This window comes from Felis catus, chromosome A3, assembly GCF_018350175.1.
Source record: "Felis catus isolate Fca126 chromosome A3, F.catus_Fca126_mat1.0, whole genome shotgun sequence".
Taxonomy (NCBI): domain Eukaryota; kingdom Metazoa; phylum Chordata; class Mammalia; order Carnivora; family Felidae; genus Felis; species Felis catus.
This window is the reverse complement of record NC_058370.1, coordinates 23,245,079-23,366,547: the sequence shown is the minus strand read 5'-3', so window position 1 is coordinate 23,366,547 and position 121,469 is coordinate 23,245,079. Positions and strand designations below refer to the sequence as shown.

Below are 121,469 nucleotides of genomic sequence, written 5' to 3'. Positions count from 1 at the left end.
AAAAAAATAATAAAGGGAGGCAGTTGGGAGAGACATTAAAATGAGTAGAACCGGCAGTAAAATAATTCGTTAGTCCACACCAGTTGTTAAATCTTAGGGGCCTAAAATATGGCAAGAATCACTTTGGAGACTTAAACCAAAGCTCGCAAGGAGCGCTCCAAAAGGACCTGCATTAAACACTAAAATAGCCCTCTGGCTTGGGTCTTTTGGGATGCCCGTGCCCCAAGGGCAGGTTGATGGCCAAATTGCTATTTGCCTGCCACAACCACTTTCCAGTACCTTTTTAGGTAGGAAAACAAATTTCATATTCTAGTGAGACATCGGGGCGAATATGGAACCCAGAATGTTAAAACCCTCTTTCCGTAGATTCCCAACTAAACAAAGGAATCCCAAGTGGGGTCCTGTGAAGCGAGGAGAAAAATTTTCCAGATGCGGAGGCCCAGGCCTAGCCAACACGTTAATGATCCCACAAAACGAGCAAATGCCAAGTGGACAGAAAACAAAGGCTTTATTCTCATGGGCTCCCAACTTGGCCTCGCCACCAGCCAAAAAGGAGGTCGCAAGTAAACAGGCTCGGGAAAACAAACCTAGTAAAGGACGAACGAAAGGGACATATCCGACGACTGGAGCTGCCCAAAAGTCATTTCTCAGGAACGCGTAATGGAGAGCCAGGTTCAGCCCCCGGACTCGATAGTGGCCCCAGTCGAGAGAACTCCCGAGCCCGGCCGCCCGAAGCTCCGCCGCTCAGCCCGTGATGCGCACATCGGAGCGGCGGCGAAGCCGCCGAGCCCGCGCCGCCTCGGGCAGGATGGCGAGCAGCTGCTCCTGCACCAGCATCTCCACGATCTGCTCCTTCGTGCGAATGTCGGGTCGCAGCCATTGGCGCGAGAGCTCCCGCAGCTGCCGGAACGCCTCCCGCGGGCCTGCGGCATCCTGGTAGCGGAACTGCCGGAAACGCTGGCGGAACGTCTCGGGGCCGGGTCGGGAGCCGCCAGGCTGTGGAGGGGAGCGCGGAGCGGCTTCGGCAAGCGGCGGGGAGTCCAAGGCTGCGGGCCTCAGAGGCAGCTCCAGGGCCGCGGAGGCAGCCGCGGGAGGCGTAGGAATCCCTTCAGACACCGCGGCGCTGGGACTGGAGGGTTCGGGGGCAGACGGTAGGGCCTTAGCGGTCGACGAGGAGGCCGCAAAGTTACGCTCCGGACCTGAGCTCAGGCCGGCTCCTTCCTCCTTCTCTGGCGGCGACGTGAGGCCCGCAGCAGCCGCCAAGCTCGGCTCCGTCGCAGCCATGACTCTCCTAGCTCCGGACCTCACCCTTTGTTCCGCAGGCGTGGGCTCAGCACTGCGTCTGCGCGGGAGGAGCTGGCTGAGGAGGGAGACGTTTCGCGCGTCAAGGCCCATCCCACAAGGCCTCCAGGCAGGCGGGCGGGGGAAGGCCGACAGCGCGCCCAGCTCACCAACTCCCCAAAAAGACTCGAGGCTGCCGGAAGCGGAAGTCTCCATTAGCTTCTATGATGAGTTCGGCGCCAGAGAGCCCGGAAGCCGAGTCCCAGCTCCCGGAAGCGGCGCCCCCTAGCGTTAGCGAGTCGAGTCAGGAGGTGGATGTGACGGGGGAGCGGCGGCGTTCCCGGCTAGGCGTGCGCTGGGCTTCTCTTCACGATGGCTCCTCCCAGCACCAGTTAAAGGAGTCGGAGTCTGAGGAGGAGAGGGAGGAAGACGAGCCGGAGGAGGAGGAGGAGCTCCGAGGGGTCTTTATCCACTTCGGCCCGCAGGTGATCCGCACCTACCGCTGCTTGCACGCCTCCTTACTTGACCCTGACTAGGATGATAGCGAGCCACGGTTTCGCTGGGGCCGGCGTCCGACCGGTGGCGGGAGCGGGATGGCGGGACGGAGGTCGGGCAGTAGGGAAGGTCTCGACCCGGGGAAGTCCTCTCTCCCTGAAAAGAGGAGGGTAGGCACTTGCCTTATTGACAGGATGACAAAATACAAGGGTGTGTGAAGATCCCCAACACACATAGTAAGACTTGCCCCTGCCATGGCACGAAATGTATGCTCAAGAACTGTGCCATAATTATTTTTTGCGTGTCCTTTGAAACCAAGGGACAAGTGCCTCTGTTCTGCTTTTAACATTAAGATTAGTAAATAAATAGACTGTAGATGCCTTGCCCCATATGGTGGCCACTAGCCGCATGGGCTTACTGAATCCTTGAAATGTGGCTAGTCGGAGTTGAGATGTGTTGTAATGTAAAATACACACAAGATGTAGTACCAAAAAAAAAAAAAAAAAGGTAAAATATTTCAGTATTTTTTACATTGATAACATGTTAGGTTGATAATATTTTGCGTATGTTGGGTCAAATAAAGTGTATTATTAAAATTAACCTGTGTCATTTTACTTTTTAAATGTGACTACTAGAAAATTTTAAATTATGTGTATGGTTTGCACTGCGGCTGCCTTGGTGGTGTCCCCCATTTGAGACTTGTTGAGAGGATTAAATCATTAAAGCCCTTGGAAAGTAAGGGCTTTTTAAATGTTTGTTACCGACTTCATTAGGTAAATTGCTATTTCTGAGCTACAGTTCTTTTATCTGTAAAATGTGGAGGTAATACAATTTACCTCAGAAATCATGAGAATTCAGCGAGACAGTGCATATAAAAGCATCTAGCTCTGACAACCCTTCAGTAAGTGATATATTCTATTTGACAGCTGACTCACAATTATGTTTTGTATTGCCATTTCACAGGTAGGGAAACTAAGGCCCAGAGACAGAAGCCTCCTGTGAAGGGTTTTGTATCTGCTTTGTGCAGAAGGAGTGGGCCTGTTTACTGTAACTTGCAATACACCAGCAGCCCTGATATAAAATTGGCCTCCCCCATAGGATGTGCTCTCCTGGATAGGTAGAAGTGGATCCTCACAGAACAGTTTTCACAGCCTAAAAACCTTGAAAGTCATGTAGTGGGTCTTGAATATTTTTTAGTTATTGACGTTTAAAATTGGGAGATTTCACATGCAAATCTGATTTCTGGCTTTTGTGAGAAAGTGGATGAGCTGAACACATTGGTCCCACCCACATTCCTGCCAATCGACAATTACCTAGAGCTGAGTAGCATTCTTTTAGACAAAGATGCTCAGTCCTGTCCTGGATGGCCTCAATCCCCACCACTCCTTTTTGTCTCTGAAACAGAATGCTGTTTACATTTACTATTGCTTTCATGTTGTTTTCCTTAAAGGTGATATTTTTCTTTATTTCCAGAGGTGGGAAAACGGTGACGTAGAGTTTGTTAGGCCTACTAGCTTCAAACCTTTACTTCTGCCTCGTCCCTTGGCATTTGGATTCGCTGCCCTGAGTGAACCAACCAACAGTCCTATTCTCTGGGTGGTAACAGGCAGTGTCCAGGGCTAAGAGAGCACATCAAACCTTGCTGCAAGGATGAAGAGTCATGGAAGACTTTACTGGGGAGGAGAACTTTAAATTGAGATTCAAGAAAAAGGGTGGATTTAGGGGCATTCTAGGTAGAAGGCATTGCCAGTGCTGAGGCACAGAGTGAATGGGAGCAAAACTTTGTGGAAACTTTAGACCACAGGAGGGAGTGGCCAGGGTCTGGGAAAGGGATAAAAGCTGAGGTTGGAAGGTCATTTGGAGGTTAAACCATAGAGAGCCTAGAGTTCCATGTTGAAAAATTGAATCCTTGAACTCTCAGGAAAGGGAGTGAACTCTGTGGTCCGTGAAATCACAGAATGTTAGATCTCTAGTCCATTCCTTGCATCCCTATTAGAATAATGAGATATTAGAAATGGAGAGATCTTGGAGATGTGCTAGAATTATGGAATGTTAGAATGGAAAGGACCTTAGACATCAAATCCAAAAATTAGATTCAGTTATTCTGAACTGTATGGGTGAGTAAGCCCCCAGAATCTGAAAAAAAATAGTTACAGTATCTCTTCTGGAATTTTCGTACATCTGCATATAATTTCAGGTGGTTTCCAGATATCCTTGAACCCACCCACAGGGCCCAGGTTAAGTTTAAAATATATTTATATGTGTTCCATTCTCCTGAATTTTCCAGGTTAAGAAGTCAGTGCACCACAAGGAAATGGATTGGTCCAAACTAAAAAAACTAGTAAGTGGTTCCATGAGAACAGAATTCTTTTGACTTGTAGTACAATGTTCTTACCATATTAGGCCTTTTCATTAGCACTAGTTTGGAAGCTCACTTGGGAAGGGATCCTAAATGATGCATCTCCTATCACTTAGCTTTCAACACAAGGCCGAATTCCCAGTTGACTCTCAGGAAATGTTGAATCAAGGAAAGAGGCAAGCAGTTGGTTTCATCTCTGCAGGGGAGCTCTAATATGACCCCCATACTCTTTCAGACACTGGTGTCTTTTGATGGCGTACTGTTGACGGTTGTGGTAAAGAAGCCTGGATACATTTTTTTTTTTATATGGAAATAACCATAGATTCATAGAAAGTTGCAAAAATAGAACAGAGAGGTCTCATGCACACTTCATCCAATTTCCCCCAGTGGCAATGCCCTACATAACCATAATACAATGTCAAAACCAGGAAATTGACAATGATAGAAGCCACAGAGTTTATTCAGATTTCACCAGTTTTATAAGTACTCATTTGTATATGTATGCAGGCTTATGCAGTTTTACCATGCAGCTGTACCACAATCAATATATAGAAACATTTGATGAGCACTAAGATCCTGTAACCAAACTAAAGTGAGTTTGATTTTTAATGAATCACAGATAGAGACCACACCACGTAGAGCTCACAAAGTAAACTTTATTTGCAGCAACTAAGGAGATCATGGGTAATAACTTCTGAAGCTGTGACTCCCTAAGCAAAGATGAATGGATTCCTTTTATTTGGGGTTAGGATGAATATTTAGATAAGGAGGGCCTTGTCATCACATGTTAGAGGTGGGCATAAGGTTGTGCATGCACCTTAAGGATCCATGCCTATACATGCAGTGTATATTATGTAAATGAGGCTTGTGCTCCTCCTTGAGTGGAGATTTTAGTATTATGTTTGTTTGTTTATTTATTTTTTTTAATTTTACTTTTTTTAAAATTTACATTCAAATTAGCATATAGTGCAACAATGATTTCAGGAGTAGATTCCTTAGTGCCCCTTACCCATTTAGCCCATCCCCCTTCCCACAACCCCTCCAGTAACCCTCAGTTTGTTCTCCACATTTGTGAGTCTCTTCTGTTTTGTCCCCCTCCCTGTTTTTATATTATTTTTGTTTCCCTTCCCTTATGTTCATCTGTTTTGTCTCTTAAAGTCTTCATATGAGTGAAGTCATATGATTTTTGTCTTTCTCTGATTGACTAATTTCACTTAGCACAATACCCTCCACTTCCATCCATGTAGTTGCAAATGGCAAGATTTCATCCTTTTTGATTGCTGAGTAATACCCCATTGTATATATATACCACATCTTCTTTATGCATTTATCCATTGATGGACATTTGGGCCCTTTCCATACTTTGGCTATTGTTGATAGTGCTGCTATAAACATGGGGTTGCATGTGTCCCTTCGAAACAGCACACCTGTATCCCGTGGATAAATGCCTAGTAGTGCAATTGCTGCGTCGTAGGGTAGTTCTATTTTTAGTCTTTTGAGGAACCTCCATACTGTTTTCCATACTGGCTGCACCAGCTTGCATTCCCACCAACAATGCAAAAGAGATCCTCTTTTTCCGCATCCTTGCCAACATCTGTTATTGCCTGAGTTGTTAATGTTAGCCATTCTGACAGGTGTAAGGTGGTATCTCATTGTGGTTTTGATTTGTATTTCCCTGATGATGAGTGATGTTAAGCATTTTTTCATGTGTCAGTTGGCCATCTGCATGTCTTCTTTGGAGAAGTGTCTATTCATGTCTTTTGCCCATTTCTTCACTGGATTATTTGTTTTTTGGGTGTTGAGTTTGATAAGTTCTTTATAGATTTTGGATACTAACCCTTTATCTGATATGTCATTTGCAAATCTCTTCTCCCATTATGTCGGCTTGCCTTTTAGTTTTGCTGATTGTTTCCTGTTTATTTATTTTTTGAGAGAGAGAGACACAGAGTGCGAGCCGGGGAGGGGCAGAGAGAGAGAGGGAGATAGAGAATCTGAAGCAGGCTTCAGGCTCTGAACTGTCAGCACAGAGCTTCATGCGGGGCTCGAACTTATGAACTGTGAGGTCATGACAGACGCTTAACCAGCTGAGCCATCCAGGTGCCCCAAGATTTTAGTATTATAGTGAGGTGAAGGTAACAGTTGGTCACCCCATGGTCCATCTGCACAAGTGTGAGTCAGGGATTGTGTTCAGACTGGTCTGGGTGATCTGGGCCTGCTGCAACTCTTTGTCCAGGAAGTTGTTATTGCTTGAGGGTTAGTTTTTGTTCCCACCACAGGGATGTTATGCCCCTTGGGGTCTTTTGCCTGAATTAAAGATAAGCTGGAAAGAAGAACTTAAGGAAAAATGTGGGATAAAGGTTGGTGAGTACAAGCAGGTAGGCAGTAAAAGTCAGGTCTTCGGGTCTGGCTCTGACAATCCCTTTATAATTGCTACCACTTTATAGTTACACCCATTCCTCTCCGCTAACAGCCCCCCTATCCTTAGCTGCAGGCAACCACTAATCTGTTCTCCATCTCTATGATTTTGTCATTTCAAAAAATGTTATGTAAATGGAATCATACAGTAAGTAGCCATTTGGGACTGGCTTTTTTCATTCAGAATAAATCCCTGGAGATTCATCTAATTCATCTAGGTTGTTTCGTATGTCAGTAGTTTGTTCATTTTTATTGCTGAGTAATAATCCATAGTAGGGATGTACACCATGGCTTGCTTATCCTGGCACTGGTTGAAAGACATTTGCGTTATTTCCAGTTTGGGGCTATTCCAAATAAAGCTGCTATGAATTATTTTATAATATGGCTTAGATAAATCAGACTCTTCCTGAGCTTGGGGGTAGTAACTACCTCACAGAATGGCTCTGAAGAATCAATGAGGAAATATATGCAAAGGAACTGGTACCAGGTTTGGTATTATTTAGGTGTTCTTTAATTTCTTACATCAATGTTTCATTGTTTTCATCATACAGAATCTGCACATATTATGTTATATTTATACCTAAGTATTTTGTGTTTTTAGTGCTACTACAAATGGTATTGTTTAAAAATTTTTAGTTTCTAATTGTTTGATAGTATATAAAAATACAATTGATTTTTGTCTAGTTACTTATATCCTGTTACTTCATTAAACCTGGAAACTCACCCCCAATGGGAGTTGTTTGTTTGTTTGTTTGTTTGTTTTTTTGTTTGTTTTGTTTTTTAAAATTTATTTTTGAGAGAGAGAGAGAGAGAGTGCAAGCAAGGGAGGGGCAGAGAGAGGGGGACAGAAGATCCGAAGCAGGCTCTGTGCTGGCAGTAGCGAGCCCAATATGGGGCTCAAACCCTCGAACTGTGAGATCATGACCTGAGCCGAAGTTGGACTTTCAACCAACTAAGCTACCCAGGAGCCCCTGTTTCTTCTTTTTTACTACCAACCCCCCAGTACACTTGCCATTATTTACTTGTAAGAGTCCCAAGTTAGTTGCTGTTTGTGTTTTGTCCAAAGTTTTTAGTTGTAAGAGACGAGGGAGAGAGGCTGTAATGGGATTACTGTATCTTGCTTACCACTGGAATTCATTATTCATTCTGATGCTCAAATTATCCTGGATTTGACCAGTGGGAACCTGCTCATGTCCTTTTGTATCCTTTTGACATGTGCCATCATTTTTTGAAATTTTCCTTAGTTTTAAGCACATTGTACCTTCCCCATCCCAGCTCTGGAATCAGCCATTTCTCCAAGAAACCTTTATTCTTTTAGTGGAGAATGGTGTTTAGAAACCAGGATTTGGACACTGGGTTTGTTCGTTGCTGTTGGAATAATTGCTGCTCCCAGGCTCCCTCAGGAGCAAAGCTAGGGTGTATGTATGTATGCATGCATGCGTGTATGTATGACTCCCTCATGAACAGAGCTAGGGTGTATGTATGTATATATGTATGCATGCATGTATATACCCCAAAAGTTAGTAAAGGAAACCTTAACTAAAATTGGAGTTGGAAAGGCCAGTAGGGGGAGCTCTCACCCAACCACTTGTGGCCAGTTACCCCAAACTGGAGGACAAGTATCTTCCATCTCCCAATGGGAAGGTGTTACTACTTCACTACCTGGGCAAAAGGAAAGGAGATAATTCTGGCCCAGCAACAAACCCAGCCAATGGGAAGTGCTGTGTCTCAGCCAGTGAGAAGCGATCATCCTGAACTCTTACTTTTCTCCCAAGAACTCTAGCGTTTCCTTTGCTGACTTCCTTGCCCCACCTCTTCTCTGTGAAACCCTTCCATTTTGCATAACTCTTCAAAGCATCTCTGTTTGCTAGAGGAGGTACCGCATGATTTATGAGTTGTTTGATAAAGCCAATTAGATCTTCAAATTTACTCAGTTGAATTTTTGTGTTTTTACCAGTGTGTGTGTGTGTGTGTGTGTGTGTGTGTGTGTGTGTGTGTGTGTATATATATATATATATATATATATATATATATATATATGTATATTTGTATCTCTGTTTCTGCGTCTGTCTCTCTCTCTCTCTAGAAATCCATGAGTTCACACCAACAACTTTACCTCAAGTTTAACGCCAGGGGGTTTATTCCAGTTTTCTCCCTTTCCATACACTTAATTCCCTTCTTCAACAGAGAGAAACTTGGCTCTCAAGGTCTTCTTTGACCTATCCTCTTACAAGTAGCTAGTCTCCTGTAGTTGCTTCCATTCCCCCAACCCTGCTCAAGGCTTCAGTGCTACTTGCTATCCCACCACAGCCTCCCCTCAACCCCCAGGCAGATGCCCACCATGGCTGGCCCCACCTATGGCTTCTAGACAATCATTTAGGAATGGAGAGAGAAGGGGAACATTATTATATTTAACTTAAAGAAAAATTGTGGTATAATCTACAAAACAAAATTTACCATTTTAACTATCTTTAAGTGTATAGTTCAGTGGCATTAAGTACATTCACATTGTCATGTAGCCATCACTACCATCTGTCTTCAGCAAATTTTCATCTTCCCCAGCTGAAATTCTATACCCATTAAATAATAACTCCCCATTCACCCCTCCTAGCCCCCGAGACCACCATTCTATTTTCTGTCTCTGTGAATTTGACTCTTGTAAGAACCTCATATAAATGAAATCCTACAATATTTGTCTTTTTGTGTCTGGCTTCTTAGCATAATGTTTTCAAGGTTCATCAAAGTTATAGCATGTATCAGAATTTCCTTCCTTTTTAAGGAATATTCCATTATATATATGTTGTGCATTTTGCTATTCATTTGTCAACAGACATTGGGTTTTTCTACCTTTTCACTATTGTAAATAATGCTGCTATGAACATTGGTATGCAGATATCTTTTTGAGTCTCTGCTGTTAAGTCCTCTGAGTATATACCCAGAAGTAGAATTGTTGAATCATGGTAATGCTATGGTTAATTTTGAGCAGCTGCCGTACTGTTTTCCACAGTGGCTCTACCGTTGTACATTCCCACCATCAGTGCACTTGGGTTCTAGTTTTTCCCCGTCCTTGCCAACAGTTGTTATTTTGCATTATTTTCTTAATGTGAGGTGTTAAATAGAAATTTTTAAGGTAAGTTACAAGTAGACAGGACATTCATATTTTCAAAAGATTTAGTAATCTAATCATTTCATTTACACTCACCACACACTACATACATCATTTCAGAAGGCCAGCTGTGATCATGGTGAAGAGAAAGCAGGTTCAGCTAATGAGGTGGTTTGGATAAAAGGCCCCCAGGATGTTCCTGTGTGTGTGTGTGTGTTTTATTTTTTATTATGAAGTCTAGGAAGCTTGCCCTAATCTCTCTACTGACTTTATTAATTTCTTTTTGATAACCTTTTTTATCAAATGTGTTTGATCTTCGGATAAAGATCTTTTGATGTTTTGATGAACTGGAGGTAACTGGTCTAGGGTGCTTAATCTGGCTGGATTATGTTTGCACTTAACTCAGTTATTAGTAATTATTATTCGTGATAGACCAATGTAAATTGAGAAGCCTGGATACTTTATAATCCTTTCCCTATCTTCTCTTTTCATTTATTTTTATTCAATTGCAACCCTCCCAGTTTCTAGTTTTCAGTGAACCTGTTTATAGTGTGGTGCTTTACTAGGAGCTGTGTTGTACTGCATTGATTTTGTTTTATTACTTAAAAATTGATATATTCACGGGTACCTGGCTGGCTCAGTCAGTAGAGCATGCGACTCTTGATCTTGGGGCCATGAGTTCCAGCCCCACATTGGGGCTAGGGTTTACTTAACAAAAAAATTTGAGTGGGGGAAGCCTGGGTGTCTCAGTTAAGCATCAGATTCTTGGTTTCAGCTCAGGTCATGATCTTACAGTTCGTGGGTTCAAGCCTCACACTGGGCTCTGTGTGGACAGCATGGAGCCTGCTTGGGATTCTCTCTCCTTCTCTCTCTGTCTCTGTCTCTCTCTCTCTCAAAATAAATAAATTTAAAAAATTTTAAGTTGATGCATTCATTTTAATAGGTGAGATATATATACACCCAGTGTAAAATTCAAGTCAAAAAAGAATAATTGTTATACTTCTTTTTCTCATTCTTTCCCATCCACTTTTAATTATTGTTGTTAGTTCCCTTTATATCTTTAAATATTCTTATACATCTGTTTCGTGGTCTATTTGGTTTAAAAGGCGTCTTAAGATTTACAGCTATAGGGGCGCCTGGCTGGCTCAGTCGGTGCACTCTTGATCTCGAGGTTGTAGGTTTGAGCCTCATGTTGGCGTGTAGAGATTACTTAAAATCTTAAAAAACAGAGATTTACAGCTATAAAAGTAGAAGAAACCCATGTACTTAATCCTTCTACTCTCTCTGTGTATCTCCATACCTGTTAGCTCTGCTATTTCTTGGTTCCATTTTAATTGTTCATTGACAACTCCTTCACTTGCTTTATGCAATCCTGACCTCTGCAAGGCTAGCGCCCTTTTTTGATGTTTCTGAAATTATCCTCAGTTCTGAGGTGGGTTTTTTTTAAAAAACAAAACAAAACAAAACAAAACAAAACAAAACAAAACAAAACAACACTTCTTTCCTGACCTTTGCCAATGCCATCTTCTCTAGTAGCTTCATCTCTTTGAACTCTCTGCACCTTTGCTTTAAACTCTTGTTTTTAAAATGTATTAAGCCCTTTGAGTTCTTTGTTGTTCATGATTATCATCTGTTTCATGTTAATTTTTTTTCTGATGCATGCCTTTTATCTGCCATTTGTTTTTCTTGCTCCCTGTCTCCTTCTCCCACTTTTCTGTAATATATAGGTCTGGTGCTATTTATTTATTTTAATTATAAATCCCCTTTAAATGAAGTGAGTTCTTTCTGAACCAGCCATTTGCTGGAGGTAAGTGTGGAGAAGGGACTGAAGTAGAATTCCAGACTGGCAGGAAGTGTCTTAGGGTCATTAGCAAAGCTCCTTCTGACAGAGGTTTTGTGTGAGTGAATGGGTTTAGTTCTTTCCTCTTCCGGCAGATAGAGCTTGGCAGCTGCAGGGCTGCAAAATGGCCTGTGTGCATTTCCCTGTCAGCCCACATGCCCTGCTCTCCTTGCCACATGCCAGTGGCACCAGGGAAGCTCGCAGAGCCCAGCCCTCACCATACCAGCGTCCTACAGAAGATGCTGTTGGGTCTGTCTTCAAGTGTTCTGACCTTTTGGGAGAATTTGGAACTCTGCCAGCTCTCCCAGGGGCCTGCAGCCCCAGGCATTTTCTGTTGGCTCTAACCCCCTGACTTGCCATTTTTGCACAGGCCAACAAGATAGCTTTCTACTCTAAGCAGCTTCGCTGAAGGCTTTCTCTGGCCACGGGTTGCTCGGTCCAGAAAAGCTAGCGAGTGAATGCCACCAGGGGTAGCCCTTAACCAATGGGACAGCTCTGAAGCATGCTCTGTGCAGTGTTACTAAGGTCCTGGCACATTGGAGCCCTATTTGTCTACAAGAGTGACCTGTTCATTAGTGTGGCCCTCTCAAAAATTAAAAAAAAATTTTTTTAAGTTTGTTTGTTTAAGTAATCTCTTACCCCCAGTGTGGGGCTCAAACTCACCACCCTGAGATCAAGAGTCCCATACTTTTCCCACTGAGCCAGCCAGGCACCCCAAAATTCTTTCTTTTTAAAAAAAATATTTTTTCTTTTATTTTTAAGTAATCTCTACAGCCAACATGGGGCTTGAACTCCGAGATTAAGAGTTGCAGACTCCACCCACTGAGCCAGTCAGACACCTCTTCAAAAAGTTTTTAAATATATGAAGAAGATAAGATGATTTTTCTCCTTAGCCACGTTAACAGATTATGGATTCTCTATTGACCATCTTTGCATTTCTGAATGATGTTATTTTTAGTAATCTCTACACCCAATCTGGGGCTTGAACTCATGACCTTGAGATCAAGAGTTGCATGTTCTACTGACAGAGCCAGCCAGGCACCCAAACTAATTCAAAATTTTTCAAAACTATCAAAACAAGCCAGCAGGCTAGTTATGGCCTGTGGACCACAATTTTGCAACCACTGGTTATATAGTCAAAGGACTTTACGCCTGAAAGAGGCCGTATAGATCCTATATTGGGGATTGCAAATAGGTAACGTGCCTGGCAGTTAACACGATTTTGTGAGGTGAGGACTTTGGTGAATTAGGGAGCCCATTCCCCAACTAAAGATAACCAGGTTAAGTTTTAACGATATTTTAACCAGAACACCATGTGAGTCAAATAAAGCAGTCTGCAAGCCCAATTTGGCCCATGGGTGGCTGGCTTGTGACCTCTGCCTGCTCAGCCTTACTTCCTGCCAGGACTCTGGGGCATCTCACATTCCAGCTACATCTCATGCTCCCTGATCAGGCCCTGCCCTTTCTTCAATTTATCTTTATAGCTTTATTGTAGTCCAGCTTTCTCTTGTGGCTTTCTCTTATGGTTTCCATTTCCACCATATTGTGAACTCCTTGTGAACAGAGACCATGTCTTATTCACCTTTTAAAGCTTTGTATGTAGTTGGAGCTCTATAAATGTTTGTTGCATAACTCTTACAATTAGCAAAACAGGGATCTTAAAAAGAAATTATTTGTAGAACTGACTCTAACTCAGTTTTTGAAAAAATTTTTTAAATGTTTATTTATTTTTGAGAGAGAGACAGAGTACAAATGGGAGAAGGGAAGAGAGAGACACAGAATCCAAAGCAGGCTCCAGGCTCTGAGCTGTCAGCACAGAACCCGACGTGAGGCTCGAACTCATGAGCTGTGAGATCATGACCTGAACTGAAGTGGAATGCTTAGCTGACTGAGCCACCCAGGGGGCCCTCTGACTCAGTTTTAAAAGGAGGATGGGGTGCCTGGGTGGCTCAGTCTGTCAAGCGCCGGACTCTTGGTTTCGGCTCAGGTCATGATCTCATGGTTTGTGAGTTCAAGTGCCACATCAGGCTCTGTGCTGACAGTGCAGAACCTGCTTGGGATTCTCTCTCCCTTCTCTCTCTGCCCCTACCCCACTTGCATGCGTGTTCTCTCTCTCAAAATAAATAAACTTACAAAACATTTTTTTAAATAAAAGGAGGAAAGTGAGGCCCAATGTGGTTAAGTGATTTACCCAAGATCACAGTAGAATAGGACCAATGCCCTTTCTGACATTCTATTCTGCAACAGTTCAATTATAAGATTAAAAACTTGGACAAAAATGACACTTTTTTTAATTTCTAGAGCTGACTTTAATATCTGAGTCTCCAGCCTGCCTCCTCATAGGCAACTTAATTTAGATATCTTCAGGTAAATTGAGATCCAGTCCAGTAATTTTGAGGGAATGTAATTTCATGCTGATTGATTCATCTTAGGCCAGTTCAAGGTTCTCCAAACTTCTTGCCTCTTTCTCCCCAATACTGATCCAATTCCCAGGGAAATTATACAACCACTGCTGGCAAGAGGTGAAGTAGGGAATGTCTACTTTCAGGGTCTCATCAGGTTCTTGGTCCTACTTACCAGTATCCTCCAAAGCCCCCTTTGTGAGTCTGTCCTCGCCACATCACTTGCCTGTCAGGCAGCTCCCAGGACCCATCAGGTACCTCCCTGTCCGGAGCCACCTCTCACCATTTCTCTTGCCTTCCCCATCCCCAGTGGTTTGTTTGAGAAATCCCCTAAACTTTTGTATTTCCTTCCTTAAGACCAGGTCTGTGGAAGGGGAGGCAAAAGCCCCACACTGCTCTTCTCTCTTTTTGTCTGAAACTTTCACGTACTCTGTTTTCCCTGAGTACTTTGCATCTTTTCTCCAGGTAAGGGGGAAAAAAACCAATTCGATCTCTTCTCATCTTTGTAAGTGGTTAGTGGCTCACCCTAGGAGTGGTGACCTTTGAATTGAGTAATTCAGAGCTTGGGTCTTATTCACCATCAGACTGTCTTCACCATGTTGTGTCCTTCCATTTGGCAGTCAGTGGGGAGAGGGTTGGCAGATAGGTGTAGCTGGTTAGGAATGGCAAATCATGCAGTACTTGAAGTCATCAGGGTTTTTTGTTCGTTTTGTTTCAAGTTTACGTATTTATTGAGCGAGCGAGAGAGAGAGAAGACAGGGAAGGGGCAGAGAGAGAGGGATAGAGAGAATCCCAAGCAGGCTCCATGTTGTCAGCGTGAAGCTCGACACTGGACTTAAACCCATGAACTGCAAGATCATGACCTGAGCTGAAATCAAGAGTCAGACGCTTAACTGCCACGCAGCACCCAGAGTCGTTTTTTATTAAAGATTCTTGTATGAGAGCAAATTGGGATGATCAACTGCCATCTTTTATCTAGTAGATGGCAGTACTTTAGATCCTATATTCTTCTCTACCTTTGGAAGGACCTCAGAGTCATTGAGTTCTAGCCACCAAATTCCTTTCAACATTTTTTTTTTTTCAACGTTTATTTATTTTTGGGACAGAGAGAGACAGAGCATGAACGGGGGAGGGGCAGAGAGAGAGGGAGACACAGAATCGGAAACAGGCTCCAGGCTCTGAGCCATCAGCGCAGAGCCTGACGCGGGGCTCGAACTCACGGACCGCGAGATCGTGACCTGGCTGAAGTCGGACGCTTAACCGACTGCGCCACCCAGGCGCCCCCCTTTCAACATTTTAACCTCATTTAGCCAAGGACTTCTGATTTTATTTTTTTCTTTTTAATGTTTATTTATTTTTGAGAGAGAAAGAGACAGAGTGTGAGTGGGGGAGGGGCAGAGAGAGAGAGAAGGAGACACAGAATCTGAAGCAGGCTCCAGGCTCTGAGCTGTCAGCACAGAGCCTGATGTGGGGCTCGAACTCATGAAACATGAGATCATGACCTGAACTGGTCAGACATTTAACCGACTGAGCCACCTAGGCGTCTCTGGGGGACTTCTGATTTTCTGAGTGTTCCTGATTTGCTGATTTAACAAGATTTGTAGGACAGTGCCATACACCAACACTTAAGGGTCTCCCAAGTTCTAAGCCTCGGAGTGCCCCCTAGGCTGAGGTGTTGGGTGCTCCTGCTCCCAGCCCAGAAACCTCCTACTTCCTTTAAGATGGCCCCATGATTGGCAGTCAGTTAGCTACTTGGAGCCTCAGTCTTATGTAGGGACTGGGTAGGAGGCCCCTCACCTTGTGGTTGTTGTGAGGATAAATAAGATAATGCCTGTTGGTGCTCAATAAATATTAGACTCCCAGATTCCAATTCCTTCCCACTGCCTTCTCTTCCAGAACCCTCCATTGTGACATAAGGAGATTCTGAGAATGAGATTTTCTCAGAACTCAAGGCTTTCAGAAGCTGTTGGTAGGGTATGAGGAGTGGAGAGGAGCTTCTACCTTGCCACTGCAGGAAGCTATTTGTTTCTAATATAAGTGGATTCTTTGGGAAGGATTTGTGGTCCTACCCTTGAAAGGCAAAGGGGCTCGTTATGCCATTTGCCAGCTCAGGAACCATGAGGAGATATAGAGTGTCTTATTCATGGCAGATCCTGAAGAAGGAACTGGTGAGGAGTGTCAGGGGTCCTGGGAGGGGAGAGTGGAAGGTTGCACAGACAGGTATTTGAGGAAGGGAGAGGCAGGTGTAGGAGGGGGCCCACCCTGCACCTTTTGGGGTCCCAGCATGGCACAAAGGGTAGACTTCCATGTTAGGCTTCAGAAAGACTGAATCCTTACCCCTTCCCTTTAGACTAACTATCCTCTTGACAATGGGCTTACCACAGGCTACCCCAAGCCCCTAAGAACGGCTCTGTATCCACCTTTCCTGCTATTGTGAAATCCAGAGAGAATAAGGCCTGGCAGCAGGACAGAGTGATAGGTTAAATTTATGGACCCTGGAGCCAGACTGCTGGGTTCAAATCCCTATCACCTGTTAGTCCTATGACTAATATTAGTATTAGGCAAGTTACTTGATTTGCTGTGCCTGTTTTTGCCTCTGTAAAGGTGATGATAGTATCTACTGAATTGATTTATTGTTGAGGGCTAGATGAGTCAATACATATAGAGGGCTTAGAATAGTGCCTGACAATGGAAAATTGGTATGTGATGAGTATTAATTTTATTTATAAAAACTTTCTCCATATTTCCTGCAGATATATATTTTTCAAAGAAAACATTACAGTTACAGGTGAACCTTCTTACCATCCCATTCTGTTCCTCCTCACTGGTGACCACTTTCCTGAGGATGTGTACCCTTCCTATCTAGATTTAATAATTTTATTACATTTGTATGTATTTGTAAGCAACATAGCATGTAGCACATTTTTTTAAATGGTATCAAAAATGGCATCATTTTTCAACCTTTTTTTCATTCAAAATTTTGTGTGAGCTTTACCCACATAGACCTACATGTACAAACAACTCTAGTGCTATGTTCACTCCTCTTACTGTCTTATAATGTGTTGATACGTTCAGTTGTTTTCAGCTTTTCCCATGGGAAATGCCTTCCATTCCCCAAATCTGATAAGCATAAAATGGTATCGTTGTCACTTTAACTTACTTTCTGTTATCTCTAGTAATGTTCCTCCCCTCCCTTTCCCACCCCCCTTCCTTCCCTCCCTCCCTCCCTCCCTCCCTCCCTTCCTTCCTTCCTTCCTTCCTTCCTTCCTTCCTTCCTTCCTTTCTTTCTTTCTTTCTTTTCTTTCTTTCTAATTTAAGGTTTTATTTTTAAGTACTCTCTACACTCAACATAGGGCCCAAACTCACAACCCTGAGATCAAGATTTGCATGCTCCACTGACTGAGCCAGTCAGGTGCCCCCAGAATCTTTCCTTCTTTCCTTTTTTTTTTTCTTTTAAATTTTTAAGTGTATTTATTTTGAGGTGGGGGGCAGGGAGAGAAGGAGACAGAGAAGCCCAATGTGGGGCTCGAACTTACAAATGGTGAGATCATGACCTGAGCTGAAGTCAGATGCTTAACCAGCTGAGCCATTCAGGCACCCCTTTCCTTCCCTCCCTCCCTTCCTTGCTTCCTTCCTTGTTTCTTTCCTTCCTTCCTCTCTTTCTCTCCCTCTCTCTCTCTCCTTCCCTCCCTCCCTTCCTTCCTTCCTTCCTTCCTTCCTTCCTTCCTTCCTTCCTTCCTTCCTTCCTTCCTTCCATGTATATTTTTTAAAGTTTATTTATTTTTAGAGAGAGAGAGAGAGTGAGCAAGCGTGAGAGGGGCAGAGAGAGAGGGAGAGAGAATCCCAAGCTAGCTTCACACTTTGAGCGTGGAGCCCAATGTGGGGCTCAATCTCATGTACCTGAGCCAAAATCAAGAGTTGGATGTTTAACTGATTGAGCCATCCAGGCACCCGTTTCTCCCTCCCCCCCCCCCCCACAGCCCTCCTTCCCTTCTTCCCTCCTTTCTTTCTTTCTTCCTCTTCATCTTTTTTTAAAATTTTTTTTTCAACATTTTATTTATTTTTGGGACAGAGAGAGACAGAGCATGAATGGGGGAGGGGCAGAGAGAGAGGGAGACACCGAATCGGAAACAGGCTCCAGGCTCTGAGCCATCAGCCTAGAGCCTGATGCGGGGCTCGAACTCCTGGACCTCGAGATCGTGACCTGGCTGAAGTCGGACGCTTAACCGATTGCGCCACCCAGGCGCCCCTTTTTTAATTTTTATCTAAGTAATCTCCACACCCAATTTGGGGCTCAAATTCACAGTCTCGAGATTAAGACTAGCATGCTGCTCCGACTGAAACTGCCAGGTGCCCCTCTTTTCTTAAAAAAATTTTTTGTTTAATGTATATTTATTTTTGAAAGAGAGAGAGAGAGAGAGAGACAGAGCATGAAGCAGGGGAGGGGGAGAGAGAGAGGGAGACATAATCTAAAGCAGGCTCCAGGCTCCAAGCTGTCAGCACAGAGCCTGACGTAGGGCCCACAAGCAGCGAGATCATGACCTGAGCTGAAGTGAGACGCTTAACCAACTGAACCACCCAGGCACCCCCGGGTGCCCCCTCTTTTCATTACTTACAGGTAATCTGAGTTTTCCTTTTGCATTACCTATTCATATCCTTTGTTCATTTTTCTTTTGGGTTATATGTATTTTTCCTTTGATATAGAATTCTTTAAAATTAAAAAACAGTTTGGTATAGTAATTTTTTGTAATAGCTATTCTTTGTAATTTTGGATAGTAATCCTTTGTTGATTATGTGCATGGCCAATATATTCCAGTCTTCAGTTTGTCTTTTCATTTTATTTATTATGTCCTTATTAACAGAAGTTAATAAAAGTTTTTAGCTTTTGAATTTGTTTAATTATAGAAATTTTCAAGCACAGAAGTTGCAGTATATGTAATAATCACCCCTTAGATCTAACAGTCAGCATTTTGCCACATTGACTGTACATATTTGTGTTTGTGTTTGTGCATAGGTGTGTGTTTGCTGAATCATTTGAGAGGAAGTTGCATTTTTTATGACACTTCTTAAAAATAAAGACATAATTACAATGTCACTATAATACTAAGAAAATTAACACTAATTCCCTAATATCATCTAATCTCTAGTCATATTCAATTTCCTTATTTGTCCCTAAATAATGGCTTTTATAGCTTGTTATTATGAATCAGGGTCCAATCAAGGTTCATGCTTTACATTTATTTGTATGTCTCTTAAGAAACTGGGTTAGTTGACTTGTAGATTGCCTCACATTCTGGATTTGTCTCTGTGGTGTTGAACTTGTTTCCCTATGCCCTGTATTTTTACTTGGCAGGCAGAGGGTGACTGCCCTTACTCCCAAATTCATACTGGGATAAAGAGTCTGATTTGTTCTCAGTTCCAATTCCAAATTCCCAGGTTCAAGGAATGCGTGGAATCGATGGCCCAGCTTGGATGAGTGATTATATTAGTTTCCTATCGCTTCTGTTAACTAAAATGTCACACAATTTAGGGGTGCCTGGGCGGCTCCGTCAGTTAAGCGTCCAACTCTTGGTTTTGGGTCACATCATGATCTCGCGGTTTCATGAGTTTGAACCCTGAGTTGGGCTCTATACCAGCAGCACGAAGCCTGCTTGGGATTCTCTCTCTTTCCCTCTCTCTCTGCCCCTCCTCCACTTGGGCTGTCTTTGTCTTTTTCAAAATAAATAAATAAACTTAAAAAAAAAAAACATATTGCACAGTTTAGTGGCTTAATACAGATTATATTATCTTACATTGGCTGGAAGTCTGGCATGGGTCTCCCTGGGCTAAAATCCATGTATCAACAGGGATGCATTCCTTTCTTGAGAGTCTAGGGAAGAATGCATTTCCTGGACCTCCTAACTTCTAGAGACTACTTACATCCCTTGGCTCATGGCCCCCTTCCTCTGTCTTCAAAGCCAGCAGTGTTGCATCTGCTTGACTGTTCTTTCTTCAGATCCATCTAATTCCAAAATACAAGCTCTTTGCATCACTGTACCCTACTGTTATTTGTGCTGTTTTCTGGGCCAAAGTGAAGGACTTGGTATATAACTAGAGCTGGGTTGGTGAATATTTTACATGACCAGCTCTTGGGAAGGGAGGTGCCCCCATTTGTAGTAGTTATCTGTTTCTGCGGCATAAATACTCCCCGCTGTGGCCATTTTTGGGCTACCAACATGATTTGAACAGGCTTGAAAACTTTCCGAAAACATAACCATGGCTCTGGCACACCACTCTTCCATCTCACCTTGTTAGCAATGTCCAGCGTGCTGGTGGCTGTTAAAAACAAATGGTTTCTACGATCTTGTTTGTTTTGTTTCCACAGGGGCTGTACCGGCTCACCAAGGATATCATTGTGATGATCCGAGTGTGTAAAATGTTCCGCCAAGGCCTTGGGGGATTTCGGGAATATCAGATCATTGAGACTCCTCACAGAAAGCACCCTATCTTTTCCTTCTGGGATGTAAGCAGCTGGCCTTGGCAGGATTATGAGGGCTTAAGGGGGGGGGGTCCAATAAATAGCACCCCACTTCCTAGTCCATATTCTGAACCAACAGAAGACAAAGGGAAAAACAGATAGGAGACCCAACTGTCACTTTTGTTAACAATGGGACTTCTATTGGGAAGTGACTTATATCATCAAGTGAGAAGATGACCTAGAACTACATCCCCAAATTAGACAACCTTATGTGCCCAGAGACAGTGCTGGACCAAGGCAGGCCTCCACTGTGGGACCAGGACTTCCTGCCCCACATTCACAACAGAGGAGGACAGAGCAGAATGTGGGCTCAGAGGGACAGGGAAGGAATGATCACACCCAGTTTTTCTTTCCAAAATTCACCAAGGAGTTTAAGTCGCTCCTTTTCAATGTGCAAGAAAGGGGCTGGTAGTGTTCTACCAGTGCAACTATCTCCATGTAGAAAGAAACATCCGGAGTGGGGAAGAAGCTATCTCCATATCAGTGGGAATCAAAGGAGCCAGAGAAATCCAGAAGTCTCATTAGAGTCCGGGTTTTCTGAATGCCTACCACTGTTCATCTTCTCTATCTTCTTTCCTGTCCCCCCCATTTAAACAAGGGAACACATGCATGGCCCTGCTCACTCTGGAGACCATGCTGTCTAGATTTTCTAGAAGGTTGCAGTTTATGCCTTTATGCCAGTGATATCTCATGTGCCCTTTTTAGCTCAGAAAAGTTGATCACCTTCTGTTAACCTGTTCTGGATTCCCAAAGGTGTCTTCATACCATCCAGGACTCCAAAGTTTTTCCCAATCCCTGGATGAACTCTGCCCATTTTCCTTTTGTGCCTAGAGTGACTAGATTCAGCCCTGCTTCCTAACTCCACCCAGTGATTCAGTCCAAGAATTTGCCCCAAATGGTTTCTGAAGGAGAGGGGTATGGGCAGTGCTGATGAGTGAAAGAAATGCAGTCTTAGATTGGTCTTGAAGGGGCCAGCAGGTATGTGGGGCTGAGTTTAAGATGTAGCAGGGAGTTGGGGCCTCTGGGTCTGCAGAAAGGAAGAGAATGCCCTATCTAAATATACTCAAATTCATATATATATATATTTTTAATATTTATTTTTGAGGGCGGGGAGGGGAGGGACAACCCACAAACTGTGAGATCATGACCTGAGCTGCAGTTGGAAGCTCAACCAACTTAGCCACCCAGGTGCCCCTCAAATTCATGTATTTTAAAGACATTATTCTGGCCAAACCAACGGAGTCTGCAGCCAGATTCTGCCCTGTGGTTGGGCCATAAGTTGGGAGGGGATGGAGTGGCAGAATTGGAACCTGAGAGACAGGTTTGCTGTCAGGAAGGACATTCTGACTCAGGGTGTCATCATGCACTGGTAACAGGAGTCTGGTTTACCAGAAGACTTGAGCTGGTGCCTGGGCATTTGGAAGTTGAAGACCCAAATCAGTCTTGTCACTGGGGGAGTGTGAGGCCAAACAACATTGCCTAGGCAGGGTGGCCTTGAGCAGAGCAGAAGCCTCTCAACGGCAGCCTATGGGAGTCATATGTGCAATGGGCAGAGAGCTGGGGGGCCGGAGTGTAGGGTTGGGTAGAGAGACCAGTTTTCATCAGAGCATGTGAATTCATATCTTTCTGAGTACCACTGCTTTCCTTCACTGGCCTTCTTGAGAAGCACCATACAGGTACACAAGCTATATATGGGGCAGTTGGGTGGGGAGGACCTGAGGTATGCCTACCTAGACAGATGGGTGGGGGTCCTGGTTTGGCTCAGATGGTGGTCAGGGCCTTGTTTGTCCCTTTCCTTCTCCCCAGCTGCTCCTAACATATCCTTCCCCTTCTCTCTGCCTCTTCCTCTACCTTTCCACAGCTCCCCTGCATCCATTAGGAGATAGAGTTGGGTTGGTTCATGCCTAAGATCTCTTACACCTCCTCCTCCTGGCCATATTCTAGAAGAAGACTGTATACTCAGTGTGTGATCCTTGGGAAGGTTCCTTCACTCACCTCGAGTTCAAGATGGAGCTCAGTAATACCTGCTTTGTCCTGATGATGAAATGGAATAAATAAGGAAGAAGCACATGCTTGGCTCCTTATAGGCACTTGGTGAAGATTGGCTTCATCGGTGCCTCCGTTTTATCCCTTTTTGTCCCTCTCCACTTTCCCATTTGCTTCTTTCCCCCTCTTTCTTTTCTCTTTCCATCCTTCCTCTCTTTATCCTCCCCCAGCCCATATTTACAATGACACATTGTCAATTCTGGGCCTAAGTCTGGGTCTGAATTTGGGCCTTTGAGGTAGACATGAGAGGGCCAGCTGGTAAAAGGGTTCCTGTGGCTTCCTGACCACCATGGGGATGGGGACGCAGGAGGGTTTAAGTGCAAGATTTTAGGAGCACTCTTGCTGATTCTCCTTCTTCATTCCTTTTTTTTCCCCCCAGAAAAGGAAGCAAGGCCGAATCACATTTGATACCATGGACTTTGTTGCAGAGGAGGTATGTATAACTCTGACCTTGCTGGCTGGGAATTTTCTTTCTGCATGATGGCCTGGAAGTAGCATTGGGCTGAGTATCAGGACAGCTGGGTTTAGTCCAGGTTCTGCCACCAAGCCAGTGTGTCATCCTGAGCTAGCCTCTTATTTTCCTCATGTATAAACTAGCTGATCTCAGTGATCCCAAGATCCCAGTCCTGACTTTCCAAGGCTGTGAATCCCGCCCCTCCCCTGAACCTGTTGTTGCCTTAGAAGCTGAGCAGAACCAGCAGGGAAGAGCTCCTGTACTTGGACCTGTGGACACACAGCCAAAGGCAAAGCAGAGGCTGTGAGAGCTCCAGGCAGAGGAGAAATAATCAGGGTGGTGGGAAAAGCCCAGGCCTATGTGTGAATTCTGACTCTTTCAAGTTGTCTGAGAGACACTGGGTACAACTGTCTCCCACATGGGTATCAGATGGCCATTCTGGGGAGTGAATGACTCATATCTGGGTGAGGCTTTGGACATGTGACTTGTTCTCTGAATTTCAAGAATTGTTATCTTCCCAGTTTCTTCCCACCAAATCTTGGATATTAAATTAAAAATTTTAATTTAATTTAAATTTTAAAGGGGTCTACCTATTTATAGGAAGGATTTGAAGTTCTTACCAGTGAGACCTGACTTGACCCTGGCCTGGGGTAGCCATGTTGGTTTTTCTCTCAGGGATGGGAGGACAACAGTTTTGTAACTGGTATCAGGACCACCTGGGCCACTCTCTCCCCCTCTCCCTCCTTGGAGCCAGGGTACGGCTTCTGTTGCCTGTTTCTCCTGGGCATGATCTACTTTCTCATGCCCCATGATGTTAAGTCAACCAAATTCTGGGTTTGTTTGTTTTTTTCCAACTTTCCAGACTGGCCAGTGTCTGACACTGGACATTGATGGTTATCCAAGCTTTACTCTTGAGGCAGGAGAAACTCTGAGAGCCACAAAATTCCAAAGATGGAGGCAGTTCTGTGCAGGGTAGTAGAGAGAGAGAAGAGGGCACAAAGGAAAACATCCATTGTATAGGCAGGGCCTCTCAGCTTCCTCTAGGAGTTATCTAACTCTGGCTCTGATTACATAAACCTGCCCTTTGAGTGACTGACTGCTAATGGGCACTTGTTTTCTTTATGGAGTGATGAACTGGTTCTGAAATCAATTGCGGTGATGGTTACATAACTCATAGAGCCTTAAAATCATAGACTTGTTTATTATAGCGGTTGTGAGACATTGGAAACAATGGGTACATTTCAAAAACATAGTGAAAAAAATTGGGGGAAAAAGCAAGTTGCAGAAACCATATCTGAAGTCTGACATTTATGTAAATAAAAAATAAAGCAACCCTCTATACTGTAACCCTCTATACTGTGGCTGTATGTATATGCATAAGTATATATTAATACATAAAAAGGGCAAACCCTGGTGGTGGAGAGCAGATTTGGATTGGAGGTGGTACGGTAAAAGGAGATTGTAAGCATGTATATTGTTCTGATTTTTAATGGAAAACTAGTGTTATTTTCAAAATTTTTATTTATACATAAGAAAAAGGCCAGAAATGAGTATGCCAGATGTTAATGGCTAAATCTGGGTGGTGGGATTATGGGCAGTCCCTCTTTTTTTTCCTTAATCCTTCCTGTATGCTAGAGGAACACAATGAGGTGTAGCTGGCCTGAAGCAAGGGAGGCTGTGAACCCCTAGAAGCAGGTAGGACACAAGTCTCCCCAGCCCTGTTTGAATTATACTCCCTTTTCCCCAGACTTTTTTTCTTCTCTTCTCTTCTCTTCTCTTCTCTTCTCTTCTCTTCTCTTCTCTTCTCTTCTCTTCTCTCTTCTTTTCTTTTTTTTTTTTTTTGAGGTCTAAGTTTTTTTTTTTTTTTTAATTTTTTTTTTTCAACGTTTATTTTTGGGACAGAGAGAGACAGAGCATGAACGGGGGAGGGGCAGAGACAGAGGGAGACACAGAATCGGAAACAGGCTCCAGGCTCTGAGCCATCAGCCCAGAGCCCGACGCGGGGCTTGAACTCCTGGACCTCGAGATCGTGACCTGGCTGAAGTCGGACACCCAACCGACTGCGCCACCCAGGCGCCCCTTGAGGTCTAAGTTTAGATCTGTGTTTGGTTGTGGGGATACTAGGCGGTGTAACCCGCCCCGATCCTCAAGGAGCTAAGTAGAAATTAAGGTGAGGTAACTTACCTGGCAAGTTAAATAACAGAATCAGTTTTATAGGAATCCAGAGAAGGGAGTCTCTGAAGACTGGGTGTGGCAAGAGAGATTTCCTAAAAGAATTAGGGCCCCTCGTGGGCCCAAAGAATCAGTTCTGTTCATAGAAAGCAGAGGGATCTGTGTTTTGTCATAAATGAACCCTGTAGAGAAATCTCAGTGGGTTATTGATAGCAAAAGAGGGTTAGGAAGGAAGAAGATTGGATTCAGACCTTAAAAATGGCCAACACTTCCATAGTCCTCACTGGGAGCTGGGCCTATTGTAAGCCCTTTACATGTATTAGCTCTGCTATTTATACAGTTAGGTTCTGCTGTTCTCAGATAGGGAAGGCTCAGAGAGAAGTGACTTGTCCCAGGACACACAGCTAGGAAGGAGCAGGCCAAGGTTCAAACCCAGGTACCTGGCACCAGAGCCTGTGCATTATTAATCACTGAGAAACACTGCCCTTGTGTGTGAACATGCAAGGCTTCAGATCTATGGTCCAGAACTCATCATGTCCCACTTTCTTTTGGCTTCTGTGACAACTACGTTTATGTAAGTCTTCTTACATTCATTCTTTCCATAAATTTTTATTTTTATTTTGTTGAGTGCCTACTACCTGTGAGGCATTATTCTAGAGTGGGGTAAATAAGATAGATGAAGCCACTATCGTGTTTATATTGGGGCTTGCATTCTAGAACACCTATATCCATGGAACTTTCTGAGATAATGGAAGCATTCAGTTGTCTGTGTTGTCCTGTATAGTAGCTAGCAGACACATATAGCCCTTGTGGCTAGTGTGACTGAGGAACTTTTTTTTTAAGTTTATTTTTTTTTTAAGTTTATTTTTAGAGAGACAGACAATGTGAGTGGAGGCGGGGCAGAGAGAGACGGAGATAGAGAATCCCAAGCAGGCTCTGTGCTGCTAGTGCAGAGCTCGATATGGGGCTTGAACCCAGTAAACCACAAGACCATGACCTGAGCTGAAACCAAGAGTTGGACGGTTAATAAACTGAGCCATTCAGGTGTCCCCTGAGGAACTTATTTTTTTAATCTAATTTAGTTTAAATTTAAATAGCCACACATGTGGCTAATGGCCACCATATTGGATAGTGCAGTTCTAGAGTGAGTGAGGCAGGGTGTGTGTGTGTGTGTGTGTGTGTGTGTGTGTGTGTGTGTGTGTGTGTAGGAAGGGGAAATGACACATAATAAACACATTAACAAAAAGGAATAAGGTCATTTCACAAAGTATTAATTGCTTTGAAAGAAATGATTCAGAGACTACAGACTGCTGGGAAGGGGGCCTACTATTCTAGGTCAAATGATCCATTAGGGACTCCCTGAGGATGTGGTAACATAGGAGCTGAGAACTGAATAAAAAGGAGGAAGCAGCCATGTGAAAATCCGGGAGAAGGACATTCCAGACAGAGGAAACAACCCAAGCAAGGACCACAGGACAGAAGTGAGCTTGGCACCTGCAGGAGATGGGTAGAAAGCTAGAGACTGGAGAACACAGGAGAGAGGCAGGAGGTGAGTTTGTGAGGAGTAGGGAAGGTAGGGAGTCAGACCATGTGGGGCCCCTCGGCTAGGGTATGGAGTTAAGATTTTATGCTAAGGGCAATGGACAACCAGAAGGGGTGTTAACAACTCAAGTACCACTTTCCCAGCAGGTGGGAGTGGTGGGTGAATGGGTAGATCTGTCCGCCCTCTGGTCCATGAGTCCTGGTTCACCAGGGTTAGTTTCTGTGGGTTCTCTTTATTCCTTAGTCTCCTATAGCATGCTAGGATATAGGCTGAGGCGAGGGAGGTCTCCCCTGACTGCAGTATGCATATGCTAGAGGCCTCTGGAGCCCAGGAGCCCCATATTGACTTGGAGTGGTCACTGAACGGCACAGGCAGTATAGTTGGAGTTGCAGATACGGGCATGGGCATGTAGCAGATCTAGCTTATGATCCTGCCCGAGTGTCTTTATCTGTCAAATGCGAATAGTAATTGTGCCTCATTTCTTGGGCTGGGCAAAGGTGCAGTTAGATGGTGCATGTAAGATGCATACCCTGATGCTGGGCACACAGTAAGCACTCATTACGTGTCAGCCACTATTGTATCGGGGGTGGGAAAGCATAAAAAGCAGGTGTGGGGAGTTGCCCACTGGCCCCTGGGGCATTCTGCTAGGTCTTGTGTGTCACTCTGGCCCTCTCTTCCCAGGGTCACCTTCCTCCAAGGGCCATTCAGATCATGCAGAAGCTGCCTTCCTGGAGGACAGAGCCTGAGATCCTGGCCCTCTGTAACCTCCTGCAGGTTCTGAACAGCTACCGCAACTACTCAGAGCCCCTGCAGCTGCTCCTGGCCAGAGTCATGCGCTTTGAACGGTTAGTGAGGGGCACACCCCTTGGCACCTGTGCCGAGCTGGGCAGGAAGAGCCTTCCTGACAAGGCCATGGCAGGTCTCTTAGCGTCTCCATGGCATTTCAGCCGTGTCTGTCAGTTCAGTGCTGTCTGTCAGTTCACCTTAGTGCTCCTTGGTACTCTTGTGGCACAGTTGATCTCCTTCATTTACTGAGAGTCTACCAGAATTAAGGAGACACTGAATCTGGCAAGGCTTTGATAGGAACCTCAGAAAGGATCTGGTCCAATTCCCTCCTTTTTCAGATGAGGAAACAGGTTCAGGTAGTAAGAATGACTCATGCTCTGTCACCCACGTATTAGGGAGTAGAGCTGAGACTCAAATCCAAGCCCTAAAAGCCACAATGGATCACAGGTGATTGTCTTATGTCCAGATAGGAACCTAGGGTAAGAGTGTGTGAACTTGGATAAGAAAAAAACTTGTATCTGTTTTCATTAATCCCTAACTAAAATGTATCATTTCCTTCAGTCATGGATGTATGTAATGAACCACTACAGTATTACCTATTCCCATGACTTTTTCTCCAAAAGAAATCACCAATATTACACGTTCATGTTACTGCAGGTTTCTCAAAAAATAATTTATATTCCTCACCTCTTTGAAATTACGGTAGTAATTAGATCTGCTGCTAGATCTGGTTATTCAGTGCCTTAATATGGCACTGAATATGTGGAATGGTTGCTATACCATTCCACAATTTGGATTTTAAAAGGTAATTTTTAATTGTAATTCTGCTGTATTTTATTTTATATATTTAAAACATTATTCTGTGAAGGCTTCACCAGATTGTCAAAGGATGCATGGCACAAAAAAGCACCATGTAAATATCTGGTACTAGAAAAGTCTAAGAGGTGTGTGTGTGGAAACATTGTCTTTCTCAGGCATTTCAATGGCTTAAGAGGGGAAGCACAGCAGAATATTTGAGGTAAGGCCTGTCTTAAAAATCTAGGATGTGAAGACACTTGAGGTCTTTGCCCTGGTATCTTCCTTCGTGAAGGTCACAGGTCACATAATCACATGTGACTATGACCCACGCAGGATTTGTTTCACAGGTAATAAGCCCAGGAGAGGAGGGAACGCTCCAGCTGGCTTGGCCAAAGCAGATTCAGAGAAGAGGTGTCATTTGAGTAGGTATATTTGACAAGTAGAGGTGTAAGACAAGAACGTTCAGGCAGAAGGAACCATCTGCTTTGTTCTAGCTCAGTGAAGAAGAGCAAGTCACCACTGTCTTAAAGTAAGATTCCATAGCAGGCAGCACATGTCATGCAAAGAAAAGGAATCATGGAGGTGGAGGTAGAAGCTCTGTAATTTAATGCTGCAGCTGCCACTCTGAGGTGCGACCTCAGGCGAGCTGCTTAACCTTTCTGAGCCTCAGTATCCTCATCAGTGCAATGATCAGTGCAATGTTAAGGCCGTCTTTGGCTACTTGATATTTTATTTTCTTTTCTTATTTTTTTTTTTTTAATTCTCAAGTTAGTTAACATACAGTGTAGTCTTAGCTTCAGGAGTAGAACCCAGTGATTCATCTCTTACATATGACACCCAGTGCTCATCCTGAAAAGTGCCCTCGTTAATGCCCGTCAACCATTTAACCACCCCCCCCAATCAACCCTCATTTTGTTCTCTGTATTTGTCTCTTACGGTTTGCCTCCCTCTCTGTTTTTATCTTATTTTTCCTTCCCTTCCCCTATGTTCATCTGTTAAGTTTCTCAAATTCCACATATGAGTGAAATCAATTGGCAAAGAAGATGTCAAACTTTCACTCTTTGCAGATGATGTGACACCCCACATGGAAACCCAAAAGACTCCATCAAAAAACTGCTAGAGCTGATACATGAATTCATAGGAGGTAAAATCAATGCACAGAAATTGGCTGCATTTCTATATACCAATAATTGAAGCAACAGAGAGAGATATCAAGGAATCAATCCCATTTACAATTGCACCAAAAACTATAAAATACCTAGGAGTAAACCTAACCAATGAGGTAAAAGACCTATACACTGAAAACTATAGAAAGCTTAGGAAATAAATTGAAGAAGACACAAAGAAATGGAAAAATATTCCATGCTCATAGATTGGAGGAAGAAATATCGTTAAAATGTCAATACTACCCAAAGCAATCGACACATTCAGTGCAATCCATTTCAAAATAACACCAGCATTCTTCACAGAGCTAGAACAAACAATCCTAAAATTTGTATGGAACCACAAAAGATCCCGAATAGCCAAAGTGATGTTGAAAAAGAAAAACAAAACTTGGGCATCACAGTCCCGGACTTTAGCCTATATTACAAAACTGTAATCATCAAGACAGTATGGTATTGGCACAAAAACAGACACATAGATCAATGGAACAGAATAGAGAACCCAGAAATGGACCCACAAATATATATGGCCAACTAATCTTCAACAAAGCAGGAAGGAGTATCGAATGGAAAAAACACAGTCTCTTTAGCAAATGGTGCTGGGAGAACTGGAACATGAAGAAGAATGAAACTGGACCACTTTCTTATACCATACACAAAAATAAATTCAAAATGGATGAAAGACATAGATATAAGACAGGAAACCATCAAAATCCTACAGGAGAAAACAGGCAGCAACCTCTTTGACCTCGGCCACAGCAGCTTCTTACTTGATATGTCTCTGGAGGCAAGGGAAATAAAAAATGAACATTGGGACCTCATCAAGATAAAAAGCTGCTGCACAGCAGAGGAAACAATCAACAAAACTAAAAGGCAACCAACAGAATGGGAGAAGATATTTGCAAATGGCATGTTAGATAAAGGGTTAGTATCCGAAATCTATAAGAACTTACCAAACTCAACACCCAGAAAACAAATAATCCAGTAAAGAAATGGGGAGAAGACATGAATAGACACTTTTCCAGAGAAGACATCCAGATGGCCAACTGATACATGAAATGATGCTCAACATCACTCATCATCAGGGAAATATGAATCAAAACCAATGAGATACCACCTCACACCTGTCAGAATGGCTAAAATTAACAACTCAGGAAACAACAGATGTTGGCAAGGATGTGGAGGGGGAACCCCACTGCATTGTTGGTGGGAATGCAAACTCGTGCAGCCACTCTGGAAAACAGTGTGGAGGTTCCTCAAAAAATCAAAAATAGAACTACCTTATGACCCAGCAATTGCACTACTGGGAATTTATTCAAAGGATACAAAAATGCTGATTCGAAGGGGCACATGCACCCCAATGATTATTTTCAGGACTGGAAATTAGCAGATCAGACAGAATTCTTTCAGTTGCAAGTCACAGAAAACCCAGCCCTAGGGAATGCATCGGTGACTCATGTATCTGAAAAGTGCTGGGATAGCTCTCTAGCTTCCGACTCAGCTGAATCCAGGGGCCTAGTGTCACCAGGACCCAGTGTCTGTCTATCTCTCTCCACCTCACACGGCATTCTCATAAACCACTTTCTCAGCTAGACTCTCCTTTACAGCAGCAAGATGGCTACTATTACTATGGCTCCAAATTTTCCTCTTTCCAGTCTCAGTCCTTTGGGAAAGAGAATATTTCTTCCTGGTCTTTCAAGTCACAGCCTTGGGGTTTGTTAATTCATTCTTTCTTTTTTTAAAGTTTATTTATTTATTTTGAGGGAGGGAGGGAAGGAATGAGAGAGAGAGACAGAAAAAGGATGAGTGGGGGAGGGGCAGAGAGAAGGAGAGAGAGAATCTCAAACAGGTTCTGCACTATCGCAGAGCCTGATGTAGGGCTTGAACTCGTGAACCATGAGATCATGACCTGAGCCAAGATCAAGAGTTGGACACTTAACCAATTGAGCCACCCAGATGCCCTGATTTGTTCTTTCTGAACCAGATTGGCTTCATTTGAATCATCCATGGGTCAGACACTCTGATTGTCTGAGAGTCAAGAAGAAGTTTCCCCCAAAATAAAATCAGGGTACAGTTGGGGGAAAAGGTGACCTGATGCTTGGCTGCAAAAGCAATAGATGTCTGCTTCTGGAGACTTGGGTTCTAGCGCTAACTCAAGTGTGACTCACTGTGTGCCTTCAGCAAGTCTGGGGTTCCTTGGGCCCCACTTCCCTCATCCACATAATGTAGGTTGAGCTAGACAGTTTCTGAGGGTTTTTCTGCTCTGGCTCCAGGAGTCTGTTCTTGGCAGAACACTGCCATGCTCTCTCATCCCCAAAGTCATTTCCTAGCCGAATGTGCCTGCCTTCTCCCATCTAGTCTTTGTTGTCTGGGCCACCTCCTCTTTAATGTTCCCCATTACCTTCTGGGTAAAATCCAAAGTTAGCCTAATTTTTGTACTCTCTTATGGTTGGACTCAGCCCAATTTCTCTCCCACTATTCCCCTGACCTCCCTGTTTTCCACTGTCCTTTCTAATGGAGCTTACTGTTATTCCACTGAACACGCCTTGCTTCCAGCCACCTCTGTGCCTTTGGACATGGTCGTCCTTCTGCCTGGAACACTCTCATCTCTCTGTCTACCTGGAAGACTCTAGACACTGTCCTGGAGCCTGCCATGGCTTTCCTAAGCTGGGTTAAATGCCCTTTCTCCATGCTTCTGAATTAGTCTGTGCTTACCTCTCTTAAAGCATTTTTAAACTTTAGTCCCTGTACGTGACCATAATTTTCAGAACAAAATCTGTCCTTTTTCACTGTGCCTGATAGACACAGCTGGTATTTATTTAATTTATTGAATGAATGAAGGAAATGAATGAATCTTGAAAGAAGTGAAATTTGAACTTACATTTGAAATACAGAAAATTTCCTCCTCTAAGCTTAGGAGAAAACTCCCAGTTTGCTCTGGACCTGGGCACCTCTACCCTAATGGTTTCCAATTGTGTAGTGAGCTCTTAGGGGTTATAACAAGACCCATCTGTCTATCCTTTTCTAGGTATGTTCAGCTGTATTTTACAGACGAGAAACTGAGGCTCAGAGAGAGAATATGAGTGCCCAGTGTCACACAGCTAGTGGCAGAATCAGGACTTGGATCCAGGTCTGACTTGAAAGCCATTGCTCTTCAGCATTTAGCTACTCACTCATTACTTTCAGTACTTGCTCATTTATTCATTCAACTGCTGTTCACTGAGCATTTACTGTATGTCTAAGCAGTCTGACAAAGGCTCTGCTCTCAGGAAGCTACGGTCTGATGGAGGCGGGCGACTAGGTGAGCATTAGTGAAGAGGTCAAGGTTGATGGGGCTGGGCCTGGGCTGCTATGAGGTCCCTTCTAGTCCAGTCTGTGCCTTCATGCTCCAAAGCAAAGAGCACAAGCAGGCCAGAGCTCCTCCCAGGGGACCAGGCTCCCTGCTGCTACTAGATCTACCGGCTTTGGGCTTTTCTCAGGTTTGGTCGCAGACGTGTGATGGTCAAGAAGGGGCAGAGGGGCAACAGCTTTTATTTCATCTACATGGGCACAGTCGCAGTGACTGAGGATGAGGATGGCAGCAGTGCCTTCCTGGACCCCCACCCAACGTTGTTGCACAAGGGCGACTGTTTTGGGGTGAGTACAGGGAAAGGTCTGTTTTCCTGGGGCAGGGTTGGGGGCTTGACGGGACTCTTGGTAGAACAGCCAGGCCCAGTCCTGCCCTCTCCCCTGTGTGAGTCATGCCCTGTTGTGGGTCCCAGCGCCCTTAACCTGTCACCTGCCCATTGACTAGACCAGGTGATGTCCAAGCCTGGCTCCTTCGTCTGTGATGTTTAAAAAGGAATATGTTTCCTGTATAACAACACAGGGATGCAGTGACCCCTTAGTCAGGCTCCTCCAGCTTCCTCTCTCTGGTCTGGTCAAGCCTGTTGCCTCTTTTTCCACAGGCAACATATTAAGAGGGAGGGGATGGGCCTCTAGAGGTGGGGAGTGAGCACAGGGCCAGCCAGGAATCTGCAGTCTGGGGAATAGAGATTTCTGGGGGCTGATGGAAGCAGGAAAGCGGTGGGCAAGGCTGTGAGTAGAAAGCCAGAGGTAGCCTCTCAGTTGCCTTTGCCTGTGTTCACCCAACAGGAATTGGGCCTTATGAGTCCTTCAGTAAGGAGGGCCACCGTGGTCTGTATGGAAGAAACAGAGTTCCTGGTTGTCGACAGAGAAGATTTCTTTGCTAATAAGCTGGATCAGGAATTCCAAAAGGATGCTCAGCATCGGTTTGAATTTTTTAGGTACTCCCATCATCAGCCAACATCTTCCCCCTGGGTGTTTATTAGGTGCCTGACTTTGCCCTAGGCCCAGTGGGAAATAGTGGGTGCTTTTCTTTGTGTCTGGAATGCTCTTGAGATAGGAGACACCTCCCACCCAACTTCTCCATCTAGCAAACTGCTACTGTACCTTCAGGTCTCAGCTCAAACATCCCTTCCTTGTGGGATGGTACTAATAGAATAGCTAACATGTACGGAGCACTTGCTCGGCCAGGCAGGGTGCTAAGCCCCTTGTATCAAGGCTTTTTACCTGTGACATTGTTTCTCTTGTTCTCTCTGGTTTATAGCTAAGAAAACCAAGGCTCCGCATGTTCAATTCACAAGTCCCTGGGCTTCACTGCCCCACCTCACTAACCAACCCCATCTACGCTCACCCAAGAATAGAGAGAGTGCCCCACAGTGCTTCTATCACACCCTGTGTTTCTTTAAAGCCCCAGCCAAACTGTAATTCTTTATTTTTATTTATTTTTTTTTTTAGAGAGAGAGAGAGCGTGCAAGCGAGCACACTTGGGGGGAGAGGCAGAGAGAAGGAGAGAGAGAATCTCAAACAGGTTCTGCACTATCGCAGATCCTGATGTAGGGCTTGAACTCATGAACCATGAGATCATGACCCGAGCCAAGATCAAGAGTTGGACGCTTAACTGACTGAGTTACCCAGGGGCCCTGATTTGTTCTTTCTGAACCAGATTGGCTTCATTTGAATCATCCGTGGGTCAGTGACATTCTGATTGTCTGAGAGTCAAGAAGAAGTTTCCCCCAAAATAAAATCAGGGTACAGTTGGGGGAAAAGGTGACCTGATGCTTGGCTGCAAAAGCAATAGATGTCTGCTTCTGGAGACTTGGGTTCTAGCGCTAACTCAAGTGTGACTCACTGTGTGCTTTCAGCAAGCCTGAGATTCCTTGGGGTTCCTTCATGCTTAGCGCAGAGCCCAACATGGAGCGCAATCTCACAACCGATAGTGAGACCATGACCTGAGCCCAAATCAAGAGTCAGATGCTTAACCGACTGAGCAACCCAGGAGCCCTCAAACTGTATTTCTTTATAATCTTTTAAAAATGTTTATTATTTTTGAGAGAGAGAGAGAGAAGAGCACAAATGGGGGAAGGGCAGGAGAGAGGGAGACACAGAATCCAAAGTAGGCTCCAGGCTTTGAGCTGTCCGCATGGAGCCCGATGTGAGGCTCAAACTCATGAACCGTGCGATCATGACCTGAGCTGAAGTTAGACGCTTAACCGACTGAGCCACCCAGGCACCCTCAAACTGTACTCCTTGATCATATAGTACCACCTTTACAGTTTATATACCCCTCAGGAAGCACTATGGCAGTGAGGGCAGATTGGCACCTTTACCATGGTAACCCTCGTGTTGTCATTGTGCCAAGCACAGGCAGGTGCTCACTTAATCATTTCTAGTTACTTGTCTTTAGGAGAAGACTGAAAATCAAATGCAGTATCTGCACTGGCCCTGAAAATACAGTCTGTAGGGTTGTGCGCCTCTAGAGCAGTGCGGTGAGCAGAGGGCTGCCCTGTGGGGTGGAGTGGAGTGGGAGAGCAGGGGCTGTAAGAGGGGCTGGGGCCTACGAAGGGAGGACTTGGTCCTGCAGAGAGGAACATTTCCTGTCTTCACACAGTTGAAGAATAGGGCTGAGTTGCAATCTCAGCTCTTGGGCTTATTAACCATGTAACCCAAGATGGGTCACCTCCCTTCTCTGAGTGTAGTCTCCTGCTCTGTAAAGTGAGGATAATGATTCATCTCTCCCACATCATCGTAAGGATTGAATGAGATGATTATGGGAAGTGTGTGGCCCCATAGGTGTTCCCTCTGTGGCGACCCTGCTTTCCTTCCTGTGTCTCCAGACCCTTCCTCTTTGGACATGGCACTGTCCCTGTTCCCCCTTGGTGTTGTGGATGGAACTCAGTGCCCTTGATGAGGCCTGAGTCATCCAAGTTCTGGCCTCATAATTTGTTGGAGCTGAGAAAATATGAGATGATTGTTAGCAGCCCCTGTGGGGCTGTGTGTGAGGGAAGGCAAGCCCCTGACTGGTGGTGTAGGAGCTCAGGGAAAGGCGGGGCACTGTGGAGTGGGCCTTCAGTCATAGAAAAAAAAAAAAAGAGGGGAGTACAGACGTTTCCCATTCACTGGCCACAGCCTGGAATATTTGAAGCTAATAGGCTGGAGGAAGCTGGAGTGAGCTGCCCAAACCAAAGGTAAGGTCAGGACTGCTGGGCTGGGGGCAGAATAGTAGGTGAGCTGGAGTGAGGAACTCTCAGTTGCTTGGAATGAGACTAGCCTAGTGAGTACAAGGTTAGGCGATGGAGCCCGGAAGAAGCCCCTGGAGGGAAGAGTGGAAGGAAGAGAAGCAGAGCAGAGGAGAGAACCCCAGGGCGCTGCCACAGGCCAGGGGAGGCAACAGGAGGGCAAGTAAAATCCTCCACCTCGGGCACTTGCAAGAGAGCAAGACAACTTGTTCCCTTTCTGGAAACTGCTGAGAGCAAGGCACATTCTATGATGAGGGCCAATGAATTCTAACAGGATTTTCCCCTCAGGAAGATGGATCTGTTTGAGTCATGGTCTGATGAAAAGCTCTGGAAGCTCGTAACCCTGGGGAAGGTGGAGAAGTTCTCGTATGGCCAGCTGGTCTTAAAAGACTTCATAGAATCACCCTCCATCATGTTTGTCTGCAAGGTGAGAGGTCTAGGATGGGGGAGGGGTGGAATCTGGGAAGGCATGCTTAGTATAATGTCCTGTGGCCACACAGGCAGGGTCTGACCCCTGTTCTGCAACACCTCCTTCTCTGAGCTTCTGTGTGTTAGCTGCAAAAGGCATACCACACCGTTTGGCCTCCCTCCTTCCGAGGGTTGCTGTGAACTTTGGGACACACAGCTGTTATATTAGAAAGAGGGCCACAGGGGTACCTGCTCCTTAAGTTCATATACATGCTTATTTATATACAGATACATACTTAAATTATGCATTTTGGCCCTTGAATCTTAGTGACGCCAGGCGAGTTTTAAAAATTATAATTTTTACTGATTTGAAGGGGCACATGTACCCCAATGTTTATAGCAGTGCTATCAACAATAGCTAAATTATGGAAAGAGCCCAGCTGTCCATCCACTGATGAATGGATAAAGAAGATGTGGTATATATACACAATGGAATACTACTCAGCAATGAAAAAGAATGAAATCTTGCCATTTGCAACAATGTGAATGAAATTGGAGGGTATTATGCTAAGTGAAATTAGTCAGAGAAAGACAAATATACGATTTCACTAATGTGGGTTTTGAGAAACTTAACAGATGAACATAGGGGAAGGGAAGGAAAAATAAGATAAAAACAGAGAGGGAGGTAAACCATAAGAGACTCTTAAATACAGACAACAAACTGAGGATTGCTGGGGGTGAGGGGGTGGGTTAAATGGGTGACAGGCATTAAGCAGGGCACTCTTTGGGATGACCACTAGGTGTCATATGTAAGAGATGAATTACTGGGTTCTACTCCTGAAGCCAAGACTACACTGTATGTTGACTAACTTGAGAATAAAAAAATAAATACATAAAATCATAATTTTTAAATTATAGAAGTGATATGACCACAGCATAAAACAGAGTTCTGGAAAGAGGGAAGAAATCACGCATGAGCTCATCACCTCAGAGTAGATTTTCAGAAGCAGAATTGCATGGTATCATCATTTTTATGAATCTTGGAACAAGTTACTCTCCAAAAAGATCCACTTTATCTAACTTCCAGCTGTGCACACCTTTGCCAGTGCCACACACCTCTGCCAAACTTGCCAGGCATTCTTTCAAAAGTCTTTTTTTTTTTTTTTTTTTTTAAAGTATGCCCAGCGTGGAGCCCAGTGTGGAACTTGAACTCACGACTCTGAGATCAAGACCTGGGCCTAGATCAAGAGTTGGACACTTAAATGACTGAGCCACCCAGGTGCCCCTCAACAATTTTCTTTTACATTTTTTTTAACGTTTTATTTATTTTTGAGAGAGACAGAGACAGAGCGCGAGTGGGGGAGGGGCAGAGAGAGAGGGAGTCACAGAATCTGAAGCAGGTTCCAGGCTCCAAGCTGTCAGCACAGAGCCCGATGCAGGGCTCAAACTTACGAACCGAACCATGAGATCATGACCTGAGCCAAAGTTGGACGCTTAACCGACAGAGCCACCTACGCGCCCCGTCAATTTTATAATGCCACCTTATTGAGGATTTAATTTACATTTTTCCTGATTCCTAGTGAGATTACTCATGTTTGTTTACTGTCTGAATTTTGTCTTTTGTGAATTGCTTTTTGTCTTGTGTCAACTTCTGTGTTGGTTGATAATAAAAAGAAAATCTAACATTTATTGAGTGCATACTATGTCCCAGGTTGTGTGCTTCAAAGGCTTTATTTCATTTTGGCCTCACAGCAGCCCAATGGAGGTTGGTAGTGTTGCTATTCCCATCGTACAGAGGTGGAAACTGAGGCATAGGAAGGTGAAGTGGCTCCTCCAAGATCACACAGTCGATGAGGGGCAGAAGCCAGGTTCAATACAGATCTGTCTGACTATCCAAAGCTCTTCTCAGGAGCTGGGATTTGCAATTTGAGTCCATCTTTCTGTCAGCTGTTGACTCTGCTCAACCCCTCAGTAGTTTTCATGATCACCATGAGAACTACCATTTTTTTGAGGCCCTTTGCTCCTGTGCCACGGGTTCTACTAGTATTGTTAATTTTTGTTTGTTTATTTTGGAACAGGTAATACATGCACATGGTTTGAAATTCAAAAGGTTTAAAAGAGTAATGTTTCCCTCTCACCTCTTTCCCCCTGCCACCCAGTATTCCTCCCCAGAGACAGTCATTGTCACTGCTTTCTCATGTGTCTGTCCTGCATCTATTCTTTGTGTATAGAGGCAAATGCATGTGTATATTTTTTCCTTGTTTTCATAAATGACGTTGTATTATGCAGGCTGTTCTTCACTTTGCTGTTTCAAGAGTGTTTCTGTAGATTGTTCCATATCAGTACATAAAGAACCCACTTGTTCTTTTTTACCACTTGTTCAGGGTTTCACTGTATGCTTGTACTTGAATTTATCTAACCAGTTCCTTATTGATGGATATTTAGGTTGCCCCAATCTTTTGCTATTTCAAACAGTGTTTTGATGAATAACTGTGTACATAGTACCATTTCACTATAGCTCCATCAGGAAGATATTTATTATAATAATAATTATTATTATTAATTTGGGAGAGAGAGTCCACAAGTAGGGGAGAGGGGCAGAGAGAGAGAGAGAGAGGGAGGGATGTTAAGCGGGTCCATGCTCAGTGTGGCGCCCAATGCAGGGCTTGATTCCACAACCCTGGGATCATGGCCTGAGCCAAAATCAAGAGTTGGATGCTCAATCGACTAAGCCACCCAGGCACTCCTGAGGAAGATATTATTATTCCAAGTTTACAAATGAGGCAGTTGAAGTTAAGATACCTTAAGAAAGGCCATCCAAACTTTTAGTATCTCCCATATATCTGTTGCTCATATTAAGCTAGCAGACATTTGTTGAGTTTGTGCGAAGGTTGATTCATGCTCTGGAGGGATATGAAGATGGAAAAGACTGTTTCTCTCTGTTTATATGTCTCTTCCATTAGGTTCTGAGCAGAGACAAAATTGTCTCTGCCAACTACCAAGTGATTAGCACAAACTTTTTGAGTTCTCGGGACTCAAGAGGGGGAATCTCTCTTAAGGCTGGAGGTTGTAAGGAAGGCTTCCTGAAGGAGGTGAGGCAGGAGTTGAGCCTTGAAGTATTGGACAATTAAACAAAAGAAGGAGGCAAGATTGGTTGTGTGCTGGAGCTGGCTCTTACTGGGCTGTGAGAGCTGATTAAGTTTCAGGAATTTTCCAAGGTAATAAATACAATAGTTATTAAAAATGAAATTACATAGGGGTGCCTGGGTGGTTTAGTCAGTTAAACATCTGACTCTTGGTTTCGGCTGAGGTCATGATCTTACGGTTTGTGAGAGTGAGCCCCACGGTGGGCTCTGCACAGACAGTGTGGAGCCTACATGGGATTCTCTCCTTCCCTATCTCTACCCTCCTCTACTCACACACACTCTCTCTCTCTCTCAGAACAAATAAATAAACTTTAAAAAATTAAAATAAACTATTCATCATAGATTCATCAGAGAAGTTACATTGTTGATGAACAGGCAACATTCTGGTACGTGTAGCACTAAAACTAAAGAAGGTTCCCATTTAATGAACATAATTTATACAAAGGTGAGAAGTAGTTTGCCAGTAGATTACAAACTATTCTTAATAATATTAAATATATCGGGAGGCTGGTTCAGTTGGTTAAGCATCTGACTTCTGCTCAGGTCATGATCTTGTGGTTTGTGCGTCCCAGCCCTGCATCAGACTCTGTGCTGACAGCTCAGAGCCTGGAGCCTGCTTCGGATTCTGTGTCTCCCTCTCTCTCTGTGCCCCTCCCCCACTTGCACTCTGTCTCTCTCTGTCTCTCAAAAATAGACACTAAAAAAGACTTTTTAAAAATGTATTGGGAGAAGTATGGATTGGATGCAACTTAATTTGTCAAATCACAGTTGACTTGTGACTATAGATCGGCCATGGTTACAAGAATTCAGCCAGAGCCCACAACAGTCTTCTGTGAGAATCCATTGGCTATATGCAACCTCTTTAAAAAATTTTTATTTTAAGCAGGCTCCACACCCAATGTGGGGCTCGAACTCAGGACCCTGAGATCTAGAGCCTCATGCTCTACCAACTGAGCCAGTCAGGCACCCTTATATATAGGAACTTTCAATAAGAGTACAGTATATTTTATTATTTCTGAATTGTGTGTAACACACCCTTTATAAGAGTAAGGTTTATAGACATGCATACATTTTCCCAGAGAGCCGATTATTAAACTTATCACTAGGGGTGTGTTTGTGTTGTTAATTCTGGGTTCAGTCCTAGAGTAGGGAGTCAAGACTAGCTTAACATAAGCAGAAGGGGAGTTACTGCCGGATGTTGAATGGCTAACAGACTTACTGGTGAGGGGGAGGCCTGAAGGAACAGAACTTCAACTGAACATGACCCCCACGTGACCCCAAGTCAGAGTCCAGAACTGGACAGTCAGAGGTGCTGCTGCTCCTGCCACATTCAGGAAGCCACGTCCGTAGCCACTGCCTCCACAAACACAGTAGATATCCTGCAGTCCAAAACCAAGCCTTGCCCAAGTGCATCTGGGCAGTGGAACCCAAATCACTTCTTAGGTGCGAGGGGGCTTCGGAGATGTTTGGGAGTGTTTGGCTTGCAGCCTCTACACTATAAGGGATTGGACACACAGGATCTGACCCAAAGGATGGTCATGTGAGGAGAGCAGGGAGAACCTAGAAGAGAGAATGGTAGTGCCAAACCCTGAAGGCCAGCCTGAGTATTTTGCAATTCCTTCTCCTCCCTGACATCTGCAAGACTTGCTCTAATCAAATGATTACATCTTTTTTTTTTTTAATTTTTTTTTTCAACATTTATTTATTTTTGGGACAGAGAGAGACAGAGCATGAACGGGGGAGGGGCAGAGAGAGAGGGAGACACAGAATCGGAAACAGGCTCCAGGCTCTGAGCCATCAGCCCAGAGCCCGACGCGGGGCTCGAACTCACGGACCGCGAGATCGTGACCTGGCTGAAGTCGGACGCTTAACCGACTGCGCCACCCAGGCGCCCCAAATGATTACATCTTGACCGGCAGAAAGTTCTGTGTTAGCCTCCATTTCTTTGTCCATAAGACAGAATGAACTACTTACCTCATAAAGTCTGTTATAAGGATGAGAGTCTAGCCCAGATTTACTCGGTTCACATTCATCCTCGAGTCCAGTGGTTCTAAGTATCGTCACTGAATCAGCAGCATCTGTATCACCTGGGAAGTTACTAACAATGCAGATTCTCAGGACTACCCAAGAGCTGTTCAATCCAAAACTCAGAGGTGGTGGCTCAGTAATCTGTCTTGACAAGCCTTCCAGGTGATTCTGATGCACATTAAACGTGGAGAACTCTGACTTAAGGAAAGAGTTTTTCCAGATTTGAGTAAGCATGAAGAACATTTAGGGGACTTCCTAAAAAGGCAAATTTCTGCCAGACCCCAGAGATTCTTATTCATTAACCTGGCCATCTGCATTTGAATAAGCGTAGAGGGTGAATCTAATGCAGGTGCCCTTGAACTTTATTCTGAGAAAAATAATGCAGATGTTACAAAGTGACAGCAAGGAGGGAGCATCCTGGCTGGTAGGTGAGTTTGATCTGTCCTTTACAGTGTTTTATTGAAAGTTGATTTAATCATTATTGTGAAGATTGTAAATAAAATTTCAGATTTCTGGCTTCTTTTGAATATTCAGAAGATCAGGCAACACCAGGCTGTATTGTGATGTGGCCCCCTCTGGCTGGAGTTGAAAAGCACCTGACCTTTCTAAAGGGACTGCTCTTTTGTCCCATTTTCATTTCCTGCCAGGCCAGCTGCTAGAACATTCATTCATCTGAGACTGGGAGGTCCCGACCCCTGTAGTTCACAAATATGGCCACTGGAGGGTCATAGCAGGGAGGGGCCTGGGTGTCCTGGACCTGGGAAAGTTAGGGAAGGTGATTTCCTATTGGCTTAGAAAACATAGTTAATGCCCATAACCAATTCATTTGGAACAATTTATCATTTGGGGACACATGGTGAAATTGTTTTCTACACAGGTACACATGGGGTTAAACACCCACGAGAGCCTGAGAAGAAAATGTTCACCTGTGTTTCTCTGGCACCTGCAGTCCTTGTTGATCAATGTTGAGTAAATGTTCACTAAGCCTCCAAGACCAACACCTGGCATATCATAAGGGCTTAATAAATGTCTATCCCTTCTCTTTCCTCTTCAACAGTAGTTGGGCTTGAACCTTAAGTATAATGTGTCTCTTACAGTTCCTACTAAAAAAAGGTAATGTTTTATATAGATATGAAATAAAAAAGAAAATGACATATCTTTCCTGCCAGATTAGAAAAAAATAAAAAAGATTGTGAAAGCCCAGCTTTCAATGTAATACAAAGATACAACAGGCTCTGTTATACACTGTTGGAGTGTAAACTAACATTTCTGCAAGGCAGTTTGGCAATGTGTGTCAACATTTAAAACATACATGCTTGTAGGAAACAATCCCAAGGGATAATCAAACATGCGCATTATATTAGGATGAACAAGGTTATGTTGCAATTCTAAGCAATCCTCAAATCTCAGTGGATTAACTAACAAAGACGCATTCCTTCATCCCCACTACTTGATCAGCAGGAGGCCTTGCTTTCTATGGTCACTCAGGGACCCAGGCCACTGGAGACTATCTTCACCTATGCTTCCATGGTCCATAGGACAGGGGAAGGTAATGTTGAGAATCAAGCATGGGCTGTTAACGTTTCCACTCACATTGTCAGAGTCACTTTGCTTAGGAAAGTGGCCAATGCAAGTAAGAAGGCCATATCTGATTAAAAGTAAAAAAACAATCCTGACTTATGCTTAGGGGGAGAACTTGAGATTTGTGAACTAAATGACCACTCTAGGCATTAAGATGTGTGTACAAGATTATCAGTTAAAGTTGCTGTCACAGAAACCCAACTGCAGTGGCTTAGTGAATAGTAATTTCCTTTTGTCTTGCAGTAGAGAGGCTAGAATTAAGCAATCCAGGGCTAGAACAGCTGTTTGGGGAAATCTTCAAGACCCCAGTTCCCTTCTAGCATCTCCCCTCATCGTCCACAGCATATAGCTTTCATCCTAATGGTCACGATGTGACTATTTCATTCCAGCCATCACATATGAGTTTTATGCAGAGGTAAGGGGGAAAGACAACCACAGGTTTCCAGGGAGTTTTATCCATCAGCCTTCCACTTATATGTCAGTAGCCAGAACGGGGTCACTGCTACCCCCAGTGCAGGAGAGTTTGGAAAGGCGGTGAGTTTTGTAAACTGGAGATTTTACTGTCCTGAACAAGATCAGAATTATATATATAATACTGACAGAAAGAACTGAATATTAATCTTCAAAAATATTTCCTTGAGGTGTAACATGTGTGCGATAAAGAAATCTAAACTTTACAGCTTAGTGAATTGTTATATATGTATATATCTGTGTAAGCATCACCCAAATCAAGATAGAGATCATTTCTAGTACCCTAGAAAGCTCCCTTGTACACTTTCCCAGGCAAACTCCCACCCCCCCAACCAAAGATAACCACAAAGTCGGAAGATTACTTTTGACTGTTCTTTTTAAAAATTTTTTTTAACATTTATTTATTTTTGAGAGACAGAGACAGAGCATGAGCAGGGGAGGGGCAGAGAGAGAGAGGCACAGAATCTAAAGCAGGCTTCAGGCCCTGAGCTGTCAGCACAGAGCCCAACGCGGGGCTCAAACCCACAAACTGCAAGATCATGACCTGAGCCGAAGTCGGACACTTAATTGACTGAGCCACAGGCGCCCTTTTACCTGTTCTTGAACTTCATATAAATGAAGTCATACAGAATGTGTTCTTTGTGTCTGACTTCTTTTGCTCAACTATTTCCTATTTTAAATTGTATGTAAGTTATGGCATACATAGAATAATATGCAATCACTAAAAATAATAACGTTACCATATTACTTGGCATGAAATGATGTCCTTGATATATTATTGAGTTCTTTAAAAAGGTTACAATGATCTCTTTACATAAAGAGACTCATTTATGAAAAAAATATTAATGTATTATGTTTACAGAGAAAAGTTTGAAACAATATTCACCAAAATGCTACTTGTTATTTCTGGGTGTTAGGATGAAAATAGTTTTGACTTTCTTTATGCTCTTCTGTTTGGTTTGAATATTTTTAAAACTTTTAATTTTGGAATGGTTTTAAATTTATAGAAAATTTGCAGGAACAGTGCAAAGAATTCCTGTATAAACTTCATCCAGATTCACCAATTGCTAACATTTTGCCACATTTGCTTCTCTCTCTCTCTCTCTCTCTCTCTTTCTCTGCCTGAATCATTTGAGAGTTAAATATCATTTGTTACACTCACTTACCCCTATATACTTAAGGGATTATTTTCTTTAAATTTTTTTCAATGTTTATTGATTTTTGAGAGAGAGTGACAGAGCATGAGTGGGAGAGGGTCAGAGAGAGGGGGACACAGAATCTGAAACAGGCTCCAGGCTCTGAGCTGTCAGCACAGAGCCTGACATGGGGCTCGAAATCACAAACTATGAGATCATGATCTGAGCTGAAGTCGGACACTCAACCGACTAAACCACCCCTTAAGTGATTATTTTCACCAATTGTCCCAATCATATTCTCTATGGTGATTTTTCTCCCAATGCCAACATTTATTTAGTTCTTATGCCTATTTAGCTATTTGAACTTGTGATGAGTACATAACATTTTCATTAAAAAAAAGAAGGAAAGAAAAAAAGAAAAAGGAACGCGAAACCACTTGCATTAAGCCAAGTAAACTGGGGTAAGATGCAATAGAGAGAGCTTATCTTCAAAGCCTGGCCTGCCTGGAGCCTCAGGAGTTAGCCCCATTGTTTGTGTCCCTTGATGTTTCCAGGGCAGCTGTGAAGTCCTGCGTCTGATAGACCTTGGGACCTCGCCTTTCTACTACAAGTGGATCTGGCAGCATCTGGAGCTGATAGACGACACATCTCTGAAGACCCACCTCAATGGTAACTGGCAGCTGCGCACAGCAGGGGGCGCCTGGGCCCTTCTGCTTCCAGTTCTCAGCCCATAGACTCTTAGACCTCTAGAGCTAGAAAGGCCCTGCAGGATGTCTGGTTTGATCCCCTCTTCTCCCAGCTGTGCAAACGTGGCCCACATGGCCCTGCCAGGAGAGGCTCCTGCCCCCCCTCCAGCTCCTCCTTTGTAGGCTTTCCCTTTGAGGGAGAGGGGTGGAAAGGAGCCTGGAGCTTGACTGAGCTGGGTTTGAATCTCACTGATTAGCTGAGTGACTCTGACGAGTACTTAAAGGGTCTAGGCCTGGTTTCTTCATATCTGTCATGGTAGTGTCATGGTTAGGAGCATAGACCCGGGAGCCAAACTGCTTGTGTTTGAATCCAGGGTCCTCCTCTTATGGGCTGTGTGATACTGGGCAAGTGACTGTGTCCCTGTGGATCAGTTCCTTCAGACTCCATAAAACAAGTTCATAGGCTTGTTATGAAATTAAGCAAATGGATATATAAAGCTCTTAGAACACTGCCTGCATTAGTGTATAGTAGATGTTTGTTATCTTTATCACAGGGGTTACTAGGGAAGCTGAATCAAATTGTGTATGGACAGGGCCTGTTAGTGCTCAGGAAATGTCATTTCTCTTCTCATGTCAGTTTTTTTCCCTCTCTTTTCCACTGCCAATCCACCAGAGAAAAAGCTGCATCCCATAACATTTTTTACCCAAAATTTATTTTTTGTGGCAAAATACACATAGCATAAAATTTTCTGAACCATTTTTAAACATACAATTCAATGGTATTAAATATCTTCATACTATTGTACAGCCACCACCACCATCCATTTCTTTAACTTTTTTCATTTTGTAAAACTGAAACTATACCTATTAACTGATCATTTCCTCCTCCCCCTAGCCTCTGGCAACCACCATTCTACTGTCTACCTTTATGCTTTTGACTACTCTAAGTGCCTCATATAAGTGGAAGCATACAGTTTTTGTCTTTTTGTGATTAGCTTATTTCACTTAGCATAATGCCCTCAAGCTTCATCTATATTGTAGTGTGTCAGAATTTCCTTCCTTTTTAAGCCTGAATAATATTCCATTGTGTGTATATATATATCTATATATCTATATATATATATATCACATTTTGTTTATCCATTCATCCATCGATGGACACTTGAGTTACGTCCACATTTTAGCGATAGTGAATAATGAGCATGAGTGTACAGTTATCTGAGACCGTTTTCTTTTGAATATACATCCGGAAGTGGAATTGCTGGGTCATATGGTAATTCCATTTTTAATCTTTTTAAGGAATCTCCATACTGTGTTCCATAGTGGCTGCACCATTTTACATTCCTGCCAACAATGCACAAGCGTTCCAATTTCTCCACATCTTCAGCAGCACTTGTTATTTTCTGTTTTTTTTTAATGTTTATTTTTGAGAGAGAGAGAGAGAGAGAGAGAGTGCACATGCATGCACACAGGGAAGGGGCAGAGAAAGAAGGAGAGAGAGAATTCCAAGCAGGCTCTGTACTGTCAGCACAGAGCCCTACACAGGGCTGGAACTCACAAACCATGAGATCATGACCTGAACTGAAATCGAGAGTTGAATGCTTAACCAACTGAGCCACCCAGGTGCCCCTCTTTGTTGTTGTTGTTTTAAAAAAATTTTTTTCAACGTTTTTTATTTATTTTTGGGACAGAGAGAGACAGAGCATGAACGGGGGAGGGGCAGAGAGAGAGGGAGACACAGAATCGGAAACAGGCTCCAGGCTCCGAGCCATCAGCCCAGAGCCTGACGCGGGGCCCGAACTCATGGACCGCGAGATCGTGACCTGGCTGAAGTCGGACGCTTAACCGACTGCGCCACCCAGGCGCCCCTGTTGTTGTTGTTTTAAATGATATTGATCCTAATGGATATGAGATAGTATCTTGTAGTTTTGATTTATATTTCCCTACTAATTATTATTATCATTTTTTATGTGTTTATTGTCCATTCATATATCTTCTTTGTAGAAAAGTCTATGCAAGTTCTCTGCCCATTTTAAAATCTGCTTGTCTGTTTTTTTTGTTAAGTTTTAGGAATTTCCTGTGTATTCTGGATGTCAATCCCTTATCAGTTATGTGGTTTACAAATATTTTATCTCATTCCATGGACTGCCTTTTTACTCTGCTGATATTGTCTTTTGCACAAATTTTTTACATTTTCATAAAGTCCAATTTGTCCATTTTTTTTCTTTTATTGCCAGTGCCTTTAGTATGTATCCAAGAAATCACTGCCAAATCCAATGTTGTGATGCTTTTGCCCTATGTTTTCTTTCAAGAGTTTTATAGTTTTAGACCTTACATTTAGGTTTTTGATCCATTTTGAGTTAATTTTTATATGTGGTATGAGGTAAGGGTCTAAATTCATTCTTGGGCATGTGGATATTCAATTTTCCCAGCACCATTTATTGAAAAGACTGTTCTTTCCCCCATTGAATAGTCTTGGCACCTTGGCTAAAATCATTTTACCATATATCTGAGGGTTTATCTCTGGGCCTTTATTTCATTCTTTTGGCTTATATGCCTGTCTTTATGCCAATACTACACTGCTTTGATTACTGTAGTTTTGTAGTAAGTTTTGAAATCAGGAAGTGTGAGCCCTTCTGCTTTGTTCTTTTTCAAAATTGTTTTGGCTATCTGGGGTCCCTTGAGATTTCATATGAATTTTAGGATGAGTTTTTTATTTCTGCAAAAAAGTCATTGGGATATTTTTAAAAAATATTGAGAGAGAGAGAGAGAGAGAGAGAGCGCACAAGCAGGAGAGGTGCAGAGAAAGAGGGGGACAGAGGATCTGAAGTGGGCTCTGTGCTGACAGCAGAAAGCCTGATGCAGGGCTCGAACTCATGAACCATGAGATCATGACCTGAACCAAAGTTGGATGCTTAACCGACTGAGCCACCCAGGTGCCCTGTCATATGGGTCATTGGGGTTTTAATAGGGATTGCATTGAATCTGTACCTCCATCTGAGTGGTATTGAAATCTTAACACTACTCAGTCTTCCAATCCATAAACATGCATTGTGTTTCCATTTATTATACCTTGATCTTCAGAGTTCTTTCTTTGTGCATCTCTGTGCTCTCTGGTACTCTGCTTTGTGAACTCTTGCTGTCTTGTCCTCCCTAGATTCTCAGTTCTGTCTCATCAATTCAGGGAAACTTATGGGATCCACCTGGGTTCCCCCTCCCTGCAACATGGCCCAGAAAACCTCCAAAAACTCTAGGCAGTAAGCTAGAGCAATAGTAGGGCTCACCCCATTTGTTTTCTATCTTACAGGGATGATTGTTCTTCATGGCCTGATGCCCAATATCTTGAAAGCCATTTTTTTCATACATTTATGCCGGTTTTTTAAAGTAGTTTCAGGTGGGAGAGTAAGTCTAGTCCTTGTTAATTCATTTGGCTGGAAGCAGAAGTCTAGATCTGTGTTTCTTTCTTTCTTTTTTTTTTTTTTAATCTGTGTTTCTTAATAGCTGAGTTTTATCCTACTGTATGTATACACCACAATTATTAAAGCAATGACCTTTTACAGATATTTTGAGTTATTTCCAATTTTTCACTATTACCCTAATGTGGTGAATTTCATCGTGTATTTATCTTTGCATATGTGTACAAGGCAACATTGTATAAAATCTTAGAATTACTGAATCGAGTAATTGATCCAGTGCATGCTGGCCATGCACACCTAAAATATTGATAGATATTGACAAAAAAGCCTTGTAAAAAGGTTTATTCAGGGCTTTTTGTATGTTCTCTGATAATCTAGGCCTATTCTTTATAGATTTTGGAATTATTTCTATTAACATTAATTTTAATAGTTGACTCTAACACTGAAGATCTGTTTTTATTTTTTTATTAAAATTTTTAAAAATGTTTATTTACTTTTGAGAGAGCACCCATTCGAGAGCATACAGAGAGGGAGACAGAGGATCTGAAGTGGGCTCTGTACTGACAGCAGAGAGCCCCATGCCGGGGTTGAACCCATAAACCAACTCTGAGGTCATGACCTGAGCTGAAAGTCAGCTGCTTAACTGACTGAGCCACCTAGGCACCCTTAATATATATATATATGTTTATTTGTTTAAAAAGTTTTTAATGTTTATTTTTATTTTATTTTTGAGAGAGAGAGAGAGAGAGAGAGAGAGAGAGAGGTGGGGGGGGGAGGGGCAGAGCCCAAGCAGGGGAGGGGCAGAGAGAGAGGGAAGGAGACACAGAATCCAAAGCAGGCTCCAGACTCTGAGCTGTCACCAGAGACCCTGACGTGGGGCTTGAACTCACAGACTGTGAGATCATGACCTAAGCTCAAGTCAGATGCTTAACCGACTGAGCCACCCAGGCGCTCCTCATGTTTATTTATTTTTGAGAGAGGGATAGAGTGCACACACATGCGAGTGCACATGTGTGCAAGTTGGGGAGGGGCAGGGAGAGAGGGGGACAGAGGATCCCAAGCGGGTCATGCTGACAGCAGAGAACCTGATGTGGGACTCGAACTCACCAGCTGTGAGATTATGACCTGATCCAAAGTCAGAGGCTTAATCGACTGAGCCACTCAAGTGCCCCAGGAGATCTATCTTTAAAATCAAAGTTACAGATATTTAATTTTCAAACAATAAAATGCACACATTTTAAATGTGTAGTTCAATGAATTTTGACAAATTTATATCTGTGGTAATTGCGACAGTCAAGTTACAGAACATTTCCATCCCCCCAAAATTTCCCTTGTGTCCTTTCCCAGTAAATTCCTACCCTTCATCTCGACCCTAGGTGACCACTGATCTGCTTTCTATTGCAATAGGTTAGATCTGTCTTTCCTAGGGTTTCATATAAATGGAACCATACAATATGTACTCTTTTGTGCCTAGCTTCTTTTCATTCAGCATTGTGTTCTGAGTAGTTGGTTTCCTCCTTTTTATTTCTGAGTAGTATTCCCTTGGTGATCTTGTTAACTCTCATAGAGAGGATATTAAGTGCACTGTGCAGGGTGTAGCACATACTTTATCTGTAATTCTTTTTTTTTTAAATTTTTTAAAATGTTTATTTATTTTTGAGAGCGAGAGAGACAGAGTGTGAGTGGGGAGGAGCAGAGAGACAGAGACAGAATCTGAAGCAGGCTCCAGGCTCTGAGTTGTCAGCACAGAGCCTGACGTTGGGCTTGAATCACATGACCATAAGACCATGACCTGAGCTGAAGTCAGATGCTTCACCGACTGAGCCACCCAGGTGCTCCTATCTGTAATTCTTATAATAATCCTATGAGGGTGCTGGAAAATTACCTCATCCAAGATTCTCTGGCTCGTCATTTATTTATCTTTTATTGCTGCCTCTGTCCCCCGTCCCAGATACATATGATCATATGATCTGTTAGTGGAAAGACAGAAGCTGTTCTTTTTTTTTTTTTTTAAGAGAGAGAGAGCACAAGTGAGCAAGGGGAAGAGAGAATCAGTCCCAAAAGAGGCAGAGTGGGAGAGAGAAAGAGAAGGAGAAGAAGGGCTTACATTTACCCAATGTGGAGCTCATGTTCACCTGATGTGGAGCTCCAACTCTTGGACCATGAGATCATGACCTCAGCCAAAGTCAGATGCTTAATGGACCGAGCCACCCAGGCCCCCTTGTAAAGACATGAGCTTTAAATCAGGTAGATTTGAGTTCAGTTCTAAGCTTCAGCCCTTTCCTGGGTGACCTCAACTCTCTGCTGTTCATTTTTTTTTTAAGTTCATTTATTTATTTTTGAGAGAGAGTGTGCACGTGCATGAGTGAGCAGGGCAGGAGCAGAGAGAGGGCAAGAATCCCAAGCAAGCTCTGCTGATAGCATGGAGCCAGACGTGGAGCTCGATCCCATGAAGTGTGAGATCATGACCTGAGCCAAAAATCAAGAGTCAGATGCTCAACCGACTGAGCCACCCAGGTGCCCCATCTCTGCTGATAATTTTATTTCTTAAATGGAGCCAGTGACAGTTGTCTGGATGTAATGTATGTGCAGGCTCTGCTAAGGGCCCGGCACAAAGGGACAATACATGGAGACCACAGTATTTTCTATTTTCCTTAATTTCCCCATGCACCAGGCGAGCCAGGCAGGTGAGGATGGTATACCTTTCACCATCATCAGCAAAGCCCTCCTATATGCAAAGACCCATTAATGTGTTTTTCTGTGCTTTCTCTAACAGAACCTTCTCCTGTGGAGAGATTTAAGGAATTCCAGATAAAATCATATCCTGTACAGGACTTTAGTACTCTGAAACTTAAGCACCTCCAGAAAGCCTGGGAGCAACAGGGGTCCAGCTTCAGTAGGAGGATTAAAACCTCAGGAAATACTCTTCCAAAGACCTTGGGCCCGAAGATCAAGTAAGCTTAGCGCTTGGCAGATAGAAGGATCCAGATTCTGGTTGCAAAGGAAGATAGAACTTGAAAGGACAGAATGTCAGGGATACTGAAGAGGGGCTGGCGGTAGCAGGCATAGCTCGAGCACAAAGATTGGGGTATATACAGAAGGAAGCCTATAGAAGTGCTTGATTGGAGACCCAGGAGCTGCATTCTCTGCCTGTAACCCATAGGGCCATTTTAGGTGGTCAGCTACTTCCTTTCTCAGGGAACCTATTTGAGGAAGAAGGGGCAGGACAGATCTGGCTCTGATATTCTGTCTGCGTGTCACTGGATCTTTTTGTTTTATTGTGTTTTTGTTTTGTTTGGTTTTGTTTTTGAGAGAGAGAACGCTCCAGAGTGAGTGTGGGCATGTGCACGCAAGATGGGGAGAGAGAGAGGGAGAGAGAGAATCCCAAGCAGACTCTGCACTGACAGCCTGACTCAGGGCTCAATCTCACAAACTGTGAGATCATGACCTGAACCGATATCAAGAGTTGGATGCTTAACCAACTGAGCCAACCAGGCACCCGTTATTGGCTCTTTTTGACTCTGAGCCTCTTCAGAAAATTCTACCCATCTAAGGGAGGCAGTAGATAAGAGCCTGGGCCTCGGAGTCAGTTCAACCCAGGCTCAAGTCCTGGCTTGGCCACTTATTTTATCTCTGTGTACTTGGGCAAGGGACTTGACCTCTCTAAGCCATAGTTTTCTTTTCTGTAGATAATAGGATTCAAGTCTTGGCATTGTTGTAAGCCAGCAATTAAATGAGATAATGGTAATTATAGCTGACACTTGTGGAATACTCTGTGCCTGGTACTGGATTATCTAATTTAATCCTGACAATAGTTCTATGAATTAAGTGCTGTTATCCATCTCATTTGTCAGGTGAGAAAACCAAGCTACAGGGAGAGATTAAGCTACTTGGTTTGAGGTCATACAGGTAGGAAGTGGCAGAGCCAGGATTCAAACCTGAGCAGCTTATTAGTGCTCAGCCTTGTTTTTTGGTACAACTATCATGGCTGGAATGAGGATGCACGATGAGGGCTGCACTTATGCCTTAACCCAGAGAGGCTGAAGAACAGGAAAGGACACTCAATGGTACCTGCCTAGAAGCAGCTCAGTGCTGGACCCAGAGCAATACCATACCTCTTCTCCTTCATTAAATATAAAATTAAACTATCACAATTATACTAATAGGAACATCACAACCTCCATGTTGTCCCAAGTGCCACTTCACTCAAGTCCTTTGCCTATTAGCATTTCCAGCCCATCTGTCTCCATAAGGAGCATCCCATGACTTCTGAGTTGTTATTCCCTCTGATGGATATTCTTTCTGAGGCAGTCCCAATCCTAATTCTTCGGAAAGTAGGGATTGAATGACCCAGTTCCTCTGCTGTAAATCAGTAAGGGAAAACAGACAGGTTGGACCCAGAAGTGAAAAATAAAGGCCATGCTGGGCATGTGCTACTCATGTATGCATCCTGGGGGGTGAGAACTGTAGGCTGCCTTGTTTATGTGTTGGGTGAGTTTATGAGTTGGGTGACTATATCGGCTATATTGTCAGCCGATAAATAATTATTTTTCCCTGCCTCTAATCCAGGTAGCATAGCCTGTCTCTTCCTTCTACCTTGCCCAAGACCAAAGAAAGCACAACAGGATTGCCTGTGTAAAATTAATTCCAGCATGAACAAAATACAGTATCTACAGGCTTCCCAAGGAAACCTGTTAAATAAACAAACAAACAAAGCCATCTCTTCTTTGCTTTTCTGCCAAGAAGGACAGCCCCAACCTATGCTGTGTCCCCAGGGACATAGAGCTTACCCTGTGTCAAAGCAGTCTATTCTGTATTGGACACTTCTGACTTAGAAATTTCTTCCTCATGTTGAGCACACGTCAGCCAGCCTGTAATTCTCACCCATCAGGTCTGGCTCAGCTGTATAAGATTAGCAGCCCCTTCCACATAACAGCTTTCAAGTGTTTAAAGGGGTTCTATTTCTTCATCTAAGTCTCCCCACTATTCAGCTTCTCCGGTTCTTGACATAAACTCTTCCAGGGCTTGATTTTGAGTTTTCTCACTTTCTGAGGTGGTGTGAATTCTCCAGGAAGGGGAGGTTCTTAAAATGCAGCAGAGTGGGAGCTCACTGTCCAGGACCTCATGAACTGGCTGTGTTACAAATGAATCCTCTTTAACAAGTTGTCAAATTTCAGATCTAGGCATCCACATTCCCTTGAATGTCCCATGATCAATACTGAGTATGGTGAACTCCCTGAGGAGGCTGCAGTGGGCGCCTACATCAAGATCCACACTGTAGAGGAAGGAGAAACTGTGGTAAGTGTGCAGAGAGCCTCATTCGTGTGGGCTGGAGTGTTAAGTAATAGCAGTAAAGGTTTAAAAACATTCCACTCTATATTTGGTGATGTTAAGGAGTATTTTTGACTTTTTTAGATATGATAATGGTATTATGGTTATGTTTTTTTAAGACTCCTTGTTTTTAGGAGATATGTACCAAAATACTTACAGATAAAATGATATGACATCTGTGACTTGTTTTAAAATAATCCAGGAACAAGGCAAGTAGTACTCTCTTACCACTCCTGTTCAACATTGTACTGGAAGTTCTAGCTAGAGCATTAAGACAAGAAAAGGAAATCAAACATATTTGGGGAGGAAGAAATAAAACTGTCTTTGCAGGTGTTTGATTGTCTATGTAGACAATTCCAAAGAATCAAAAAACAAAATGAAAAAAATCCTCCTGAAGTGAATAAATGATTATAGCAAGATCACAAGGTATAAGTCAATGAACATTGAAATTTGAAATTAAAAACACAATACCATTTATAGTAACACCAAAAATGAAATACTTAGGTATAAATCTAACAAAATACGTTCAGGGTCCATATGCAAAAAAAACCCCTTTATTGATTATAATGAAAAAATTCAAAGAAGATTTAAATAAATGGAGGAATATTCTATGTTCATGGATTGGAAGATTCTATTGTTAACATGTTAGTTCTTCCCAACTTGATGTATAGATTCAATACAATCCAGGTCAAAACCACAGCAAGTTATTTTGTGGACATTGACAAACTCATTATAAAATTTCTATGTTAATATACAAGTTAATATAAGCAAACTGGTAGGTCCATACAATGAAATATTGTTCACAGATAAAAATAAATGAACTATCAAGCTATGAAAAGACATGGAGGAATCTAAATGGCTATTTTAAGTGAGAGAAGCTTGTATGAAAAGATTAAGTATTCTATATTCCAATTGTATGACATGCTGGAAAAGGGATAACTATAGAGATAGTGATCAGTGGTTGCCAGAGGTTTGGAGTTCAGGGAGAGGGATGAATAGGTAAAGCACAGAGGATTGTTAGGACAGTAAAATTATTCTGTATGAAACCATAATGCTGGGTACAAAACCTTAAGCATTTGACAAGATCCATAGAAATTTACAGCACAGAGAGTGAACCTTAATGTATACAGTTTGTGAAAACAACAACAAAAAAGTTATTTAGGAGGCAGAGGATCCCATGAGGGAATGCAGGCTATGACCAGAGAATCTAATGGTATTACAAACATGTGAAAAAACCTCAGGAAGAGGGTGGGAGAAAAAGGTGCTGACCTATGTAACGTTGGAGGTGACTGGGTTCTGTGAGATGGAAAGCTGAAGAAATTGCACATGAGCACTGTACTCTAGTTGATAAAGTTATTACCCATGGGTGGATGCTTAACAGTTCTGATACTGTGTACTGAAATGGATCAATTCAGTAAGTGAATGGCAGATCATGGCAGCCAGATTTCTCACCACTGGAGTAGAAATTTACAGATAAACAAGGAGGAGGCTAGAATGATCCATGTAGTAATGGATTAGTTGAAGACATTAGTATGAACCCCTATGTAGCTTAATATAAATACAGGTGGTTCCACGTGGAAATATTTATAGATATGTGTATCAATATGTATCTTTTGGTCTGTCAGCTGACAGGGCCTAAAAGAAATGACACTCCAGTAGCAGTGAGCACTCCTAGCACCCTGATCTTGGTTTCTAATACCATTCTTTATTAAGAGGAACAAAGTTTTGGGGCACCTGGGTGACTCAGTCAGTTAAGCATCTGACTTCGGCTCAGGTCATGATCTCACGGTTTGAGGATTTGAGCCCAGCATAGGGCAATAGTGCAGAGCCTGCTTTGGATTCTGTGTCTCCCTCCCTCCCCAACACCCCACCCCACCCAACCCCCTCTCTCTCTTAAAAAAAATTATAAGTAAATAAATAGATAAATAAAAAAGAGGAACAAGGCTTCTTGGAAAATGATTGATTCTAGGACTAGGGCAGGAAATAGACTAGATGGGCCTGGAGCATTTTGTAGTGCCAGGGAGTAAGGAAGTATTGGGCAAAAACACTACATTGATTGTGGCAGGCCTATCAAAGGGACACAGGTATCAACTGAAAGAGTTCCCAGTGGTCAAAGCTGGAATGATTTGAGCAACAAAATAAAATAGTATTGGGTTATAACCCAAAGTATACAGTAAATATCCCTGAGTACATACTGGTATAATGAATAAATTAATAAAGACTTAGACTTAAACTTTAGACTTAGAAGAATTGAGAAGATAATACAGAGTTCCCATATGCCCTCTACCCAGTTTCCTCTATTATTAATGTCTTACACTAGTAAAATATCTTTGTTATAGTTAATGAACCAATATTGCTGCATTATTATTTTTAACTCAGGTCAAGGAGTTATTTGGATTTCCTTTTTTTACCCAATCTCCCATTCAGAAGAATTCCAAATGATTTACATAGATACTTGGCTGTAAAGCAGAGGATGCATAACTCCCCGTTCCTTGGGTGTGGGCTGCACATAGTGACTTCCTTCTAAGGAGTACAGTATGGAAAGGGAGAGGGGGAAGAGTAACTTTACAGTGGAGGAACCTGAGAAACACAACCTTAGCCAACCTCCACAGTTAAATTGTGTTGATAGTATGTCCCTTAATATGATGAAACGGGAATGTGATGTGATGAGGATGGCACTTTATGTCCATGGTCCTCTTCCCAACAAGCCACAGTCCCCATCTAATAATGGGAACTAATCAGACAAATTCAAAAAGCTGGGTATCATACAAAATACTTGACTGGTACTCCTCAATAGCTTTCAAGGTCATCATAAATCAGATAAGTCTGAGAAACTACCCCAGCCAAGAGGAGCCTAAGGAGAAGAGAATAAATGGAGTATGTGTCTTGCATAGGATCCTGGAACAGGAAAAGTATTGGGTAAAAAAAATGAAATCCAAATAACTCCTTGACCTGAGTTAATAATAATGCAGCGATATTGGTTCATTAACCATAACAAAGGTATTTTACTAATGTAAGACATTAATAATAGAGGAAACTGGGGTAGAGGGTATATGGGAACTCTGTACTATCTTCTCAATTCTTCTAAGTCTAAATTGTTCTAAAAAATAAAGTCTATTAAAAATATAACTATCCAATAGTTGAGGGAGTGGGGAGCATATGGATGAAACACGTTTGGCCACGAGTTAATCATTGTGGGAGCTGGGCAGCAGGTGAACAGCCAAGAGAGGGCACGAGGGCTTTCTGGTGCGTAGTAATGGGCCTCCGTGTGCTGGGGGAGGGGCTGTCTTCTGAAGCCCCATGTGTGGTCATCATCCTGTGTGTGGTCATCATAGTCTAGAGAGCTGCTCTCTCGACATGCCCTTACTGCTGTTCCTCAGTTAACAGTATCTCCAGGGTCCTCTTCATGCCCTTGTCACCCCATGTTGTAGTGGGCTCTTAATGCTCCTGTCCACTGGACTGTGAGTCTTTGGATGCAGGAAGGCCAGCCACTGCTGGGTGGGAGCCCTAGTCCCTAACATGGCCCTCCCTCAAGGCTGATGGAATATTTCCAAGCTCCTCCTTTTGTTCTGCAAAACTCTGCCTTGTACAGTTTTTAACTAGCTCCTCCCCCAACCTTTCCCCACCCCCCGCAACCCCAAGAACAAACAGAAGAAATCAGCTTCCTTGCCACATGATGTCCCCTTAGATATTTAAAGAATGCCATTTTGTTTTTCATTCAACATTTCTGGAGCCAGGCACAGTACCAATGCCCCATTAATTATTTTCTTATTCAGTCAAAACATCCTCCATCCCTTCAGACAGTTTTCATGTGATGTGGTTTCCAGCCCTCTTGTGGTTTACTACACTGCGGTGCATTCACGTTTCTGAATAAGGCACTCAGGACTGAACACCGGGCTCCTGAGGCCGGCACCTGGCCTGTGAGTGCAGCCTTGCATATCTCCAGGCAGAGCAGCTGGGGATGCTGGGCACCCTGAGCCTAATGGAGGCACCAAAGGGCAGAAAGGGGGTGCCCGGTTGGGTAGATGGTGACAGCAGTGGAGGCTATGTAAGATGGAACAAGAAGGGCACGGTCTGTGTTGTCAAGGGCCTGCAATGCTGTAATAGGGACCTTGGCTTTGATTCTCTTGGAAGTCCTAGAAGGCTTTGGGTGGGACTCCGAGTAAAGACCCAACACAGGGCTCAGCACATAGAAGCCTCCTCACATATGTGTTACATGACTCTTGTGGTGAAAATGCCTGATGTGTCTTCGGTAAGACTCTGTTCTCCCTGCTTTCAAGGCCCTGGCTTCATTTGTAGGAGAATGAATAGTGATAGCTGTGCCTGTGTATTCACCTAGGAGATCACGTTTGTCTAAGCTGGGAAGCAGGAATATAAAGCTGGTTCAATCCTGGAAACAGTGGAAGTTGGGGCCTGCTCTGTTTTGAGCCAAGAGGTGTAGGGGAGCCAGATTCTCCAGAACAGACAGAACAGACAGACTGAGGCCTCAGCTTGGGCAGAAAGGATATGCCAGATTGGGGTGAAGGGCAGGGGGTCCTTATCTTCATTTTGCTTCTAATTAGCCAGCTTGAGCAAATCACTTTACCTCTCTGAATGTGTGTCCTCATCAGAAAATGAGGAAACTCACCTGGGTGAGCTGCTAACTGAAATGTTCTGTGACCCCATTTGAGCATTAATTCAGCAGATAGTTCTTAAGCACCTACCGTACACTAACCATGGCCCAAAGTGGTGGTGTGGGCAAGTAAACTGACATCCTTCCTGCCCTCATGGGGCTCATGACCTAGTCTGGGGACAGACAATAAACAGATAAATTAGCAAACATAAAATGTTGTAAATTGCTGCTAGGAATGGAATAGAAAGTTGGGCTGGGGGGGGGGGGGTTCTTAAATGGAGCGATCAAGGAAGCCCACTCTGAGGAAGTGATGTGTAAGCTGAGACCTGAATGGTGAAAAGGACAAGCTGTAGACAGCCTGGGGTAAGAATGTTCCAGAATGAGAATAGTAAGCTCAAAGCCTGAGGCCAGAAGGAGTTTGGTGTCTCAAGGGGACCAGAAGGGAGGGCAGCACAGCTGGAACAGAGTAAACAAGGCAGGGTGGCATGAGGCCAAGCTGGAGAGCGGGGCAAGGGTGAGATAGGCCAGGTCTTGGGGGTCACAATGAGGAGTTTTACTTTATCCTGGGTGCCCTGGGAAGATATTTGAAAGGTGTAGGCAGAAAAGAAACCTAACTGGCTGGTGTGTGTGGGATGGGTTGAGGGTGGATGAGAGTACTCGCTGACAATGCTGACTTCAGTAGGTCCCTGAACAGATCACTGGGTTCAAATCCTGCCTCCACGTCTTTCTGTCCTTGGGCAAGTTACTTAGCCTCTTTGTGCCTCAGTTTCCTCAGAGTATAGTGGTTAGAAGCATGGACTCTGAAGACAGACCCCTTGAGTTCCAATCTTAGCTTTATTGCCTCCATGCTGTGGGATGTTGGACATGTTTCTTAACCTCACAGCATCCTCTGTAAAATGAGGATAACAATAGGACCCACCTCATGGGGTGATTGTGAGAGTTTCATATGAGTTACTACACACGGAGGCCTGCAGAAAAGACAGGGGAGGGTGTGGTGGCTGCAAAAGGGAAGATTTAGATTGCTGTTTGAATTCTGTCATCGTCCCAAGGAAGAGAAAATGCCTTCACTTGACACAAGAGTTGAGATTGGACATTGGGGAAACCTTGTGAAATGCTATGCCCTGAAGAGGGACTGCCTGAGTGTGATTCTTAGAAAGACTGCATGGAGGTAGGACACTGACAAAGCACCTACAGACTCTTCTAACCTGATCAGCCAGCGGACATTGATGTCATGTAGCAAAAGGAACCCTGGACTTTCCCCTATCACTTGCAGGATGGTCCCCAGATGGATTCGTCTGCTTTGTGGGGCCTCATTTTTCCCATCTAGAAAATCTGCTGGTAGAAGTGGACGGTCTCTGAGGTTGAGCTTTCTGGGACTTCTGTTCTCCAGGGCCTTCACCAGATCCTCCTCCCGGAGAACCAGCGTGACATGCGGCCCCTGGTCCTTGTGAGCCTGGGAGCCGAGGTGATACGGATAAGGAGAGAAAAATTTTGGGAACTGATTGACAGCGAGGTAAAAGAGAAGTTGTACAGATTCCAGATCAAGTACCCCAGGTCAGTGCTGGAAATGTGCATACATCCCATTAGATTGAATAAACAAGTTTTTGCCTATTATTTTAGTAAAAGTAAGAAAAAAGTGCTAATATCTAGTGCTGAAAAGGGAGGAATGAGACCGGTAGTTGTTAGTACCCCCTAAATTGTCTCAATCCTTTTGATAATAATTTTAGCATTATGTTTCCAGGACCATACCCTTTGAAGTAAAGGTTTACCTGTGAATTTATCTTCATATAATTAAATTATGTGAAAAGCTACCTGTGCTAACATGTTTATGGCAGGCATATTCATAATAGAAAAACCACTACCACCACCACACATGTCATACTATGGGGATAGTTTAGAAATTGTGGTGCATTTCTTTTATAGAGCATAACCATTTTATTGAAAAAATTGTTAAGTTTAGGGGCACCTAAGTGACTCAGTCAATTTAGTGTCAGACTTCAGCTCAGGTCATGATCTCATGGTTTGTGGATTCGAGCCTTGCGTCGGGCTCTGTGCTGACAGCTGGGAGCCTGGAGCCTGCTTCAGATTCTGTGTTTCCTTGTCTCTCTGACCCTTCCCTGCTCATGCTCTGTCTCTCTCTGTCTCTCAAAAATAAATAAATGCTTAGAAATTTTTTTTTAAATGTAAGTTTAGGTTGCCTGGGTGGCTCAGTCAGTTGAGCATCTAACTTCGGCTCAGGTCATGATCTTGTGATTCGTGGGTTCAAGCCCTACATTGGGCTCATTGCTGTCAGCCCAGAACCCACTTTGGATCCTCAGTCACCCTCTCTCTGCCCCTCCCCCGCTTGTGCTCTCTCAAAAATAAATAAACTTAAAAAAATGTTTTTATTTGTAAATTTAATGGCTCTGTAGCAGGAAGGTAAATAGATGATATAATGATACATGAAAAGGACAAGGTGCAAACTTGTATATATACTATGGCTATGTCTTTGTAAAACACAAGAGAAAAATCTAGAAGGAAATAGCAAAAATGGTAACCTCTGTAATATTGCCAAATTTGTAAGAGTCATTCTGTCTGGAAGGTGAGACTAAAAGGTACTTCCTAGTTATCGTTACATATTCTTCTCATATTTGTTTTTGCAATGCATATGCATTGCTTTTATAATGAGGGAAGAAAAGAAATATTTTTTAAAAGTTGTTGTCAGGATACTGGCATTCTAAGTGAGGTTTTTCTCTTTATTCTCCAAATGTTTGGTAATGATGATATATTACTTTTAAAATTAAAAAAAAAATCTATCTTGAAAGATTTGATAAAAAGATTTATTTTTTACTTTTCCTTTGTTTTCAAATTTTCCAGAGTGAACACTTATATAACATGAAAAAAAACCTTTATTTTTTTATGTAAAAATTAACTGGACCAGTAGTTACAAAACAATTTTGAATTTTTTTAACGTTTATTTATTTTTGAGACAGAGAGAGACAGAGCATGAACAGGGGAGAGGCAGAGAGAGAGGGAGACACAGAATCTGAAACAGGCTCCAGGCTCTGAGCTGTCAGCACAGAGCCCGACGCGGGGCTCGAACTCACGGACCGTGAGATCATGACCTGAGCCGAAGTCGGACGCTTAACCAACCAAGCCACCCAGGCGCCCTGCAAAACTATTTTGATCTCACACTGTTATTACTAAAAAGTGTTTGAGTATATACCCCCTAGAATATATATGTGAATATGAATAACATGTATTAATTAATTATTATTGTTATATACATATATTGCTGTACTAATATATACATTATTGACATACCGAAATAGATCTTTAAGAAATAAGACAAAAGTAAATATGAATGAGGTCCTACTATTTTTTTCACACAACCCAGTGGATCTTGTTCACCTCCCTGGGTGACATGCTCTGTATCCCAACATTGGGGCCCCCAGCTTAGATTCCTGGTCTTACCACTGGGCCCCCTCCCTCCACCTCCTCCCCACTAGATCCTTTCTGCATACTGTGCTCTTGCGAAAACCCAAATCTGGCCGTGTTAAACTCCTTAAAACCTTTCAGTGGCATCTCACTGCTTATGGATAAAATGCAGACTCAGTGCCGGGTATGTGACCTTCATGGTGTGACCCTTCACCTCCCCTGCAGCACTTCTGGCCACCTGTAACCCACTCTGGCAGCTCAGGTAGATTGCCTCCTGGACCCTGTATATATTTGACTTTGCCAATGCTGCCCCTTCTGCCTGAAATTCCATCCCCTAGTCTTGCCACTCTTTTCTTTTTTTTTCTGATAAATTCCTGCTCATTCTTTAAGATTCATCTTCTCCAGGAAGGCTTCCCTGACTAACCCAGGTTGGCGTAAATATCCCTTCCTGATACTCTCTACAGGGCTGTGCCATTGACCATTGTATTGAACTATAACTGTTTAGAGCTGGGTAGTTTGTACAGTTCTTTCCCCATCACTTGATTAATTGCTTCATGAAGGCGTGGACTGGGCTTTCCCTGCCCTTCATGTCTGACATCTACCTATGCAGTACCCAGTACAGGGTAGGTATACAATAAATGAATGAATGAATGAATGAGTGTATGAATAAAGCATTCTCACTGCAGAAAACTGGAAAATGCTGAGTGTTTTAAAAAGTGAAAACTAGGGGCGCCTGGGTGGCGCAGTCGGTTAAGCGTCCGATTTCAGCTCAGGTCACGATCTCGTGGTCTGTGAGTTCGAGCCCCGCGTCAGGCTCTGGGCTGATGGCTCGGAGCCTGGAGCCTGTTTCCCATTCTGTGTCTCCCTCTCTCTCTGCCCCTCCCCCATTCATGCTCTGTCTCTCTCTGTCCCCCAAAAAATAAATAAACGTTGAAAAAAAAATTAAAAAAAAAAGTGAAAACTAGAACCATTTGCAATCCTCCAACAACCCCATGTTAGCATTTTGTGTATTTCCCTTTACTGTATGTATTTTTTTTTTTTTGCTACATGGATATGTGCCAAATATGCATTTATCATTCAGGTGCACAAATCTTCATAATGGAGATTATACCGATTATGCAATTTCGCATCCTCCCCCTTTTTTCTTGCGGTCAGACATGGTTTTGCTGACAGGTGTGGAAGCAGGTGGTTCCTAGTGGTAAGGGAAAAGGAGGTGTGAAGGCAAGCAGATCTGTAGAGTTACTGCAGCCATGTCCAATAAGCATGTGAAAGAATTCGATGTGTGATCTATATGACTTTGGATAGGTCATTTCTCCTCTCCTCAGAGTCAGACTTCATTCTGCAAAACAAGAAAATGAGACTAGACCAGTGTCTCTTCCCAAGTATGGAACGTATGCACAGAAGATTTACAAGACGATTTTAGCTGGTATACTAATTGACATTTTTAGCTTTCACAGCTATGTACTTATTCTAGTATGAATTAGAAAAACAACATGATGGGTAACCTGGGTGGCTCAGTTGGTTGGGTGTCCAACTCTTGATTTCGGCTCAGGTCATGACTTTGCAATTTCATGGGTTCAAGCTCCATGTCAGGCTCCGTGCTGATGGTATGGAGCCTGCTTGGGATTCTCTGTCTCCCTCTCTGTCTGTCCCTCCCCAACTTGTACTGTGTCTCTCTCAAAATAAATAAATAAACAAAAATTTTTTAAAAAGAAAAAGAAAAACAACATGACGAGTTCACTAAACTCATGGTTTGACAGATCTTGTTGCTGAGAATAAGGCCAAAGTAAATATTTAAGTAAAAGAAACATGGCAGATTTAAGAAAAGTTATTAATAAATTAAAGAACAGGTGATATGTAGATATGGCCCAAATTGGGGCAGTTTTGTGCGAAAAACAAGTTGAGAAGCACTGGTTGTCCCTTGCAGTTCAAAGATGCCACAATTCTCCAATTCCTGTGTACAACCAATGGTTAGAGCCACCTACTCAAAAAAAAAGGATTTTAGGAGAACTAGATCCTCAAGTGATGCTTGGCATATGATGGGTATCAGTTAATGCCTATAGAATTGAAATTCAGAAAAGGTTTCCGTGGACTTGAGAGGGTGGCAGATGTTTGAGCACTCAGCATCTGTGCTGTCCAGTCAGCACTCCGCTGCAGTGATCCGCAATGCTGACAGACGGAATTCTGGCTTATTCATTCAGTGTTTGGACTCCTGGTTTCTAGACTGCTAAAGCAGGCAGAAAACATATCCATTATCTAGCTCAAATCCTCCATGTTGTAATTGAGGACTGTGAAGCCCTGGAAAGGGGACGTGACATCCTGAAGATGACAGTCAGTGCCCGTGGGATACCTGTCCTGTGAATGCCACAGGCTAGATAACCTGACACATCTCCCCCTGCAAGGCGTAGGGAGGGCTGTGGGGAATGTAATGAGTATATAGCTGAGTTCCCAAGACAGAAGGGAAATCTCCAAGGGCCAAAAGGAAGTAGAGCCTAAAAGCCAAAGCACAGAGTGTGATCTAGTGTGGGATTGCCCGGTGGGAGTGGGCTGGACTCGGGGTTAAGGGCATCAGGGGCTGGAATTTTATACCTGCAGGGACACATGAAACTAAATCCCCTGCACAAAGCTGAGGCTTTTAGAAGAGCTACCCTGTTTTGTGAAAAACTAAACTAGAAATCAACATGACCCATCAGCATCAAGGAATCTTGTCTGTCTTAACTTGGACTCTGGGTCCCCCCCCCCCGCAAAAAAAAGAGACCCCTCCCCCTAAGAATCTATAATCACATGCTTGCCCCTCATAGGTTTTGGTGAGTCCTGTAGCATCTTTGAACCCCAGTTTCCATGTTTCTAAAATGTGGTGGTTGTGAGGACTACACAAGTTAGCGAGTAAAGTGCTTGGCCCGTGAGACGTGCTAAGTCAGAGTTGGATATTGTTGTTTTTATTATGGAAGAAATCAGGAGTTAGTGGAACTTTTTAAGTGGAGACTATCCAGTGCTGTGCTGGTGAATGTTTAACAACTGACTCTCTGGGAGGTGGGTGGGAAGTAAGCCTGATTTGAAGTGTTTACTGATTTCTGTGGTGTGTATACTCCCACTATGGCCAATTTTGAGCTCCTAACCCTGTGTCACTGAACATGGGCTTGAGGAGAGTTCCATGTCATTAGCACTCTGAGCTGAGAGGGGCTGACTTTGGCACACCACTGAGACCAACAGGCCTAGCTAGTAGCCCATTCTGACCTCTGGGTTTTTTATTGAGTTGGTGTCTATGGATCAAAGTTGACTCTCTTCTGGTCAATATAATGTAGCTGGAAGAATGTTCTTATTTGTTAGTGACTTATTAGGCTTGCTTCCTAGGTGACAGTGTAGGCAAGTCAACAGAAATAGAACATGCCCTTGCCTTGCTGTGGTCTCAGAAGGAAATAAACCAATGAGTGCTGAGCCCACTCCCCTTTCCCCACTCTTTTCCCCCTTCCATGCTATGAGGAAGGGGATGGAGTAGAGCCAGGGCACCAAGACCAGTCCAAGGCAGCTACCAATCTACTTTCTGTCTCTATAGATTTGCCTGTTCAGGACATTTTGTGTAAATGGGATCATTCAATGTATGGTCTTTTGTGACTAGCTTCTTACCATTATGTTTTCAGGTTTCATCCATGTTGTAGCATATACTGTTTATTGTCATTCCTTTTTGTTGTCAAATAATATTCCATAGCATGTACCTATCACACTTTATCCACTCCTCAGTGGATGGATGTTGGGTTGTTTCCACTTTTTGGCCATGATGAATAATGCTGCTGTGAACGTTCTTGTGCAAGGTTTTACATGGACAAAGGTTTTCATTTTTCTTGGGTTTATACCAGATGAAATTGCTGGGTAAGTTAACTCTGTTTAACCTTTGAGGAACTGCCAGACTCTTATCCAAAGTGGCTGCACCAGTTTACCTTTCCATCAGCAATGTACCAGAACCCTTGTTTTGATATCTCTACCTTATTACACATTTTTATCTATTTTTTAACTTTATTTATTTTGAGAGAGAGATAGAGTATATATGCATGTGTATGCATGCATGCACGAGCAGGAGAGGGACTGAGAGAGAGGGAGAGGGAGAATCCCAAGCAGGCTCCACACTGTCAGTGCAGAGACCAGTGTGGGGCTCCATCTCATGAACTGAGAGATCGTGACAAGAGCCAAAATCAAGAGTTGGATGCTTAACTGACTGGGCCACCCAGGCACCCCTATCCAGTTTTTGTTTGTTTGCTTGTTCTGTTTTTTAAATTATAGCCATCCTAGTGGGCATAAGTGGTATCTCATTGTGGCTTTGATTTACATTTCTTTGATGGAAAATGGTTACCTATATAATTTAAATTTTTAGTAGCCACTTTATAAGAAGTGTAATTAACGTTTAAGATATATTTTATTGAATTCAGTGTATCTCAAATATTACCATTTCAACACGCAATCAACATAAACATTTTTAATGAGATTCTCTACATTTGTTTTTGTTCTAAGTCTTTGAAATCTGGTGTGTAGTTTACACTCACAACACATCCCTCATTCAGATTGGCCACATATCACATACTTAGTAGCCACATGTGGCTCATGGCCACTGCACGGGACAGTGCATGTCTAGGGGAAGAAAGTGTGGAAAGGTAGAGAAGGCAGAGAGGAGTCTGGAAGAGGCACACAGGTGGGACGGAGCACACTATGTTTAGGAATTGAAAGAATGGCAGGAGGCAAGGCTGGAGGGGCAGGGGGGACAGGAGGAGCAGGTGTGGGAATGTCAGCATCTGTGTCTTACCTTCAGTGATGAAGATATGTGCCAGAAGTTCCTCCAGGAGAACAGCTGGAATATCTTTCGGAAGGACCTGATGCGGCTGCTGCTGAAGCCTCGCCAGCGTCCATCATTCATTCCAATCCGGCCCAAGAAGAAAGGGATCTACAACCCCAAGAGTTTGGTGCTGGATTTGTGTAGCCTCGACAAGGAGACTAAACCTTGTTATCCCATTTTTATGGCACCCCAGAAATACCTCCCCCCATTGAGGATTGTCCAAGCCATCACAGCCCCCCGGTACAAAATCCAAGAACTCCTGCCTCAGTATAAGAATGCAGGAGTCCTTGTTTAGACCCAATAAAAGATGGGTTGGTCACCATGTTTCCTGAGTGACCACCATGGGACTTGTGGGGCTTAGAGTGGGAGCCTCCTGGGGGCTGTGGGTCCAGAGAGATGTGTGGGGGCAGCAGCTCAGGCACTGTCTCCCTTGACACTTTTGGGGCTTAGTGGATGGTCAGGAGGCTGGGTGTGGATGGGGTAAGCACTGGGGATGGTCTCAGGGTGGGAGGGTCTTACTGGGTGAGATGGACGGGAGGCACAGAGGGGCTCAGATCAAAGTGAGCAAGACCAGACCATTTGCAAACTCAAATGCCTTGCAGAGGCCACACAGGTCATCTAAAGGAGCTCAGCAGAAGGACTCGGCAGGCAACAGGCAATGGTGGGGACTGGTGTGCACATTCCCCATCCAGATGGAACAGCTGCTCCCTCTCCTCAATTGATGCCATGCCAGGAAATAATGCAGGCCCCTGACTGACAGTCCTTAGATTTTTTAAGAGAACCAAGAAACCCAATATTTTAGATGATTCCTACTGGTTTTTAAATGTGAGCAACTAATTCAAATTGTTTTTAAAATACCATGTTAGGCAAACAAAACACATACGTGGGCTGTGTTGGACCTACAAGCTGCTGGTTTGCCAGTGCTCATCAAGCCCCTCTGACAGGGCGTTGCCAGAGACTGGAGGAGGCGTGACTGGGGGTGGGGTGGGGGTGGGAGGTATAAGGAGCGAGAGACACAGATGGGCAGCATGACAAGAGCAGGCATTCTGGGTGTTGAGGATGGGGAGCCAGCAGCCTGAGAGAGAAGAGGCAGCCAGAGATAAGAAGGTGGTAGGTCGGACTTACAGAGGGCTCCTTGGCCCCTCTGAGGGGTCCCAAACCTGTGGCTACCTGTTAGTGACCTGGGCCGACTCTCTTTGTTGGTAACACTGGGTCAAATCACCTCTCTCCCTTGGGAAGCTCCATAGTTTAGCTGTGAGAGCACTGGGGGCCTGGTAGAGGTCACGGCAGCACATGAGCCTGACCTGGGGCCACAGGGAGAGACAGGAGCCCTCTTCCAACCATCCCTCCCCACCCCCCACACTCACCTACTCCACGTGGCAAGGAGCAGGTTAGGAAGAACACCTGAGAACAGAGCCTGGCTCTGTTTCTATGTCACTGGACCCCTTTGAGCACCTTGAGTCCTTCACCTGCACCTGTTTCCCTAGTGGCAAAGTGAGCGAGTTGGACAAGATCAATGATTTTCACAAGAGGTGAGTATAGTTTGAAAAGCATATTCAACATTATAATTTTGTTTGTTGTATTTAAAAGAAAACTTCTCATGTTGCACAGCAAAGAAGAAGGGGTATGGAATTTTTCTTTCAGAAGAGGGTGTGGATGTAAAAGAATAGAGAAGTAGTGGACTCATCATCTCTGGCTTCTCTGATAGCTTCAGATGGTCAAGGAGACTGTGATGCCTGCAGCATTTCTGAAAAGGCTGTCTGTGACCTACAAGGATGAGGTGGCACTGTTTGGGGACCAGGTAAATTGGGGTGTCTGACTATATTTAGGGCTGTCTTTGCATTTAGGGCTGTGGCTCCAAGATGTAGGTATGGACATCTTATTCATTCATTTGAAGTTTATTTACTTTTGTTTATACTTGCTTTGTTATACTATACTTTGTATACTATACAAATATATAGTATACTATACTGTACTTTGTTTATATAGCAGATCCAAAAGAGATTAAGAGGCAGTCTCTGTCCTCTCTTATTCTCTAGGCTAGGAGTCAGCAAGCTCTATAAAGGGCTAAATAATAACTATTTTAGATTTTTAGGCCATACAGTTTCTTTAGTGTTCCAATAAAACCTTATTTATAAAAATAAATGAGGGGCGCCTGGGTGGCGCAGTCGGTTGAGCGTCCGACTTCAGCCAGGTCACGATCTCGCCGTCCTTGAGTTCGAGCCCCGCGTCGGGCTCTGGGCTGATGGCTCAGAGCCTGGAGCCTGTTTCCGATTCTGTGTCTCCCTCTCTCTCTGCCCCTCCCCCATTCATGCTCTGTCTCTCTCTGTCCCAAAAATAAATAAACGTTGAAAAAAAAAAATTAAAAAAAAAAAATAAATAAATGGCCTGCGGGCCATAGTTTGCTGATCCCTACAGCCCTTGAAGGTTCTTGAGCAGACATGACATGACATGACCAGAGAAGGAGTGAGAAACTTATTATTGAGTGCTTATTCTGTGACAGCCATCTTGCTAAGCATCTAACTACAGAGTCTGATGACCTTGGGTTAAGATCCCAGCTCTGCCATTTAATGGCTGTTGAGGATTAAAAGAAGTGGTGCATGAACTAGACAAATGGTTAAAGAAAAGAAAAAGAAAAAGAAAAAAGAGGTGGTACATGTGTAGCAAGATGTAGGATTTTATTCACCCAGACCCCAGGGCCCTGCTTCCTGGGAAGTGAGAGAAAAAACTTGCAGAATAGGAGGTAGAACATGTTTTCCAGGGGAGTGGCAGGTGAGAAAATGGACTAGAAGGGCAACCCTGGAGTGAGGGTGCTGGAGGGAGAACATGGGGGCTGGGCTTCGCGAAATCTTGAGGGGAGCAGAGCAAAAGCAGAGCTTTTTCTGAAGCCATCATTTAGCAGACAGAAGAGTTTGGGAATGAGAAATGTCTAAAGAGGTTTCCAAAGACCTTTTCTGTGCATTGAGAATATGTTTCTCCTTTGGTATTTTCTTGAAGAAGCCAAGTAAACATTTGCGTAGCTCTTAGTTATGGTTTTATGTGGTACTGCTGTTTCTTTGAATTCAGTAACCAAGCAGAGAATGGGTCTCCAGTTATTTTTGGGTTACACTTGTGAAGTCCCTGGTACACAGTAAGTGATCAATACATGTTAGATGTTATTAGCACCTTTTTGACCGAGATCAATTTGGCCATCCAGAGACTCTCTTTCCCTTAGAGTGAAATAGGAAACCAAATCTTTGGAAGTCTAAGTCTTCATAATCAGTGCAAAAGGCCATCCTGAGTGATGGGGGGGGGGGGACATCCTGCCTGACATCCTCCCCAAACTCTACACTCTTCTGAAATGGTTAATGTCAACATGTAAGGGCAGGTTGGAGGGAGAGAGCCGAGCAGGTCAACAAAAGCACTAACATGTGCTGTGGGTGAGGGTGCTGTTTGGAAGAATGAGTGGGGGCAGTATGGGGAGGCTTGTGGCTGCTTCTACGTGTGTGAGAGCCTCCCAGCTTCTAGGCCGTGAGCTTCAGAATGAGCAGTGGTTCTTAAGGCTGCCTCACATACACTCTGCAACATGGAACAGGGATCAGAATCAGGCAGGGGAGGACAAATTATGATTTGGGAGAGAAGCTCGTGCAAAAGGAGCAAACATGACACCCCTTGGTATAGTGTTAGCAACAAACTGCTTTCAGTGCCACAGAGGTCCTTACTGCCCACCTGGGCCCAGATCCAAGGTTCAGGAAACCCACAGTGACCTGCCACCAGGTAGAAGGGCCTGGGCCCACGTATTGAGCACCCGCTGTGTGCCAGGCACTGCATGAGGCACTCTAGAGAGGCTATGGCTTGTCCTGAAAGCATTTTCTGGCATTATCCTCATTTGACAGATGAGGAGCCTGAGGCCTAGATTGCCAATAGCCTTGTCAAACCTCACTCAGCTACCAGGTCGTTGTTCCAGGAAATGCATGTGCTCTCTCTGCACCCAGTGCCCTTCCAGGCAGAGTTGCAGCGTGTGCTGCCACACCATCGTTACTCATCTATCCCAAATGAGCCACCTGTTTTCACCATTCAGTACACACAACCCTGCAACTGTGTCTGAGAGAATATAATCACCCTCTGGAATGATTTTCCATATGTAAATAAGCATAGTCATACTTGGAGAGGCACACCCAGGCCACTTGAGCCAAAAATATAGCCCTAGCATGAACAGCTTCCACTGTTTGGGGGAAAATGAAAAAAACCCATTTGAAAAATAAACACAAGGAGATATTGCCAGAGTTTGTTATAGGAAGTGTTTAAGATCACATCTTGGGATTGGAAGCAAAAACATTCTTTAAATTCTTCATACCTTTTATACAACTCCTGGAAAAATTGTACCTTCCAGTTGTGGAAAGTCTCAGGGGTGAGGCAGGTCACTTGACAACTCCCATGATACCACCAGAGGCCGTTTTGCCATGAGGCCTTTTTATTTGGGGATTTAAGGGGCTTAACCACAGGGGTGCTGTGTTGCAGAATTTGGAACCACTGGTTCAGAGCTGACAATGAGGGTGAGTAGTTTCTAGGTGGTTGGGAAGCAGCATCAAAGCTAGAACAAGGGTTTTTCATGGCTGCTGGAGGCTGTGGGCTTTAGCCCTGTGGACATAGCTGTGGAAAAGTGGTGCATCTGGACGTGGGTTGTGTAGCCTTCAGCCATGCTCCTTCTCTTTCTGGAGCCTCACTGCTATCATTTGTAAAATTGTTGGGGTCTGGTGTGTGTTCTTCACACACTATTGTCTTGCCCTACCTATCCTTCAACTTCTAAAACCTCCCCACCCCCAAGAGAAAATTCAGAATCAAGAAGAAAGTGGATTATTAAGACACTTTGGAAGATTATATAGACCAGTTACTTTATAGAATGTCTTCTGATTTGGGTTGGTTTTATATTTTCTCATGATTAGATCTAGGTTATATATCTTTGGCAGGAACCACAGAAGTGACTCTGTCTCCTTTTCATTGGATGCTATCAAGTGGTGTGAGATTTCAGTGTGTCCCATTACTGGTGATAACTTTGATTATTGGATTGAAATGATGTCTCTACTGTAAAATCACTTTTGATACATATTCCCTTTTTATTTCGAAAATCATATATACTGTATATGTATGTATGTTGTGGTTAAAAAAAAAAAGTAAAATTTACCATCTTGTTTTTAGGTGAGTAGTTCAGTAGTGTTAAACATATTTACATTGTTGTGAAACAGATCTTCAGATCCATATCATCTTGCAAATTTGAACTGAATACCCATTAAACTATTCCTCTTGCCACTTCCCACCATTCTACTTTCTGTCTCTGAATCTATTTAGATATACCCCATACGAGTGGAATTGTACAGTATTTGTCATTTTGCAACTGCCTTATTTCACTTAGCACAATGTCCTCAAGGCTCATCCATATTGTGATAAGATGTCCTTCTCTTTTAAGGCTGAAAAACATTCATAGCATGCATATTCCACATTTTACTTATCCATTCATCTATTCATGGAAATTTGAGTTGCTTTCACCTCTTGACTTTTGTGAATAATGCAGCTATGAACATGACTGTGCAGATAGCTCTTTAAGATCTTGCTCTCAATGTTCTTGGATATATACCCAGAAGTGGGATTGCTGGACTCACGTGGTGGTCCTAGTTTTGATTTTTTGAGACACTGTCATCCTGTCTTGCATAGCAGCTGCACCATTTCACAGTTCCACCAATAGTACACAAGGGCTCCAATTTCTGCACGTCAATGTTTGTTACTGTTTTTTGTTAGTAGCCATCCTAATGGCTGTGAGGTGATATCTCATTGTGGTTTTGATTTGCATTTCCCTAATGATAAATGAAGCTGAGCATTTTTCATGTGCCTTTTGTACATCATCTTCGGAAAAATGTCTATTCAAGTCCTTTGTCCGTTTTTAAAAATGTTTTTTTTTTTTAATTATTTTTGAGAGAGAGAGAGAGCACGAGCTGGGGAGGGGCAGAGAGATGGGGGGACAGAGGGTCTGAAGCAGGCTCTGCAGTGACAGCAGTGAGCTCATGTGGGGCTTGATCTCAAGAACCATGAGATCATGACCTGAGCTGAAGTTGGATGCTCAACCGACTGAGCCACCCAGGTGCTCCCCCTTTGTCCATTTTTTAATCGGGTTGATTTTTTGTTGTTAGAGTTTCTGATATATTCTAGATATTAACCCCTTTTCAGATACATGATTTGCAAATATGTTCTTCATTCCACAGATTGCCTTTTCATTCTGTTGATTATGTCATATTGTTTTGATAGGGATTTTGTGAGGACATATGGAACTATGTAAATATCCCCTTCCTTATTATACTTTTCATTTATTCACTCATTTATTTATATCAGTATTGGACTCATGGCTTCCTATATTATGCAATGTGTTAAAACCTGTTACTATATCATTCTGTGTTTTGATACAATCTTTTTGACACATTCTCTGAACACTTATTTTTGCCACAATAGGATATTCCAGGATGATCTTGTACTTCCCTCAATGTAATCCTGGAATTAGCCATTTCTCTAAGGACCCTGGTTCCTTTTAGTAGAGAATAGTATTTGGTAGAGAATGGCCCTGACTCTGGCACTGAATAAATCTATGGTTTTGGAAGGCCCAGTAATTGATCTGGAGAGGCATACCTCCTCAACCAGCCAGAACCCTCATTTACAGATGAGGAGACTGAGACCTAAATGGGATCAACTGGCCAGTATCCCCCAGTTAGTGAGAGAGCTTGGAAAAGAACAGAGGCCTCTGACTCCCTATGTAGTGCTCCTCCCCTGGCAATACATATTGCTAGCTATGAGGTGTGAGTGGGGCTTGTCCCCTCTGGACTTTCCTTTTTCTGTCCACTGAGGGTAGCTTCACCCTGGAGGTTCAGGACTGCCTGCGACCTAACTTCGTCTCAGCTTTTTATGAGCCTTCCCTGTCTGGAAACCTTTATGGGTGAATCCACATTAAATGGCAGAGGAAAGCCTCAGCTTTTAGCGTTAGCTCTGGTGGATTTGGGGCTGGCAGACTTGGATTAGTCCAAGTGCACCTGGGTCTCCTAGGCCAGGCCAGGCATTTGAGACATGTGTCTTCCTGAGTCCCATATCAGTCAGCTAACACCTGTCTCACAGGGACATCAACAGAGAATGGGGTCCAGGCCTGATCCTGAGAAAGCAACGGGAAGGGTCTCCTCTACCTGCCTCCTTCTGGTTCCAAGCCCACTTGGGTTATACCAACAAGGAAACACTAGAAACACTCCTTCCCACATTTGGAGACCCATCTCTTGAGCCCCACTTCAAAGTTGGGAGTAAGATTCCTTCGGGTATTCCATTAGGAATGTTTTCTGTGCCTGATTTGGGGGTGGTGCTACATCTGACCAGCACTGTCCGGTTTGGTCAGCTATGGCCTGGGGAGGCCCGACTACTCAACCAGTGCCTATTAGCAGTGACACCATGCTAGTCTGAAAAGCTGAGCTTTGGTCCCCTTTATATTCAGCAGTCATTTCCTAAGCCCCCACCATATGTCAGGCATTATGTAAGCTCAGTCCAGTGGACTTTCATGTAATAGTGAAGGTACAAGTGGGTTCCACATATGAGGCACAAGTAGCGGCTGCAAGGGAAATGGCCTAACTTCTGACATTTGGTTCTCGCACTTTAATTCTGGGGTGTCAGGTCCTTGTGGAAAGACTGAGCATATAAATTAAAAATTGAGTTTGGGGGCCCAACTCAATTGGCTGGCTCAGTTGGTTGAGCGTCTGACTCTTGATATTGGCACAGGTCATGGTCCCAGGGTCATGGGATCAAGCCCAGCATCGAGCTCCGCGTTGAGCATGAAGCCTGCTTAAGATTTTCTCTCTCCCTCTGTCCCTCTCCTCCACTCACACACTCTAAAATAAAATAATTGCTTAGTTGTTAAAAAATATTGGGTTGGGCAATGAATGATTCTGCTAAGTGAAAAATGTGGGAAGGGTACTTACTACAGGCAGAATAAACAGTTTGAGCAAAGTTGGAACCACCGAAGTGTGAGGTTACCTGGAAGAACAGCAGGGCACCGAGGTGGGCTACTGTCTGAGTGATGGAGGAAGCTGTCATAAGACATGAAACTTCAGTTACTTCAGAGCCTAGGCCTGAAAGGTGCAAACACTGTACCTTCCGGCAGTGTGCTGACTTTACAAGCAATGGAGACTCCATGTAGGTTTTAAAAATTTTTATTTTTTTAAAGTTAACATGTGCATAAAAGGAAACTGAATAAACACAAGAAGCAAAGAACAAAGTCATCCATAATCACAAGCAGTTTACAGTTTGACTTCTAGGTCCCATGTATCTACACAACTAAGCATTTTAATGTAATTAAGATCGTAGTTATGTATCATGCTTTTTTTACACACCATGAATTTTACCATTTCAAAGTCCCAAAACTATGAGTATTTTGATAACCAAGAATACACTACACCAACACCATCTGAAAGAAAAAAATGTAATCCTGCCTTTCTTGGCGACAAAAATGTTAACAGGCCTCTAGATAAAGATATTGGCAGAGCTACAATTAAAATACTGCATTCCCTTAATGTTCAATTAAAAATGAGACATAAAGTAACAGAGTACACAAAGTATAATGCTTCTAAAAGAATTCATTATCCAATCTATACTATTCAAATATTAGCAAGGAGGTATGTTTCCACTGAATCACTTAATGTATTCCTATAGTACAGCCAAAGAGATGCACACACATTAACAATTATCACTAGAATATAGATATGAACACATCCACATGCATCTCTCCCACTATACTTCCTTCTGCCCCTCTGCTGCCAGTCTAATGAGTAAGTCCTGACATACATTTCTCAGAGACAGCCTAACACTTCCATGCCCAAGATGCTTCCTTCCTATCAATTACAACAACAAAAACTTAGAAATTGGCTAATTCAGTAGCTGTACATTGTATCATACATTGTCATCTCAGGACATCCAAAAAGCTTAGATGTTACAAAATAATGAACTTGTCCACAACAAACACAGGTACTTTATAAAAATGCACATATAGACTTATGTTTATGACCTAAAACTGTCTTCTAGATGTGGAGATACTAGCAAAAAGCCCTTCCCTTCACCCCTCCTCTGCTCCCTCCACCATTTCAATGACTAAGTATAGGACTACATCTAGCTCCAAGAGGCAGATTAACAGACACTCCCAGAACAGTCCTTCCTAAAAACTAACAAAAGGGCACTTATAAAGGGATTATTTTACTACTTCTACTTTTAATACACTTTGGGCATTAGGACTTGTTTTATCCTTTAACACAGCAATATTAACTAAAATGCACATACATAATAACAGTTAGACAATCTGAATTTGTCTTAAAGACTCGTGGGCACAGAACCCTTCTCTCATTTCCCCCCACCCCCCCACTCCCCACAGTGAATACTCTCCAAGACATCAAGTTTAACACTTCCATTCCCCAAATACAACCATTCCTGTAAATTAACAGAACTTAAAGGGTGTTGTTAATTCTCTACTTCTAACATATTGTTCACTTTCAAACATCTAGAAGACTAGATGTTTCAAAATTTGCCCACTACATACATAGTAGGACTGAAGGAACATTCTGGCCTAGACCTTCCTGTTTTCACCTCTTATCAACCCAGTGGAAAGTATAAGCATCTGTAATGCTTAGAGGGGATTTTAACAATTTCACTTCCTCTAGTTGTTTTCAGAAGTCTTTCCTACTAATTTAAACACAAAGTGTATACAATGTATTTGTTTACTAACTACTTTTGTCATACACTGGCAACCTCTTTTAACATCTAGGAAGACTAGATGTTGTAAATTAGGACTCCTTTGTCCTTTATATACACTATATACATAGCTAAGTAAAACCCAATGCGAATGCAGACATAGGGGACAATGGTTTAATCCTGCCTAACTATAAACATACTGGTATACAGCCCTTTGCGCTTTCTTCTTCCTCCCTGAACCAGCACAACTATTATATAATGTGTACTGCTGAGAGGTGGTTTGATCATTTTGATCATTCCATTTTCAAAAAGACAATATTTCACATGAATTTTAACAAAAGGATATCTACAAAATGTGTTATTTTTCTACCTCTACTTTTAACATACTTTGTGCACTTCTAAACATCTAGAAAGGCTAGATGTTTCAAATAAGGACTTAAGTTTGTCCACTATATACACAGTAGTGTTGAATAAACTACACACATGTAACAATGGGTTATATCTGAAAGTGTCTTCTGCGTAGGAACATTCTAGTCTAGAACCCTTTATTTCTCACAGCTCCTCTCCACCACCAACCCACTGGGTGGGTACAGATAGGCACATGTGTCACTTAGATGTGACTACAATGTCATCTCTAAAAGTTCTTTTCAGAAGACAGCCTTTCAATGAATTTTAACACAAAGTGTACAAAATGTGTTAGTTTACTAACTCTACTTTTGTCATACATTGGCAACCTCTTTAATATCTAGAGACTAGATATTATAAAATTAGGACCCATTTGTCCAGTATATTTACAATATATACAGTCAAGTTAAATGCGCATAACATATAGGGCAATGGATAAGCTGAAATTTCCTAGCACACACTAGCAAAACATCTTTTGCAATTTCTTCCCTCCCACCTCCCACAAACCAATGAACAAGTAAGCATACTGTTCAGAGAGGTGAGTTAGCAATTCCATTTCCAAAAATAGTATTTCCCATCAGTTTTTAAAAGCTATTTACAAGAAGCATTACTCTACTTCTACTTTTAAGTACATCAAGCATTTCTAAATATCTAGAAAGACTAGATATTTCATATAAGGACTTAGTTGTTCACTATGTACAAAGCACTGTTAAATAAAATTGCACACACCTAACAATGGGTATAATCTGAGGTATCTTCTAAATCTGACCATTCTGGCCTAAACTATTCCCTCCCTCACTTCCTTCTCTCCACCACTAATCCAGTGGACAAGTATAGGCATGTGTAATGCTTAGAGGTGGTTGAACAAATTCATATTCAAAAATCATTTACAGAAGAAAAGCTTTGAGTTTCAACACGTGTACAAAATGTGCTAATTTTACTACTTTGTCATACACTAGCAACTTCTTTAACATTTAGAGACTAGAAGTTGCAAAACTAGGACTCATTTGTCCATTATGTACACTATATACACAGCAAAACAAAATGCATGTTAACATACAAAAAAATGATTTTGTCTGAAAATGTCCAAGTATTAACACACCAGCATATTACCTTTTGCAATTCTTTCCCTTCCACTTCCTCCAGCCACTGAAGAGTGCTCAGAAGTGGTTTAACAATTCCATTCCCAATACAATTTCCTATGAATTTTAGCAAAAAGATATTTACAAAGTGACATTTTACTACCTCTACATTTAACATACGTTGGGCACTTCTAAACATCTAGACAGGACTAGATGTTTCAAATAAGGACTTAATTTGTCCACTATATACATAGCAGTCTTGAATAAACTGCATACATGTAACAGTTATAACGTGAAAGTGTCTTCAAAATAGGAACATTCTAGCCGAAGACAAACCCTTCTCTTCTCTCCCTCCATCAACTCAATGGGCTATAATGCTCAAATTTTCAGAAGACAATCTTTCTAGGAATTTTAACACAAAATATACAAAATGTATTAGTTTACTAACTCTGTTTTTGTCATACACTGGCAACCTCTTTAACATCTAGAAAGACTAGATGCTGAAAATTAGGACTCACTTGTCCAGTATATACACTATACACACTTAAGTAATACAAAATGCAGGAACACAAAGGACAATGGTGAATCTTGCCTCACTATGAACACACTGGCAGAGCTCTTGGTACTTCCTTCTCCTCTCTCCTCCTCTGAACCAGTGCACAAACACAATGCCTACTGCTCAATGAGGTGGTTTGGCCATTCCCCAAAATTAAACAGTATTTCATTATGAATTTTAACAAAAAGGTATTTACAGAATGTCTTTTTACTACCTCTATTTTTAACATACCAGGCACTTAAGAACATCTAGAAAGACTAGAGATTTCAAAAAAGTACTTAGCATTGTTAACTATACAGTAGCTGAGGAATAAAAAGCACACACAAAAAAATGGTTATAATATGAAAATGTCTTCTAAATATGACCAGTCTGGCACAGAACCTTCTTTTCTTCCTCAAGGTCTTCTACTTCATGTCCTCTTACCCACTGAACAGACGTGGACGTGTGTCGCTCGCTCCTGATGTCGCTTCTAGAGGTGGTCTGACCATTCCATTTCAAAAAAGTCATTTCCAAAAGACATTTCTTGTCTACGATTTTTAAAAAACCAAATAGGCATTTACAAGACATGTGATTTTCTAACTCTACTTTATCATATGTCGGCAACCTCTTTACATGTAGAAAGCCCAGACTTAGCAACAGTTTTCTTTTGAAAGGTTGGGGGGTAAGTTGAGAGCAGCTTTTTCATATTATATACACAGGCCTTCTATAAACGGCCAGTAAAATCTTCCCAAACGGTGGCCTTCCTATTGGTCAAATGCGGTGCGGAATTCTCCCATTTCTATCTTCCAATATCAACGTCTGGTAGAACGAAGACCAACCGCCTTAGGGCCCGTTAACCGTTTCACCCGTCGTGGACTGGGGCTTCGCTCACCTTCCGGGCCCGTTAGGGCCTCTGTCCATTGTCCGGAGGTGAGGTTTCGTCCAACTGGGACGAAGCGGTCATCCCACGGCCCGCATCTGTGGGACTCCGAGGCCCAAGGGTGGCAGAGCTCGCGTCCACGTAGACCCGCCTTCTCGGGCCCTCGAAGGCCCCAACGGCCCTGCCGCGCGGCATCCGAGTGGCCTCCATTCTTCTCGCCCCGCCACGCCCGACGTCCAAAGGCGCCGCGTCCCCGCTGGCTGGGCGGGTGTTTCGCGTAGGCCCCGCAGAGTTGGGCCAGGAAAGTGGGCGGCCGGCGAGGTCTGGGCTCCTCCAAGAGGCCGCCGCCATCGGCGCCGAAGTGGGGGTGGGGGTGGGGAGAGGTTCGCGGCTGCTTCAAGGCCTGGGCCCAGCCAGGGGACAGCCGCGGCGACGGCGCTGGGTCTCTGCAGGTCAGAGACAGCGACCTGTCCCTGGGCCCCCCAGTTCACCTGCCGGCCCGAGGCCGGAGGGCCTGGAGGGCCCCGGGACAGACGGCCTCGCGGCGTTTCTCACCTCTCTCTCTGCCGGAACTGACTTGGCAGTTCTCTTCACTGGCGAGAGAAGAGCGGCACCGGAAGTGCCCTCGCGCCGGGACCCGCGAACCGAGGTTCCGGGACTGAAACGTTCCGGTGTGGGGAAGGGCGAGGAAGGCGTCACGTGGGGTCGGGCCGCCCTCCTGGCTTACCTTCGGCAACGGTAACGGTTACCCGCCTCAGAATTCTGTGGGCTGGCGAGCATGCGTATTTCTCGATTCCCTCATATCCCCACTGTTGGGTAAGGAGGCTCTTTACGATTTTTCAGTCATTTGCCATCTATTTATTGAGCACCTACTGTGTGTCACATAAACACTGGGAATGCTGCAGTGAAAGAAAAAAACCACGAAAATGTCTGCCCTCTTGAAATGTGCATTCTAGTAGGGGAAACAGATAATCCTTAAAATGCGTGAAAAAGATAACGAAAGTGCTGTGGAGAAATAAAAAGGTGAGAAGGGGCATATGAAATGTGAGTGTGGAATGTTTTTGGTGGTGCTCAGGTGACTTTTGAGAGAGGTGAAGGAATGAGCCATACACGGGGAAGATCTTTCCTGGCAGCGGGGGCAGGGGTGCACAGTCAGTGCGCAGCCATTGCACGGCCCCTACAGCTGAAGCATAGGGGCCTGGCCCAGGAACAGCAAAGATGCTGGAGCAGAGTGAGCAGGCAGGAATGTAGAGGTTAGGCCAAGTCATGTATTGTGAAGGAGGCAAAAAGTAATTTGGTGCTTTCTTTCTGAATGAAATGGGAGCCACTGGGGGGTTTGAACTGCAGCATGGGGGAGAGCTGAAGTGGAGCCAGAGGTAGAAGCAGGGAGTCCTAGCAGGCTATTGCCGTCAACCACGTGAAATAGGCTAGTGCTTGTCCCAGGATGATGGCAGCAAAGGTGGTAAAGAAAAAAAAAAGCGTTGAATTTAAGATAAATATAATCGAACCTGCAGGATTTGCTGATAGACCAGATAAGAAGTATGAAAGAGAGGAATTAAGGAAGACTCCAAAACTTTTGGCCTGAGCAAATGAAGGAAGGAATTGCCATTAGTTGTGATGGGAGAGGCCATAGGAGGAGCAAGTTTTGGGGAGAATTTCAGGAATTCACATTTAGACATGGCAAATTTGAGATGCCTGTTTGACATTCAAGTGGAGATGTCAGGTGGAAAGTTGGATTTATGAGTCTGGCATTTAGGGGAGAGTCTGGGCTGGACATATGCATTTGGGAGTTATCAGTACATAGATGTCTTTAAAGATATGAGGCTGCATGAGAGAAAGAAAGAAGCCACTGGGCTCAATATCTGGAGAGAAGAGGGAGGAGGAGGAGGAGCTAGAGATCACATAGGGGTTTCAAACTCTAGGGAAGTCTGGCTAGGTGGATAGTTGACACATTGACCAAGACAAGGTGAAGGAAATTCTCAGTGTAGAGTTCCTAGCCCTCTTTCTGAGCTCCCTACCTCCTAAGTAGCCAACAGGCTAGTATCCCTGGAACCTAAAGATGATGATGATGATGATGATGATGATGACGACGACAAACATTTGTACATCCCGCTTTCTACTTGATATCTCTTCTTGAATGTTCCAACAGTAGTTCCAACAAATTCCTCTTGTGCAAAACAAAACTCTTGACATCTCCGCAGAGCCTTCTCTTCCCCAAATCAGTAAATGGTAGTTCCACCCAGTTCCCAAATAGTACTGTAGGGCATCTTCCTTAATTCAACTCTTTCTTTTACTCTCCATCCCCCAACCATCACAAGTCCTTTCTTGCTCCTAAATATATTTAACATACTGTTCATTTCCTGTACTATCCAATATGGTAGCCACCAGCTGCACAAGGCTATGTACATTTTAATTAAAATAACATGAAATTAAAAGTTCAGTTCCTCAGCTGCACTAGCCACATTCCAAGAGCCATAGGTTGTTAGTGGCTACCATATGAGCATAGATGTAGAATATTTCCATCATCCCAGGAAGTCACAGGACACTGCTGATCTATAACCTAGTTCAAAGCAGCAGCATCTCTGGTCTGGATGACTCTCACAGCCTCTTAATTGTTGTTCTGACTGTTTCTCCTACTCTTCCCTTTTCATCTATTCTCTCTACAGAAGCCAGAGTTAACTTTTAATCAGAAATCAGATTTTGTTACTGTCTTGTTTAAGCTCTCAGTGGCTTTTCATCACACTGAATAAAATCCTAACTTCTGAGCATAGCCTACTGCCCCGTCATTATGCCCTATCCACACTGGCCTCCTTGCTTTTCCTTCTACTCTCCAAGCTCTTCTCAAGCTCAGGGTCTTTATACAAGCTGTTCCTGCTAACTGGAAGGGTCTGCAGCTGACTCTTGGAAAGACTGAGTATCTGTTCATCTCATAAGTCTCAGTTCCAATATCATTTCTTTAGAGGACCTTTCCTGACCTACCTGTCTCAGGGGCTTTCTTTCAGTTATTGTTACATTACCCTACTTATTTCCTTTACTCATTCATCATAATATATCATTTTATGATTAATAATTAACATTTCAGGGTGCCTGGGTGGCTCAGTCAGTTAAGCATCCAACTCTTTATCTCAGGGTTGTGAGTTCAAGTCCCACATTGGGCTCTGCGTTGGGTGAAGCCTATTTAAAAAAAATAATAATTATGAACATTTCTCTGTACTTCTTATGTGCAAGTACTGTACAAAGGACTTGGCTTTATATACTTCACCTTATTTATTTTCTAGTTTCTTTTTTTCTTGTTTTCCCTGATGTCCCTGGCACCCAGTACAGTGCCTGGCATACAGTAGACATTAATAATTGCTAAACAAATGAACAAGTTAATTGAGCACTTACTCTGGGCCAGGCACTGTGCTAAAGCACTTTACATACATTGTCTCGTTTAATTTGCATTAATTAAGTCTGTGACCTATGGGTACTATTACGATCTTCCTTTTATAGATGAGAGGCTATGCCACTTGTCTGTTAATCAGGAAGAATTAGGATTCTAACCCACTTCATCTGACTTTAGAGCTCCCTGGGAAGGCACTATAGAGGATTTAGAGGCCTGAGCACACACCAGCCTACAGCCACCCACAGTTTAGAAGGTGGGAAATGAAAAGACTTCTTTTTTGAAGGGCTTCCTATTTCAGATCAGACCAGAGTTTCTAGGTTTTCACTGCTCAGCCAGGTGGCAGATTCAGGGCATGGGTCAGGACTCAGGATTATGCAGAGTGGGGCAAGCCAAATGCTCCAATTTCATTCTGAGCATCCTCGGTGGGGCCGGGGGACTGGCCCGGAGACCCCAGACAAGACTCTGAGCTAGACTGCATTCTGACCGCTGACTCCATCATGTCTTTCTACCTGTCTCAAATCAAGGATGAGACAAGGAGAAAAAGTAAAAATAATGAGGCTTCCTGGCACTTCTTCTTGGGAAACATCACATGTCAGGCCTGTGACACAGAACATGTTGGTTAGGCCAAAGGCTCCAAGCTCATTAGCAGGGAATGGTGCTGAGCAGCAAGCCACCCACACAACTCGCTCAGGAAACAAACACAGTGCAGCACCCATCCCTCCCGGGCCTGGGCATGCACAGTTCCACCATTATCAACATCAGCACACATCTGCACTGAAGGTCGGGTTGGCCGCAGGGCCCCAGGAAATGGATTGTGTGTAGGTGTGTCCCAGAGAGGCTGCTCATAATCCTCATAGTTACCATCCTTTGCTTGCATTTGAGGTTTGCTTCTGCCCTAGTACAGAGTTCTCGAACTTGAGTCATTCCCTAATCAGCTTAACAACTTCCTCCATACCCCTGTACCATCAATACCAGTTTTGACTTAATACCTCTCTGTGAATTGACACACTTAATACAATCATCACTACATTAGCCTTGTCCTCAGTGCTATTTGTGAAATCACCGATTTGACATGCTGGTTATATGTTTTCCGAAGTCTGATAATGTAAACATACAACTCTTCAAAAAATGTTCATCTGGGTTCCACTTGAAATCATCTCAGTACAACCAAGATGCAAGACAATTAGTTTCAAAGAGACTCAAGAGACAACCTGAAAGAGCCCCCAATGGCCAAAGCTAGAACAATTTGAGGAAGAAAAGAAATAACATAGTACTGGATTATAGCCCAAAATGTAAACTAAATATCCACGAGTCCATACTGATGTAAATAAATGACTGAATAAATAAATAAATTGGGGAGAATAGATACATCTTCCTTATAGAAGAATTCCAAATAATTTATCCCTTCCAGGCTGTGGACTTTAATTCCTCCCTTGAGTGTGGGCTGCACTTAGTGACTTGCTCCCAAAGAGTAGAAAGAGAGGAAAACCAAGTAACTTCACAAGGGAGAAATTTGCTAAACACTACCTTGGCCAGGTACTAAAGGTGATCAAGTCATGTTGACAGCATGTACCCCTGACATGTCACGAGAAGTACATTACCTCGGTGGTATCCTTCACCAAAACCTATAACCCCAGGTGAACCAGAGAAGTCCAAATTGAGGGGTACTCTATAAAACACCTCACCAGTACTCCTCTGACAAAACTGACAAGGTCATCAAAAAGAAGGAAAGTCTGAGAAACTGTTCTAGGTCAGAGAAGACCCAGAAGACATATCGACTAAATGTAATATCTTGGATGGGACCCTGGAACAAACATGGATGTTAGTGGAAAAGCTAGTGACATCCAAGGAAAGTGTAGAGTTTAGTTAATAGGAAGGTACCAAGGTTGGTTTCTTAGCTGTGACAAATGCACCACAGTCATTTAAGATGTTAACAATATGGGAGACTGAGGGAGGGGTATATGGAAACTCTGTGCTCTGGGAAATCTCTGTAGTCTGTAAATCAAAGATTTACATTTATTTTCTGTAAATATAAAGGTTTGTTTAAAATAATAAGTTTCTTTAACAAAAGAGATGGGTGAACTAGTTTGGAGCATGAATTTTAAGTCATGCAGATCTGTGTATTTTTTTTTTCCTGTGTCTGCTAGAACTAATTTCACCAAGCAAGTAGCTTAAAACAATAGAAATGTATTCTCTCATCATTCTATAGGCCAGAAGTTCAACATTAGTCTTACTGGGCTAAAATTAAGGCGTTGAGAGGGCCATGCTCCCTCCATAGGCTCTTCTACCTTCTGGTGGCTGTATCACTTCAGTCTCTGCCTCCACAGTTGCACTGGCTTGTCATGTTCTCTGTGTGTCTGTCTAATCTCCTTCTGCTATTTGTGATGGTATCTAGTGCCCACTAGGATAATCTTGGATGGCCTCCTCATCTCAACATCCTTAATCACATCTGCAAAGATCCTTTTCCCAAATAAGGTAACATCTATAGGTTCTAGGGATTAGGTCCCTATATCTTTGTGTGGCCATTATTCAGCCTACTACAGCCTGGCTGTGTGAAATTTAGAACTTCTGTAGTATCAATAAGCCTCCTCAAAAATGTAAAATAACAAACTATATAATTATTTTTAAAATGTTCATCTGGGATCCACCTGAAATCATCTTAGTGATGGTTGGCTTGGGACCCAAGCCACACTTTGTCAAATTGGTGCAAGAGCCTGGTCTCAGAAGTCAGAGAGACCTAAATTCTAAATCTGGCTCCATCATGTACAAGCTTGTGACCTCGGATAAGTCAGCACACTCCTTGAAGGGCATTCTCATCTCCTGTACAAGAGGGATGCTAAGCCCTGCCTCAGAGGAATGCTGTCAGAATTCATAGATCATGGAGCAGATGTACCTTAGATGTTCAGTCAACCTCCTGTTTGTTCTCCCTCCACCTTATAACGTTACAGCTCACAAAATACTTTCTACATACAATGTGTTTGATCTCCACAAAATTTCACTCTGTGAAATAAAGCCAAAATTTCCTTCCTGTTATACAGATGGAGAAACTGAGACTTGATGTTAAATGACTTAGCCAATGGCACCCAACTAGAAGACTAGAGACAGCAGGTGTCTGAGAACACAAAGGGCAGGAGTCAAGAGGCAGTGCCCCTTTTAGATGGGGCTGATTTGCCAACTTGTTCACTTGACTTGTTTTCATGACTTTCATTACCTTTCTAGCCCTGGTATGCATTTGAATTTATGACCCATGATGTGTTTCTAACTCCTAGCCCACGCTGCTGGAATTTGATAAAATCTATGGACTTGAAGCTTTGAAGCGATGCTCACAGCCCCTTGGTCTGGACTTCTCTGACTAAAAGGCTTTCTCTTCTCCGGACTGGATGAGACAGACTCAGAGTTTGTCCCCTGGTTTGGCCAGGTTCCTGGTTTTGATAGCTCCTTATTCTGAGTCCTTGAAGCAGAGACTCAAGCAGGACCTTCATGCTGCAGGGCCCAGCATAGGGTTGGGTGTCCTGTAGCGGACCAGGGGGGCCTGCTGAAGGGAACTCATGCTCTGCCATGCGAGATCACACAGAGGGGGCCAGAGGATGTGTTGAGGGTCTAGGAGCTAAGACTGCCTGGGTTTCTATCCTGGTTCCCCCACCTGGTTCCGCCACAGCCTGCTTACCCTGGTCACCAAACGCACTTGCTGCCCCCAACCGGCCTGGGAGCTCCACCTCAGGGGCACAGGGGCTCCGGGGGCTGGGGCAGAGAGCCGCAGCTGGTCCGCGGCTGCCATGGCAACGCCTGGAGGCTGAGAGGTGGAGGAGGGGCGGGTCCACGGCCCGGCCCGGAACGAGGCCCCGCCCCCACCCTGAACAGGGCTCGGGGCCTCGGGTCCGGTGATTCCGCGGCAGTTGTGGCGTTCTGGTTGATTCCAACAGCCTGACAAGCCGCATTGGACTGACCGACTGTGTCACACTAACCACAGACGCCATCACTGCCTGATAATCCGTCTGTCTGGCTGTGTCTGACTGAACGCAGATTCCGTGGGTGCCTGACGGACCGAGGCTGTGCGCCTGACCACAGCTGACTGACTGACTGCCCCTACCTGGCTGATGGCTTCCGGGCCGACAGGGCGTGTCTCACTGAGTCCATCTAACTGCGTCTGGCTGCCCAGCCCCCATCTGTGCTCGACAAGCTGTATCTGACTGACCGAGGCCCTCTGTGTCTGACTGACCCGCTTTCCGACTGATCTGTCTGCCTGGTGGTTTGACCACATCTCTGCTAAGCCTCCTGAGAGCAGCCGGCCGAGTGTGACTAGGCCTGGGCCTGACGCTCCTGCGGGGGCCCCTTCCCTGGCTGGCTGCAGGAGACTCGCTGACCACCCTGACCGCGTGGGGCCTCACTACAGCCTTGTGTGTGGCGGAGCCCGCCTGGCTGGACACCGGGAAGGTTGGTTCAGTCCGCCTGATGTGTGGGCTGACCGCATCTGTCAGGCTGTGCGGCTGAGTTTGCATGGCTGGCTGGCTGGCTCTGGCTGACCGTCTGTGCCTCAGGGGCTGGGGCTCTGGGTGACGGAGTCTGCCAGACTGTCCCTCCCTGTCCGTCTGTCTGACTTGGCTTGACTGAGAGCGGCTGTGTCTGACTCCACCTGCCCGCTGCTGGGCTGGCTGACCTCCCTGGCATTCAACAGGAGTTGAGTTACACGGCCTGCCCGCTGTGCAACTGACCAGCCCACTCTGACTGCCTTGGCCCCTGAGATGCTCTCCCTAATGGCCACCTTCACTCCAGCTGTCCAATCAGTGGCTTCGGACGTGTTGCTTGTCCAGGGGCCTGGGACCTAGACATTTTCAGCCACAAGTCTGGGCTTTGGGGATGGGTGGGAAGGTCTAAAGCAGGGGCACTGCTGGGGCGTTGGATCCCAGGACAGAGGCCCGGTGGGGGAGCCAAGCAGCAGAAACAGGACTCAAGGCCAAGTAGAGAGGCAGGTGGAAGAAACTATGGGGGTCCTCAAGGCCCCTGAGCTCAGGCATCTAATTCTGTAACAGAGTCAGCACCTTGAGGAGTCCTTCTGGTGTTTGGGTGTCTCCGGGCAACAACGCGTGACCCTGAAAACTTTGTCTATGTTTGTGAGGTATCTCTGTTCGTGCTTCACTGCTCTGCAGAAGGGGCCTTTCGCAGACTTCCTCCTGACTTTAAATCTGTCTCATAGTTTGTGTGTGTGTGTGTGTGTGTGTGTGTGTGTGTGTGTGTGTGTGTGTATGGACCAGCCACATCAACCACATGGGATGGAAAGAGAGGCTGTGTACCAGAATAAAGGGGAAGGAAACATAGGGGATTAGATTAGAGGGAATGATATATTTTTTTAAAAAAGTAAGCATGTCAATTGCATGGGTGTGCTATGATTTATAGTTATTGTTATTAATAATAATAAATGAGAGCATTGGGCTAGCTTATCTTGATGGAGCTCTAGCATTCTAAGATGCTGCCTTTCCATTAATAACAAAGGCCTGGCTGCCTCATTGATTTCATTATAAGCAAAATGAGAAATGGGAGGAAATAAACGGCGCCATTCCCAAGGGCTCTGTCTTAGTCAGCTTGGGCTGCTATAGCAAAATGCCATAGACTGGGGGTTAAAAAACTTTTATTTCTCAAAGTTTTGGAAGCTGGAAAGTCCAAGATCAAGGTACAGGCTGACTTTGCTCCTGGTGAGGCCCTTTTCCTGGCCTACAGACAGCTGTCTTTTTGCATTGTCATCACATGGTAGAGAAAAAGAGAGCTATGGTCTCTTCTATATGAATTCTCTTCTTCTTATAAGGACACCAATCCTATCATGGGGCGGGCTCCACCCTCATAACGTCCTTCAAACCTAATTACCTCCCAAAGGCTCCACCTCCAAATACTGTCACCTTGCTAGTTAGGTAATCTAGAGGACTGGGGCTCTGTGTAGGGACTCTTTCATAATACCATAGACCTAAGCTTTCTGATATCCTGCTTTCACCCCATCCTTGCTCTGCTCAGAAAATGTCATGACTTCTCAACCTGGCTGTTAAGACTCATTGTGGTTTAGCTTTCAACCAAACTTCCTGACTTTATTTCCCACCTTCTCCTATGTGAATTCTCTACCCTTGCTGGATAGGTCTCTTCATTGACCCCAATATATGAATTTGGGGAGGACATTCAGTTCCTTGCAGACTCTCACAACATGAAGTTGGCTCTCAGCCAGCGTGGGCAGTGGGGCTTCCCCAGGCAGGGGCTGCAACAAGTGGCATGGAGCATTTGTACGTCATTTATTTACTCGTTCATTCGACAAGTATTTATTGAGTACAAGTGAGTGCCAGACATTGTGCTGGGCTCTCACCCTCCTCTCATGGAACTTAGATTTATGCCTCTCAACTCTGATCCTGTCAAGGCCAAGTGCTGGGTTCCAACTGCTTTCTTTTTGGACAACCTGAACAGCTGAAGGTGAGAGAGCTGGTGTAGTGTGGTGGTTCTTAAAGAGTGATCCCCCTGAAGCCAGTATTACTTTGATTCCTAAACCAGACAGAGACCCAGTCAAAAAAGAGAACTACAGGCCAATATCCCTGATGAATACGGATGCAAAAATTCTCAATAAGATACTAGCAAATCGAATTCAACGGCATATAAAAAGAATTATTCACCATGATCAAGTGGGATTCATTCCTGGGATGCAGGGCTGGTTCAACATCCGCAAATCAATCAATGTGATACATCACATCAACAAAAAAAAAGAGAAGAACCATATGATCCTGTCAATCGATGCAGAAAAGGCCTTTGACAAAATCCAGCACCCTTTCTTAATAAAAACCCTTGAGAAAGTCGGGATAGAAGGAACATACTTAAAGATCATAAAAGCCATTTATGAAAAGCCCACAGCTAACATCATCCTCAACGGGGAAAAACTGAGAGCTTTTTCCCTGAGATCAGGAACACGACAAGGATGCCCACTCTCACCGCTGCTGTTTAACATAGTGCTGGAAGTTCTAGCATCAGCAATCAGACAACAAAAGGAAATCAAAGGCATCAAAATTGGCAAAGACGAAGTCAAGCTTTCGCTTTTTGCAGATGACATGATATTATACATGGAAAATCCGATAGACTCCACCAAAAGTCTACTAGAACTGATACATGAATTCAGCAAAGTTGCAGGATACAAAATCAATGTACAGAAATCAGTTGCATTCTTATACACTAACAATGAAGCAACAGAAAGACAAATAAAGAAACTGATCCCATTCACAATTGCACCAAGAAGCATAAAATACCTAGGAATAAATCTAACCAAAGATGTAAAGGATCTGTATGCTGAAAACTATAGAAAGCTTATGAAGGAAATTGAAGAAGATTTAAAGAAATGGAAAGACATTCCCTGCTCATGGATTGGAAAAATAAATATTGTCAAAATGTCAATACTACCCAAAGCTATCTACACATTCAATGCAATCCCAATAAAAATTGCACCAGCATTCTTCTCGAAACTAGAACAAGCAATCCTAAAATTCATATGGAACCACAAAAGGCCCCGAATAGCCAAAGGAATTTTGAAGAAGAAGACCAAAGCAGGAGGCATCACAATCCCAGACTTTAGCCTCTACTACAAAGCTGTCATCATCAAGACAGCATGGTATTGGCACAGAAACAGACACATAGACCAATGGAATAGAATAGAAACCCCAGAACTAGACCCACAAACGTATGGCCAACTCATCTTCGACAAAGCAGGAAAGAACATCCAATGGAAAAAAGACAGCCTCTTTAACAAATGGTGCTGGGAGAACTGGACAGCAACATGCAGAAGGTTGAAACTAGACCACTTTCTCACACCATTCACAAAAATAAACTCCAAATGGATAAAGGACCTAAATGTGAGACAGGAAACCATCAAAACCTTAGAGGAGAAAGCAGGAAAAGACCTCTCTGACCTCAGCCGTAGCAATCTCTTACTCGACACATCCCCAAAGGCAAGGGAATTAAAAGCAAAAGTGAATTACTGGGACCTTATGAAGATAAAAAGCTTCTGCACAGCAAAGGAAACAACCAACAAAACCAAAAGGCAACCAACGGAATGGGAAAAGATATTCGCAAATGACATATCGGACAAAGGGCTAGTATCCAAAATCTATAAAGAGCTCACCAAACTCCACACCCGAAAAACAAATAACCCAGTGAAGAAATGGGCAGAAAACATGAATAGACACTTCTCTAAAGAAGACATCCGGATGGCCAACAGGCACATGAAAAGATGTTCAGCGTCGCTCCTTATCAGGGAAATACAAATCAAAACCACACTCAGGTATCACCTCACGCCAGTCAGAGTGGCCAAAATGAACAAATCAGGAGACTCTAGATGCTGGAGAGGATGTGGAGAAACGGGAACCCTCTTGCACTGTTGGTGGGAATGCAAATTGGTGCAGCCGCTCTGGAAAGCAGTGTGGAGGTTCCTCAGAAAATTAAAAATAGACCTACCCTATGACCCAGCAATAGCACTGCTAGGAATTTATCCAAGGGATACAGGAGTACTGATGCATAGGGCCACTTGTACCCCAATGTTCATAGCAGCACTCTCAACAATAGCCAAATTATGGAAAGAGCCTAAATGTCCATCAGTTGATGAATGGATAAAGAAATTGTGGTTTATATACACAATGGAATATTACGTGGCAATGAGAAAAAATGAAATATGGCCTTTTGTAGCAACGTGGATGGAACTGGAGAGTGTGATGCTAAGTGAAATAAGCCATACAGAGAAAGACAGATACCATATGGTTTCACTCTTATGTGGACCCTGAGAAATTAACAGGAACCCATGGGGGAGGGGAAGGAAAAAAAAAAAAACAGGTTAGAGTGGGAGAGAGCCAAAGCATAAGAGACTCTTAAAAACTGAGAACAAACTGAGGGTTGATGGGGGGTGGGAGGGAGGAGAGGGTGGGTGATGGGTAATGAGGAGGGCACCTTTTGGGATGAGCACTGGGTGTTGTATGGAAACTAATTTGTCAATAAATTTCATATAAAAAAAAAAAAAAAGAGTGATCCCCCTGGAACTTGTTAGAAATGCAAATTCCTGGGTCCCACCATAGATGAACTGAATCAGAAACTCTTGTGGTGAGGTACAGTGATCTGTGATCTATGTTTTAGCAACCCCCCAGGTGATGGTAATGTGTGATAAAGTTTGAGAAGCACTAATGGGACAATTGAGCTTATTGGCTCTGGTGTCAAACTGACCATGTTGGAATCTCAATTGTCCTGCATAAGAGCTGTGTGATTTTGAGCAAGTCAATGAATCTTTCTGTGCCTCGCTTTTCTCATTTGCATGATCAATATAATTATAATTGCTTTAAATTATTGTTGTGAGTATAAAGTCATATAAAGAGCTTAGCACACAATGTATGTTCAGGATATTCACTGATGCGTTGTTTAGAATAGAAAAGAAACACATATCCATAGGGGGCTAATTTAGTAAATCATGATCTGCCATACAAAGAATGAGGCAGCTCTTTATATACTCGTATGAAAAGATCTTCAGAATTTCCAAGTTAAAAAAAAACAAGGTACAGAAGTATGTCCAGTATGCTCCCATCTGTGTAAAAAAAAAAGAATCTTCACAGAATCTTTATCTATGTATAGATTATTTCTGAAAGAAGACTCAGGAAACTGGTGACAGTGGGAAAAGAGATGGATGGCTGAAAATAGGGGAAGGAGGGAAATTTATTTTTACTATGCATGTATCTTTTTATGACTTAAAATTTGCAGTATGTATATGCACGTCCTATTCACAAAAATGAAGTTTAAAAAAGAGTGGGGTGTACTCAGCATAGTGCCTGGCAGCGGCGGTAGTGATGATGGCCATTCCACAGCTCTGTGCAGATGATTCATTGCGGAAATGCAGCCCAGAGATAGCTGGCATGTGGCCACAGCCTCTCTCCTCTCCTCTCCTCTCCTCTCCTCTCCTCTCCTCTCCTCTCCTCTCCTCTCCTCTCCTCTCCTCTCCTCTCCTCTCCTCTCCTCTCCTCTCCTCTCCTCTCCTCTCCTCCCCTCTCCTCTCCACCTTTAATTGTATGTAGCCCCTGTCTCCCTGTCAGGGAATCTTTGCATTTAGAGATGCAAAGCGTCTTCAGGATTCTCTGGTGTAACCCTTTTATTTTAAGATGAGGAAACCAAGGCCCAGAGAGAGGCCATAACCAGCCCAAGGTCATCTAGAGGACTGGAGCTCGATGTAGGGACTCTTTCATAATACCATAAGCCTAAGCTTTCTGATACTCTGCTTTCACCCCATCCCTGCTCTGCTCAGAAACTTCCATGACTCCTCACCTGGCTGTTAAGATTCATCGTGGTTTAACTTTCAACCAAACTTTCCGACTTTATTTCCCACCTTCTCCTATGTGAATTCTCTCCCCTTGCTGGATAGGTCTCTTCATAGACCCCAAATGCTCCTGATTTCCAGACACCACAACTTGTCAGTGCTGTGCTGCCTGCCTGAAATGCATTTCTCCTTCCTGTTTGTGGAGATCCTACCTACGCGTGAAGGCAGAATCCCACCTAAATTGCACTTCCTTTAGGAAGTCTTCCCTGATTACCCAAGCTCAAAGAGCTCTCACCTTCTCCTGGACTAATTTAAAAATTTCTTGTAAAACTTGTGCTTCTTTTTTTTTATTAAAAAAAATTTAATGTATATTTATTTTTGAGAGAGGGAGAGAGAGAGAGAGAGAGAGAATGGGAGAGGGGCGGAGACAGAGGGAGACACAGAATCCAAAGCAGGCTCCAGGCTCTGAGCTGTCAGCACAGAGCTTGATGTGGGGCTTGAACCCACAAACCTTGAGATCATGACCCGAGCCGAAAATGGACATTTAACTGACTGAGCCACCCAGGCGCCCCAAACTTGGGCTTCTTAAGAGGGGGAATAGGATGCTCCTTGAGCAATGGGAAGTGGACTAGGATAGAGCCAGTTTCTCATCCTGACTCTCCATTTCTGGAGAAAATTGGGCAAATGACCTTGACCCTCATTGTCTCAGGGAAGCACTGGGTGAGGACACCACTGAGCCCTCATGAAACCAGAATCCTGTCTGCAGGAATGAACTGCTAGGCCTGTTTCTACCCTGATGTTTACTTGGCCTAGAGGCCCAGCATGATGAAACACGGCCCTGTTGCCGAGCACCTTGGGAGGCCTTCCCTCCAGGGTCCCTCTGTGCTCAGACAGTGGCCCTTTGTGGAGCAGAGGAGCAGGACTGAAAGTGGAGCCTCTGGAACACACCCTCCCCATCCCCCCACCTCCAGCCACCTCCACTGGCAGCCATGGACCATCCTGTGTCTGGGTGGCCTCTGTTTGAAATCCATGGCTGGCGGCTGGCAGAGTGAGGTAGAGTCTCTAGGAGGCCAGCTAGGCTGGGAGGGTGAGAAAGGGTCTTGTCTAAGGGAACATCTCTTAACTCACTAGAGGCTGCTTATAATGGAGCTCCCCAAAGAGGAGACTGGTCACACTACAGGCCAGATTGACACTTTCAGCATCCTGCCACTGCCAAATATGCTCCTAGTAGAATTAGGGCTGGACTCTCTGATGTGGTCTGTTAGGGGTCTCTGGTTGGGGGCAGAGTGGGAAGGGGAGATTGGGAATCCTTAGATGTAATCCCAAACCTGGTGGGGTAGAGTTGGGTTGGAGGGACTAGTGACTACAGGGAGGAAGGTAGTGTAGTATGTGTGAAAGGGTCCTCACCATTCTGGGGGTGTGGGATGGGAGGCCTAGGACTCCAGTTCCTGCTGAGCCACTAACTTGTTGGATGAAATTGGTTAGTGCTTCCCTTTTCTGTGCCTCTGTTTCCCTAGCTGTGCCTCATTTTCCCAGCTGCAAAATTATGGAGGCAGAGTAGATGGATGTCAAGAGTTTTTGTAGTTCTGACTTTTCATAATTCTGTAATCACAGGGAGGAAAGGGAAGATCTGGGGGTGGGTTGGAGGTGGGTAACTGACACAATGCTCTCCATTGATTCACCAGCAGTCGCTAGGCAGCCTTTTCTCTGCCTCCAGGAACCCCTCCACCCTGTTTCCCCTCTCTCCTTTCCACCTGACTTTGAGGCCTTCTTGTAATGAGATCTAGAAACTGTTTGATTTAAATTTGTCTTATTCCATCTTATCCCCAGAGGAGGGGACTGTGCACAGAGCAGGAAGGGGGTCAGGAAACCAAAGGGAGAGGAGAATTAAGAGGTAAGAGTAGGGGGTACCTGAGTGGCTCAGTTGATTGAGTGTCCAATTCTTGATCTCAGCTCTGGTCTTGATTTCAGATTCGTGAGTTCAAGCCCATGTTGCATGCCACGCTGGGTGTGAAGCCTACTTAAAAAAAAAAAGGTAAGAGTGGGATGGAGGGAAGTATCAGAAGAGAGCTCGGCAATTGCTGAGGGGAAGAAAAAGGGAAGGGAGAGATGGTGAAAGAGGGGGAGTAGAAAGGAAAGAGATAAAAGAGAGAGAGAGAAAGGAGGCTGATGTGAGATGGGGAAAGGGAAGATATGAATGGAAGAGAAAAACAGGAAGAGACCATGAGAGAAGACCACAGCCTGGGCCAACACACACACATGGGGACATCTCCGGACAACAAACAGTTCAGTCTGGCTGGAGCTAAGAGTGTGTGGGTAGCAGGGGCACAACATTAGAACTGGATTGAGAAGGTCTTGAATGCCAGGCTAATGACTTTTGTCTTTATATTTACTATTTTCTGTTGCCCAAATCCCCTGTGATAATCTAGGTGAGGCCCAAGGATGTTTTTCATTCATCCGTCCATTCAATAAGGGACGATGTCTTATCCAGCTCTATATCCCCAGAGCATAGAACTATGTCTGCATAGGAGAGGTAGTCAGGGAATGCCTGTTAAAATTGAGCACTTGAAAAGAAGTGGAGCACTTGGAGAAAGCGGGGCTGAGGCAATCTTGCAGAGAATATAAGAATAACCATAGTACAGGGGCGCCTGGGTGGCGCAGTCGGTTAAGCGTCCGACTTCAGCCAGGTCACGATCTCGCGGTCTGTGAGTTCGAGCCCCGCGTCAGGCTCTGGGCTGATGGCTCAGAGCCTGGAGCCTGTTTCCGATTCTGTGTCTCCGTCTCTCTCTGCCCCTCCCCCGTTCATGCTCTGTCTCTCTCTGTCCCCAAAATAAATAAACGTTGAAAAAAAAAAAAATTAAAAAAAAAAAAAAAAAAAAAAAAAGAATAACCATAGTACAAGCTAGAAAGTGCTAGGCAGCCCAGAAGAGTTCAGATAAGAGTTATGACAGATCAGAGGAGAGTGAGACAGCCTGCCTGCTATCCACAGCAAAAGAATCCCAGAGAAGATTGTTTGGGGGCTCAGTTTTGGTCACATACCTAGCCTGGAATTAATCCATGTGGTCAGGTAGATAGATTCTATTGGAGGATACAGGGTTCTGTGAATGAGGGGAAAAGCAGAATTCTCCAAAGGAAGGTGGGCGGGGGGGGGGGGGAGGGGAGTGATTATTACCCGATGAAAGGAATTTAGAACTGGGCACAGCTGCCACAGTCCGATGTTGTGGGGAAAGGTGAGGCATGAACAGGGAGCAGTGAGTAGGGTAAAGTTTGCCGTAAGATTGGCAGGAGCTGGAAGTAGAAATAGAGGCATACCACGGAGGGCCTCAGATACCGAGCTGAGGGGTTTGGACTTGTCTCTTGAGCTGGAGAGGGCCCTTGCTGGAACTGTGCTTTGGGAGAATTAACCAGACCACTGAGGTATAGAATGGACTGGAGGCCAGGAGAATAGCCACTAATGGGAAATTATTACAGTACATTCTCTGATAAAACCCATGTGCAAGATCCTTCACTCACATTGGTGTGCTATACATTGTAACTTGGTTTCAGGTTTTTGTTCTGCCCATTTGAAGTCAGAGAACTGCAAAAGCCAGAAGTCATACCTCTGCCAAAAGGGACTGTCCTTTCCTTCTCCCAGGGCCACAAGCAGTTCACCTGGGGGAAAGATGCTCCAGAGATTTACAAAGACAGGTGAACATTTGTAACGTGTTCAATCTTTGCAAATCAGTGGACAGTTTCTAGCCAGATTCCTGTAGTATGGTGGGACCTGTAGCCCCTGTCTTCGGACCTGGCATTTGATGAGAGTAGCAGCTCCAAGCAATCTTAACAAGTGGCTTCAGGCTCCTGTTTTTGAGCTGGGGGTGGCCCATGCCTGTAGCCCAGAGTGAAATATCTTTCCCAAGTATCTCTACAAAAGAGGATGCCATAACATGGCCTAGTGTGGAGCATATGACTTTGGAGTCAGACATCCTTGGCCTTGGGTCTCGGCTGTGCCACGTCTTAGCTCTAGAACTTTGAGTGAATTATGTAAGTGACCTGGACCCTTCTTTCCTTGTATGTAAAATGGGGGTAGTAATACCACCCATACAGAGTCACTAAAAAAGTACTTGGCACAATGCCATACAAGCCACACGCACTGGGCAAGTGTGAATTCCTGTTCATTTTTTTAGTAACAGAGCTAGGTACTGTTAGAGCTGGAGGGGTCTCAGAAATTACTGGTCCCATCCTCTTACCTCACAGTGGTGAGAGAATTCCTGATTTTTAATCTAGGTCTGTCCTGTTGCAATGTCTGCTGATTCTGTCTTCATTAGAAGCAGGAACTGACATCCCTCCCTGCCCTTCACTACATAAATCCTTTATGAGTTCTATACCTGCCCATAAAATGATATTTTGACTCCTGCATTTTTTTCCAAGAACATTTACCCATCGTTTGCTTCTTGATCTGCCAAAGGTATGATCAATTAGTGTACCATACTCAAAGTGATAGAAATATGTGGGAGGATTATATTAGCAACACAGTAGGCAAATCCTAAACAAATCCAGCAATCCTGGAATATCTGAAGAAAATTGATCATAATTGTTACTGGATAAGTTAAAAAAATAAATACAGTTATCCATATTTTTTTACTCTGCTTTTTATTATTTTTTTGGAATACAGATTGTTATTTTTATTGTGACAAAATATGTGGACCCTAAAATTTACTATTTTAACTGATTTAGGACACTGTTCCGTGACATTTAAGTACATTCACAATGTTGTATAACCATCATCACTATTTCCAGAACTTTTTCATCAACCCAAACAGAAATTCTGTACCCATTAAACAATAACTACTTCCCTCTCAGTCCCTGGTAACCTCTATTATACTTTTTGTCTCTGTTAATTTGCCCATTCTAGATATTTCATATAAGTGGAATCACGTAATATTTATCCTGTCGTACGTATCTGGCTTCTTTCTCTTAGCACAATGTTTTCTGGGGTCATCCATGTTGTAACATGTATCAGAATTTCATTCTTTTTAATGGCTGAATAATAATCCCTTGTATGGATACACCGCATGTTGTTTGTCCATTTGTCTATTGATGGTCACTTGGGTTGTTTCCACCTTTTGCCTACTGTGAGTAATGCTGCAAGAACATTAGCTTACAAGTAACTATCCGTGGGGTGCCTTGATGGCTCAGTTGGTTAAGTGCCTGACTCTGGATTTCAGCTCAGGTCATGATCTCACAGTTCGTGAGTTCAAACCCTGCATTGGGCTCTGTACTGACAGTGCAGAACCTGCTTGGGATTCTCTCTTACCCTTTCTCTCTGCCCCTCCCCTCTTGTGTTCGCTCTCTCTTCTCTATAAATAAATAAATAAATAAATAAATAAATAAATAAATAAATAAATAAATAAACCCCACAAGTAACTATCAGTATTTTATCCAATCTATAATGAATGGAACTGTAGTAGGCTGGATCATGCCCCCCGCCCCCCAGTCTCCTCCCTCCAAGATATCAGCTTCTAATCTCTGGAACCTGTTTATTTACATGGCAAAGATTTTGCAGATGTGATTAAGTTAAGGGTCTTGAGATGGAGAGATTGTCCTGAATTATGAGGGTGGGCCCTGAATGAAATCCTTATAAGAGATAGACACAGGGAGACTTGACTGTCACTGCAAAGGAAAAGGAAATGTGACCACAGAGGCAGAGTTTTCAATGATGCAGTCACAAGCCAAGGAGTGCTCACAGCCACCAGGAACTGGCAGAGGCAGGGACAGATCCTCCTCTGTATCCTCTGATGGAGCTGGGCCCAATGCTACTGATTTAGGATTTCAGGCTTCCAGAAATGTGGGAGAATAAATATGTGTTGTTTTAAGCTACTAAGATTGTGGTGATTTGTTACAACAGCCATAGGAAACTGATACAAGAACTGATGGAAATAATGGGTATATACTAAAATATCACAAGGCTAAAAATTGTCAGAAGAGTCAAACGTTTTTTGGACAGAATTTAGATCTGTGGGATCTAACCTGAGAAAATTAGACTCTCAAAGTGGCAGAAACCATAACCAAGAAATATTTCATATGGATGAAGAATTGACCAATTTACCTCTCTAGTCAAGTTTTGATGGAAAATAAATGATCTCAGTGAAAATAATTTCATTAAAATAAAAACAGGAAAATGTTGGAAACAGTTTGTGCCACAATCGGTCAAGGAATTAAATTGGCTTAATGGAATTTACCTCAGGAGAACAAAATTGCCTTGAACATTCACTGATGTTGATATAATCCTAAATACAATGTTTGTATTCATAAATAGAGTCAAACATCCTTGGGGTCAAAATATTTTATGTTCCTTTTCCTCATATCTCTGAGCTTGACTGATTTTCAGAAAATAAAAGCCAGAATATTTCTTCTATGTAAGGTGGGCCTATGGTTATAGGATGTAGCATGTCCTAGAGGCGAGAAACTCTAGAGATGGCTCTTGAGTAGAATCATTTCACATCCTAGGAAACGTAGGTCAGAAAAACAAAGGATGGTCTAAAATCATGTAGCAAATAAGATTTTCCCTTCAACTATCAAGCTCCTCCCTCCAATGTCAATTTCTGACAGCTTCTCAATAGCAATTTGGCTTTTGTGTGAGGGAGAAGATTTGGAAGTCCACTGAAAACCTTCCATATTTCAGAGCTGCTTTGGGCTGACACCATGAACTGATTGAGTCCACTCTGAGATTTGTGTTGGCCTCTAAGTGGGACCCGAGCCTGTCCTCCATGACCTCTGCCATGACCCTCTAAGACAGGTCTAATCTTTCCGGGAAACATCTGCAGCACACCCCTACTGGTCTTCTGTTTCTACTCCTACCAGTCCATCCTCCACACAAGGCATTAAATGGTCTTTCTTTATTAAATACTAAATTTAACAATTGTTACAAAATAATTCAGATACACCAAAAAGCATGATGCATATCATTTCATACCCATTAAGTTGGCTATAATAAAAAAGAAAGACAATAACAAGTGTTGGTGAGGATGTGGAGAAATTGAACCTTCAAATATTGCTGGTAGGTTGTAAAATCATGAAGCTGCTTTGGAAGTTCTTCAATAAGTTAAGTATAGTTACCACATGACCCAGCAATTGCACTCCCAGCTATATATCCAAGAGAAATGAAAGCGTAAGTTCATACACAAACTTGCACATAAAAGTTCATAGTATCATTATTCATAACAGCCAAGTGGAAACAACCCAAATGTACATCACCTGATAAATCAATAAACAAAAATGTAGTATCTACATACAATGGACTATAATTCAGCCATAAAAGGAATAACACACTGGTTCATGCTACAACATGGGTAAATCTTGAAAACATTATGCTAAGTGAAAGAAGCCAGCCACAAAAGACCACATGCTGAATGATCCATTTATATGAATGCATAAAAAGAGAAAGTGGATTAATAGTTGCCAGGCTAGTAGGAGGGGGGAATGGGGAGTGACTGCTAATGGATATGAGGTTTCTTTGGAGTGATGAAAATGTACTGGAATTACAGGAGTGATTGTTGCATAATCTTGTGAATAAACAAAAGCCCAGTAAATTATACACTTAAAAATGATGAATTTTATGGTATGTTAATTATATCTTGAGACAAATTATAGTGCATGGTAGTGTACACTCATGTGCATACTACCCAGCTTAAGAAATGAACTGCTACAGACAAAATTGCAGCTTCCTGTGTACCTCTCCTAGAGCCCATTCCCCTCCCTTTCTACCCAGAGGTATCCACTATCCTACAGTTTATCCTGGTGTTTATCATGGTAATAAACATCTTTATTTAAAAAAAATTTTTTTTAATGTTTATTTCTGAGACAGAGAGAGACAGAGCACGAGTGGGGGAGGGGCAGAGAGAGAAGAAGACACAGAATCCGACGCAGACTCCAGAGTCCGACACGGGGCCCGAACTCACAAACTGTGAGCTCGTGACCTGAGCTGAAGTCAGTCGCTCAACCAACTGAGCCACCCAGGCGCCCCAATAGACATCTTTAAAAGTTTTACTACAAGTATCCCTAAACAATATATATCATTGCTTTGTATATTTTAAAGCTTTATATAAGTTGTATCCTTTACAATATGCTTTTTTTTCTACCAACATTATGTTTTTGAGATTTATCCATATTAATTTTATGTGTCAATTTGACTGGGCCACAGAGTGCCCAGATATTTAGTTAAATATTATTCTAGGTGTGTCTTTGAGAATGTTTCTGGATGAGATTAACATTTGAATCAGTAGACTGAGTAAAGCAGATTGCCCTCCCCAGTGTGAGCAGGCTTCATCCAGTCCATTGAAGACCTGAATGAACAAAAAGGCAGAGTGAGGGAGAACTTGTTCTCTCTGCCTGGATGTCTTCTGGCTGGGACACTGTTCTTCTCCAGACTGGAACTTAACACCACTGGCTCTCGTGGGTTTCCAGCTTGCCACCTGCAGATCTTGGGACTTCTCAGCCCAACCACGTGAACGAATTTCTTATTATCTATCTATCTATCTATCTATCTATCTATCTATCCCCTATTGGTTCTGTTTCTGTGAGAACACAGACTAATATAATTTGTGGTTTTTGTGTCTTGTTTAAGAAAGCCTTCCCCACCCTGAGGTCCTAAGAATGGTCTTTTGTTACTTCTAAAGATTTAAAAGTTTTGCTTTTCAAATTTAGGTCTTTAATCCAATAGATAGTTATTTTTGTGTATGCCATGAGGTAGGAATCCAATTTTTTTTTTCCAAACGAATAACCAATTGTTCAGTATCATTTTTAAAGTAATCCATCTGTATTAGTTTCCTAGGGCTGTCATAACAAATTACCACAAACCGGTGGCTTGAAACAACAGGAATTTATTCTCTCGCAGTTTGGGAGGCTGGAGTCCAAATCAAGATGTCAGCAGGGTGGGCATCCATCTTTCTGCTGGAGACTCTAAGGGAGCAAACACCCCATGCCTTTATCCTAGCTTCTGGCGATTGCCTGCAGTCCTCGGAGGTTCTCTGACTTATAGACATATCACTGTATTCTCTGCGTCCACCTGCACGTTGCCACCTCCTCTGTGAGTCTGTATATCTTCTCTTCTTATAGGGACACCAGTCATTGGATTTGGGGCCCATTATAAATCCAGGATGAGTTAATCTTTAGATCCCTAACTAATCACATCTACAAATACCCTATATCCAAAAAAAAAAAAAAAGGTCATATTCTGAGGTTCTAGGTGCATGAATTTGGGGAGGGGGAACACTGTTCAACCCACCACAACATCCTCTGCTCTTCTTTTGTAAATGTCATGTCTGTCCTCTATCAAATTTCTATATCTGTGTGGGCGGAGTGATCATTTTATAATGCCATTTCAAGTCCTTGATGAAATGGTTATACACTTTGCCTGAAATAATCCTCACAATAGTCCATAAGGTAGATACTACTAAAATCACCCATGTTGTAGGGAGCGTACTAGGTAGCATTTGCTACATCATGCTGTGATAGCAAACAGTCCCCAAATCTCAGTGTCTTACACAACAACAAAGTTTCTTCCCTCGCATTAAACATCAGTAGCTGTAGTGTGGCTGTAAGGTGGTTGGAACTTTGTCCTATGGGTCTTTTCACTTTCAAATTTGGGCTGAGGGCACAGACCCTATCCAGGACATGCCATTCCAATGGCAGAGATAAAATAGTATGATTTTAGAATGAAACATCCGATGGCTCTTCAAATTTCTGCTTAGAACTGGCATATAATCTCTCCCACCCATATTTCACTGGCCAAAGTAGGTCATGTGGTCAAGCCTGGCGTGGAAATGTACTCCTTCCTCTGGAGGGTACTCAAGTCACAAAGCAACTGGCTAGAATGCATAATCTTACAAGAAGGGGGAAAGCAAATAATGGGAATAATAATATCTCTGCCAAAGGTATTAAGTAAACTTGTCCAAGGTCAAACAGCTGAGAAGGGACAAAGACAGATTCAAACTCAGATTGTCTTTCTCCAAAGCCATAGTGCACTCTGTGGCTCCCTATTGCCTGCTAGATGGAGACCAAATGTATCTAAGCATTAGGGCTTCTGCATATGCATTCCTGCAGCCTGGAGTTCCCCTCTGCCACTTCTGCATGTTCAACTCACTCTTTAAGACTCCACTCTAACCTCAACTCCTTCGCTAGTTTCTCTCCTTGGAATTAATCACCATGTGCCCCCATCACTCTTTATAAGTATATATTACTTTGTACTCACATTTGTACTCACTCTGAAGCATGGGGATGCACTCTTATTTGTCCTGTGTCCCCTCTGCCCCCTCTGCCCCCTGGGGGCAGAGCCTTACCCCCTCTGCCCCCTGGGGCTTGTGTGGTGTTTCCTAAATGTTTGCAGCATTCAGAGAGGAGATGAGTTGGGGGCACAGCCTGCAACTGGGCTGTCCTCCTGGGGATGAGAGCACTTGGCCTACTTTTCCACCCCTGTAAACTAAGCTTAGCACCTGGTGCTCCGGTGACTGGCAATTCAGCTCCGTGTGACTCACCCTGTAAGCCTTCACCCTGTCACCTCAAGGCCCTGGGCTGGGGTGTGTGTGCTGGTGGTGTGTGTGTGTGTGGAGGGAGGAGGTGGAATTAACTTTTGCCTTTCAAAAATGCTTCCCTTTCCCTGCCCCAGAAAAAGGACCAGTAAAAGTCCTTCTCTTAAGTGGGCTGGGCAAGTCCCTGCCCATCAGACCTAGGAAGATTGGGGAGGCCCTGCAAGGTACAGAAGAAGGAGGGAAGTGCTGCTGGGTCAGAGGAGAGGAACAGAGAAGTGGAAAGAACGTTGAACTGCACATTGAAAGATTTTACTAACTTGTCAGAGTGATTTAACTTAACCTCTCTGAGTTTCAGTTTTCCCTGCCCTAAACTGGAGACCATACTGATTTTGCCCTCCTCCCCAGGTTGTTACAAAATTATATAGTAAAATGCTAGAAGCTTTTGAGAATGCAGCCTTGGATGCACACACTTGTATTGGAATCCTCCTCATAAGCTGTGCGACTGTGGGGAAATCATTTCTTTCCACGAGCCATAGTATCCCTGCCTATAAAATGGGAATAATAATTATAGCTTCCTTCCAAGGTGAAAAAATTCTGTAACATGCTCGGCATATAGTGCCCAATATTACTGGCTGTTTTCATAAGAGATGATTTAAGGAAAAGACCACATCAGGTGTTTGCAAACATTAAAAGAAGGGAGACAGAGTCTAACTTTTCCTAGAACTGGCTGCTTCCTTTAGCCAAGTATGGGGTGTGGCTCAAAGGAATGAGGAAATAGTTCATAAGGTGACAACACAGAGACCTGTTTGTCTTCACAGAACTTAGGGGAGGGGTAGAGTTGTTAGCTGGCCCTCCCCAAAGACTGGAGGACCTTGTCTCCAACTCCCACCCCTACAGATGCAGTCCTTTGACTTCTTGTCCTCTCCTACCAATCTCTTCACTGGGGAAGCTGCCTTTGTAATAATAATAACAATAGTAATGAGAACAACGGTATTGTTACTTTGAAGCTTGTAAAGGCTGATACATTATCCCAGTTATCTTTCATAATCTCTCTCCCATAAAAAGAATCCAGAATTAGAAGGGACTTGGGGATTTTTCTGTATTTCAGAGATAGGAAAACAAATCCAGAGAAGGGAAGGGATTTACCCCAGAGCACACAATAAGTTAAAGGCAGAGGGAGGACTAGAACCTGCAGTGCCTGACTCCCAGTAGAGGGTCAGTGCTCCTTTCGTGACATAGCTGTCCTTGGTTTTCCGTTCTGACAGCCCCCTTGTCTCCTCTCATATCTCCTGGACCACTGCAGTGGTTCCTAACTGGTCCTCCCAGCCTCTGGTCCCTCCATGTTGGTTTGTTCTGTACATACAGCCCAATAGCTGTCTGGAAGCACAGCCTTGATCTTGTTTTTTCCCTCCTAATAGAACTTGCCCATTTTTCAGCTTGAGTGGTCGGTCACCTGGTTCCTAGTTCAGCTTCCAAATGAAGACCCAGTCTCTTTTCTGACAGAAAGTAAATAAATTTTTGCTGATTAGATTGAGAATGAGGGCTGCCTTTGCTACTTACATTATGTGTTGGCATTTTCTCTTCTTTTCCAAAAAGTTTTTATTTAGGGGTGCCTGGGTGGTTCAGTCGGTTAAGCATCTGATTCTGGATTTCAGCTTAGGTCATGGTCTCAAGATTGTGAGATGGAACCCCGAATCAGGTTCCATGCTGAGTGTAAAGCCTGCTTTGGATTCTCTCTCTCCCTCTCTCTCTGCCCCTTCTCCTGGTCATGCTTGCGTGCTCTCTCTCTCTCTCTCTCTTTCAAAATAAATAAACATTAAACAAAATACACAGATCTCTTTTTTAAAAAGTTTTTATTTATGGGGCACCTGGGTGGCTCAGTCGGTTAAGCATCTGACTTCGGCTCAGGTCATGGTCTCGGGGTTCATGGGTTTGAGCCCCGTGTCGGGCTCTGTGCTGACAGCTCAGAGCCTAGAGCCTGCTTCGGGTTCTGTGTCTCCCTCTCGCTCTCCGCCCCTCCCCCACTTGCGCTCTGTCTCCCTCTTTCTCTCTCTTTCTCAAAAATAAACATTAAAAAAATTTCAAAAAAGTATTTAAATTCCAGTTGGTTAGCATACTATGTAATATTAGTTTCAGGTGTACAATATAGTAATGCAACACCTCTGTACATCACCTGGTGCTCATCACAAGTGCACTCCTTAATTGCCATCACCTGTTTTACTCATCCCTTCACCCACCTCCCCTCTGGTAACCATTACTTTTTGTTCTCTATAGTTATGAGTCTGTTTCTTGTTTTGCTTCTCTCTCCCTCTCTTTTTTCCCCTTTGCTCATTTATTTTGTTTCTTAAATTCCACCTATGAGCGAAATCACATGGTATTTATCTTTCTCTGACTGATTTATTTCTCTTAGTGTAATACTGTCTATAGCTCCATCTGTGTCGTTGCAGATGACAAGATTTCATTCATTTTTATGGCTGAGTAATATTCCATTGTGTATATATGCCACATCTTCTATCCATTCATTCTATTGATGGACACTTGGGCTGCTTCCATAATTTGGCTATTGTAGGTAGTGCGGCTATAAACATTGGGGTGCATGTATCCTTCAAACTAGTATTTTTGTATTCTTTTTTTTTTTTTCAACGTTTATTTATTTTTGGGACAGAGAGAGACAAAGCATGAACGGGGGAGGGGCAGAGAGAGAGGGAGACACAGAATCGGAAACAGCCTCCAGGCTCTGAGCCATCAGCCCAGAGCCCGATGCGGGGCTCGAACTCACAGACCGTGAGATCGTGACCTGGCTGAAGTCGGACGCTTAACCGACTGCGCCACCCAGGCGCCCCAGTATTTTTGTATTCTTTGGGTAAATACCTAGTTGTGTGATTTCTGGCTCATGGGGGTAGTTTTATTTTTAACTTTTTGAGGAAACTCCATACTGGTTTTCACAGTGGCTGCACCAGTTTGCATTCCCACCAACAGTGCGAGAAAGAGGACTCCCTTTTCTCCACATCCTAGCCAGCACCTGCTGTTTTTTGTGTCATTGATTTTAACCATTCTGACAGCTGTGAGGTGATAGCTCATTGTACTTTTGATTTGCCTTTCCCTGATAAGTGATATTGAGCATCTTTTCATGTGTCTGTTGGCCGCGTGGATGTGAAGACCCAATCTCTTTTAATACATTTATTGTTAGGGAGTCAATAAATGACTCCCAAGGTCATTGGGTCCCAGTGACTCCCAAGGTCATTGTTTCATTCTCGGATAGCTGTGATGGTTAGTGCATGCTTTATAGTGAGCTGAAATTGTCCTCCCTGATGTCTACCCACTAGAGCTGAGTGGGATTCTTTCACATCCATTCAGTCAGCAAGTTTGTAGTCAGTGTGTAATATGGGCCAGGTTCTCGGTAGACTGGATGCCCAGAGGAACAGAAAGAGAAATTAGACATAGATCCTTCCCTCAGATAATGTGGCCTAGGGGTTTGCAGAAATTTTTTTGTTTATTAGACCTGAATAATAGGAAATTATTATTCCCCTTTCTGTGTGACAACCCTTCAGAGGCTTGGAGATAGCCACTATATCCACCCTATGCTTTCCCTTCTCCAGGCTATTGTAAGTCAGTCATCACACAACATGGGATCCAGGTCCTCAGCATTCTGGTCTCCTCCTCTAGACATGTTCTCATGTGACAGTGTTGCCCTCAGAATGTGGGTCCCAGAGCTGAGCCCCATGGCCCAGACGTGATCTGCCCAGGGCAGCACCTGGCTGGTCTGACCTCTGGTTTCTGTTGATACAGTATTATCATGTTCACTTTCCCCTTCTTCCTTCTTTTCTTCCCTCCTTCTCTCCCTCCCTCCCTTCCTTTCTTTTTTACAGCCACATTGCACTGTTGAACTTGAGGTCAACTCAAACCTTTAAGTCATTTTCACTGGAACTCTTCTTTTGTTTTTTTAATGTTTATTTTGAGAGAGAGAGAGACAGAGAGAGGGGGGAGAGAGCACAGAGTGGGGGAGGGCAGAGATAGAGGGAGAGAGAGATTCTCAAGCAGGCTTTGAGCTCTCAGAGCAGAGCCCTACGTGAGGCTCAGTCTCACAAACTGTGAGATCATGCCCTGAGTTGAAATCAAGAGTCGGTCTCTCCACTGACTGAACCACCCAGGTGCCACTCACTAGAACTCTTCTTAATCTAGATTCTTTATATCTTGTACTTTGGGCACTTGATCATTTGGAACTGTACAGTCCAATATGGCAGTCACTAACCCCATGTGGCTAAATTTTAAGTACTAAAAATTAAATATTAAAATTTCAGTTTCTCAGTTGTACTAGCCATATTTCAAGTGCTCTACAGCCACTGGTGGCTACAGATTTAGGACATTTCCATCATCGCAGAAAGTTCTGTGGGACTGCTTTGGCTTGAACCAAAGGGCAGGAATTTACATTTGTTCTGTGCGGCACCTCATCTTGTTGGTTCCAGCACAGCCCCAAGGCTGCTGAGATCTTCTGGAAACTAATTTTGGTTTACAGAGTGTTTGCCCTTCCAGCTTCATGCCAGCAGCAGATCTGATAAGCATTTCATCCCTTCCTTTGCTTCATCTGAAACCGCTGATAAAAATGCCAGCAGAGCAGAGAGGGCTGCAAGTGAGCCCCGCACGTGGCACTCAGCACTCTGGCCCCATGTGGCAGTCGTGCAGCAGTTTAACAGATGAGGCCTCCATACCAGGCTTTGCGTGCTGTGCCCTGAGTACACACAGGGAGACGGACGGCAGCAAGTTAAAGAGGGTTCTGCTGTGGTGGGCGCTCTAGTTCACATGCCTTTGTCTCACAACTGGGACTGCTTTCTGTCTGGTGTACGGTGGTTAAAAACGCAGGCTTGGGAATCAGCTTCCTGGATTTGAATCCCGGCTCTGCCACTTCATCAAACTATGTACTGTCTTTGTGTTTCAGTTTCCTACTGTAGAAAGGGGATAAGAAGAGCCTCTTTCTCACAGTGTTATTGCGTGATTAAATGAGTTAGTGCAAGCAAAGCTCTTAAAACAGTGCCTGGAACGTAGTAAGTGCTCCAAACATGCCGGTTATCATTAGTTCTTATTATTAATTATAATTTTTTCCTCCTGGACAAGACGTGCTTGGTCTTGCTTTGGGGCCTTGGCTTCCTCAGTTCTGCTCTTAGTTTGTGGAAATTCTTTGGAGTGCAAACTAAGCCCCCCTCCTTGATTTTTTAGGTTCTCAGCTGCTTGTTTGGCATTTAGTTTCCTATGCTGGAGGAAAGGACCATAGTGAAGAACTTGAATAATAGTTGGGCTTTATCTTAGCTGTGCTGCCTGGTGGAGAGACCTAGGACAGGCCGCTCATCTGCAAAATGGGGATAATCACAGCTGCCACATAGGACTACAGGCTAAGGGAGACAAAGGAGGTGAAAGCTTCTGCACATAATAGGCCTTTACCTTCGTTTTGACTTTCAGTAAAACCCACGAAATACATAACACTTGCTTTTTCCCCCTGGCTCTGCTTTATTTAGTATCTAACAAAGGAGGGCAGGCTCATTACTCCTTGTACTTCTGGAGGGCCTGGCCTTGTCCCAGGAGCCCTCAGTTTCTTCATCTATGGAATGGACCCCCATCTTCTCCCTGCTGCTATCTTGCTGAACTTGCGTTAATTCCTCCCTCCCCAAACCTCAGTCTATACTACAAGTAGGACCTGAAGGAGCGCCTATAAGGGCTAGAGGTTATAACCCTAATTTAGAAAAGCTCCTTACTCTGGTCGTGCCAGAGCCTGTGGAGGGTGAGCGTTGGGGTCAGGGGCCAGTTCTTGGGAGGGCCCCAGAGAGTCCAGAGGTAATGCCACCTGGGAGAGGGCTGGAAGGCGCTGCGCGATCTTCCTCAAGCTCCGGCGGCGGGAACAATGGACGGGTGGTGGGGAGGCTGGTGGGCGTCGGCCAGGTCCCGGCTGGAGGTAGAGGAGGCCGGCGAGCGGGACGCCGGGCCGTGGGGTTAGCCCGGGGCACCGGGCCGGGAGCCGAGGCGTCTTAGCTACGGAAAACCCAGGCCGGCGCTGCCGGGGCCCAGGGAGGAGGTGGGGGCGGGGCGCGAGCCCACCGGGCCGGGACCGGGAGGGCGAAGAGGCCCGGGTGGGGTCGGTCTCCTCTCCGTCGCCCCGCCGCTCGGCCCCAGCCTCTGAGCTCCGCGGCAGCTCAGGTAGACGCCGGGCGCAGGGCCCACGTGGGGAAGCGGGCGGCGGGCTACGGGCGCCAGGAGGGCTCGCGGGGCTCAGCCCCCTCCCCTCCCCTCCCCTCCCCGGGGGCCGGCGCGGCTCCTCCCGACGCGCGGCCCCGGCTCCGGCGGCTCCGGCGGCTGCGGCGCTCCCCGGCTGCTCGCCGTTCGGCGCCGCTGCTCGCTAGCTCGCGGGCGGCTGCTGGGGAGGCCGGGATCGCCGCCGCCGCCTCCTCGGGGGCAGCCGGCCGGGGCGGGGCGGAGGGGGAGCCGGGGTGTGGGGGGAGGGCGGGGAGGGGGCTGGGCGCCGTGGGAGGGAGAGAGCGAGCGAGCGAGCGAGCGAGCGAGCGGGGCATTTCTGCGCAGCTCGAGTGCGCCTCGGAGCCCGCCCGGGCGGCCGCCGGACGCACGGACTGAGGACAGACAGCGCCCGGAAGCCGCGCCGCCCCTGCCAGGTTAGCCGCCCGCGCCACCGTCGTCCGGGCCCCGGGGACCCCGCCGCGTCTGCTCTCGTGTGTGTCTGTGTGTGGCGAGGGCTCCGGGCTCGGTCTCCAGTCCTCGAGCACTGACAGGCCGGCTCCAGGGGGCTGGACACCCGCGGGGCGGGGGGCGGGCGTCCCAGCCAGGAGCCCGGGGCCTCGGTCCGTGAGTCTCAGTACTGGCGCCGGTATGTGTGGCGGGGTCCACATCTCCGGGTGTTGGGTGTGAGCGCGCGTGTGCCCGTGGGTCTGGGCAAGTGGTTGCTGTGTGTGTGCGCGCGTGCGTGTGCTCGGGGTGTGCATCTGCGTGGGGGGGGGTGTGCGCTGTATGTCTCCGCGTGTCTGGACTGGATGGCGTGTGTGTATCTGGGTGAGGGTGTGTGTGTCTGCGTGTGTCCGTGAATGTGTCTATTAGAGGGTGTGTCCCAATATGTAGCTGAGTGTGTGTACATCTGGATGAGGGTGTGTGCCAGTGGCCTCGCTTGTGGCTGGACCCAGTGGCTGTGTGTTGTGTGTGTGTGTGTGTGTGTGTGTGTGTGTGTCGCCGTGTGAGCGCCAGTGTGACTCCCCGGGTGTGCGCGTGTGAGGGCGGGTGTGCACCCGCGTAGCCCCCGTGTGCGTGTGCGCGGCTTTGTCTCCGCACTGCCGGGAGGAGGTGGGGGGGGCGGCGGCCGACGCGCTCTAGTCCCCGGGAGCCAGCCACTTGGCCGGGGCGGTGGGTGGCGGCGGCGGCGGGAGTGTCCCCGCCGGGCGGAGACTCTCTGCCGGCAGGTGGGCGGCCACACCCCAGGGGCCAGAAAGATCTGGGCTGACGGCGGAGCCCGCGCACCCGGGCGAGCTGGAGCGGAGGGCGTGTCCTGCCTGAAGCCTGGGTGTGTGTTTGTGTGTGCGCGCGCGTGTGCGTGTGTGTGTGCGTATGTGTGTGTGGAGGGGTGGGCGTGTGTGCGTGTCGGTGTGTGTGGGGGGGGTGGTGGCAGCAACAGCGGTCCTCAGGCTGGTGACCAAGTCGGTTCAAGGATCCATTTCCTGTGGCGGCCTGGGGACAGTGGCCCAGAGTCCGACGGGGCCTGATCGGGTCAGCCACACTCCCACCCTCACCCTTACAGCTCTCAGGGGTAGAGCTGCACCTTAGGTGCCCTGAAAGGAGGGAAAACCGCTCTCTTAAAGGGCCAGAGCCCATATGGGAATACGACCCCCGCCCCTCAGGAGACCTCTACTCTGAGAGTGGTCTCTGGGTGTGTCTGTACCCCTTTCCCCACGTACTGGTGTAGCGCATGCATGTCTAGATTTGTAGTCTGTCTGCATGTGTGTCTCTCTGTGTTTTTCTTCTGCATTTGGGTGCCTAGGTATGTTTTATCAGTGAACAATGAAAAATGTATCTTGATGTACATGTGTATGTGTTTTTATAAGTTCTGGTAAATTTGTTTTTATGTACATGTATAGCTGTTTGTATATTAGTGAGTCTATGCGTGTGGGTTTGCAAGAGACATGCCATTTTGCTGCCAGCTAGGATAGGATAGAAAAATTCTGTCCAGGGCCACTCTAATATAGAAAAACTGGGTGAAAAGCTGGTTTAGAAATTTAAAACCCCTGGTTTTGTGGGTTTCAGATGCTGGTACTGAAATGTGGGTAGATTGGGGGTAGCCTGGATACAAGGATAGAGGGAAGCTGAGACTCCTATGGAAGAAAGGATTTGTTCCGGAGGAAGGACATCCAAGTGCAAGAATTCTTCCTCCACTTCCAGTTTTTCTTCCCTGTTACTTCACCTCCCCTCTCCGCTGCTCTGCTTGCCAGGATAAAGTGCACAGGATTTGGAGTGTAAAAGGGAGGGAGCTGAGAGTGTAAAAGGAAGGAGGGTGGATGGGTGATAGGATTGGGGGCCAAGAGCAGATTTCTGCAATTCTTAAAATGTTTCTGGCAGCAGAATCTGGGGAAAGCTGAGCTTGCTGTCCCCTTTCCTGGGACAGGAAAGACTCTGGCTTGGAGCTCAGGAGCCCTGGAGTCTGATCCAGGGGTCTTCTTTGGACCTTGGTCAAACCCTTTTGTGTTTATCTGTTCACTCAGCACATTTGTATTGCACTTCTCTTATGTAAGAGTCTAAACCCCCTAAGCCTCAGTTTCCCTGGCTGAGCAGGTAGTAAGATAAATTCTGGGACTCAGAGCTCCCTTAGGTGTCTCAGAGTGATGGAGTTTGTCTCATTGCTACCCAGATTTAGAAATCTACCTTTCTAGCCCCCAAGGATCCTGGCTGTGGTCCCCACTCACTATGCCCCTTTGCCCCCATGTCCTTTAGAGCAGTAGCTCTCAAAGTATGTCACTCCACTAGCAGCAGCAGGGTCACCTGGGATCTTGTTAGAAATGCAAATCTGGGGGGCTCCCATTGGACAAACTGAATAACTCATGGAGCCCAGCAGTCTATGTTTTCACAAACACAGGTGATTTTCTTGCCCTAGAACTTAAGAGAGGTACAGAGAGGCAACTGGAACCTCCTATAGGTTGAAACACCGGGAAAGCATCCCTTGTCTTCTCCCACATACGTACTGAAGTGGCCCCGCAGCCCTAGCCTGGCAGGTGGGGGTTCTGGTTTCAAGTCCCAGGTCTTCCCTGAGATCTTGGACAAATTACCCCTTCACCGAATAATGTAATAACTCGTTGTCTGCTCTGGGCTTGGCTTTGAACAAGGGGTGTCATTGCTCTGCTTAGTTCTCCGCTCCTTACCTTGACCTCTAAGACCTTCAGGATCAAGTGCCTGCCCACCTCTCTGGAAACCAGCTACTCTAGCCTTCTTTTAGTTCATCTAGGCACCATGAGCTCTCTGGCCTCTGGGATTTTGCACATTCTGTTCCTTCTGTCTAGCATACTCTTCCCTTGATTCTTACCTTGTTGAACTCCCATTCTTCAGATTTCAGCCCAAGAGTGATTTTCTCAGGGGGGCTTCTGCCAACTCCCTGGAATGTCACTTTTTCTTGTTACACGTTCTTAGAGCTCCCTGTAGTTCATAGTGTTCATGAGAGTTTGTAATTATACATAAACTTGCTAGTTGTTTGTCTCCCCTCACTAAGGTGCAAATGTCACCTGGGTAGAAATTTGCTTGTCATTCTTCCCAGTGTCCCCACACAGTGCCCAGCTTATGATTGGTATTTGACAAATTTGTTGAAGTGGATGACTTTATATAATGGGTGATGGTACTAAGTGATTCCCAAAGTATCCCCTCAAGCCCTGACATTGTAATATCTAAGCAGGCCTCAGACTTCTCAGAGGTAGATTTATCTGTCTTTTTTACTACTATATCTCCTGGCCATAGATGGACGCCAGCTATGTGCTTGGGCCCATCCATGCTGGACTCTGCTCTAGGGGAGGCAGGAGAAAGCTCTCCAAGGAAATACAGCCTTGCTAGTGTCTGTGTCCTCCTGGAGTAGGGTTCTGTAGAATGAGAAGAGGAAGAGCATTGAATAAGGAATCTAAAGATCTGGGTCCATGCCTTGTATGCGGGCAAGTCACTTTTCCTTTTTTGTTTGTTTGTTTCCTTTTCTGTAAAATGACGGTATTAGGATGGATGGTGTACCTAATATTGGTTACAAGCACTGGCTCGAGAGTCATTCAGGCTTGGCCACATACCAGTTGGGTAGACTTGGGCAAGGCACTTCATTTCTTCCTTCATTTCCTAAAACAGAACCAATAATAGTATCTGTTCCATACGGTTGTGTGGTAACATACATGGGATGCTGTACATAGTTCTGAGCTGGTAGTAAACACTTGGTAAGTATTAGCAATTGTTACTATTCAATTCAACACTTTTAAAAAATATTTTTATTTATTTGAGAGAGAGAGAGAGAGAGAGAGAGAGAGAGAGCGCGCGAGCACGAGCTGGGGAGGGGCAGAGAGAGAGGGAGACACAGAATCTGAAGCAAGTTCCAGGCTCTGAGCTGTCAGCACAGAGCCCAACGTGGGGCTCGAACTTGTGAACCATGAATCGTGACCACGTGAGACGGACGCTCAACTGACTGAGCCACCCAGGCACCCCAGTTCAACATTCTTGAATGCCTTTGTGCTGGGCCCTAGGGCTTTAGGAACGGAGATGAATCCAGCAGTCCTCACAGGCGGGGTAAACGGGCAGACGTGTAAAGATGTACAGTGTACAAGGTATCAGGGTGAGGTTGTTCACTAAGGAAAAGTCTTCACAAAGAAGAGAGGTGGTGTTTGGGCTGGATTTATCTTCCAAGTAGTTAGAGCAGCATGTGCAAAGGCACCAGGGCTTGTTAGGGGGAACTCCAAATAGTTCCATCTGTTGGAGCAGATGGTGGTGAGTGGTGGGGACAGGTGGGGCACGACCGGCCTGGAGTAAGCCCGGAGAGGAAGTCTGGGGTCCGATCTGGCTCAGGCTGAAGAGCTGGAGTTCTACAGGTGGTAGGGAGCTAGGGAAGAGGATTAAGCTAGCCTCTGAAAGAATCAGATTTGCATTTCAAAAACACAGCTCTCCAGGTGGTGGTAGAGGGTGGGCCAGATAGAGGGCCAGGTGGGGGCAGGAGTGCTGTTGACCTGGAGACTGGTCTCAGAGGATGCTTGTTTGCGTGATAGAAGGTCCCTGTGGGGTGGATAGAGACCTAGGATGGGAAGGAGCACAGGTGGTGGACTTCAGGCCAGCTTGGGTCAGGGAGGTGAAGGAGAGGCAAGACTGACCTCTCACAGGCCTTCACACCCCTTAACCTCCAAGGCTGCCTAGTGAGTAGGAATCTGAAAATAAGAGTCCCAGGTCTGCTGCTCAGTGGATTCACAGTATATTAATTTCCTAGGGCTGCTCAATGAAGTACCACAATCTGGGTGGCTTAAAACAGACATTTATTCTCTCACAGTTCTGGAGAAGGAAGTCAGAAATCAAGGTGTCAGCAAGGTTCCTTCTGAAGACTCTGTGGGGGGAGTCTCTCTCGAGCCTCTCTCCTAGCTTCTGGTGGTTGCCTTGGTGTTCCTTGGCCCTCAACTCCCTCCGCCTCTGTTGTCACATGGTTTTCTCCCCTTTCTCCCTGTGTCTGTGTCACCTCCTCTTTTTAAAAGGACACCAGTCATATTGGATTTAGAATCCACCCTAATCCAGTATGACCTCATTTTATTTTAACTAATTACATCTGCAAAGACTATTTCCAAATAAGGTCACATTCTGAAGTTCTGGGTAGACATGAACCTGGGGGACAATATTCAACCCAGTACATACAGGAAGATGGAAAAGAGTGCAAATCCTGGAGCCCCACAAACCCGGTGCAAATCCAAGCTTTGCAAGGGAGCATGAGCTTTTGAGCAAATCAATTACTTTTCCTCAGCCTCAGTTTCGTTTCCTGTGAAATGGAGACGGTAGCCCCTGCAATGGCATGCTGTGCTGTGGAGGTCAGCCCTGGTCTGCATCGCGGGTGTGAGTAAGCCTGGTGAGGTGGCACACAGTAGGAGCCCGGTAATGATTACTTCCTCTTTGGCACCCCCTGCCCCGCACTTAGTAGCTGGGACGCATCCCTTAAATCTTGCTGCACGTCCTCATCTGCCTAATATGAATTAGCATCATCCAGCTCTACTTACCTCACCAGATTGTGAATCCCAGGGGAAAATGAGAAAGCTCTTTGTAAATTGCTTAAGAGTCTGCTGCTGGGATTTTCAATTATAATCATCATCATCATAATAACCCTCGGCCATCGCCACGTCCACTGCATTCTCAGTGGGGCCCTGCCCAGCCCACTCCTCTCCTGAGGCAAGTCTTCTTTGCCCCTGTATGCCCCGAGATCTCCTACAAAGCATAGCCACTGTCAGTTAGGAGAACCTTAGAGATGGTCCTTACCCTCCATTGCCCTCATTAGCCAGAGAAGGGAAACACACTCTGCGAGAAAGTGACATCCCGAAGGTCACACAGCTGGTCACTGGCAATTGGAACACCTTGTCTGTGGCTTCTTTTGAGGGTCTGAACAGTGGTTTTCCCCTATTGCAATGTTGGCCAAGGAGCAGGATCATGGGGCCGGTGGAAGCCTTCAGAGGGTACTGTGCAGCACAGAGACGGGGAGCCAACGGGAAGAGTGCTGCTGAACCAGGGTCAGAATCCCAAGCAAGGGGGTCCCTGAGTCCCTTGAGTGAGCAGGCAGTGCCTATGCAGGCTGAATGGGCAGGTTGTTTGTTCTCAGCCTGGCTTGGCCATCTCTGCCTGCTCCAGCGGGAAGAAGCCACCACAGGCGGGCAGTGGCAACGTGGGGAGCCAGAACCTGGAGGTAACCCAAGGCTTCAATGTCCCTATTGACACCCAAGGTTGTGCTTCTCAGCAGGCTGTGTCACTCTAAGCCTTGCCTTGGCGGGCGTAGGGAAGGCTCTGGAAAGGAGAGAAGGCTTATCCTGCCTTGACAATTGCCCTGAAGTCCTCTTCCTTTTCCCTCAGCTGGAGGAGCCAGACCCCTCTTCACCCCTTGATTTTCCTTACCTACCTCCCTCCTCTTAGTTTTCTCTTCACTCCCTTGTCCTGCCTTCCCCTCTTCATCTCCCCATCTTCTCTCCAGATTGGAAATCTAAAGATAAAGTCTCCAGACCCAGTTCGAGTGGGTGGTTCTGGGGTTGCTTGGGGCCACTTATGAATCAGAAAGCCTAGAGTCTTCCTCGTCAGAGGCCCACTCTGGTGACTGATAAACAGCTGCTTACGTTATTGGCTTACCATGTGCCAGGCCCCATGCTAAGCGCTTTACATGCCTTATGTCTTTTAATCCTTGCAGCTACCCAGCAAGGCAGAGATTAGATCCCCATTTTATTAAAGGAGGCTAAATAACTTACCCAAGGCCTACTCAGCCCTCCACCAGCAAGTGGCACACTGGGTTTTAAACATAGATCTATCGAAAGCCCATGGGTACTCTTGAATCTTTCCTATACTGCCCTGGATGGGACATTCAAGAGTGTTCAGGGGTTCACGGAGGGATGTGCACTCACTCAAATTCAGAGAGCAGATTCTCAGCTCAGAGAGCGGGGTCTCCAATCCAGCTCACCTGCTTCCCAGCCTGTGCTGTCACCTCACTCAGGGATTGGCCCTCCTACAGTGTTGGCCCCAGGGCTGGCCACAGCTCTGAGCCCATCTGGGTCTAGGCAGCAGCCCACCTGCATCACGGACAGGTGACAGGGCAGGTCTGAGGGTATTTGGCTTTTTCCCTAGATATTGTTTGGTCATTGGTCACCTTAGTTTTTCACAGATTATCCTGAGTCTTCTAGTTAAATAAGCTTGTCATTTACAAAGCATGATAGCTTTATCTCTTTGGGAGGGCACTTGGGGGCTTGGAGATCTTCTGTCAGGCTCAGTGATGGGGAGGGGAGGGAAGCAGGGGAGCAGAGGCTAGAACCAGGGAACTCAAGTTTAGGAGGACACTCATGCTAGAAAGGAAAAGGAAGGAAGCCAGAGCTGGCTAAGGGCCAGAGAAAGTCCAAAGAGAAGAAAGGAATCTGCAGGCTGGAGCTGATAGGGAACCTGTCACTCCAAGTTCAACCCTGGAGTTCAGACTCCCTCACAGGCAGGGCTGCTAATCTCAGAATGTCACTTCTAAATCTGGGGAGCTTCTTCAGTCAGCTTGCTGGGACTCCTTCCACCCCCATCGAGACCATGACCATGGTCAGCTTGAGCAGGTGATTCAACCAGAAGGAACTTTGATTAATGAGCAGTGGCTTTAAGCCTTCAAGACACAGAGCCCTCTCTTCATAGGCAAGGAAACAGAAGTGCAATATGTGATATAGCTAAAAGGAGAGTGGTTCAGCATCTCACACCTTACTCCCTCCTCTGAAGGTTCTTTAAGGCAGGCCGCCTCAAAATTTGCTCCTCTAAGAGTAGCAAAGGGGAATTTGCTAAAAATAGACTCTTTTCTAAGACTCATCTAGAGATTCAAACTCAGCTGCCTCCTGAGAGGGTGGGATCCATGGTGGGGCCTTGGAATCAGCCTGTTTTTACAGATTCCTTGTCAAGGTGATTGTGACACCAAGGGTTCTCAGATCACCCTTGGAGAATGTTGGTATCAAATGTTCATGAACTTCTGAAATGGCATGAATAATTTTGAGAGTGTGCCTTGATCTTGGGAAAGGATCCGTAGGCACTATCAGAGTCTTTGAATCACGACCCGTCTTTAGGGTTGTTTTATAAGAGTGGGAGCCTAATGACTGGAAAAGGGTCACTGGGGAGCTAACAGCAGAATCATGCATTGAAGGCAGATCTCTCCTGACTCTCAGCACATTGCTGGTTTTAAGTGAAGATGCTGAGGGACTGTAGGCCAGTTCCTTCCCCTACCTGGGCCTCAGTTTTTCCAGCTATAAAATGGGGGTTGGACAGGATAAGCCCAAATTCCCATGTAACTTTGCTCAGTGGCTCTAGAAGCCAGGTTTCCTGCTGCCCAGTTCACATTCCTTGCCCTTTTCCTTGCTGTCTCCTCAGCTTCCCCCACTTTGAAGGGAGTGCCCCTCCCTTTAGCATCTCTCATCTTCAAAGATTCCATCCAGAGCCTGGATTCTAATCCCTTGAGTCCCTCCAGTCAAACCACATGCCCAGGTGCCCAGCTATTTCTCTCTTTCTGTGCCCATTCACAGTAAGTGATCCAGATGCCTGTGAGTCTAGGGATGCTCAAGGTGGCACCTCTTTAGGGCTGGACACTGGGGCCAGTGTCAGGGAGAGGGGTTTGGAAAATGTGTTTCCTTTGGCTCCTGGGACATGCCCAGCCCCTACCTGCGTCTTTGTCCCAGGTCCCTTGGTTCTTCCTGCCAAAAATGCCATCCCCCCTTCTTTAATCACTGTTGAAATCCTGTCTACCTTTTTAAGGCTCAGCTCAGATGCGAACCTCTCTCTCACAAAGCCTGTGGACCCTCCCACCTTTACTCCTGTAATGAAAATCTGTCTTTGTTCTGCATTCCCTTAGCGCCTTGTCTGTTCCCCTCTGGGGACAACTTCTCCCTGGTCTTAGCTTTACCGTGGGACATGGGCTTGCCTCTCTTGCAGGATTGTGAGCACTAGGATGTCTCATGTATCATTCTTTGCTCCCCAGCACCTAGCATAAGGCTTTGCACAGAGCAGGTGCTTAATAGAAGGTTATTGAGTTTTATTTGCAAAATCTGCCTCTGACCTTGGGCTGGGCTGGGTTCTCTAGAGGCCCCATGGCCCCATCCCTGGTACAATTTCACACACGTCCCCTTTTTTCTTTGTGGATTGGAGGGAGGCCAAGTAGGGCAGTGGGTAAGAACTTCAACTCCAGTCTTGACTCTGCCATTTCTTGGCTGTGTGAACTTGGATAAGTCACTTCACCTCTCTAAGCCTCAGTTTTCTCAGCTTAAACCAAAGGGCTAAAGATAACAAGTCTGTTGGGGGTTTGGGAGGATTAACTGAAATGATATGTGTAAAATGCTGAGATCTGAGCATTGTACAGAATAAATGGTCAATATATGATTATAATTCATTATTTCTCAGTTAATGGTTATTATCATTGTTGTTTTGGCAGACACCTATTATGGTTGGAGCATCATATACTGGGGGGAGAGAATGAGACACAGAAAAATCATTCCAAGAGCCTCTTGGTCTCCATGGTTCTAAGGTCAAGTAGGGGCAGTAAGAGTCTTCTACAAGGAGTAGCATCTGGAAGAAATATGGCAGACTGAGCTGAAGAGGGAGAGATCAGGGTGGACTCCATAATCGGCGTAGACAGGTGTTCCCTGTGGAGATAAAGGAGAGGAGCTCCAGGCTGGAGATGAGAAAGTGGGGGCACACACTTGAAGAGTTGCCCGAAGGACACAGGAAAGAACAGAGTGGAAGCAGAGACAGCCCCAGAATCTCCACATAGAAGGGGCTTAGGGAGGGGTGGCATCAAGCTTTGTTTTGCCAAGAAGAATTCGGGGGCTTGATGGCTCACAATGCCACTATGGAGAACGAGAGAGAAAAGACTAGAAGAGTAGGGCTTTGTTGTGGGGGTATTGGCGGGGGGAGCTTTGTCTATCTGGGCTTGAGCTGAGAATGGTCAGGGGTGGGCTGTGGTCCCAGGCCTCTGCAGGCCTGCCTTGGAGTCTGTCTCGTAATAACAGGGCCGCCTGTCTACCTGGTCGAGGTAGAGATCCAAACTCTGGTCTATCTGAAGGTAAAGCACAAACTGATCCCAGAAGTCTCAGAATCTCTAACAATCAGAGCTGGCTAGCAGGAGAAGCCATCTCTTGATCCACCCTCCTCATCCCCACATACACACATGGGAAGCAGAGGCCCAGAAGGGGGAGCCCCCGCCCAAGAACTGGCCAGTTCACTGGCCACGGTGAGTTCAGTGCCAGCCCCAGGTGGGCTGTGGACCTAGGCCTGCTCTGGGGTTGGGGGAAGAGGGTGAGGAGGGAGACAAAGAACCCGAGGAAGGGTGTAAATGACAAGCAAATGCCATATTGGTAGCAATCTGTTGCCAGGGTGTGTGTGTGATCCTAGGCGAGTGGGATGTGAGTGGGCTGGAGCGTCATTATTCTGGGCTTTCCTTCCCGGAAAGGAAAAAGGACCACATAGGTGGGAGTCAGGGGAATATTGGGGGGTGGAGGAATTCAGGGGGTGGTCTAAGAAGAGAAAAGGCTGTTGCCAAGCAGCAGGAGACACGATTGTATTACAGTGGCACAGAGCACCCCATCATCTGTGGGCATGGCCCTATACAGCCCTATATGTGATACTCTGCCAGTATCACCCCCATTTTATGGGGGAAGAAGTAAGGCCTCCAAAGGTCACAGGTAGGAAGAATAGGGCCAAGGATGGGGGACATTTCTTCAAAGCCACACCCGTGGCATGCCCTAGGTGGCTGTGGTCCCAGTCCTTAGTCCACCTGGGTCTCAGTGAGGACCTGGGGTCAAAGGGGTCAGGGAGGTGCCAGCCCAGGGCAAGCCACTTTTTGTCTCCTGTATTTCTCCATCAGTCTGCCCATCTATCTGGCCTGTTTTAGT

The 121,469-nt window shown here is 44.6% G+C and overlaps 2 protein-coding genes across 17 annotated transcripts; one reads left to right on the top strand and one right to left on the bottom strand.

The window, feature by feature from the left end:
• Positions 1 to 489: 489 nt before the first annotated feature.
• SCAND1 (SCAN domain containing 1) lies at positions 490 to 1,507 on the bottom strand. Its single transcript, XM_004001388.6, has one exon. The coding sequence runs from the start codon at positions 1,495 to 1,497 to the stop codon at positions 745 to 747; it is 753 nt and encodes a 250-aa protein (XP_004001437.3). The 5' UTR covers positions 1,498 to 1,507; the 3' UTR covers positions 490 to 744.
• CNBD2 (cyclic nucleotide binding domain containing 2) lies at positions 1,506 to 67,334 on the top strand. Of its 16 annotated transcripts, none has more exons than XM_045053684.1 (13): positions 1,506 to 1,766; positions 4,064 to 4,117; positions 20,263 to 20,304; positions 22,841 to 22,894; positions 27,405 to 27,475; positions 32,857 to 33,013; positions 33,512 to 33,663; positions 36,247 to 36,385; positions 45,283 to 45,397; positions 51,607 to 51,784; positions 54,008 to 54,128; positions 60,164 to 60,327; positions 66,992 to 67,334. In XM_045053684.1, the coding sequence occupies exons 1-13, from the start codon at positions 1,506 to 1,508 to the stop codon at positions 67,308 to 67,310; spliced, it is 1,827 nt and encodes a 608-aa protein (XP_044909619.1). In that variant the 3' UTR covers positions 67,311 to 67,334. The 16 variants fall into 16 exon arrangements, with proteins under 16 accessions (XP_044909619.1, XP_044909617.1, XP_044909616.1 ...); XM_045053682.1 differs by having other exon boundaries at positions 27,312 to 27,475; XM_045053681.1 differs by having other exon boundaries at positions 20,263 to 20,400.
• The last annotated feature ends 54,135 nt before the right edge of the window (positions 67,335 to 121,469 follow it).

Bases quoted from the DNA above. Each gene is read 5' to 3' on its own strand.
- SCAND1 (XM_004001388.6), bottom strand. From the start codon at position 1,497: ATGGAGACTTCCGCTTCCGGCAGCCTCGAGTCTTTTTGGGGAGTTGGT.
- CNBD2 (XM_019826577.3), top strand. From the start codon at position 1,506: ATGATGAGTTCGGCGCCAGAGAGCCCGGAAGCCGAGTCCCAGCTCCCG. The intron at 20,401-22,840 runs GTAAGCAGCTGG...TTTTCCCCCCAG, and splicing joins CTATCTTTTCCTTCTGGGAT to AAAAGGAAGCAAGGCCGAAT. The intron at 45,398-51,606 runs GTAACTGGCAGC...TTTCTCTAACAG, and splicing joins TCTGAAGACCCACCTCAATG to AACCTTCTCCTGTGGAGAGA.